The 108770-nt window shown below is 31.8% G+C and overlaps 6 protein-coding genes and 1 long non-coding RNA gene across 22 annotated transcripts; 4 read left to right on the top strand and 3 right to left on the bottom strand.

Annotated features, from left to right (window-relative positions):
• The first annotated feature begins 32176 nt into the window (after positions 1 to 32176).
• LOC112279642 (putative methylesterase 15, chloroplastic) lies at positions 32177 to 34608 on the top strand. 5 transcript variants are annotated; one of them, XM_024514277.3, is made up of 7 exons: positions 32179 to 32305; positions 32414 to 32575; positions 32801 to 32955; positions 33163 to 33384; positions 33501 to 33644; positions 33762 to 33893; positions 34012 to 34608. In XM_024514277.3, exons 3-7 carry the CDS (start codon positions 32827 to 32829, stop codon positions 34279 to 34281), a joined length of 897 nt encoding a protein of 298 aa, XP_024370045.1. In that variant the 5' UTR covers positions 32179 to 32305; positions 32414 to 32575; positions 32801 to 32826; the 3' UTR covers positions 34282 to 34608. The 5 variants fall into 5 exon arrangements, with proteins under 5 accessions (XP_024370042.1, XP_024370043.1, XP_024370045.1 ...); XM_024514279.3 differs by having other exon boundaries at positions 32180 to 32274; XM_024514274.3 differs by having other exon boundaries at positions 32177 to 32575.
• A 4424-nt stretch (positions 34609 to 39032) lies between these two features.
• LOC112279522 (5-formyltetrahydrofolate cyclo-ligase, mitochondrial) lies at positions 39033 to 42284 on the bottom strand. Of its 3 annotated transcripts, none has more exons than XM_073533095.2 (8): positions 42009 to 42284; positions 41475 to 41619; positions 40974 to 41120; positions 40614 to 40763; positions 40258 to 40299; positions 40036 to 40081; positions 39664 to 39734; positions 39033 to 39279 (listed from the first exon to the last, which is right to left on the bottom strand). In XM_073533095.2, the coding sequence occupies exons 2-8, from the start codon at positions 41593 to 41595 to the stop codon at positions 39140 to 39142; spliced, it is 717 nt and encodes a 238-aa protein (XP_073389196.1). In that variant the 5' UTR covers positions 41596 to 41619; positions 42009 to 42284; the 3' UTR covers positions 39033 to 39139. The 3 variants fall into 3 exon arrangements, with proteins under 3 accessions (XP_073389196.1, XP_073389195.1, XP_024369812.1); XM_073533094.2 differs by having other exon boundaries at positions 41475 to 41718; XM_024514044.3 differs by lacking the exon at positions 42009 to 42284 and having other exon boundaries at positions 41475 to 41986.
• A 13561-nt stretch (positions 42285 to 55845) lies between these two features.
• LOC112279626 (uncharacterized) lies at positions 55846 to 61416 on the bottom strand. Of its 10 annotated transcripts, none has more exons than XR_002969078.2 (5): positions 59935 to 60942; positions 58772 to 59720; positions 57510 to 58401; positions 56799 to 56944; positions 55846 to 56692 (listed from the first exon to the last, which is right to left on the bottom strand). XR_002969078.2 is itself a non-coding variant. In XM_073532532.2 (5 exons), the coding sequence occupies exons 3-5, from the start codon at positions 59217 to 59219 to the stop codon at positions 56614 to 56616; spliced, it is 1419 nt and encodes a 472-aa protein (XP_073388633.1). In that variant the 5' UTR covers positions 59220 to 59720; positions 59935 to 60026; positions 61233 to 61416; the 3' UTR covers positions 55846 to 56613. The 10 variants fall into 10 exon arrangements, 7 of the variants coding, with proteins under 7 accessions (XP_073388633.1, XP_073388632.1, XP_024370022.1 ...); XR_002969076.2 differs by lacking the exon at positions 56799 to 56944 and adding an exon at positions 57047 to 57119; XM_073532532.2 differs by lacking the exon at positions 56799 to 56944 and adding an exon at positions 61233 to 61416 and having other exon boundaries at positions 59935 to 60026.
• On the top strand, positions 60557 to 61986 carry LOC149989592 (uncharacterized). The gene is made up of 2 exons (XR_016502303.1): positions 60557 to 60696; positions 60939 to 61986. It is a non-coding gene; the product is annotated as an uncharacterized LOC149989592 (long non-coding RNA).
• Positions 61987 to 64683: 2697 nt separating this feature from the next.
• On the top strand, positions 64684 to 67017 carry LOC112279403 (uncharacterized). The gene is made up of 7 exons (XM_024513804.3): positions 64684 to 64991; positions 65081 to 65197; positions 65392 to 65530; positions 65637 to 65807; positions 65959 to 66232; positions 66359 to 66450; positions 66613 to 67017. Exons 1-7 carry the CDS (start codon positions 64778 to 64780, stop codon positions 66857 to 66859), a joined length of 1254 nt encoding a protein of 417 aa, XP_024369572.1. The 5' UTR covers positions 64684 to 64777; the 3' UTR covers positions 66860 to 67017.
• A 4677-nt stretch (positions 67018 to 71694) lies between these two features.
• LOC112280420 (eukaryotic translation initiation factor 2 subunit alpha homolog) lies at positions 71695 to 74904 on the bottom strand. The gene is made up of 8 exons (XM_024515893.2): positions 74664 to 74904; positions 73686 to 73988; positions 73406 to 73462; positions 73166 to 73249; positions 72895 to 73041; positions 72526 to 72630; positions 72255 to 72353; positions 71695 to 72069 (listed from the first exon to the last, which is right to left on the bottom strand). Exons 1-8 carry the CDS (start codon positions 74730 to 74732, stop codon positions 71923 to 71925), a joined length of 1011 nt encoding a protein of 336 aa, XP_024371661.1. The 5' UTR covers positions 74733 to 74904; the 3' UTR covers positions 71695 to 71922.
• Positions 74905 to 78155: 3251 nt separating this feature from the next.
• LOC112280366 (uncharacterized) lies at positions 78156 to 90975 on the top strand. The gene is made up of 33 exons (XM_090249226.1): positions 78156 to 78580; positions 79096 to 79286; positions 79583 to 79644; positions 79944 to 80036; positions 80487 to 80658; positions 80876 to 80991; positions 81195 to 81398; positions 81830 to 81893; positions 82145 to 82287; positions 82521 to 82568; positions 82810 to 82878; positions 83021 to 83096; positions 83304 to 83434; positions 83555 to 83635; positions 83767 to 83836; positions 84089 to 84153; positions 84534 to 84595; positions 84933 to 85056; positions 85441 to 85498; positions 86002 to 86114; positions 86341 to 86418; positions 86675 to 86749; positions 87178 to 87273; positions 87443 to 87552; positions 87814 to 88003; positions 88183 to 88297; positions 88571 to 88683; positions 88913 to 88993; positions 89394 to 89462; positions 89625 to 89771; positions 89991 to 90047; positions 90191 to 90271; positions 90475 to 90975. The coding sequence occupies exons 2-33, from the start codon at positions 79154 to 79156 to the stop codon at positions 90523 to 90525; spliced, it is 3147 nt and encodes a 1048-aa protein (XP_090105352.1). The 5' UTR covers positions 78156 to 78580; positions 79096 to 79153; the 3' UTR covers positions 90526 to 90975.
• Positions 90976 to 108770: the final 17795 nt, after the last annotated feature.

Consider the following 108770-nt stretch of genomic DNA (forward strand, 5'->3'; position numbering starts at 1 on the left):
TTAAATAAAAATGGCTAAATATCATTAGTTCAAGAAACTACGATGTATCTTTAAAAAATAATTTTATTTTATTGTGCCTTTGAAACCCAAAAATTTGAATAGCAAAATTTGACCTAATTTGGCATGGCTTTTATTGTATCTAATTGGTGCTACTTAATAACACTATATTCTTCATGAACAAAATTTATTATAATTTATATACAACTATTTTTAATGCAATCAAATTAAAATATTACTATTCAAAGAAATGAAGTATTATTGCTGCACCAGTATTATTACAATAAATATTTGAATTTACAGACAATTCACAAGGTAAAAATGATTAAGACACTAATTTTCAAACAAAAGAAATAGCCAATATTTATCCTATTTTAATAGCATCTACTACTTTTTACTCAATTTGTATCAATATTATTGTACATAAAAATTTAGAAGTCACATTTGCATAACTAATAGTGCTCATATTTCTAATTTATTTTTAGTAAGTTCAAATCCACTTAGTGATATTTTTAGCCTTAGTGCCACCATTATTATTGCTTATATCACATCTATTCAATTACATTCTAAAAAATCATTTTACAAAAACTCGATGTTGTCTTTATAACATAAGGATTTTAAAACTAACTCACATTTGTCTTAACTCTCTTCTTCTTATAATCTTCTTTCATTGCATCCTAGACTTATTCTGTTTTTCTTTTATTTGACATATTTGTAATATTATTTGTTTGAAGTCTTATTGTTTTCTATCTTCCATTGCTTGTTCTATAATAGGTGAGTTTGCAATAATGGTGCCACTAATCTCAAAGATGCAACCTTTGTTCTATATCCATAAGGTATTAATCCAATAAAAGCAATAATCTGATACGACTTGGATAAAAGCATCAAATTTATTGAAGTATTATGATCATCTCAAAAACAATGTATGCATTAATTAATGTAATAACTTCATGAAATCAATGTCCTTTGATAAGAAATACTCTACCAATATTATTAAAGAAATCAAGGTGAAATATACATCTTGATATTTTATTCCATAAAATTTGCTTAAGAATACACTAGATATTCAATTATAGAAGATAAAATAGAAATTGCCACAATAAGATTCTAAAAACTCTAATATAATCTCAAATAAATTCTAATTAAATCTTAATAATATTAATAAAATTTTAATTAAATTAAAAAGAATTCTAAAAGAAATTATATAAAAAACATTAAGAAATCATAAATTAATGTTAAAGAAATATATGTTATAAATGAATTCTTAAAAAATATCAGAGAATTTTTAATAAAATATTAAAAATAAAAATCTTTAATGAATACTAATCAAATTTAATGTAATCTTAAATAAATCTTAATAAAATCTAAAATCAATTTTAATCAAATTTTAATTAAATACTAATCAAATATTAATCAAATTCTAAGATAAATTCTATTCAAATCCTAATAATATCTTAAATCAAATTGTAATAAAATCTTAATTATTATAAAATCAAATTATTATTATTTATTTATTTATTATTTTAATTAATTAATTAATTATTTAAAATGCCCAGCAATCAACTTGTAAGAATTTTTACATACATCACTTTTTTCAAGAAAGAAATGACCATACTAAAGCATTGATTATAATATCACAATTACTTATAATAACATCAAAAAAAAAATCTACTCAAATCCTTCCAAACTTCTTATCCAACTACCATTAGAAATTAACTATCGCCTTGCAATAACATGGCAAATCACAACCAATCTACAATGATTGTCAATTATCTAGCCATGTCTTGCCCTTATCGCTACCAAACCATTTCTACATCCCCACAACACCACTACTTTGATTTCCTTCAATAGGGATGCCTTCAACTCACCGCTCAATTCTTTTGTCTTCTGCATACTATACCTTGTGCCACCTTATCTTGATGCCCTCGTTAATTATGTTGTGTTCAAAATTTGGCACTCTATATCTTGTCTACTCAATACTATTGACATAACCTACCCAGTCTAGAACCATCTAGACTAGAACTTGCATAGCCTAGACCAGTCAAGCAAAGTAGGTTGCTAGTTTGTATATATGTGTGTATTTTTTTTTTTTTTTTTTTTTTTTTTTTGAAGTCCCCAACATATCCTTATGAGAGATTGTTAGAAGTCTTTTTAGAAGTCTTTTTTATTTTATTCTTGCTTAGAAATAGTATGTCTAATTTTTTACTATTTTTAATATATTTTTTTAATTCTAAAGATCTAAATAATATATTTTCTACTATTTATCCCTTTCTTAACTATTTTATCAATATGGCACCACTATCCCTATTTAATCTAATTTTAAACTATAATTGTTTTATCCACCATTATAATTGTATTCAACTCTTAATACCTAAATGAGACTTTTTTTTTAATAATTTATCCTACATGACTACATTCAAACTTTTTTCTTCTTAACTCCATTGATTATTCTAATATTTATTCTAATTACATTATGAGTCATAAAATTTGGCTTATACCTTCAATCTAACTATCTAATATTTATGTTTCTAAGATAATTTGCTATAATATTTTTATATAAGCTCTTCTATAATATAATCTTTTTTTTAATCTTTCACCTAATGGTCATATTAAAACACAACATTGGTACTTATATCTTTTCTTTGGTTGAGAATTTAAAGAGGTATTTATGTAAGATGAGGTTGTTTATAATTATCTTTGTTTAAATGTCAAATTTTTTGTGGAAGAGGTGCAACAAGACAACAATAGGTATAATATCTTTTAGATATAAAAGAAGCATTTGAAGCCAACTTCTATATAACTTTTTGAAATATTAAATATAATATTCTTCTTCAATAATTCAAATTATATTTAGGTAATGAACTTGTAGTTATATATAATAGAATGTAGCAATTAAAATATTAACTAAGTTATAATTATCAACAAACACTTCTAATCCATAGATCCATAGTTGAGGTTTACAAATGAGGTACTTGCTAGATTTATAAATAAAGCAAAGGAGTTATTTATTAGATTTTCAGCCAACATAAATGAAGTATAAAGATATTGGCTCAATGCAAAGTAAAGAAACAAAAGATTATTTATATTACCATGGTCCATATTGAGCTATTGTCAGAGAAAACATACACAATGGCTTATCTTTATTAAGAAGAGATTGATAAATACCTAATGTTACTCTCTCAAATAACAACAAATACATTATTTTTTGTTGAATACAATAAAAATTCTGCAGCATAGCTAGTAGCAGCAAACAAGGCCTTAAAATAGTACTTTTAAGGTAAAGTGGATTGAACTACATAATTTCTTATATTGTATACTTGAATTGTTGAGCAAAAAAGCATTATAGACCAATACAAATGTACCATTAGTCAATTCTAAGAATGTTTAGATAGTATTTGCACTACTTTCAAAACTACATAGGCTATAATTATTGCCTACAAAGGTACCTTTTATATTATATATTAATAAGTTATAATATTAGAAACAACCAATAAAATAGTTAAGAAGCATTAAGATAAACTTTTTTCCAAAAATACCTAATTGAAATAAAAAAATATGTAGAGCTAAATAATAAAGAGAGATAAATGCCAAAGAATTGGAACAAAGAATCCAATCGATGGAATAAGAATGCCTTATTATAAACCAGCTCAAGAAAATTTCAAAGCAAATCATGTTAGTTGGATTCAAAAAACAATATATATTATTACTTTTAATTCAATTTGATTGACAAAACAAATTTCTAATATTCAAAAAGACAAAAAGATATATTCATAATACAATATATTACATATATAGTAAATATATTAGGATTATTAGGTAAAGATTAATGATGGAAACCAAATAATATAGAAATTGAGGAGCAAAATTGTGAGTATATTAAGAGATTAAGCAAAGTACAAGATGAACTCATATATGAAATCTTAGAAGCACCAAGATATCTTTCAAAAGTCATTGTCTTGATGAAACATATTCGAATATCAAAAACTTGAATGTATAATAATGATGCAAAAATAGACATCATATCTATAGTTATATTTTCTAGTTATAAAGTATGGAGGATGAATTATCACAAAAATTAGCTACAGATACTAAAAGAATAATTTTAAGGAGACAATGATAAAAAAAAAAGTGATGCCAAAGATTTAGAAGCAGCATACTAATTAGTATTAGCATACTTTCAAAACAATTTGGATTGCGCTTATTTGTATGAAGATCTAAAAGTAGATGAGAAATACCTAATATGTAACTAATTATTGGAAAAATAATTTTTTAATGTTTGCAAACATGCATAAGAAATCAAAGACAAAAATCATTATATACATTGGGATATTTTCAAAACCATTGCAAAATTGTACAAAAGACGATTGCTCCTTTGCTACTCAAGAAATTTTTCTAATGAATATCAAAGACCTTGTTCTGTGACTAACAAATGTTTCTCAAAAATAAAAAGAAACAAAACATCAATGCATTTGATAATAGAATATAAGCTTGTGACAAAGATAATTATTATTATTGTAGATAATATTAGTAAAAAATTTAAGCAAAAAGTTGTAATAGAAAAGATTATTATATGTTAATATAATAAAATGATCAAGTAATATTGCAATAATAGAAATCATATTGATAATTAGTAGTAGCATTGTTGCAAAAGTAAGATAGAATTGGTGATTAAAAAAAATTTAGCCTTTATAAATACTATTAGAAGAATACCTTGGTTTTATCTTTTTTAAGATTCAAATGTTTGGTAGTCGATATTGTAACTTACAATGCTCTAATTTATCAAGTTTTGCAAGTATTCTGACTACACAAAAAAATAAAATGTTTCTACTTGAATGAATTAAAAAAAGAATATTGATTTCACTAAATTTGGTATATTTATAAGCATTATAGTATTTGCATAGAATTACCATATCAAAGATAGGATATACGTCTTAGATGTATCAATATTTTACTATTATTATTCTATGATATATTTCTAATTATTACTACTTTTGGATTAATAAGTTCTTTAATTAGATAGTATATATGGAAGCAACAATAGGATCTTCTTCATTCTTATCAACCGATTTTTTTGCTTTTAGTCTAGTTTTAAAAGTCTATAGTTATTTTTTGTCTTTGGCAATAGCCATTCTAGTTTCTATCTTACATTTATCTTTGATTTGTCTACATTGTTTCCTTGAGTACAATAAGAGTGTATTGTTTCTTTAGAATTTTGTTATGATTCATGTTTTTGACAACAATAGAATATACTTTTATAATGACTTGAATTATTTATAGATAAATATATGTATATAAAAAATAAACACAAATATAAGTTTAAAATTCAATTATGATCATGATATCTTAAATAGATCTAGTAGTCTTTTAATTTTCTATTAATCCTAATTACAATCCTAATAAAATATTATATGCTTTTATTGAAATTCTTGCATTTATAAGAAGTAATTGAAGTCCAATAACCTTCAAAACAAACCCACAATTCATAAAGAATACAAAGTTTTTAGTTTAATTCAATATTACTGATTTCATACTTAGTTACAAGTGTTACTGTGCATTCCAACATTTGGTGTCATAGTTGTCACTAATCCAACGTAAAGCGCTTCAAGAGTGACCGAGCTAGTACCTGCTAAGTTCATCTTTCTTAATATAAGTTAAACTCCGTGTGAAGAGTCGATGATTAGTCGCACCGGAAAAGTGTGTGAAATGAGCAAAGTATCATCATGTCGCTGAAAAGCTTGGCAAAAAACCAATGCATAAAGAACAGTATCACACACCTCAATATAGTGTTTACCAAAGCTCAAGCAACTGATTCCACTAGCAGAATCAGGATCATGGCACGAGTCTCACACATGCGGCATGTTGTCACATGGCTAGTCACATGGATACAGTTTTCCGCTACCTGATTGATAGTGTAATTCTAGGGCCCCTTCTACTAAATGAAGAGCCATACAGCCTGTCTTCACCTTAATGTGTTGATGGCCTGGGTCTGGTGTCCATGTAGTGTCTGAGAGTTTTGGCATGGAGCGGTATTCTTGTAAGGGATTGGAACCTGGAACAGTTCAAAGACTTCCATACTGAGCATGTTGATCCCATGTCGTTATAATTGACATAACTTTTCACAAACTTGCTCATTCTAATGCGAGAACACATGGAGGGGGTGAAGAAAGATAGTTTGGTCTGTATTTTGGCACGGGTCAACATTCAATTAAATGCAAGAGAAGCAGAAGAACACTTCCCCGCAACGGCAGTGATTATTGATGTATTCGAGCAATTGTTTCTTTGAATAAAATCACCAGTGCACACCCAAACTTGGCAAGAACAGCAATTGCATCTGCCCATAGCTTCCTTCATTGCAGGTCACCCTCGAGCAACTTGGATGTAGCAATTTTTAGACATTTTGCACGAACGAGATGCAGGTGTTCAGTGAGCACAGGTGTTGAATGCTTTGCACAGCTTTGCTCTACTTTGATTCATCTCATTTTAGAGTGAAAAGATTGACTTATTTTGACACGAACATCCCTTTCGGTCCCTCGCGCCACCATGAGAATCGAAACCCACCCTTCCCAACTAGCCCTGTTCCATATTTTTAGTTTACATTACATTGGCTCTCGGGAATCGATGTTGGGATAAATTTCTCTCAGATATAGGGCCAAGAGAACACCACAGGAGTTGAAATATCTATGTCTACTTTTAACTTTGTGTGATAGAGGGGGTTAATTCTCCCTAGCTCCTGCAACGGGAGAATTGCTCATAGCTGCAGTCAACCGCAAGCTGGCACTGGCAGGATCTAAAAAGTTGCATTCCACTTACAATTGGGACCCAACCCCTGCATTGCGAACATCAATATCTTGGTGTAGAGTTTATCGATGCCATCTCATTCAACGCAACTGTTGCAGTTCGGCAAAACATGGATCTGGTCACTACCATTATCAGCTGGGCCCTACAAAAAACTAGCAGGACTAAAGTTTTCGAATGCCCAGTCACCCCTGCAACAGCGTATGCCTGCGAATTGCAACTGATATACCACTGCACACAGGTAGACATTTGGTTTCAACAAGGTGGGGGTCCTCGGGATTCAGAGGATCTCTGCTGAGCAGCGAGTGTCACAGCATGCTGATGCCTCGCACCAGAATGGTGAGGTGCGACAGGGTGTGACTCGAGGAAAACTGGGAACCCATGGTGCAACGTTGACTATGTGTCGGGGTGGAAAATCTTCACAGACATGCGTTGATTTCAGTTGCGAAGAGAACAGCTGGAAGTAAACAGCGTTTATTAACCAGTCCTAACGATCAAGAAATAGGCAGAATTTTGTTGCGAGGGATGTATCATCTCACACGAGTGCACCATTAGAATTCATCGGCCACTCTGTCGATCAGAACCCCTGGGGCTGGATGTGTCACCTTCTGAGGGGTCTAGAATCAAGATATTGCGTGTTGCTGACGTCCAACGTAATCTCAATCGAATTATCTTTCTGTAACTTTTGAGAGATTCGGTCACATTTAATAAAATAAATGGGTTTATTATTTGAAGTTCTACTTTGATCTATAATTAATAACAAAGCGACATAAAAGTATGTTATGTTATCCAGTGAAGATTAGGAGACCATTTTTCTATTTTCTTGATATGTTGGATTTTGTTGATTTTATTCTTGAACACGGTTTGAAGGTTAAATCATCCAAGTAGCATCTATCTTATAATTACTGCAGTGAACAATATCTTCAGATCTTCATATTAAATGTATTTATCAATAATATTATATGATACTTTTTATATTCTATTGGTTTCATTTCTAGCCAAAAAATAATTCTTTGTCATATAATAAATTTTATTCCTTGTATTTAAGAAGCCAATTTATTAAATTATTTTAGACTTTAAAATTTAAGATGAAATCTAATATTGTGTTTACATAGCATTCTATGTTATCTGAAAAAAATTTAAAATCATCTATATATTGTTGATATAAAATTAGTTTTATAACTTAGAAAGTGAAATGCTTTATAATCTCATATAAAAGAGTTAATACTTTTGATTAAAGTCTAAAATTTCATTAATTACAAGAAAAAACTAAAGCACAAGAATATAATATTATTTGGCTTTTTTAGATGTATTTGTTTTAGTAAAAAAATAGAAATTATAATAAGTTTTAGAGCCAATGTAAATAATATTTATGGATTTAAATAAAAAATCCTATAATTGTGGACTTTGATGAAATCAAATTTTAAGATTAAAAATTATATATATATACATTTTAGCATGGTTGTATCTAAGTGCTACTTTTAAAATGAAACATTTTTCTTCTCTCTATTGAAGCTCTCTAACCTTTCTACATAAGTGCTACAAAGCTTATATTCTTGAAATTAATATATATATTCTTAATTTTATAAGATATTATGTATAATTTAAATGATTTTTTTTGTAAAAAAAGTAGAAATTTTATATTAAAGTATAAAATTTATTAGTTAGATAGGTTTAGAATTTAAAGAGGTTTTAAATAATCAATATATAGAAAAGCTCTTTTAATTATATAAGATGTTGCTATTATTTATAATTTATAAAATATTTAATTAAAAAATGATGCAAGAAGTTGCAAATATAATTAATCATAATTGACATAAAATAAGATATTATTAACTTAGAAAGTAATCTTTGATAGTTAGAAATAAAATTTCTTTTCTTGAATTTAATTATAAGGTATCAAGGACATGAATATCAAATAATTGAATTATTAATACTCTTCTGTTACTTGAAAAGGCTAGAAAATTACTCAAAGATGATATGATATCAAACTAGAATGGCTATTGCAAAAGATAAAAAGACTAGAAAATCTTGAAACAAGACTAAAGACTAGAAAGACATTAATAAGAGTGAAAAAGACTTCTTTCTTGCTTTTATATATATACTATTTAACTAAAAACAACATGACAACATTTCATAAGACCTCTGACATGTGTTCAACTTATAAGACATGTGTCTAACTTATAAGACAAGTTTCTTATACATGTGTCATATAATTAACTTGTACCTTAAGCTATCAAACACATGTAATACATGGCTAATTGATAGATTAATCAGATGAATACAAGAACAACACCAGAGAGGTGAGCTAGAGCTCCAAGAAATGTGTTGTCGAGTTTGAAGAACTCTTCAGCCTCGATTCCAATATATACTCCAATTTAGGAAGCTTCTCAAGCAACTTCTACTAACTAGGAAACTTCTAGAAGGTTCCAGATACTTGCTTCTAGAAGGTTCTAGAAACTTATCTCTAGAAGGTTCTAAGGACTATGTCCCTAATATCTTCTATCAACTAAGAAGCTTCTAGAAGGTTCTAAGGACTATGTCCCTAACATCACCCCCTCCTTTAGCTTCGAGGTCTCTGAGAAGCAATGTTGTTGTTAATCAGTACCAACGCAAGAAAATGAAGATCTGTCGCATAACGTCTGCTATAAACTCCAACTGTTGTTCACGAGGCAAGTGGTTCATCGGCCCTTGAAGCCAATGGTAGTGGCCCACTCCTTCAACTTCTGACCAAGCATGAACTTCCGTGTCCTCATTGTGAAATTGTCATGCAAACACGCCTTATGGCTGACCATCGTAAGTAGGCTCGGACTCAAATACAATCACCAGTGATCAGTTACTCGGTATCCTCCGTCGTCGTCGTAGTGTAGGCAGTTCTTCATCTCGGGGTCGCCTTCATGAGCTAGTCCGTTGAGATAATCTAACTGGCATAGTATCTATCTCTTGGCTATCCATATCAGAAGACTAAACTATGGCTACTAAAAAAATTCTATTTTATCTTGGAGAAAATAACTACATCAACTATGAATTTTGGTGGTGCTCTCCCCCTTTCTTATATTCTTGGGTGAGCAAGCTTCAGAAGGAAGCTATCGTCGAACCGGCTTAGGTTTATGAGGATGTTGTTGATGAAACTCTTGTACCTTTTGCGGTGCATTGGCGAGATTTTCAGCTGGCTCCTACGTTCGCTCATTAATGTCGTAGCTGCACCAATGAACAAGATACTCCAACTTGTCCCACCTTCGCCTTGAATCCAACACCTTTTCAACCTTGTATTCCTTGTGGTTCTCGATCTCAATACTAGGTGGCAGATATTGTACTCTTCCAGAAAAAGATGACTCTCGATAAGGCTCCAACAGAGAAACATGAAAGACTGGATGTACCTTCATAGAACCCGATAATTCCAGATGATATGCCACTGGATTGATTTGCTTCTGGATGATAAATGGTCCCAAACTTCCATAGTCCAACTTATCACATGGTCGCTAGGTCTTGATATTCTATCGAAGAAGCCATGCTTTATCTCCAATTTTGAAAGTAGGTGCTTGATTTCGATATCTATCTGTAGACGCCTTGTAGGATTCTTGAGCGGATTGTAATTGAAGCTTCAACGTATTTTGAAGCTCTGATAGTTGTTTCACAAATCTTTCAACTGCTGGATTGTTATTTGTTGACGGACTCAATAAATCAAGCTTCGGATGATACCCATAGTTGGAAAAGAATGGTGTGTATTGAGTCGACGCATGGAGGGTGTTGTTATATGTAAACTCGGCTAGCGGCAGATATGTGGTCCAATCATCTTACTGATAGTTGATGCTGCATCATAAGTATGGTTCCAAGACTTGGTTCACCCGTTCTGTTTGGCCGTCAATTTGAGGATGAAAAGCCGAAGAAAGCTTGATATCCACCTTCAGTATCTCAAAGAGAGATCTCCAAAACTTTGATACAAATTGGGTTCCTCGATCTGATACGATATCATCTGGTAGTCCATGATATCGATACACATTATCGAGAAAGAGCCTTGCTGTGACTTCACTGGATGATGTCTTCTTGCAAGGGACAAAGTGCGCCATCTTTGTAAGCTGATCTACCATGACAAAGATGTTGTCAAATGAGTTCAATGATGGCAGGTCCGTGATGAAGTCCATGGAAATTGAAGACCATGGTCGACGTGGAATCGGCAACGGCTGTAGAAGTCCATAAGGACGATGCCAAGGATTCTTAGATCTTGAACAGATGTCGTAGGAGAGGACAAAATCTTTCACATCCTTCTACATTTGGGACCACCAAAAATCTCGAGAAATAAGCTCCAAGGTCTTGTTGAATCTAAAATGTCCCGTAGCTGGAAAATCGTGGCGAGATTGAAGAACTCGAAGTCGTGTTGGTCCTTTTGGGATATATAATCACTCCTCAAAGTATAAAAGATCTCCCTCCACCTTGAACTTGTCGTCATTGATATACTGCTTAATATCAATGGCTACTGAATCTTCAATGGTCACGGCATGTACCTGATTCAGGAAGTTAGCATCAATTGACACAATAGTAGCGCAAAGCTGAAATTGCTCTGACTTCAACAATATCGTACATTGTTTATTAAATGTTGCTTCCCCAGCCTTTGGTATAAGATACGATCTCCTCGATAAGGCATCAGATAGTACTTGCTGCTTTCCAGGTCAATAAGTAATAACAAAATCGAACCTAGATAGCAATATACTCCACGGAGCTTGACGTCGATTTAGAACTCGAGCCGACATGAAATATTCCAAATTCTTATGATCTGTATATACGGACACTGGATATACAGCTCTTTCAAGAAAGTGATGCCATTCTTGGAAAGAATCCACTATAGCAAGAAGTTCCTTATCGTGGATCTCATAATTGATTTCAACAGTAGAGAACTTTCGAGAATAGAATGCAACCGGATAGAACTTCTTGTCTTCTCCCATTCGTGAAAGTACAGCTCCCAAAGCAAAATCCAAAGCATCAGTTTCTAAATAAAAGGCCTTTGTAAAGTCTGGATGTACCAAGATTGGAGCCGAAGTAAATGCGATCTTCAGGTCTTGAAACGCCTTCTCTACTAGAGGTCTCCATTCCAGCTTATCCTTGCATGTCAACCGAGTGAGAAGAGCAGTAACTTGAGACTAATTCTTGATGAAGATCCGATAAAAGTTGGCAAAATCAAGAAAGCATTGTACATCTCTAACCGTCTTTGGAACCTCCAAGGACACGATTGCTTCCACCTTCTTGGGGTCCATCTTCAAGCCTTCCGTAGTCGCAACGAACCTCAGAAACTCCATCTCTATTTGGTGAAATAAACACTTCTCCAACTTGGCATATAGTCCTCGCTTGCGTAGTTTCTCTAAGACCAAACGAACATGCTTTTCATGTTCTTCCTTGTTTTTGGAGAATATTAAAATATCATCCAAATAGATGACAAAAAAATCATCAAGGTGCTCTCAAAAAATGTCATTCATCATATGTTGAAAGACCGTTGGAGCATTGGTAAGACCAAAGGACATGACATTATACTCAAAATGGCCATACCTTGTATGGAACGCTGTCTTCCACTCATCTCCTTCCTTGATTTGTATGAGGTTGTAAGCTCCCCTTAGATCAATTTTTGTAAAGATCTTTGCACGTCCAAGTTGTTCTAATAGACCAGAAATCAAAGGTAACGGATAACAATTCTTCTTTGTTACCTTGTTGAGGCCTCGATAGTCCACGCACATCCGCAACGAGCCATCTTTCTTCTTCACAAATAAGATGGGTGCTCCAGTTGACGATTTTGAATGACGGATGAAGTTCTTGGTTAGATTCTCGTCGATATACTTCCGCAACTCCGCCAACTCCATCTGCGATAGATTATAGATTGGACCAAAAGGCGGTTGTACTCCTTCTTGTAAGTCTATGGCACAATCATATGGTTGGTGTTCTGATAGCATGTCGGCATTCTTCTTTTGAAATACGTCTTTAAAATCCTTATATTGCTCAAGTATACTTGCTGTTGAGCTCTTCTCTCCGGTAGTTGGAGCCGCATAAATGACAAACAGTGTGCCTTCCTTGGACGATCTTATAAACGCTCTTGCTCCAATGAATAAAGATTTCTCTATTCGAGGTTTTCTACTAGACTTGCTCTTGGGTGGTTTTGTGGGAAAGGTCATCTTCCGCAACTTCCAATCTATGGATGGGTTATACTTTTTCAACCAGGAAAGACCAAGAATAACAGGATTTGATGGGGTTCTAATAATATTAAAAATAATATGACTACTATGGCCCTTAAACGTCACTTCTATAGGTTCTAATTCACGAGTGACACTACCAGACAATAAAGGTCGCCCATCTATGACCTCAATGTGAACAAGTTTGGATTTTTGTACTAAAGGGATCTTATGACGCTTTGCAAATTCTTTGTCTAAGAAACAAACAGATGCTCCTGAATCTAATAATGCTAAGGTTCTGAGTTTTTGAGGACCAATAAGCAAAGGGATTGTAAAGCAAAGGGCAGGTTGAGCGGAAAGAAAGGAACCTCATTGTTTTTGTGATATTTCATTGTCCAGCCGCATGGTTCCTATTGTGGCTGGGCATCCTCGTTTTCCTGAACAAACACACCCCTAGTCCTGATAATATGTCGATTTTGCTTCTTGGGGCAGTTTCCAACTTTGTGGCCTTCTTCACCGCAATACAAGCATAGACCTTCCTCCATATGCCGCTTTTTTTCTTCTAGAATAAAGGATTTGACACTTACCGCATCAATTTGCATGTCTTCTACCTTTGAATGTGAATTCACGCTACTTGTTGACATAGTTGGGGCATGGCAAACCCTATGTTGTCTTGAACGTTGGTCTTGGCGGCGTTGGAATAGGCGGTTATCGCACTTCACAGCTTGGCTAATAGCTTCGTTGAGCGTTTGTAGATCAAGAAGAGTTAACAGCAAATCCTTCACATCGTCCCTTAAATCCCAATAGAATTGACTCATCAACGCTTCTTTGTCCCAATTGATGTCGCATGCTAATTGCCTGAAGTCCGATGCATAGACTGATGTAGAGCGCATCCCTTGTCGTAGTGACTGAATCTTTGTTGTAGCCCATCGAACCTTGTCGTGTTCACCAAATGCTTCTGCAAACGCCTCCAAAAAGGTTTCAAAGTTGTTTAGTATGGACGATCGTTTCTCAAACAAAGGAGCAAACCATGATAGAACTTGCCCTGTAAGTAAGGTTCCAACAAGCCCAACACGTGACTCCTCCGTTGGATAGCGTTTGGGCTGTAAAATTGTTATCAACTTGATTTGATTGACGAATCCTCGAAACTTAGAACACGTACCATCGAACTTGTCTGGAAGGCTAACTCGGAGCTCTTTATATTGTAGAACTAGCGGTGCTTGTCGAACCTGAGGTAAAGTTGCTTCTCCAAGTGCAGAAGTTTGAGGCTAGTGCAACCTAGATTGTGCCATCTCAGATGCTCCATCATTATGAAGCCTTACCATGACTCCTTCAATTTCTGCAGTTCTTTGCGATAATGTAGCGAGGGCATTCATGATAGCATCCAACTTGGACTCTGAACTTTCCGTCATATTATTTTCTTGGCCTTCGGTCATTCTAAGAGAAGGACAGAAATGACTCTACAAGAAGATAATATTGGTTTAGAGGAGGGTACTCCGCAACCTCTAAAATGCGTTAAGAGCTTCAAGAAAAGGGGTAATCCACTCTCTCCAAGAAGAATAAGACTCCAATATTGTAACAAAAGAAGTATCAGTTTAGAGGAGGGTAATCCACAACCTTGAAAATGCTAGTACACTTCCAAGCAGAGGGATAATCCATACTGTAACGAGGAAGAAACTAGCTCTGATATCTAAGGCGAGTGAAGTCTCGACAAACTGTCACAAATACAGAAATACAGACTCGAGATCTAACAAGAAGTTCAAGAAGAACTGGCAAGAACTAGATTAATCAGATGAATACAAGAACAACACCAGAGAGGTGAGCTAGAGCTCCAAGAGATGTGTTGTTGAGACTGAAGAACTCTTCAGCCTCGATTCCAATATATACTCCTATTTAGGAAGCTTCTCAAGCAACTTCTACTAACTAAGAAGCTTCTAGAAGGTTCTAGAGACTTGTTTTTAGAAGGTTCTAGAAACTTATTTCTAGAAGGTTCTAAGGACTATGTCCCTAACATCTTCTATCAACTAAGAAGCTTCTAGAAGGTTCTAAGGACTATGTCCCTAACATCTTCTACCAACTAAGAAGCTTCTAGAAGGTTCTAAGGACTATGTCCCTAACACCAAGCATCAAAAGTCTCTTTCAAGATTATGATATTAAACATGTTATATTTTACTATTTATTTTAAAAAATATATGTTGCTCTTAAGGATCTTTATGTCTATTGCATCATCTTGAAAGTTGTGATAGTCATATTGTTTTGTTTGATAACTCAACAAATGATAGTTCTTGAATTGAATCTATTGGTTGTTGATTCTCTATCTCTTTTGTGCCATAAATACATAAAAAGTACAAAGAAGAATAGAAGGTCGAATATAATCTTTCATGAATAATGTTTTTTTTATAAGAAAGATTTCATATCCTTCATCATAATTTGGATGGATGTTATTGATGAAAAATATCAATCTTCTTTGTTACATTTGTAAGATTCTTTGTTGATTCATATGTGTATTCATTAATATCATATCTGTACCAATGAATAAGATATTCTAATCTATTTTAGTGTTTTTTTAAATCTAAGACTTCTTTGATCTTATATTCTTAATTATTATCCATTTTTATAAAAAGAGGTATCATTTGTTTTTTTTTAATATATCTATTGTCTTCCATAGTCCAAGAAGAGACACATGGAAAAAGAAGATCTTGTATCAAAGACATGAATCTCAAAGAAAGATGAACTCAATATATTCTTGTATCACTAAAAAAGTCTAAGAAATCATTTAAAGCTGATAATATATTAAATTATTATAACTATTGCTAAAAATAAAAATAAAATTCTTGAAATAAGTCTAACCATTAGAAATGCATTAACAAAAATGAAAAAGACTTTACTTATACCTCTATATATACTCTTTAATTAAGAGCTACATGGCATATTCTATAAGACCTCCAACATATGTTGACTTTATTAAACACATGACTTAACTTGCAAAGTAAGTTATATATATGGATCATATAGTTAGCTTGTTCTATAAGCTACTAACATATGTATCACATGGCTAACTTATTGATTAAAGTTTTTAATCTACCAATTAACTAAAAACACTTGTAAAAATAAAACAACTTCTATAAATCTTTTACAAAGCTTTTCTAGAAGATATTATGAAATTAATTTATTTTTATTTATTTTTATTTAATCATGTAGGTAATTATTGGAATAAATATGTATGTCTCTGACATTATCTCTTTTTCTACATGCATGTTCTATAAGGATCTGTCATCATATGTTGAAAAAATTTAAGCTGTAGTGAATTATATTTGCCACATACTTGGATTAAGATTTGATTTAGGGTTTGGGATTTTTTTAGGATTTGGTTTAGGATTTAGGATTTGTGTATGATTTGATTTAGGGTTTAGAATTAGTCTAGGATTTGATTTAGGGTTTATGATTTGTCTAAGATTTGGTATAGAATTTAAGGTTTGTTTAAGGTTTGATTTAGGATTTGATTTAAGATCTAAGATTTGATCCAAGATTTGGTTTAGGATTTAGGATTTTTCTAGGATTTGATTTAGGATTTGGTTTAGGATTTAGAATTTATTTAGAATTTTATTTATGATTTGATTTAGGATTTAGCATTTAATCTAGGATTTGATCTAAGATTTGATTTAAGATTTTGTTTAGAGTTTAGAATTTGTTTAGAATTGGATTTAGTATTTGATTCAAGGTTTAAGATTTGTCTAAGGTTTGATTTATGATTTGATTTAGGATTTAGAATTTATCTAGGATTAAATTAGAATTTGATTGAGATTTATTTAAGATATATTTATAATTATTCTAATATTTTTTAAAACTTCTTAAGGATTCTTTTAAGATTTGTTGTGGATTTTCTTTCAATTCCTTTGAGATTTCTTATTATTTTTTTTGTAATTTATTTAAGATTTCTTTTAAATTTGATTAAATCTTATTTAATATTGTTAAATTTTAATTATAATTTATTTATTATTCTATTAGAATTGAGATTTTTTTATTGAAATTTCTATTCTATCTTCCACAACCAAGTACCCTTTACACTCTTGAGCAAGACTTAATGTAATATATCAACAATGAATCAATTTTTGCTCATTAAGAAGTTTAAAATATACCATATCCATTTGCAATGATTTTGGCCTTGATGAATAAGTTTTTAAAAACCTAAGATAAGTCGTCATTGCTTGAGTTGTTTTTTTCTAGCCAAATCTTTGTTGTTGATTTTTTTCAAATTATTGATTATTGCATGTAATAGCTTGGACAATAAATTATTCCAAAGATTCTACATTCAACATTGTTAATAATAAATCTTTTACATTATCTTTCAATTGATATCAAAATTAATTAATAAAGGCTTTGTCATTCTAATCTATATTGCAAGTGAGATTTTGCAATTGAGTAGCATATAAGGTGGTTGATTGTGATCTTTATCATAAAGATAAGGACTTAGTTTCTATTATTTTTTTTCAATCACTTTCTTCAAATATTGTGGTAAATTCTTTTAGAGATAAATTTAAATCATAAAAGAATCATAAATCTTTTTCTATGAAAGGTACAAACTAAGAGACAACAATTTTGGATAGAAGTAAGCCTATAAATTCAACTTGAATAAATCCATCAGGATATTGGAATGGATGCAACTTTGGATAGAGCTTGACTTCCAAAAATCCTTGAAATTTTGATCTTATTCCATCAAACTTCTTGGATATACTAATCCTTGTCCTCCTTGTATTTGTAAAAATAAAACTTGTTGGATTTGATTGTGAGGTCAATCTACTTGCTTCCTTCAACTATACAATTTCTTGACTCAAATTTTAAAACTCTTCCATAAGTGTATGATTAGTGTTTCCTTGGTTGGTACTAATAATGTATAAAATTTCTATTTTAAGAATATTCACAATTTTGTAGAAATCTACAATAGTAGAAAATCTATTCTCACTTCTACCAAGTGTAAGATTTAAATTTTTTTCTTTTATTTCAAACAACTTAATAAATCTATAAGTCAAATTAGAAGAAGGTAATTTATAACTTCTAATTTCAAATGAAAATTTCTACAAAGAAGGATAATCTACTTTCTTTAAAAAAATCAATGTTAAAAAACTAATTTTTTTTTTTAAAGGTGGGCAATCTACAATCTTCAAAATATTACAACTTCTAATCTACTCACTTCTAAAACAAGACAAAAACAATGAGTTAGCACTCTTGTCAAATTATCAAAGATATGAATCTTAAAGAAAAAAAATCTTAATACACTCTTATGACACTAAAAAAGATTAGAAAATCACTCAAAGATGATATAGTATTAAACTAAAATGGCTATCATCAAAGACAAGAAGATTAAAAAGTCTTGAAACAAGACTAAGGCTAAAAAGGCATTGACAAGAATAAAGAAGGTTTTACTCTTGCCTTTATATATATTCTTAATTAAGAGCTATGTGGCCATGTCTTGTAGGACCTTCAAAATTTATTGACTTTACAAGATATATATCTTAATTTGCAAGTTAAGTTTTTTATATGTGTGCTATATAGTCAACTTATTTTGCAAGCTATCAATATATGGTTAATTTGTTGAATAAATTTCTAACCTACCAATCAATTACAAATACATATAAAGTCAAGGGAGCATAAAAAATATTATAAAATAAATCTATTTTTACCTATTTTTACTTAATCATATATGTAAATAATAAAAATAAATATGTATATTTGTGATAATAAACTATTGAAGATTCAAGAAGATCACCATCAAAAATAGGTATTTTCTACCTTAAATTTCAAGACTTCTTAATCAATTCAATTAAGCAAATATTTATACAAAAATTGATCTATAAGGAGCATATAGTCTAATATATATTAAAAAAAGAGAAGAATAAAAAATTACATTTTAATCAAATTTGAATATTTTAAATATAATGTCATATCTTTTGGATTCACAAATGCACTAGTTACTTTTCAACATATAACAAAAGATGGTTTTTATGAGTTTTTTAATGGTTTTATCATCTATTATTTGGAAGACATCTTAATCTATTTTATGAATATAAAATTTTATTAATTTCATCTTTTCAATATATTAAAAAAATTAAGATTTTTGCCAAGCATATTAGGACATATCTTTATCAAGGTTTGATTTCAAATTCACTTGTTGATTCCAAAAGTAAATAAGTTTTTTAGACATTTTTTTTAGATATTTTTATCTTACACCAAAAAAAAGAAATGAATATTTTGATCAACAAAGAATTTTTTTCTTAAAGCTCGAGCATTTGCATCTTGAAATAATGAAATAAATATTAACTATTAATTTAATCTTTTTTAAATCAATTCAATTGAATATGTTCTTTAATTTTTTTGGTTATGATATTAATAATAATTCTTTAAAGTCTTATAATACTTCTAAATTTAAATTTTAGAATAATCTATTCTATATCCAAGGATGATTATATATTTTAGAAGGCAAAGTACGATGACATAGTTTTCAAGTTCATCTTAACTTTTCAATAATCAAATATTTTAGATACAATAAAATTTTAAAATCAATATCTATGGATTTTTGGTGGCTTCAAATAAAGAAGGTAATTAAAGACTTTGTACAATCATGTGACATTTATTGAAGATCAGAAATTCCTAGTCATCAACCTTATTAACTTCTTCACTCATTATTTATTCTAAAATAAGTATAGTATCATGAACATACATATTTATTTCAATAATTATATATATAATTAAATAGAAGTAAGTAAAAATAGATTAATTTTATGATATCTTTTACAAAAGCTTCTTAGAAGCTTTATAGATGCTACTTTGACTTTACACATATTTATAGTCAATTAATAGGCTAGAAACTTAGTCAACAAGTTAACCAGGTGACACACATATTAATAACTTGTGGAACAAGTTAATTATATGGCCTACATATAGATAACTTGTCTTATAAGTTAAATTATGTATCTAGTAAAGTCAACATAAGTTGGAAGTTCTATAGAATATTGCAACGTAGCTCCTAGTTAAAGAGTATATATAAGAGCATGAATGAAGCTTTCTTCACTTTTCTTCAATGCCTTTCTATTTTTTAGTCTTATCCTAAACCCTAAACCAAATCCTAATCTTATTCAATCTAATCCTAGCACAATTTAGAATCTCAATATCTATCAATTGAACCATTGATATTGCTTAAAAATTTACACATCTTTCACTAATTGAATTGAAAACAAGCTTACAAAATTTGAAGATAATTGCACTTACCAAATGGAAGAAAAATCCTAAAATCCGCTCAGGTATAGATCAGCCTTCTACTCCAATGTGAATATTGAACTTTCAATGCTAATATTTCCTTATCAAACTGTTTAATAATTATTAAATTTTATATATATAGAAAATCAAGTCTATTATCTTCAAACATAAATTTTACTTTAATTCAACTAATAGATTACTAAAGATCTTATAAATCCTAACTATCTTTCAAAGTCCAATTTTTAAGACTTTAACCTACTTGAAATTCAATAGCATTCTATTCAATCATTTGATCAAGCTAAAACTTACAATATATACTTCAAAGAACTATTTGCATAAGTATTCAAAATTTAAACTATAGATCTATTGTCAAATTTATAAAAATCTCCAAAATATAATATTTTTTTTATTTTATAAATTTCAAAATTATTCAAAATAACTATAACTTTTCAAAGCTCTTGCAAAGTTATTATATACTCAATTCTCTCAAAATCAATGTTCAATAAAATCATATCAAGTTTTTTCTCAAAGCCCACTCTTTAATTTGCCAAAGAATCCCTAAGTTGCCATCTGTGTCCAATTATGTGCCTCGAGATCTGATTTCGACTTAGGTTGATATCTAGTCCTTTTTGGATATCATATTTTGTCCTTTTGAATTAATTTTTGTTTGAATCAACTCCTAAATTCATCTTACATATGCTCATATTCTTTATTTTTCTAATCTATTTTCTAATCTATTTTATTTTAGAATTATTGTGATTAAAAAGGTATAATCTTCAAATAGATTAGATTTTTTGCAAATCTTGATTTTTTACATAGTTTAATTTAAGATTTTACTAGGAAAGTAAAAATCCATAAGATCAATATATTTAAACCATTATTGATATGTACAAGAATTTTAATTCATATTACAAAAGAAGGGTCAAATTTTGTTATATATAGCAAACTTATTACTGATAGAAAAAAGATTTTGAGTGGCATTTATAATTAATACCAAGATTATTAAGACATCTTTAAAAAAAATATAAATATTCTTTTAGAGCATTGTTTTTATGATTGTTCCATCAATCTTGAAGAAAGAGTTCAACCACCATTTGGACCAATCGATAGTCTATCATAAAACAAGTTGGTTGCATTTAAGAAATACATTATTGAAAATTTGGCTAAAAACTTCATATGCCATTTTAAATCTCCAATTGATGCTCCCATCTTATTTGTGAAGGAAAAAAAATAGATCTTTGTGAATTATTAGGCTATTGAGGACTCAACAATATCACCATTAAGAATATGTATCATCTATCATTGATTTTAGAACTTTTTGATCAACTATATCAAACAAAGATCTATATTAAAATAGATCTAGAAGGAGCATAAAATTTGGTATATATTAAAAAAAAGAGACAAATAAAAAATTGTGTTTCAAACCATATATGAGCATTTCAAATATAATATCATGTCTTTTGGTTATAATAAACTTCTTTTTAATATCTAATCAATGATTTTTTTCACTAATTTTTTGATAATTTTGTCATTTGTTATTTAGATAACATATTGATCTATCTAAAAATATAAAACTGCATGAATTTTATATTTATCATGTATTAAAAAAACTAAAAGATATATGATTATATGATAAGATAAAAAAGTGTATATTTCATACTACTCAAGTTGACTTCCTAGGATACATCATTTCAAACAATGGTCTTACAATAGATCTTAAGAACGTTCAAACTATTATAAATTGAAAGTTCTCAAAAATGATTAAAGATCTGCAATATTTTTTGGGATTTGCCAATTATTACCAAATCTTTATCAATGATTTTTTTTCAAGTTGTGGCCCTTCTTACATCCTTGATATATAAAGATAAACTTGAGTGGAATAAAGAAGCAAAAGCATCTTTTAAAGCCTTAAAGTTAACATTTATTTTTGCACCAATCTTATATTAAGTTTACTTTTTGAAGGCGTTCTTCATGGAAACACATGCATTAGAATTTTCTATATGTGCCATTTTATTACAAATGAAAGCAGATGACAAGCTCCATTTGATAGTTTTTTATTTTAGAATTTTTTAAAAATCAAGATTAATTATAAAATCCATGAAAAATAACTTCTTGTAATTGTGGATTCATTTCACGAATGGTGTCACTATCTAAAAGGTGCTTTTAGTCTAATTATCATATATATAGATAAAAATAATTTTAAATATTTTATATTAATATGTATTTTGAATTATTGCTAAACCTATTGGAGCATATCTATATCAAGATTTTATTTCAAGATTACTTATCAACTCGAAAAAAAATAAGGTTTGTTAGACACCCTTTCTAAAAATTCTTATCTTGCACCAAAAGAAAGAGATGTAGCTTTTGATCAATAAAAAAATGGTTTTCTTGAAGCCAAAGTATTTTTATCTTCAAGCAATAAAATCAATATTGATTATTGATTTAACTTTTGTTAAGGAAATTCAATCAAATAGTCCTTTGATCTTCTTGTTTATAACATTAAAAATAATTCTTCTAAGTCTCATAATACTTTTAAGTTTAAATTTAAAAATAATATATTCTATTTTTAGAAATAAATATATATTTTAGAAGAATAAAACTTAATTATGTGTTCTTCAAGTTCATCATAACTTTCTAACAGTTGGACATTTTAGATACAATAAGACTTTGGAACTAATATTAAAGAATTTTTGGTGGCTTCAAATATGGAAGGTAATTAATATCTTTGTACAATTATGTGATATTTGTTCAAGATCAAAAAATCTTCATCATCAGTCTTATAGACTTTTCTAGCCATTATCTATTACGAAATAATTATGGTCTTTTCTTTCTATGGATTTTATCATAGATCTTTTAGTCTTATATTTGTATGATTTTATATTTGTGATAGTAGATTGTTTTATCAGGATGGCACATTTTATATTATGTACAAAATCTATTACATGTGAAGAAATGTTAATTTTTTTTAACATCTATTACTATTCTAGATTGCTTAAAGATATTATATCAATTAAGAGACTCAATTTATATCAAGATTTTGGAGAACTCTTTTCAAAATTCTAAAAATATATATATAGCTTTCTTTTGCTTTTCATCTTCAATTTGATTACATAATAGGTGAATAAAGTTTTGAAGTATTATTTAAGATGTATCATCAATTATTATTAAGATGATTAGACAATTTTTTTGCCATTGGCAGAGTTTGTATATAATAATTTGATATATTCTTCTATTGAACAAACATCTTTTTTATACTAATTATGATTATTTTCTATGATTTAATATTTTTATTTTTTAAAAATTAATAATCTTGCAACAAAGATTGAATGAATCATTTGTGAGAGCTATATGCAAAAATAAAAGGTGTAATTAAAAAAAGCTCAAGAATGACAAAAGATCAATATAAATGCCTATTACAAGGAACAACCACAATTTATTGTAGGTGATAAGGTATGGCTACTTTGTTGCAACATCAAGACTACTTATCCTTAGACAAGTTGGACTATTATAAGCTTCAACTTTTTTCTATTTGAGAACAAGTCAATCCTATTGTTTATTGATTATATCTATTGTAGTCTGTAAAAATCTATTCCACATTTCACATGTCTCTTCTTAAGCCATATAAGATAGTGAATATCTCGAAAAGAAGACAAATACCACTTCTTCCTATAAAAGTGAATAATAATCAAAAATTCAAGATGGACAAAGTTTTAGATTCAAGGCAATGTCAAAATAGATTAAAATAACTTATTCATTAGTATGGATATGATATTAGTAAATGCACATGGGAGCCAACAAAGAATATTACAAATGCAAAAAAAAAGGTTGAGGCTTTTCATCAATGACATCTATTAAAATTATAATGAAGAATAATAAAAATTTACTATAAAAGATTCAAAATATAGAAAAGGTAGCATTCTATCTTCTATTCTTGTCTATAACTTTTATGTCTTTGTAATGCTAAAGAGATGGAAAATCAATAATCATCAGATTTAATTCAAGAGTTATTAATTATGGATTCATCAAATAAGATATTGTAATTGTCACAACCTTCAAGATGCTATAATAAAAATGAAGATCCTTAAGAGGAATATGTCTTTTTTTAAATAGATGCAAAGATATAATTTGATAACCTTAGAAGATAGTCTCAATGTTTGATAATTTTATTAGAAATAGGAATGAATCTTGACAATATTTCAAATGTTTTATTTGAAGAAAGTTACAAAGGCCTCAACAACAATAAAATAACAAAGTGGTCTTCTTGCCTTAGTACAGAACACTATCAATGGATGTGAAGACCTATCAACTATCTTCAAAGAGAATAAAAATCAAAGTATGTAACAAACACAATTCATGGTATCTTGAATTTTTCCAATATATAATAATTACTTTTTTTAAAACTTATCCTAAGAAGAGAGGATAATGTCACAAATATATATATATATATACTCTAATATTTATCTATATGATTAAATATAAATAGATAAAAATAGATTATAATATCTTTTAAAGAAGCTTTTTAAAAACTTCATAGATGCTAATTTGATTTTACATGTGCTTGTAATTTATTGTTAGGTTAAAAACTTTGTTAAAAAGTTAATTATGTATTAATAGATTGTAGAAGAAGCTAATTATGTGGTGTACATATAGAAAACTTACCTTGTAAGTTGAGATATGTGTTTTGTAAAGTCAACATATTTTGGAGGACTTATAAGACATTGCTACATAACTCCTAGTATATGTGGAGGTAAGAATGAAGCCTTCTTCATTCTTCTCAATGCCTTTTTAGTCCTTAGTCTTATTTCAAGACTTTTTAGTCTTATTGTCTTTAGCAATAGCCATTCTAGTTTAATATTATATCATTTTAAAGTAATTTTTTAGTCTTTTTAAGTGACGCAAGAGTATATTGGTTTTTTTTTTTTGAGATTCATGTCATTAACATCCATATACATCTATAGAGATATGTATTTGTTTTTACAAAAAAAGATAAAAATCCTTGTTAGAAATTTAGAGTGATGTATGAAGTTCTTAGTCAAGTTCTTATCAATATATTATTTGAGTGTAGCCAATTTATTTTTTGATAGATTATAAGTTGATTTGAATGTCAATTGATGGAACAATCACAAGGACAATGCTTTGAAAGAATATCTACAATCTTCTTATCAAAAATATTTTGATAATCTTAGTATTGGCTTAGAATGCCACTTAAAATCTTTTTTATATTAAAAATAGTTGTAGTGTATATAGCAAAAGTTGATCCTTCTTTTGTTATATGCCTAAAAGCTTTTTTACCTACCAATAAGGATTTAAATGTATTAGACTTATAGATTTTTATTTGACTAGCAAAATCATAGGTTGAATTATAAGAAAAATTAAAATTACAAAAAATCCAATCTATTTGGAAAATTATATATTTCTAATTACAATAATTCTAAAATAATTGAATTAAAATTAGATCTAATTATATTAAATATTACTTAGCTATTATGACTACTAGTTATTACATCTATAGGAACAATTTTATAGATGACATCTTTGAAAGATAATGAATAACCATCAATTACTTCTATGTATACATATTTGATTTTTTTAACTAAGAATATTTCTTTTTTTTGAGAAAATCTTTGTTTATAAAATAGATTGAGGCTCTTAAATCTAATAAAGTTAAGACTTAGTGATTTTTTGGTCTTAAATAAATTTCTATTGTAAAAGAAGATGAAGGATCTAAGAAGAGCATAGGACCATTATTAGGTGTTGTATAAGATTCTAGTTGTATAATTCCAATTGTAGATAAAAAATATATATTTTTTGATATATTATTTTTTTTAGCAACCATGCTCCTTATTTTGTGGTTGTATTGCTTCTTTTGATAATGTTGAGTAATGTGCTTCGATTCTTTATAATATAAGTACAATCCTTTTTAGCAATATCAAGTCTTTTCTTGCTCAATAAGAGATTTGAAATGTATTATATTAATTTGCATAAATTCCAATCTTATTGAATAAGCTTTTATAAACTTAGAAGTTGTCACCATAATTTGAATTATACTTCTTTAATAAAATCTTTCTTCTTATCATCTTTCAAAAAATCAATTCTTGTACAAAATTCCTTCAATATTATGTTACTTTAATGAATCTACTTTTGATATTGTCAATAATAAATCTTTAATATTATCTTTTAATTCATAACAAAATTAATTAATAAGAGTTTTGTCATTCTAATCCATGTTGTAAGTAAAGTTTTGTAATTCAATATAGCTACTACAATTGCAATATTGCAAGGCCTTTTGAATTTAGTTGTGAACTTAATCTACATGCTTCTTTCAACTACACAACTTCTTTGCATAGACTTTGAACTTCATTGTTGACTTCTTCCACAAGCATTGGAATACTACCTCTATAATTGATGTTAGAGATATATGAGATTCCTACCTTAAGAGTATTGACAATCTTGTGAAGGTCTAAAATAATTACAAATCTATTCTCACTTCTATTAAAAATAGAATCGATAATTTTTTCTTTCATAGACAACTCAAAAAAAATCTATAAGTCAAATTAAAGGAGGATAATTCAAAACCTATAATACCAAATAAAAATTTCTACAAAGAGATATATCTATTCTTTTTAAGGAAAAAATCATTGTTGGAAAATTAAAATATTAGATTGAAGGTGGATAGTCTAGAACCTTCAAAACAAAACAATTGAAGTAAGATAGTCTATTCTCTTTCAAAAACAATATTAGAACAACAAATTAGCACTCTTGTCTAATTATCAAGGATATGAAACTTAAAGAACTAAAAGAGTAATATATTCTTATATCACTCAATAGGCTAAAAAATCACTCAAAGATGTTATGATATTAAATTAGAATAGCTATTATCAAAGTCAAGAAGATTCAAAAATCTTAAAATAAGATCATGGACTAAAAAGGCATTAACAAAAGTAAAGCAAGCTTCACTTTTGATTCCATATATATTATTTAATCAAAACCTATAGTGATTCAAAAAATTATTTCAATATTGACATATTTTAAAAAGAATGGTGTATTATAGATGAATTATAGTGAATAATGATATGTGGTTTGTATAGCAAATAAAATATTCTTTTACAGCTACTAATTCAGCCCAAGTTGAAAAGAATCCATTTGGTAATTGTGGAGCTATGACCAATCTAATTTGGAGTAGTATTGAAACAAATTTTTTCAAATGTGGTGTCTAATTTTTAGATTTTATCAATTACTCAATATTATATTATTCTACCATCATCAGATTTACTATAATAATACTATTATTAATCTAATAACATCATTAATACTTACTAGCAGCTATAAAAGTACCATTCTCAATCACAATTTTTGGTACGGACATATTCCAAATTACTACATTCTAGGACCTTCTAGAATCTTTTGCAAATTTTTAAAAACTTTTAAATACTTGTAGAATATTCTACAATCTTTTAGAAAGTTTCATAGACTTCTTGAAGTCTCTTTAGACTTTTAGAAGCTTCTTTAGACTTCTAGAAACTTCCATAGAAAGTACCATAGACTTCTATAACCTTCATTATAGTATAAAGAGGAGTCTTTGGAACCACTTTTGCTATTAATCTCAATCTTCTTCTTCTTTAATCTTGACATATTTCTTGGTCAGATTCTTATGTCCTTGACAATTCATTGAACAACTATGAGACCCATTCTCCACTCTCTCCAAGACAACATCACCTTTGCTTTTCTTCATTCTCAAAAATCTTATGGCCAAATTGCTTTTGAACTTGGCTATAGTAATATTACTATTTCTAGGCTAATAAAAAAATTACTTTTAATAGAAAGAATCTAAAATTAGATAGACCAAATAAACTCATCATAATAGATGAAAGAAAAATCATTTGTCAAATCAATACTTAGAAGATTGAAAATGCTATTGACATTACTAAAATTCTTAACAATATTATCAGTAATCTTATGTGAACCCAAACCATTTGAAATATTTTTAAGAAATAGAATATGAAAGTTGTGGTGAAGAAGAAAAAAAATACTTCTATCTACTTGCTATTGGAAACAATCCTTGGATTTTGCTGTGAAGTACAAAGAATAGACTATGGAGGATTGAAAGAGGATTATTTGGTCAGATGAGACAAAAATCAACAGATTTGGATTAAATGGCAAACAATGGGTGTTAAAAAAAAATGATCAATTCTCCCTTGATAAGAAGATCCAAGAAACAATTAAGCATGGAGGTGAAAATATAATGATTTGAGATTGTATGGAACAGAATAGGATTGGAAGGATGGTAGAATTTGGAGAATTTGGCATTTCTAAGCAAGAGGTGAATTTTCAGCAAGATAACAACTCCAAGTATGACTCAAAACTAGCATGGAAGTGATTTGATCATCATGGGATTAAAGTAATGGATTGGCTTACTTAGTTCCCTAATCTTAATTCCACTGAACATCTTTGGAAGCACCTCAAATACTAATTCAATACCTGGAAGATAAAACCAAAAGGAGTTTGGAAATTATGAGAAAAAATAACTGTAGAATGGAATAATATTGAAGCAATTTTATACCAAAAGTTAATAGAAAGTATACCTTAGAGGTTGAAAGTAATTATTAAGGCCAAAAGAGGTCCTACAAAGTATTGATATATAATTGGATACCACACTCAAAAAATTATTTCAATATTGTTCCAAATTGGATTTGTCATAGCTCTACAATTACCTAATGGATTCTTTTCAACCTAAGCTTATTTGGTAGCTATAAAAGAATATTTTATTTATTATACAAACCACATGTAATTATTTACTACAATTCATTTGTAATATACTATTCTTTCCAAAATATGTCAACATTGAAATAATTTTTTGAATCACTACATGTAGTAACATTCTATAGAATAAACTTGTGAAACTTGTATCTAATTTATAAGACAAGTTTCTTATATTTGCACCACATAATTAATTTGTTTTATAAGCTATTAGCACAAGCAACATGTGACTAACTTGTTGGCCAAGTTTTTAACCTATCAATCAACTATAAATACATCAAAAGTCAAATATGCATCTATGAAGCTTTTAAGAAGCTACACCAAAAGATAATATCAAATCTATCTATATTTATCTTCTATTTAATCCTTCTTATCTTGATAAATATATATATGTCTATGTCATAAGGTTTTTTTTAGTATTTATTTAAATAAAGATCTATTATATTAAGAAATAAATAAATATTAAAAAATCTAAATATAAAATTTATAATTAAAATTCTAAAATTTGTATGCTAATAGAAAATTAAAAAAATATATTATTTGTCTTACTTTTTGTATGTTGTAAATAATAATAGCTTGTAAGTTGTATTTATTTTTAATACTTTTGTAGATAATTGGAATGATAGAGTATACAATGTTGTACTAGATTATATTATTTGGCTTTCTATGCTACTTAAGTCTTATACTAATAATGTGATGTATATCATATTTGTAGATAAGACAATTTGTGTATTTTAAGAAAACAATGTCTATAATGCACATGTCTATGGTATTAAGCTTTATTATGGTATAAATATGTCCATATTTAATAGCAATTTTACTTAGGTGTAATTAGACCTTCAGAATTTACCAATTTTTTTGATTGATAGGTCATGATATTGCTATATGATATAGGCTTCTTAGGCTCCATATTAGTATTATGTTTGGTAAGGGGAACAAAATACATGAATACATATTGAAGTGAATATCAATATGAGAACTGACCCTCTCCAAGTCTTTGCACCTTCTTTGTGTTCTGTATCACGGTTTCAGTGATTTTGCAGCCATTCCTGGATCTCATATACATATAAACATATAGTAATTGTCTAACACTATTACCAGTCGATCAAGTCGATGCAGTGATTCTACACACCACCAACGTCGCTCATCGTTGGACACTGCAATGCTCAGATATGAATGAATTTCAGCAAGCAATGCGCGCTGATCAAGCATGGACTTGGTGCAAAGGTTGGATCGGCATTGCTCATCATCCGAACCTGTGATGCAGGAGAGAATCTGACTGCAGCGAGCACAGGGGGAGGGCTATGGCTGACGCGAGCCCTATTGCCAGGATTTGGTAGAATCAATCTACAGTGAGGATAGAGTGATTCTGGCAGGAAGGTGGTCAACCTGGCTGCGGAGGCAGGTCCATCCACGAGTAACGGCGTGGTGGAATCCAGCCTGACATAGTGTACTCGAACTGAATCACGCAGTTGAACCCGGCAGCCGCGGACGGCATCCCGACGCCGTCGCCGATGCTTCCGTGACCGCCTCCCAACAATGTTTAGTGATGGCCTTTACAGGAAGGCCTAACAAGGCCTTTTTGTCATTATTTTTCATTTCTGAGAACTACCTTTCCGGGATTGGATATCAGTGTATTGGTGTTGACGAATCTAGATCCAACTGTGGGACCTCCGTACCTAGATGACGTTTGACAACGTTCAGCGTTTGGGCTATCTTGGTAAATATTATGTGTAGTCACTAGTTTCGTTGCCTCTGACGCACAAGACCGCTTCAGTCAGTAGATGAAGAGATGGACTACGATCTGTCAAAGCGACAGGCTTACCCCAGTTGTTTCAAAAACGACAAAGAAAAGAAAAAGAGATGAACTGTGATCTCACTGAGCTCTCATACTCACAGCAGGCTTCGTTTGCTGCATATCGGTAAAATTGCGTAGGTGCGATGGACATGCCAGAACTGCCCTGCTGTGGACGTAGCGACGACTGTGCTTGACACCTCCGAATATATACTCTACTACGAAGGTGTGCAATAGAACTTACTCAAATTCTTTTGGCAGTTCAGTCCATTGACCTCCTTCAACCATATTCTGGGATGGTAAAATGCAATGCTGTTGCGAAGCAAGTATTCTAATCACCGCGATCACACACGCATAGTTGCTAATTGCACGCAATTGCTTGGACACTGCGACGAGGAGGTGTCCGAACAGGGATTCCACGGCAATGATTGGTTTTCCAGTCAAACGACTGGATCGTCGTGTAACCCTGAACATTGTTGCGCTTATTACTCACTAGTTGCCATCACACTTAGCCCACATTTAAACGTCTGTAAACGCATAAAATAGCAACTCAGTTATGAGCTGGCAGGCTTGGCAACGGTTTCCATCAGTTGCCGTGCGTGCAAGGGGGCGTGCTTGTTGGGCATCTCAACTGGCATCCACTATACTTGGATGGTTCGAATGTTAATCCTGAGCGCCGATATCAGCATAATCTACAATTGACAACCAACATAGTGACAAACTGCAAAAAGGGGACCCGACCCCACCACAGGAGAAAGGTCCAATTTGTATGCTTCTTCAACCAGGGGTTTAGCTAGCGACAGAGTACAGTGCCGTAAAAATTCCCACGACGCAAAATGCGAAAAGGTAATTTTTATGAAACTCGTCTCAAAACTTTCACGACACATGATTTCGCACCTGGCTCCCCCTTGTAGAAGGCCCTTTACGGTCTAGAAATCTTGAACTGGCGTTTTGCTCACCTTTGAGAAATAGCATAATTCAGTGGCCTGGCGTCATTTGTGGAATTTAGGTTTAGTAGTCAGTGACACATGGTGCTTGCATTCGTGGGTCGTTATCATGTGAGTTTGTCCACCCATCCAAAAAATAAATAAATAATGTAGTCGCTGGTATGCTGCTCATCACATTCAGCAGTGTTGCCTAAATGATTCAGAGTGAATTTTTTTAAACTTATCAGACTTCTAGGGATCTGGGAGGTGCTCTAGCCAACCAAGACATGCACTTGCTAGAAGCAGACAGCCTAATGGGTCGGGATTTGCGGAGAGCACCACACTTTCCAAAGATTCATCAACTGTAAATCTTATTTAGTCATATTTCCTGGTAAAACTCACGTGGATTCGTTGAGTAACAGTCAAGGTAGGTTCTGATGAGAGTTCTCGAATACGAAATTCTTTCTTATAAACTGAGACTGATATGCCGAATCTGACCATCCACTTTCATCGTTCTGGATCGAGGTTCACCGTTTTGAATCGAAGTCCACCGTTCTAACCATCAAACCAGCCGATCGATGTCTCATGTCAGGTGCGGCTGATGCGGTGATCCATCAATGGGAGTGAGTGCCTTCAGAGCTCTTCAACTTGTGTCGCATCGTAGCACCATTATCCTTCTTCAATCCTCCTCTGATTCGAAGTTCTCCTCTCGTTCGAATTTGAGCTTGCAGGTATCCACTGACACAGATAGGAACCCTTGGAGGCAGTCTTACTCTTTGCAACACTGCTGATAACTTTCTCCAAAAATTGTCGATTGAAGGGCCCAGTATGTTCTTGTGGAGATAAGGTTTCCTGGCAGAGTTCAGGCGCTTTTCCGTTGTAACTCTCTCATGGTACAACAGTGCTTACCAATCTAGTGTTGATAGCAATCCCAACTTTACACTCCGGAAACTTAGGCTGTGCGTCTCTCAACGATTATGTTTTCTGCAGTATGTTTGGGCTTTGTGCTCTATACGTTGTCTCGTCTTAGTAAGCATATTTCAGCGGCGACATACATTTGGAAAGTTCAGGAGAGTTTGTTCATGAATTTGAAAGGAATGCTTTGTGGATTCTGGCAGGTGGAGCTCAATTGACTCTGCAACTAATGAAAATGGCGTCAGCACTGTTCAGCAAGGCTGGAAGGTGTCTAGCTGTGCTGGTCCTTGTGTTGTGCTCTCCGATAGCAGTGGCGCAGAGTACTTGTAGCGAGAACACCTGCCGGTTGACGAGAGACGTAAGCGACTTGATTCAATGAAGATCGCCCATCTTAATCAGTGCCAACTCCATTGGTCTAACAAAGATTTTTACCTGATGAAAACAAAGTTCGTGGTGCAAACAGATGGATTTTTGAATTTCAAGATGAAGGTTGTTATGGATTACGAGTTTTCGAGGAATATATTTCAACCATTTGACATGTAAGTTCTTTTGTGATCTTGCACAGAATACTTCTTCCGACCCCAAGCAGTTTATCTTCGTGCACGGAATGGGAGGAGGAGCCTGGTTCTGGTATGAAATGATTACCCTGCTGGAGCATTATGGACACAAGGCCATTGCAGTAGACCTTACTTCTCACGGTATCAACAAAGCTGTTGCTGAAAATGTCATTACCGTTGCTCAGTACACCAAGCCTTTGATCGATGCCCTTACCGACGTCTCCGGAGAAGTAAGTATTGCCTCGAAATCGGATGTTTTATCTTGAGGTGTCGGTTGGAGTCTTATCGCTTGTCGGGATGGTTTTCGTTGCACTTACTTGCTTCCTGTTCGGTATATTGCATGCAGGTCATCCTGGTGGGCCACAGTCTGGGAGGGGGCTCGATCGCATACGCATCAGAGTTGTTCCCTAACAAAGTCATCAAAGCTATCTACCTGTCTGCGGTCACGCCGTCTTACAATCAAAGCATGTTCAGTGCTTTTCCGGCCAATGTGAGCGGATTTCTTGAGGTTCAACATCGTGTTGTCACTCGCTGGTCATCATTTTCTGTAGTCCCGCTGCTTCGCCTGATATATTGAGTTTCTCATCCTGATGAATTGAACCTGCAGACGTTCCCCAACCTGATCAATGCTGGTTACGTGACTTTGAACTTCAAAAATGGGCCCAACTCCAACCCAACTTCTGCCAGTCTGAACAGAAACGCTCTGCAAGAATTTTACATGAGTGAGACGCCCAAACGGGTTAGTATATCATTCTGTCGGGGCTCATTTGCAATGACGTGGCCTGTTCCCTGCTAGGTCTTTACTTATATCAATGCTTCCAATGCCGTCTCTGACATCGCTGTTCGATTGTAAACAGTATGTCAACTTGGGGAAAGTTTTAGTGACTGATACACCGTACGCCCCTGGGACTGAAACGCTACCCTTGACTCCTGCCAAATTCGGCACTGTACGAAGGTTTTACATCCGGACGGGCAAGGACGAGGGAGTTCTCCCTGCTCATCAAGACGAGATGATTGCCAACAACCCGCCGGAGAAAGTGTTCTGTATGCCAAATGGGGACCACGCAGTTTTCTTCTCTGCGCCTATGGAGCTCTTCCGGATTTTGACATGCATTGCTGGTTTGTAGGTTGGTGATTGTGTAAATTCTTCACTGAATTATGAGCAGTAGGTCTTCGCTGTAGAACATGATAGAGCTTTACGAGCAGAAAGTGGTGTATTCTATCACACAGTTGCGTTCGGACCTACGGTGATAGCTCTTCTAGCCAGCCTCTTGCACCAACATACTTGGTTCTGAAGCTGAAAGCCTCATGACTTGGTTGGCAGATCTAGAATAGTAACGGTGAATCCGAAACGGTCTGCACGTAGTCCAGTTTGGTGATTATTCGCCATTATCATGATTCACAGGTTTACCATCACCTTCCAATTTTTTTGCTACCTGTGCCATTCACAGTAAGAGAGCTTCCGATTGTTGTGTATGTTTGTTTACATGGTCCCTCGTGTGTATCTCAGGCTTCCTGAGTGAAGCAACGTGAAATTCGAACGGCTAGGTAACGTTAGATTTAAACTTGATAATTGCAGGTGTCAGTATAGCCGTAAACCACAACATTGAACGCTGAGTGGTTCGAATGAACCTTACTGAAATTCTACGGCTAGATACATCCCGCGTATCGTCATGCTTAATGCACTGAGTAATTGATGATTCTATGACATGAGTACCGGATTGAACCTAACCCTCATCTGACTTCCAGCAAAGAGAACCTGCACTTAACTTGAAAAGAGTCTGAATTTGAAAATATTGTGTGACGAAATGGAGCTCAGATTTTCTGCAGTCCGTCTCGAAATGTCTACATGCAGTTGGACTGTAACGTAATCCCCAAAATAGCAGCAGAGCACTGTTGCACTTGCAGCATTTCAGTGGTAGTCCGTCGTAGCCAGAGTGTCACACAAATCGACGATGCGGTTGCTGTTCCATTGACATGTCACTCAATGGCATATCTGCAATAATTCTCATTAGACAAGGATCAAAAGCATGGAAATAGCCACTTTTTCCACGTTCACAAAGAAGTCGTTGCCTGAAGTAGGCGTTTATTACACTTCGAGATGACTTGGAATTTAAGTAACAGTGTGATATTGCACGCAAATCTTTATGATATCAGAGATTCAAGTCCTGTACACCATTTAAGGATTCTCAAAACTTTGTGCTAGTTCTCAAGAATGTTCCGACATCTCTCCGCTTTGAACTTTGTGCTGCCCGCTGCCGAAGTTGATGTACAGTTTCCGTGAAAGAGACTTAACATCATCAGTTGACTGGGGAAAATCATGAGGTCCTGCTCTGTACATGAGTCACTTGAAATAATGGCAGAAGCTTATGTTTTGGCCATCATTGCAACAGACCATGTGCAGCACAACCAACCAACAGACATGGATGTTTTATACCTTTTTTTCTTTTCGGAATCTCTTTTTCAATGCATAGAAGCTCAGCGTCGAACGTGGTTATATGTTTCATCATGCGTAGAACCTTTTTCCTTACAAATGTATAGTTCTGTACGGTGCGGTCACTTGTATAGGAGTTCGTCCAAATGCGAGTACTCTACAGAACTTCTACGACATTAAGCATCATATTCAGGCGATTCCAGTCTTAATTAGATTGAGCCTACTACAATTTCTCGAATCAAGTAACGCAAAAATAGAAAAATGCTGTAAAGGAAACATCATTTATTCGTCAGATTGTCTGTTCAAAGCCTCAGATTCCAAGCATTGCTGTCAAATTCCAAATCGATCAGCATTGATGAACTCCATTATTTGAAACTTGTGATTGCAAACGTGGGAAACTGCAACATGTCATTGATCCACTTTTGCTTTGTCAACTTATAATTACAGTACTTACATGCGTGGGTTGATTTCGTATTATTTCAATGAGTAAATAGACCTTTGGCCTGGTGATTACCACATTGCAAAGTCATTTTATGGGTACTCTAAAAAAAGAAAAAGAGCATCAATCAGTCTATATGGGGGTTTTTTTTGTTTACTTACTTATTATTAATATTATTTTTATTTTTCTCCCTGTGTGCTTGATCCACTACATCACACATCACAAAGATAGTCAATTTTTTTTTTTTTTTCAGAAATAGGCCTCAACAGTCGTTGCAGACCTGCGTTGACACCACTAGCGTCTTGCCAATGATAGTTATGTAACAATCTCAACAATATGTTTCAACTCTCTTGATCAGATCTCTTCTACTCTCACAAAAAACAAGCCCGTTTGATTGTCATACTTGGAGCATGAACAAAGAGGGTTTGACTAAAGTACAGAAGGTTTATTTGAAATTAGGATTTTTAAGGAAACAAGGTGTAACACACAACAGCACAATGTATAATGCTACAATGAAAAGCACCATATTGAGATGATTTATTTGGTACAACATTGTCTGTCACATGTAAACATGATCACAGCAGATGATACAGCACATTCAAACAAGGAGAGTAGTTGCAGGGAAGGAGAAAATGTAGGAAGGCATGCTGGTGGAAATGGCAAATCTCAACAGATTGTGGAGGACAACACACAGCATACTAAAATTAGTATGTTTGGAATGAATTCATTAAGAAAATAAAAAATAAAAATGTTAAAAGAAAAACTTTTAGATGTAATTAAATGTAGTTTTAGGTGTTTATTTCTCCACTATTTGAAATATTTGAACTAAGTTTTGAAATTAGATGAAAAGAATGTTTTGTAAGAAAAGAATACTTAAATGTTTTTGTAGCTGTTAGATTTGACAAAAGAAAACTTTAAAAAAATTTAAATCTAAAACCATCATTACTTTAGATACAAAAAATAGGACTTAAATAAAAACTAAAGATATCTTTGAATAATGGGACTTCTTAATAGAATCCAACTTCAAAATTGCAAGAAAATGGCACATACTAAATTCAAATAAAACCATAACAAAAGTTTGCACTTTTTAAGAGTGAGTGTTCAAATTTGACTTATTTATTGTTACTGTTATATAAAAATAATAGATCCTAATTTTTATAGTCTTAAAGAATCTACTTTAAAAAATTAATTCAATCAATAAAATTTCATCTAATAAAATTAGGTATTTTTTGGAAGAGACAATCATAAGTTGAATATAAAATTCCAAATTTTATTTTGACAAAGAATTAAAAAGATGCTAAGTGTCTTCTTTTCAAATAATCAATCTTAAAGTATACAAAGAAATATAATCTTTTTTAACTATGAATTTCTCAAAATTAATTGTATATATGTTTTAGACACTAGGCATACTATAAATATAAGAATATAAAAATATGAACAAAAATTGAATAATAAAATAAGTAGATGAATTTAACATGGTTACCATGAGATAGGAAAGAAACTAATAAGAATCTATATCCTTACATCTATATGAGAGAAAAAACATCTTAGAATATAAGAGTCCAATATCCACGTGTTGTAATTTTTGCTTCCAAAAATAGGACCAGATTGATTTTTCTAAAACAACAATTGAGATTAGGCTTTATTTTTATTATAAATCTCAAAGAGTTAAACAAATAGATTAGATATATTTCTATTTAGAATTAGGAGAATTTAAAGAAAAATATTTTTATAAAAATGCAATAACTTATTTTTAAAGAAAAGATTATTAGTTAATCATACTTAATATTCTTTAAAGGACATAAGATCCCACTATTCTAGAACCTTTCATATATAAATAGATGGTAGTAGCTAAGCATAGCTTCTAGTCTTGCTTTTACAATTCCCTCATTTATTTTAAGACAATTGACAAATTAGAATTTAATCTAAGCAATTTTAATTGAGACAATATCTACATAATATGAGATTTCAATACTAAAACTACCAAGAAATCAATAAGAGATTAAGCAATAAGAAGTTATTAGTTCTATGTTAAGAATTAGTAATTATTAATAAGTGATAAAGAAATTACTTAATCTTCATTTTTCATACATATTACCAAATGAATTAAGACATTATAACACAACTTCTAATTTAGTTATACAACTTTGTGGAACAAAACCAAGCAGAAAAAAACATTAAAATATCAATCTTGGCATTGATAGAGTTATAAGAATATTTTAGTGTAGTTATTTAATAAAATAATTTTATAAATTTATTTTTCAATATCATTGTTAATTTAATATATTATGTAGTCTTATTATTACATGTGTATTACAAATTATGTAATCATAATAAATTTGTTAGGAAAGATGTTTGAATTTATAAGAATTTTATAAATATAAATATACAAATAGTTTTATTCTATAACAATATTTGTTGGAGTAATTGTTTTGCTATTTTAAACTTGTAAAATATTTTATATTCAAGTGAATTTTAAAAATTCTTCTAGCAATAAAAATAATATATATATATATATATATATATATATACACATATTCACTACAAATTTAACTTAAACGTTTCCTAAATAAAAATTATATATATTTACATATATTGAATTAATTAAGTATTATAAATGTCGAATTATTTTAATAGTTGCCGTTGTACATTTTTTCACAACAATAAATTTTCCGTTCCTCAATGACACTTTTTCCATTCTAGTAACCATGAAAACTTGTATAAAAAGTACCTTGAATTCATTTTAGGTTTCCAAAAAGGTTATCATAGATTGTGCTTTGTGCTCAACATTTTTGGAAGAAATTAAGGCTGAGACTTCAGAAATGCAAGGTACAACTGTCAAAGTGAAACCAAGATCTAGTATATTTGCGTTGCACCATCTTTCCGTGAAAATCAGGGGTTCCGGAGCTAAAGCTACCAATGTAGCCATTCCATGCAAACATGTGTGGTGCGCCAAAAACATTATAAATCGTAGTACTACAAGAAACGAGACCACAAGCTGGAGGTGACAAAGCAATGGAGTTGGGTGGTGCGTGGATTGTATTAATTTGCTAAGGAGTGAATTCTCAGATGGTATACATGTTCTTGCTAGAACACATTACGGCTCAAGGCACTATGAATGATTCATCTGCTTTTCAGCTGAAGAATTGAAGGCAAGTATTCCATCTCTACTCACCAAGGCATCAATGTTCACGTCAGTACCGTCCACAGGCACAGCGTCATCCCGGATCTGGGGACTGTATGACAATGCAACTGCAATCCCAACGTACTCTTTCAGAAAAACATCCGAGACAGGAGGTAAAACTTCTTAAACAAAGAAACATATATATATATATATATATATATATATATGAAAGGCAGGTATGAAATCCTCAACATTCTTACAATCATCTGTATGGTATGTATAAAATAGCTAATAATAAATTCGGGTGCTAGATCTAAGTATTCGAGTGAAGCCAGATGTTCGGAAATCCAGACAAACACCTGGTTATTGATTGGAACGGCTTGACCATTAGAAGTGCTCCTAAAACTCTACTCACGGATGCTGGATAACATATGAGACAACAACTCAACTAAGCTGAAGTAAACATCACCGGCAACAATCTCATTAAGTCATCAATGTCCTAGGAAACTCACCTAGCAAGGGTCGCTTCCATCCTTTGTCCTTAGCAAGAAGCAGATAATTTTGGAGAAAAAGGTCGTAGTACCTGCATGTTAGTACCAAAACATTCAGTCAGAAAAGAAAATTTATTGGTGCCGTAATCCCTGGTGTATTTTGGCAGCTCTCAAAGAAACTACTCAACTCCAGAGCGGCATTCAAGTCCGAAATCTCACAAAAGTTGCGCTGCTATGGTCCAAAAAACATAACCAGAAACTCTGGTTTGAGAGCAACGTTGACAGTTTGAAAACCAACTTGGGGAAGATATACCCACTCCTTGCAAAACATTCAGATATTCTCGGATCACTACGAGGGTAAAATAAATATCCATATACACATGCAAACCTTACCCTCCACCACGTCCAAGGCGGCCCCCCTTTCGATCGAAAGCCAATCCTGTCCAATCAGAGACCAAAGTTTACCCATCAGGATAACAATGTCAAAGACAGCGTATCGATTGTAAAACAAACTGATAAATTCAGTATTCCGAGAACCTAGTCCTAGATGGGAAACAACTCCAAATTAAAGGAGCATGTATGAATATTAAAATGAACAGTAAACGGTAGAGGTACCTGGCAGTAAGAGCAGGTCCAGGGGCTCAGTTGTCTGCATCACTATTGGATCAATACGAACATTCTATCAGCGAAATGTAAAATAATAGTCAGCACAGCTATACTCTGCAATGGCATTTGAAATTCCCCAATAGAAGAAGTGTTTTTGCTTACGATGAACTCTAAAATATCCCCAAGACGTGTGAATCCAGCTTTCTGTAATATGTTGCATTTGTTCAACTAGTGCATTGACATAGAATAAGCAAGGGCATTCTGCAGCGAATGCTTTTGCAAAGAGACTCTAAGAAAAGATTAACACTCCAAGTTCCAGGCTGAATGATCTCGTGAAAACGTGCGGTTAGAACTAGTGAGAATACCTTCATCTCTAGGGTTTCCTGTGGAATCTACCAGGGTAGGTTCCAGAATGTTCATGTGATTGGCTATTAAATCGTCCTCGGTGTTGGTGATGTGCAGCATCCGCATATGGCTTTCTTTGTCTTCAATTCGCGGCACATAAACTTTCATTCCTTTTAAATACAAGAAAACTCATGCTGTCATAATTGACGACCTCAGCAACTAGACCACATACTTCCAATACTCAGCATATAAGATCCCACAAGAAGAATTAAAAATAAAAATAAAAAGTTGCCAAGCTTATTGCAAGTTATTTCAAGGAAATCGCATTTGAATCACCGGTACTGAAACCTAAAACTCTTCGAATGACTGGGATCACACACCTGCGTGTTGCCGTTGCTTTTCAAGAAGGTCGGCTATGATGAGCGAAGTTTCCACTTCGCGAAGGCTCGCGCAGCTCACGTAGGCGCAAATGCGCTTGCTCTTCTGATACCACTCCGCAGAGAGTACATGCTTCTGGATTGCTTCATCTGCCATATAGCACAGTAACCAGCTCATCATCGCTTTACAGTTCCAAGTTAGATCAGCCCGAATCATGTAAACGTACCACTAATTCTAGACCCTACAAGCCACCCTCAGCCCACTGCTTCAAGACCCACAAATTCTCAGTACGATATTGCCACTCCCGCACGACGTCAATCCAATTCCAGCTAAACTAGAAGAAAAGAAGTGTCATTCGACGCTAAATGGTGCTACTTCGCACTAGTTCACAGAAACCTAGACCTTGGGTACGTCTCATTAACCCAAGAGCAGTTACTTTCAAGAAAAAATCGCCAAAGGAGGGAAAAACACGAGAGTAGATGAATCCGGCATCTCTAGCTAACCTTCCTCACGCTTCAACTCCGCCGGGAAATTACGAAGCTCTCGTCGCACAATGGTCCGGAGCGCTTTCTTTTGCTGGCGCACAAGCTCCAGAGCCGTTTCCGCGGGGTTGATAGTAGCCATGGTGGTCGCCAGCCTCCGTCCTAGCTGCACTACTTGCTGCATTCAGATCTTCTGTCTACTCCCTTCTGCCTCTAAGATTGTATATATTTCTCTATCCTTCAAACTCGGCACTCATCAGCATTCCTGACATATAGTATAGTTTGAAATTACTCCGAGGTTTTAGACATGGCACGGGAGGAAAACATAACCCTGGACATAACCCATACGATCCATTCACATGACGTCTACACTGCCATATTGCAACCGCTCCTGTGATAATGATCCAGCGTATCGGGATAACTGACGACTTCCACGAAAATACCACTGTTCAGGGATCTCAATTTTGAAAGTTAATAGTGAGCAAGTCCCTGCAGAATTCTATAGCATATTATTATTCGATGCCATGGTGATAAAGGTAACATCAGGAAGAATACCGACGAGATAATCGTGACATGAGACTCTTCACTTTGATTACAAATGTGCTTGCTGAATCAGCTATTTCAGCTAGCAAGTGCTGTACACTGAATACTTGAAGGTCTGCACACCGTTATGCTGCATGCTGTGATTCTTTGACGAATAATCGAAACATTGCGACGTTAGTCCCTCAACTGGAACTTAGGTATATAGGGTTAGTAAATGTAAGTAATGCATGCAATAGAAGTTCTGTACAAGTAAATAAAGCATATATTGTGTGCATATTTCAAATGTGTTTAATACATGAAGCTTTATGCCATTGAGACGGGTGCACCCAGAGCATTTGCACCCGTTCATATGAATGTAACCGTTATGTTTTGTAAACTGTCAGTTTAAGTTAACTGCTTTTTCTAACATGCCCGGTTAAACTGATTGTGATTCAGGATGGGTTCTCCTCCAAGCACTCCGATCAATAATAAGTGAGGGGCCAACTTTGGTCCTGTCAATGGCTTTGTAAAAATATCAGCTCTCATATCAACAGTGGAGCAATATTTGAAGTAATTTTTTTGGATTTCAGTAAGTTGTCAGATGAAATGATAATAGACAGTAATGTGTTTTGTGAAATTGTAAAATTTTGTAGTATTGACTAGGACAAGAGCATATTGATTATCATAAAGGATTAGAGTTGCAAAACTAAGGTGGGCATATTGCTGAATGTCGTGAAGCCAGATAACTTCAAAGGCGGAAGTGGCCATGGCCATGTATTCCGCCTCCATGTTGGAAAGTTCGATTGAATGTTGGCGCATCAAATACTAGCTGATTGCACCTCCAGAGAGCAAGAACACATAGACTAAGGTGGATCATTGTTAGTCCATTTTTCCAGCCTAGTCCACATCACTACATTCAAAGAGAGGTTTAGATAGAGTAAAGATAAGATAATATTCAAAGAATATAGGTGAGTGTATTCCAAATATACCAAAATGCATGTTTGCACGTTTGGATGTGTGGCTCACTCAATGTTGGAGTGAAAGCATTTTCTTTAGAAAAACACAAAGTTTATGGCTACAACTAGATATGGTCAAATAATATCTTTCATTCAAATGAATTCCACCACTTCATAGTTATGATAGTATGTAAGAGTTGTCACCTCTTCTTCATTCAACTACTTGCGTTCAAAAATCTAGCTCCATACTTCACTAGATTTGAGCATGTGATGGCTCTTTGGAGAGCTACTCAATATATACATAAGTACACCAAATCTCACTTCCTAAAATTCTCTATAATATATTTTATGAAGAAACAAAGCCACTAAGCAAAGAATAACAATGTGGAAAGTTAACAAAGAGAAGTACAACTCCTTAAAATCTCAAATCCAAATTCGAAATATACTTTGAGAAAATCTCCAAAGAAAAATCTTAAAGAGTGACAAGTTCTTTTTTTATCCAAAAAAAGCACCATTAATTCATAGTAACTCTTATTGATGCGATTGAGAGCTTTTAAAAAAGCTTATATAGACAAGAACAACTCTTCAAAATCTCAAATCCAAATTTAAAATATACTTTAAAAATACCTCCAAAGAAAAACCTAAAGAAAGATTGGCTCTTTTTTTATCCAAAATAAAACACTATTGTTTCATGTTAACTCCACTTGGTACAATAGAGAGCTTTTTAGAAAGCTATTAAAGAGAATGGAGTTAAGCTTTGATACATTTTAGTAACTCAAGATCATTACTTGCAAGCATAGTATCATTGAAGTAGAGTATGAGAGTCACAAAACAAAGATCCCAATAGAAGATATACACATTACAGTCTATTTTGGAGTTCATAAATTTGATGGTTGTAAGAAAGAAGTCAATAATATGTAAGGCATGAGTTCCAAGCCCAATCATCAATCTTGAAAATGATGAAAATTCGAGCTAAAATAGGTAGAATGAATGTTGGAAGACAAGTTAACTAACCCAAAAGGTATAAATGCAAGAGATATTGAAGGAAGCTATGCTCAAGATAAGATACAAAAACTCATAAGGTTACAAGGTGCAAAGATCAAGAAATTGATAGAATTACTTTGCAAGGATATTAAAATTTGAACAACATTATGCAACAATAGAATACATTCATTATGTATAATGGAATTATGCAAAGCCAAAGGTGCATCTTCAAAGATAATAGAATCACTCATTGAAAGAGTTAGAATTGGAGCATTGAAGGTAGTAGAAGTGGATCTAGAAGAACCATCTAGATCCAAAGTGAAAGACATAGCAAACATCAAGGCAAAGACTCCATTGCCAAATAGACCACTTAGATAGAAAAATAGAAATAGGAGAGTTAAAGTAGAGTTACTTGAAGAAAAATAAGACCGAATTGCTTTATGAGAATAAGAAAGATCTTTATAGAAAGCGCCATTGCAAGAAATTAGTATTGCATTGGTGAGTTTATTTTGAAATTTATAAGTCTTGTTGAGAGAGCTATACATTAATAAAATACATATGTAAGTTTTTGTTGTGAGCTTGATGCAAAGAAGATTAAGAATTTTTGTAAAGAATGTGCTTCCAAAGACACAAAGATGAAAGAAATCAAGTTTACATTTATGCCATCTTTTAAAAGAAGTTGTGACTTATGAAATAGCTTTAGTTGGAATTTGATTTTGAAGATATATTTCATATATAATAGCTTCACCCTAATAGTTATTTGTTAAATTGATATTATGAAGTATATAATATATGGTATTTAATAATATTTTATTTTTTGTATTCAATAATATTATTTTACTTTGGAATATAATCTATTGTTAATTAATAATATATACCATGTATATATAGGTAATTATCAAATTTAAAAGAACAATATTCTCTTCCTTGATTAGATCAAAGAATGCGTAGTTTAAATTCAGTTTGGATCTCAATTCATACATGAAAGATTTTGAAGAATTCAAAGCACTTATTTTTTTTGTCAAAGAAGATGAAGAAAAATATAGCAAGAATAATCATCAATTAAAGACATATAATATTTGAAGCTGGAGAAGGTTGAAGTCGCCACTTGACTATTTAAATTTGAATGTTTAAATTTAAGAAGTTGTATGGTATAAAAAGTAGCAATTTTAGAAAATTTAGTAATAGTTTTTTTTTATATAAGCTAATTGAACAAATTAAAACTAGAATATTTTTTAAGAATAGTCTAATAGAAAAATTATATTAAATGAGTTATTTTAATGTAGATGTATTTATATGCATAAGACAGTGATGCTACTATGATGTTTGTTTTCCATTGATTTGTTAAGAAGATGATGTTTTATGAAAAGTTGTGGCATTTGTATAAATTAAAAGTTGTAGAGGTAGATGACGTTCATATTGTTCAGCAATAGAAAGAAAAGCTAGAATAAGAGTCACATTATTGGAAGGAGCTTGTATCAAAAGTTCATAGCCAAAAGAAAGGCTATTGAGAGGTGATGAATAATAGTTCTCTTCCTTGCTTTGATGTATCTAAGAATATAAAAAAAATATCAAAAGATAGATAATCTAATGTCAATAGTTTGGATCAAAGATAGCAAAACTTATAGAGATTATTTTTTTGAAAACAAGGTGTGATACAATAGCAAAGGCATTTAAAAGCAAACTTGGAGATTTGATGGTACTAAGTTCAAAGTTGCTAACCAAAGAAGGTGATGGCAAAAAGACATATAGATGGACAATAAATCTGTCAAAATGATGGATGGATTGGTTGACAATGAAAAAAAATTAAAAAAACATGAGGACTTGTGCGGACTTAAGTAGAAACAATAACCACCAAGTAGGGGCCTAAAGATTGAATATTCCGTATATAGATGAAATCAGCTAAAATTGAAGAGTCATGAGAGACTATAATCTTGAGTAGATAGAAATTATTTATTAGAGAAGAATTAATAAATATTATATAATTGGAATCAAATAAGCAGCACTTTTGATTTTTAATAAATAATCTTATCATATGTTCATTATATTATTTTATAAAAAATAGATTTTTATAAAGATCTAATATATAGAGGGTATTTTTAAGTTGAAAGATATGTCTATTTCTTAATCATATTTAAATTTTGCCTTTATTATAAATTGATAATATTTTGTTATTTGTAAGATGTTTTTTTATTGTTGTAAAGAGAAAGAAATTCAAAGTCAAAAAAATGATATCTTATATGTGATAAATGATGAATGGCTCATGTATCAACAACCTAATGATTTCTTTTGATTTTATCAAATTTCAAAGTCCTTTTTGAGCAATGAGCTTAAATATAATAGAAATTTGTAAAAAAAAAAAAAAAAAAAAAAAAAAAATAGAGAGAGAGAAATTTTTTTAATATCTTATATTTTTTAATTTTATTTTTATTTTTTTGAATGAATATTGTATTATGATAATATTTGCAATAACTTTTTTATGTTTTTAAAATAGCCAAAGACCTAATATTCCATCTTTTTGAAATGAAGACATAGGATTGTTGGTTTAGTCTTGATTTTAATAAATTTGAAGTCTATTGTGGTAATTTTTATTATAGGACAGAGTTTCTACTTGCTTTTTACTTTGCAACCAACAAAGAAAGCTTGAATTTCTAAAGAAGAATTTTTTATAACTATTTTATATATATATATATATATATATATATATATATATATAATATTAATAAGATAGCAGTTTTAGTTGTTTTTAATATTTGGATGATAATTCCATATTGAGATGGTATAAATTTCATTTGAGCTAGAATTTCCATTTGAGCTAGAATTATAATTCCTATAGAATGGCATTGTTAGAAAAGTATTTTGAAATTATGCAAATATTTTGTAATAAATTTGCTTGCTTGTATTTTCTATGTTATAAACTTTTCTTTTAAATAGGCTTGAGTGACTATATTACTTATTCAATATGTAGTTTCAAATTCTAATCATGCTTCATTTACAAATTAATATGCTCTAATATGGAAGAAAATAGAATTATCTAGACAATTTCAAATGGTAATAAGAATAACCTAATTTTTTGTCAAGGACATAAATTTCAAAAAACTAAAAGTTCAATACACTCTTGTGTCACTTAAAAAGACTAAAAAAATCACTTAAAGATTATATAATATTAAACTAGAATGGCTTTTGTTAAAGACAATAAGATTAGAAAGTTTTGAAACAAGACTAAAAATTAAAAAGGAATTGATAAGAATAAAGAAAGCTTCACTCTTGCTTCCATACATACTATCCAATTAAGAGATATGTGGTGATATTCTATAGGACCTCCAATACATATTCAATTTGCAAGACATATGTTTTAACTTGCAAGGTAAGTTTCTTATATGCGCACCATATTATAAGCTTGTATCATAAGCTATTTATACTTTTGATACATTGCTAATTTGTTTCCTAAGTTTTTAACCTATTAATTGACTATAAATATGTATAAAATCAAATACGTATCTATGAAGCTTTTAAGAAGCTTTGCCATAAGATAATATCAAATTTATTTATATTTGTTTTTTATTTAATACTTCTTATTTACGTAAATATTTATATTTATAATATTATCCTCCTTGTTAGGCATAAGTTTTATGAGGAGTGGCCATCATATATTGAGAAAGTCTAAGATGCAACAAATTGTATTTGCTACATAGTCTAATCTTTATCTCTTTGAAGGTGGTTGAAAGATCTTATCAGCTATTAATAATGTCTTGTTCTAAGGATGGTAAACCACTTTGTTATTTGGTCGTTGTTGAGGCCTTTGTAACTTCTTTCAAACAAGATATTTGTAAAACCATCAAAAGTAATTTCTATCTTCAATAAAATCACCAAACATTAAAAATCTCTTTTGAGGTTGTAATATCAAATGTATTGTATCTTGCTATCTATTTGAGGAAGAACATGTCATTTTTGAAGGTCTTTATTTCAATTATGTTATCTTAAAGGCTGTAACAATTACAATGTCTTATTTGATAAGTCAACCAATGATAGATCTTGAGTTGAATCTACTGATTGTTGGTTCTCTACCTTCTTAGCACTACAAATACATATAAATTACAAACAAAGATAGAAGGTAAAACGTAATCTTTCTTGAACTGCATTTCTTTTATAGCTGTGACATATTATACTTCATCTTAATTTTGATGGATGTCATTAATGAAAAGCATCAACCTTTTCTATTGTATTTAAAAGATTCTTAATTAACTTCTATATGCATTCATTAATATCATATCTACACCAATGAATAAGATATTCGAACCTATTTTAATGCCACCTTGAATTTAAGATTTCTTCTACCTCAAATTCTTAATTATTATCCATTTCTATAGGAGGATGTGGTATTTTTTTTCTTCTTAAGATATTGACTACCTTACATGGTTCAAAAAAAGACATAAAGAATATAAGATGGATCTTCAAAGATTCTATTATTGTATGATAATGTGACTATATAGTAAAAAATAAAAATATGGATGTTATTATAGAAGAGCCTAGTAAAAAAATATAGTAGAAAAATAAGAATAAATGATAGAAAAGTAGTAAAAGATTTAGTTTTAATGTTGAATTTTTCTAGAAGAGTCTTCTATTTACTTTAAAGATGCATAAATAAGCCAAATTAAATTAAATGAAATAAGAAATTAATATAGGCATATTTAAGAAAGAATTAAAAATAGGATAAAATAAAACTTACTTCAGATTATCAAAAATTAATAGCCATATAGGACCAATTTTCAATCTAAATCAAAATGAGGCCTTGATGCATAAAACCACTTCTATATGGCAATTTTGGAGTTTTTTGGTAGATCAAAGAGTGGAATTTGAGAAACGAATTGAGGAGAGATTTTTGGACATTATTTTAATATTTATTAAATAAATGTTTAATTTTTGAAGAATTTTTAAAATTAATAATGTTTTCAATTGATTTAGATTTTAAAAAATAAAAATATATTTACAAATTTGAGGATTTCTTAAGTTCTTTGATATGTATACTAGTGAATTTTAGAAAATGTGTTGGTGTAATATTTATAAATGTATATGAAAATTATGAGATCAATCAAATAATTAGATTGAAGTGTGTGAGGATTTTTGTGGATTGAGGTCTCAAAAATTAGAATTTGAAGGTCAGTGAGTGTTTCTAAGATTTTCAGCAAGTTTGCAATTGTATAAATTTTTTTTTTTTTTTTTTTTTTTTTTTAGATACTAGAATTAATTTTTAATATTTAAGTCAAATTTGAAAGCAATTCAATAGTTCAAGAAGGAGATATTGGTGCTAAAAGTTCAGTATTTAGATTAAAGTAGGAGGCTATCCAACATCCAATTGGATTATCTTGCATTTCTCTCAATTCCTAAGTATGATCAACTTCATCTTTTTTGTGCTTATTCCTAATTAAGATATTAAAAATTATGAAAATTTTGAATTAATATGAATGATTTGATTATTGATTGTTGAGGTTCTATTTTGCTATTGGGTTTAGTTTAAGATTTGTCTATTATTTGGTTAAAATTAGGATTTTTTAGGAATTTGGTTTAGAGCTTTATTAGGATTTTATTAGGATTTTTTTAAGATTATTTTAAGATTTAGGGTTTTATAAGGATTTCATTAGGATTTGATCTAAGATTTGGTCAAGATTCAATTAGAGTTTCAATTAGGATTTGATATAAGATTTGATTAAGATTCAATTAAGATTTTTATTTTTAGTATTTTTAATGATTTTTTTATTTCTTTAATTTTTATTTTTAATATTTAAAAAAAAATATTGTTATTATTTTAGGAATTTATTTTTTATATTTTTTTAAGAATTCTTGTTATTTTTCTTTGAGATTAGGTTAGAACTTCTTTGAGTTTATTTTATAACTTTTTTTTAATTTATTTTGGATTGATCAAAGTTGATTAAGATTATTAAGGTCTACTTAAAGTTATTTAAGATTCTATTAAACTTGGTAAGATTTTTCTTGTATTTCTATTTATCTTCCACAACTAAGTATTTAACATGTTTTGAAGCAAGAACTCAAGTAATATAACACTAATAGATGTAATCAATAAGTAAGTGAATTGATTTGTTCATAAATAAAAAATGGTCCAAGCCTATAATAATACAATTTGTCAGAAAAAGAGACTAGTTTTGATATTGCGACAAAGTAATTATATCTTATTACCAATGTGGAATTGAGTTTGCTTCTTGCAATAGGCATTTATATTGACATTTTATTGTTCTTGAGCTTCTTTTAGTTGTACCTCCATTGTTGTATATAGCTCAATTAATCATTTTGTAAAATCTTTCACCATAGATTATCAACTTTTAATAAGCCAAAAGCATCAAATTAGGGATGGTAATTATAATTAAAAATATATATATTTATTGTGTAAAAGAATATACAATATTATTATAACCAAACTTTATTAATAATAAAAGAATTGTCAAATGATCTTATTAATAGTTGATGGTATACCTCAAATATTGCTCTAAACTTGATTTACATATTCTATTTGTCTATTGATTTGATGATGAAAATTCAAAGATAGCTTCATGTTTACTTTTAGAATCTTAAAAAAAAAAAATTAAATTCTTCATACAAATTGAGTCTCCCTATCTAATATAATATCTTTAGGCAATTCATAATAGTGGTAGATATTGTCAAAAAAAAGCTTAGTTATTTCTACTCAGTGATAGATTTTATACATAGTACAAAATATGTCATCTTGATAAAATAATCTATTATCACAAATATAAAAACATACAAACTTGAGACTAAAAGATTTGTGATAAAATCCATAAAAACAAAAGACCATGGTTGTTGTAGAATAGGTAATGGCTAAAGAAGTATATAATCTCAATAAGAAGGAGTTTTTGATCTAAAACAAATATTAAATGATTGTACAAAGTCTTTTATTGCCTTCTACATTTAAGGCCATTAATAACATTTCAATATTACGTCTAAAGACTTATTGTATCAAAAATATTTGGTTGCTAAAAAATTATGACAAATTTGAAAAACGTATGATTATGCTTTGATTTTTGAAACCTATAATCGTCCCTCAAAATAGAATAGATTATTCTTAAACCTAAGCCTAGAAGTTTCATGAGACTTAGAAGAATTATTCTTAAAATCATGAACAAAAAGATTAAAGTATATATTTAATTGAACTTGCTTAAGAAAGGTTGGATCAATAGTCAATTTTGATTTTATTTCTTGAAGATAAAAATATTCATTGATATGAAGTACTCAAGGTTCTTATACATATACATAATAACTGAACTAAAATCATCTTTTAAATAATGATACTATTTTTAAAATAAATCCATGATTATAAAAAGAAATTCTTTGTTATGGATCTTGTTGTTAATCTTGACTGTTCAAAATTTCTTAGAATGAAAGTACTAAGTAGAGGTTATCATTTTTTCCTATTTATAATAATATCACATCTTTAGCAAAGTTTGAAGTATTTTTCTTTATAAAAAAATACCTTAAAAAAATCAATACAATACAAGATTAATGCAAAAATAAATGTTATCTTCAAGACTTCAAAAAATGATTCAACTTCTTTATTCTAATCAAATTTTTCTTTATATGTCAAATGTGTAAGAAGAGCTACAACTTGAAAAAGTTCTAAATAAATTTTGATAATAATTACCAAATCTAAAAAAACATTTTGTATTTTTAATTACTTTTAGAATCTTTCAATCTATGATAATTTGGATTTTTTTGAGATCTATTATAAGACCATCAAATGAAATGGTGTATCATAAGAAATCAACTTCAATAGTGTGAAATACACACTTTTCTATCTTGGTGTATAGACTTGCATTTTTAAGTTTTTAAAGTATGTGACAAATATGAAGTTTATGCTCTTCTATATTCTTAGTATAGATAAAATTATTATTTAAATAATAGACAACAAAATCATTAAAAAAACTCACAAAAGATATCATTCATTATTTATTGAAATGCAACTAGTGTATTTGTAAGTCCAAAAAAGTATGACATTATATTTAAAATGCTCATACTTAGTTTAAAATGTAATCTTCTATTTATATATATATTTTTTTAATATATACCAAGTTGCATATTCTTTATAGATCTATTTTTTTATAGATTTTTGCTTGATTGAATTGATTAAAAAGTCTTAAAATCAAAGATAGAGGATACTTATTCTTAATGGTGATCTTATTGAATCTTCAATAATCCATACATATTTGTAAAGATCCATTTATTTGCTTTACAAATAAAATAGGAGCTCTTGCTAGAGATTTAAAACGATGTATGAATTTTTTAATCAAGTTCTCATCAATGTATTTCTTAAGTTCAATCAACTCATTTTGCAATTAATTATAGATTGGTCCAAATGGTGGTTGAGCTTTGTCTTGAAGATCAATGGAACAATCATGGAAACAACATTCTAGAAGAATATCTATATTTGTTTTTCAAAATATCTTAATAATCTTAGTATTGGCTTAAAATGCCATTTAAAGTCTTTTTTCCATCAAAAATAAATATAATATAAATAATAAAAGTTGACCCTTTTTTTGCTATATGCATAAAAGTTCTTATAGTTATTAATAATGATTTGATTTTATTAGATTTCTATTCAATTAGCAAGATTTTGGATTAAATTATAGAAAAAATCTAAGTTACAAGAAGTCTAATCTATTTGAATATTATACTTTTGTAGCCACAATAATCCTAAAATAATTGGATTTGATGGAGATCTAATGACATTGAATATTACTAAGCTATTATGATCTTTATTTCCTACATCAAAAGGAACTATTTCATGGATAACATCTCCAAAGAATAATAAATGATCATTTATGATTTCTACATGCATAGATTTTTCTTTTTTTTGACTAAAAATATTTCTTATTTTTTAATAAAGATCTTGTATATAAAACAAGTTGAGGCTGCTAAATCTAGCAAGGTAAAGACCTTATGATTTTTTGATCTCAAATAAACTTCTATTATAAAATAAGGTGAGAGATCTAAAGAGAGAATAAGATCTTTACTAGATAATATGCAAGATTTTAGTTGTTTAGTCCCTATTGTAGCTAGAGAAATTTGTTTCTTGACACATCTTCTTTGGCAATCATATTCTTTATTTTGTACTTATATTGCTTCTTTGAATAATGTTGAGTAATGTGCTTAGGTTCTCCACAATATAAGCATAAACCTTCTTGACAATGTCAAGTTTTTTTTTGCTTAATAAGAACTTTGAAATGTATCGTATCAATTTGCATAAGTTTTGATCTTGATAAATAAGCTTTTTTTAACTTAGAAATTATTATCATGGCTTGATTTGTTCCTTTTCATCTAAATTTTTATTCTTCACATCTTTCAAAGAGTTGATTATCACATACAATAGCTTGAGCAATAAATTCCTCTATTGAGTGTGCATTGGACATTATTAAAAATAAATCTTTGATGTTATCTTTTAATCCATGTCAAAATTGATTGATAAAGACTTTGTCATTCAAATCTACATCATAAGGAAGATTTTGGAATTCTGTAATATATATAGTAGCTGAATATGATCTTTGTTGTAAAGATATAATTTTAATCTTTGCTATCCTTTCTTGATCACTTTTTCTAAAAGTAATTATAAGTACTTTTAAGAATGAATTTAGATCATAAAAAAGACTTGAATCTTTTTTTTATTAAAGATATAAATCAAGAAAGAATATTTTTAGATAGAAGTGCACCTATAAATCCAACTTGAATAAATCCATCAAGATATTAAAAAAGATGCAACTTTAGATAGAGTTTTATTTATTGTAGAAATTCTTGAAATTTTTATCTTGTTTCATCAAATTTCTTAGATATACTTATCCTTGCCTCTCTTATATTTGAAGTAATAAGACTTTTTGGATTTAGTTATGAATTTGATTTACTTGCTTCTTTCAGTTGCAAAAGTTCTTAGCATAGACTTTGAACTTTATTGTTGACGTCTTCTAAAGGTATTAAAATACTACCTCTATAATTGATATTAGAAATACAAGAGATTTCTATTCTTAAAGTGTTAATAATGTCTTGAAGATCTCCAATAGATGCAAATCCATTTTCACTTTTGTCAAGAGTAGTATCAATAATTTTTTCTTCAATATAAAACTCAAACAAATTCAAAAGTCAAATTAGAAGAAGATAATCTACAACTTCTAATATCAAATAAAAGTTTCTACAAAAAAAGGTAGTCCACTTTCTTTAAGAAAAAAAATTAGTATTAGAAAACTAAATGTGAATTTAAAGATGAATAGCTTGCAATTTTCAAACCACAATAATAGAAGTGAAATAATCCACTCATTTTTAATACAAAATAAGGACAAGTTAACACTCTTGTCAAACTATCAAAAACATGAATCTTAGAGAACTGAAAGATCAATACACTCTTGTGTCATTCAAAAAGACTAGAGAATCATTCAAAGATGGTATAATAGTAAACTAGAATGGCTATTGATAAAGACAAGAAGTCTAGAAAGTCTTGAAGTAAGATTAAAGGCTAGAAAAGATTTGACAAGAGTGAAGAAAACTTCAGTCTTTCTTCTATATATATTATGCAATTAAAACTATGCATTGACATTCTATAAGACCTCCAATACATGTTCAATCTATAAAACATGAGTCTTAACTTGCAAGGCAAGTTTTTTATATGCATACCACATTGTTAGCTTGTACCACAAGCTGTCTACATGTGTGATACATGGCTAACTTGTTGGCTAAGTTTTTAACCTATTAATTAATTATAAACATGTATAAAATCAAATATGCATCTATGAAACTTCTAAGAAGTTTTGCCACAAGATAATATGAAATCTACCTATATTTACTTTCTACCCAACACGTCTTATTTAGATAAATATTTATATCTATGACTGCACGTTAGGTCCAATCCTCCCAATTTTTAAGCATGCACAAAAATACTACCTTGTAGACTACATTAATAGCTACAGAATCTGGGGGCGGGAAATTGTTGAGTGAACACCCTTGGACGGGAAACACCTCAGATGATCCGTTGCATCTTCATTGCGTTCAAGGTTAACGTCTCATTTGTCACCGGAGATCCAACAGCCACAACAGCAAAACCGTACAGAAGTGTTGCCGTCCATCGATCATCGGCCAACGATACTGCAGGTACAAGTTTCCACAGTACTTCACACTTCAAACTGATACAACATGCCTCCACCTCCGAAGCGAAATATCCACGCAAAGCATTCCCACTTTCACTTCCACAACCACACGTCCATTCGTAATCTGGTCTCTACCTCGACAAACCCACTACGAAGAGTACGAATCTACCGAGCGAATCTCACTTAAATGCTTCAAAGGTCCTCCGTAAAGAATTCCAACTGATTCTTCTCCAATGCGTAGGAGATGCCATGAGCTATCTTGAAATTTGTTGCTTTGTGGAGGTCAGGAACATGTATCCTTTCAAAGCTGTCTGCTACCTGGGCTCCATAAATTCGTTAACCTAAAAGTTCTTCCTACGGATCCTAACTGAATCAGCAGAACGCTTCACATATAACCCAGAATCAGAATCTGATATTGTACTTCGTTACACTTCATTCACCAGTCGATCCTCCGATTTTTAATTCGTGTGTGAACAACAGATTTGCGCATCTGGTCTGGCAACTTGGTTGATAGGGTTAAATTGATGAGAAGAGGCTGAAGCATTAGGTGCAGAACAAGTGGAATGTTTAAATTCACTGAGCCAATATCAATCTGACCGAGGACTGAATTTCACAAAATTAACTTCAAGGTAGTAGTATAGAGATGGAAAATGAAGCGATTGTAGGTTTGAAGCAAACTTTAGTCACAGTTAACGGGCCCTGTTGGGCTCGTATGCTCCGCAATAGTTCAGTCCACCAACAATTGGCATGAGAATCAACAAGTTTACATGCGGATACAAAAGCATTTCTTTATTTAAAAAAGCATCGCTACGGGAGGATGGCATTGAGCGTCATGGAAAAGTCTACGGATCATGTCGCTCTCCAAGTTGCCGCCCGTTCTCCGCAATTCAGCAATTGCGTCTATGCCGTGGAGCCCGCGTTGTTCTAATTTTCTCACGTCCCGAAACATTCTTTCCAATGAATAGTTTCTACTTCTTCTGTAAGTAGCAGCTATTCGATGTGCACGACTCGAAGAGTTTAATTCCTATCTTGCTTCGATCGTCAGCCATAATCCTACCACATATTTCTTAGCCTCCCGCTTCCAACCTCTGATTTGGTGAGTTTTTTTTTCTCAATCCCAGCATTGAGAAGGACATGTTGGAATCTAATTACAAGAGGGAGGTGCTCTAAACCTTGTCCCTAGCTATTAAACATCTGTTCATCAAGCAGGATACAAACCTCCACAGTCGAGAGTCTGATCTCCAGAAGAATTCAGCTCCACATTACTTGATGATTTCATATACAAATTGCTAGATAGCAACCCGTCACGTGTCAGACGGGATAATAACGTATCAACTATACCATATTAATTCCAACCCTCGGTAACATATATTTTAGAAGGATCCCTCATTCATAGCCTGAAATCAATATCGAATTGTGAAGATCATCAACGGCGAAGGCCCTGCTATCTATACTAGGCTGCATTCTATGCACGAATTGCCTGTAATTAAATTTCTTCGTCAGAATCAGACAGATCATCCGCACCAATCATGGACGCTCCTATTAAGAGGGGCAAGTACTATCCGAGACTTCAAGCAAACACCTCGTGAGATCACACATTTGTCTTATCGCGCGTAGCTTCCTGCAATGACAAACAGTCGCACCTTAGCTTCCACCATCCTACCGTAGTACATATAATCAATTAAGAGATCACAAATTAACCACTAATCTAAGGACTAACCACTAACCTGTAGCAAAACAACCCGATCTCTGCTACTCATGAGAGCAATTTCGACTTTGAGGTCCTCAAACATTAATCAAGTGAATTTCATCTTGCACTCCGTAGAACCCCAACTTAAGCTTGGGCTCAATTAGAACTTAAAATCGCCCCTGCCTACAGCTTTCGTGAGCCGACTTACCTCACCAATTAACCAATTCACATCAAGTCTTCAATGTAAAGATTCATGAATCAGGTTCATGCCACATGTCATAATACCAGTTCATGTTCGACCATAAGGTTGTTCGAGTTCACAATCTGGCAAAGACCCTAAAGAAGAACGCGTTCCCTTCTGCAGAAGATGCATGGCTCATCATCTACAAGAAAAGGCTTGAAGCATGCTACAGATACATACGAGTTAAAAGTTTCACAATGAGAGGAGTAAATTAGCAAGGAAACTCTTTCAAAATATGGTGACCGTGAATGAGTATGTCGCACAGATTCACTAGTGAAGGAAGCAGGATCTAGCCTCTGTTCAAGCTCATCACTTAGAAGTTTAAAAGCTTCTTTCTAAAAGTCATGAAGAAGCAAACAGCTGTAAAATAAAACAAAACAAGGGTGCAAAGACTGTCCATTGTTCGATGTGATTATACTGCAAAAGGACACAGATGGTAAACTTGCGGCTTGCGTGACCTGGTACGACGTAGAAGTTGCATAAAATTATCAGAATGACGCTAGCTACCTGCGAGTAGGCGATTGCTCCTGACTTGGTTTCATCCGCGATTGTTGACTCGAGTAACATACTCTCGCGCTCAATTCAGCCTTCGAAAATGACTTGCAAGTACATTTCTCTGGTGAAGTGGAGCCCTGTTTATATCTTGGCACTTGAGAAGCATTGCTCGGTTCCGTCCAGACTCCACTGCTCATCGGTGCCAAGCGTGCCGTTGGGCCGTCGGGTGCAAGTGGTGTCTTACTGGGACAAGTTAAGACAGGGCAACTGCACATACCACAGCAGCACGAGCGTACACACTTGCAGAATGGGCATTCAATACGAATCCGAGACCGAGGCTGAGTGCACTGCCAATTACCACAGCAGCAAAGCTGTGTCCTTTCTGACTGGGGTTTTCTCGCTGGTGTCTTCGATGTTGGCTTAAATCCTTCTTTACATGGTACCTCTAATTCCATTCTTGAAGTCCTCATCAGCTGTTCGTAGTTCAATGGGTATGCCACCTCAGGTTTTAAACCTGCATTCTGCAGTAAATCCATTGAACTGTCCGTAACAGTCCGCTCTTTGTCATGTTTCAGTGTCGGGGTTTGCACTGACTTGGGCGAGCCCTGAGACAAGAGCTGCTGCTGCTGCTGCTTTGTATATTGTTCACAGAAGCACAGGACTGAACCCTGACAAAACTTGCAAATCTGTGTAGAGAACTTGCAGTTCTTAGGCTTATGACAATCGCAATCCTTACACTTTGGACTCGACGACTGAAGGATCTTGAAAACGGGATTGTGAGCATTATCAAAACTTGAACGAGGTTGAGGGGAGCATTTCCGCTTGTGACAGTCGCAGGTTGCACACCGTGGTTCCACGTAAGAACTACTGCCGGCGGGTTTGGCCGCTACTCCACTCATCCTACCTGTAATCAGTAGGAAGCCGCAAAGTGTTATTGGTTTGCATAAATAGCAAATTGTATCCCCCAAGGCGTAGCACTTTTAGGTGAATTGAAACGCTGATACGAAATAGTTGTCGACTTTAAAAACTTAATTTCTTTGGTGCTGCTGAGCACTTGCTCAAGCCCCCCAAGATAGCCCACGCAGTCTCGACATAGACTGTTTTGCTTTTTCGACTTCACGTACACAAATCCTGGTGACATTGACATACATGACAAGCAATATAACAATTGCATGGAGGGCGAGAAGGGGCATCATCAGTTTAGGCTGCACTACACTGAGAAGCTGGAAGACCGGTGGAATATAGAGTAAAGAGTGGAGGAGATGGAGTAGAACCTGAGTAATCAGACAACTTCTCGATATAAGATGAACAGCTTGGTTCCGGGCAGACGGTAGATTCCTTGAAGTGTGGTGGAAAAGAAAATTGTATTTTGGACCCGCGTGATTGTCCAGGTCGAGGTGACGGACATGAAGGCGGGCAGCAAGGGTTGCAGGGATTACAGGGAGGTGGGTATCCGCATGGATCTTTGGAGAAGATCGGGATGCATTTTCTTAAGGGCGGCAAATAGATGTTTCCATAGATAGGATCATAATCACCAACGCGCAAGTCACAAGGGCAACAGTCTCTAGGAGAGTAACAATGTAAGTCATTCGATGGAGGCAGGTAGAGATCATCATATTCAATGAAACATCGACATCTACCAGGAAGACGGCCTTCTTTGCATCTATTTAACTCGCTGACATCCATATATTTCTGATTTGAGTCTGGTAAACATGAGTCCATCTGTCTCTCTGGTGAACGAAAGGGGCAGCAATCACACTCACTGCCACTTTAAATTCGTGCTGAGTGTAAAGGTGTGCTCTACACTGCAAAAACGCGGCTTGGACTCGGAAAGAACTTCAGTGCTGGTTTTTTGATGTGAAGAAGTTTCCGTAGACGACGACCTGTTGTAATTGTTTTCTTAACAAAAAGGGTGTTGCTGAGCGCAAGCATTCCACCACCTTGGACGTTGATGTCCGTGGGGGCAAATACTCTACGTACACGGGGATTGGCTTAGATCCAAAAATAGTATCCCATCGATTCCCCTGGCTTGGTTTTGCATCCCACTACTCTTGGCTCCTTTCGCTGACTTTCAGGACAACTCTTGCACTATTTTCCAGTAGGATTTCCCAATGTCACGTAAAAACCAAGGGAATTTTGACAGTACCTTGTAATTTAGGTCGGGATTCTCGTTTCCCCAGTCCATTAAGAGCCAGTTATCCAGATTTTTATGTGGTTTTTCCTCTGTGGAAGCACAGCCTAAAGGGTTAGGTCAAGCGAGACATACGAAATCAACTTACCCTCTACACAGACATGAAGCGTCACAACATTAAGACGAAAATTATTAAAAGGTACACCACAACAAAGAAATACTAGTACAGAATAGATGTTCTGGAGAACGATTCAGTTCTCAAGTTCTACAATACCAAAATCTTAAATATGCATGTAGCGACCTTACCTCAACCATGCATCTTGTTGATTTAGAATCGTGGCCTTCTAGAACCGCTGACATCGGCACAAGAACCTTTCCATATTACGGCCCTAATGAACCTAACAACTTCGAACATCAGAGGAGTTAAGTGTTTCGGTTACTCCTGCTCATCGCTCGGTCTAGTTAAATCTCCCATCCCCATCATCCTATCTCGTAAAGAATGAAGACCAGTCATTTTTTATGCACAGAGCAGACGTCCAGGGAAAACAAAGGAGACAAGGACACGCATACATGAATCTTAACACACCGTAATTCTCTGGTTTGACATACACGATTGCCACTCTACAAATTCACCACCGCAACAATATAGAAGTTACGGACATTTCGCGATTACCTACTCTGCATTATAAGTATTACCAGCTGGTCTGCAAGACTTTCTGCACAATTAAACATTAAGATACCAGCGATTTCCCAGCCCCAGATTAACAGCAACTTCCATTATCTTCAATTTTTCTTACGGTAAATTGTTATGTTCATGATGACCACTCTCTGAACAATATTTTATAATGCTTTGGCTGCTGAGTTGGCTTAGGTTCACTAGTTAAAGGTTATCATAATTATCCGTCATGTATAACCCAAACAGCAACGACGGCTGTGATGAGGGGGGTTTGGAGGAACAGGAAAGAGGCATAAGCCAAGAGACACAAAACTTGGATGCAAGGATGCAAGAGATCCCAACGATCTTATTCCTTGAACCCTTTCTGGCCGACCCCAAGGATCAGATGACATGTACACATGCTCAATATTCCCCTTCACCATCGTGTGCCTCTTGAAACATATAACCCCATTTTCCAGAAATGGCAAGAGGCTAATTATCAGTTTAAAACATAAGTTGCATCCTGCACTGCGACACATTGCGTTGGTAATAGTATGCATCCACATGCATTATGGGTTTCTGAATCTGCATGTGAGTCGATCACTACAAATCAGTCCCACAAAACTCAGCTCTCACACACACGAACTTATTGCAGAAACCTGTTATGCATATGGGACCTGCGGTGACAAACATATCTATTGTGTTTACTCTCTAAACACAACGGGATGTCGGCTATTTGTAAAGCTTTCAGACCACTCTACTGCAGAAAGTTTCATAGCTGGCTTCATGTAACGTGCGTAGCAAATTTAGGCTCAATAGATATCCTATTTCAACTGCGCATTTCGTTTTTTCAGACAAGATATGTAGCAGAAATGTTTGCGTGCTGTACCACCATTGATAACTGCCTCTACAATATATTCATATATCAGCATGTTACGAGGAGACTCACATGCAGCTTGTTCCGTTGCATGGAATTCCATAGATTAGTGACACAACTGTTTGCTTATAAACTAGTCCCATAAGGAAATTGGAAGCTACTTTGAGTAGGTCTATCAGCTGCAGAGCCTGAAGGCAATATTGACTTGAAAGAGCTTCCAGAGCCCGATTATCAGATACTACGAGTCACGGTACGATATCAATGCGTTGCAGTGCAACATTTCCAGCTCACCACGAGGCACACGAGATCGCATCCATTCGAATTGACTATTACTTTGTTCACTAAAAAACTCTTGCGTGCTACAATGTTTTACTAGAGAAAGTTGCCACATCCGTATGTTAAGAAAAACTAACTAATGTACCATAAAAACGAGCCAAATCTGCCATGAGTTGTCTACAACGGCCGGACGAAGCAAAATTCCTACGAAAGCAAACAGCTTTGCCATGCGCCTGCTCTATGATGCGCATGGCACAAAGAAACACACAAGCCCTCTCTAATGATAACATCCGAAAGTGCCTGTAATAGGAATTAATTATCCTGAGAACTCTGGTCTTGTAGGGGTTGATACGACAACTTGTGTCCTAAGGTTTCCTACAAGTGTTAATGAAGAATAACACATGGTGCAAAAGATAGGAGTTCATGATTTTTAAACCTTTTTTTTTTTTTCATTGGTTAAAATTAAGAAGTCTTATTTAGTTGGTATTATACTTAGAAAAATAAATCTAAGTATTATAATTAGAAAAGATAACGTAAATTGCACTTTTTATTTTTTTATATGTCATGAAGAGTGTTGTTTCTTGGAATTTGTGATAAGTTAAAATTAATCATGATTACTATATTCTTCATTATGGGTAAGTCAATTTAGTAAAAACCTGGGTTTATTTCACATTCTTCTTAAGATAGAAGTTGACATATTTAGACTTATAATTATTTCACATTCAATTGCTTCAAACAAAAATCTTTGTTAGACTATCTTATCATGGCCTTTCAAAGTAGGCTTTTAGATATAAAAATCACCTAAGAACAACATGATTGCTTGCATTTAATATTTTGGATTATATTCAATTTTTTTAATTAATATTTTTAAAAATATACATAAATTATAGTAATATTTAGTAATTAAGTTTTTTTCATAAATTTTATAAAAAAATTTATAAAAGTGTGATAAAATGTCACAAATTTTAACTTTATACATATGTGAATTATTATTCTTTTTTTATACAAATAATTTGTAGACTAAAAGGATTTAATCACTTTTGATGGTTTATTTTATATCTTAAATATGACTTCTGCTTTTTTTTAAAGGACAATAAATAAAAGATTGTTTTGTTGAAAACAACATCTTTAAATATTAAAAATATATATATATATATATATATAATTTTAGACCATATTACATCATTTTAATTCTTAAATTTAATTAAAGTTTTTATTTTTTATTTTTTTATATTTGTTGACTAAGAAATTTTTCTTATTTTACTCATTATCTACAATAATCTACTTCATGTAAATTTACATCTTTTAAGTCATTTTTTATTTTATTTTCAAAATATATTTTTTTTTTATTAATTTGGTAAATTTCATAAAGATCTTGATATTAAATAAGTTTTCTTGATGCTTAAATGTGTTACAAAAAGAGAATTGCACATTCATAATGAAAGAGAGAACAACAAGAAATCAAATATACACAAATACAATATGTATGTGGTTTACTTCCACATAAGCTACATCCACAAGAAGAAACTCTAATTCACCGCTTTAGTAATGCCATACATAGGATATAACATGTTCGCCCCAAGTTCACTCTTGCATTGCAAAATCTGCCCTACATAGTGACCCTTGATTCCAAGTCCGCCCAAGTCTATACCTCATTGGATCTCCCAAACCAAAAATCATAAACCTAAATTTATTCTAATGCATTTCTATTTGCTTGTCGCAAGTGATCCATACCACAAGGCTCCATCCCCTAGAATCCTAATTAAGACCAACCCTAGACCTTTGCAACAACATTTAATAGTCTAAACCCCATGATAACAAAATACAAGCCACTATCAACAATTTCTACATTGGTTTTAAAAAAATTATAGTGTTGTTTTCTATAGTAAAAAATTTCTTAGCTCTTTATTAAACAAAACATCTTATAAAGATGAAAGAAATTATTTGAAGTTTTCAATGAATAAGACAAATAAATGTTTTCAATTTGAAATAAACTAATAAATCACTTTTAAAAAATCTAACAAATTACTTTTTTTATATAGAAAATAAAAATAGACTTCTTTTATATAAAAGTATATTTCTATTACTTATTATCTTTCAACAAGAAACATTTGAAAACAATTTAGATATCAAAACCAGCAATAAATTAATACATATTATCCAATCTTGTCAACCAACAACTACCTTGTATCTTTTATAACCTTTTTATTATTATTATTATTATTATATATACATATCAAATTATATTACGTTTTGTTAAAAATTATTCTAATTTTATTATCACATTTATAAAGATACTCAACTCTTCTATTAATGTAATATTACCTGAAGTTCAGGTTTTATTTTTAGTATAATTTGAAAGGTTCGTATTAGCAGCAAAGATTCTTACAATTAATTAAAAAAGAATACCTCTTTAAGTTCTTTTTGCATGAAACATCTATATAGCTATTTAAAATTATGCACACATTTTTAGTTTATATTTATACATTTTTTTATTGTATTGATAATTAATTTCATTTAAATAAAATTATTCTATACTAAAAACAATTTTTTTGATTTCAAGTTGTCAGTTGCCTGAATTCTTCTTATGACTTTCAATAACATAAAAGTAAAAATTTGCTCAATATTTTTACAAAAATAAGAAAAACATAAATAGCCAAAGCATGATAGCGATACAAATTGGTAAAAAGACGTAGATAATAATACATACAACCACAAACTGATACCAAATTTTAAAAAATGAAATAAAATTTAGAATCCATGATAGTTTTGTAAAAAAAGAGGTTGTGTGTGTGTGAGAGAGAAATCGGCGAAGGCGAAGGGGCCGCGTCGCCATTGCGCTCGACGGCGACGACGACGACGACGAGGATGTGCCCATCTCCAGTTAGTTGCCTACATATGCACCACCTGCCTTCGTCATGAAGGCCCAAGTATCGAGATCAGAAGAAGAAGAAGTTGTACGTGGAACGCTGTGGAATTACGAAACGACGAAGCGGATGATGCAACGAAGTTTTGGGCGAAACAGAACCAAGGCGGAAGAAAACCCAACCGAGAGCGAAAGAGAGAGGGAGCGAGAGAGCCAGAGAATCACTAGCCCCACCCGCGTTGGATTGCAACAGTACGCAGCCGTTGTATTTGTGGGCGCCATTGGTCAGCAGCCAATTCGCACAGCATTCCCATCCAGCAATCGGACATGCTCGTGGATTTAAGCGAAATTGCTTCGTGTTTGATTTCTCTAGGCGCTTCCACCGTAATCTGACTTGTCCAACACGTCCCCACGCCACCTCGACCTGGACGGTGCATGCGCGCGCTCCCCCATCTCGATTGCGATAAAATCAGCCATGATGGAGCTCCAGGCAGCAGCCGTATCGATAAGTTCTGCTGTTTGGGTTCAATCCGGGAGCTTCTCGTCTGTTGTTGCAAGTTGTAGCGCGGTTGAAAGGGTGGCAATAGCCCCAATTGGTGGCATTCGACCGCTTCCTTTTCGTACCCGACAGAAATTTAAGACCTCTCTTCGCATTTCTATTTCGAAGAGGACTTGGACCCCGCTCTGTGGTAAGAAAATTGCTCTTATACACTTTGCCAATTTGTAAATTTGTGAACAATACGTTGGGATTTTGAGCTTGGGTGTTTTGTAAGTGTAGGCGAACAAAGAGTGCAGAGGAGGGAATTTTTGCGAGACGGCGCATTAGCCGCAGCCGGGTTACTCGTGTGCAGGGCAGCAATGGCGGAGACTTCTGTTGGGGGATATTCCAGTAAAGGTTATTTTCATTTCCAACTTTTTCAGCTTGTTTGCTCATGCATACTGTCCAGTTCCAGAGCTCCATTTATTGATATGTTGTCGGCATGAATCAGTGGTCATTACCAACCACATTGTCTTTTGCCATTCCTTGGGGAGAAATTTTATCGATTGCCAGCTCTAAATGTTGGTTTGTTTTGTTGAAATCTCTAACAGTACTGAAGCAATTGCCCTACAAGAAGGAAGGGTACAACTTTTGGACGTGGCGAGACCATAAGGTGCACTATATAGTACAAGGCCAGGGTCCTCCTATTGTGCTGATTCACGGATTTGGTGCATCAGCTTTCCATTGGAGGTAGGTTTGGTATGCTCCTGCTCAGAGTCTTTTCAAGATTTTAATTCTGTTTCAAGTTTGTCTTATTTCAGTTTGGAGCGACAGTCTAAGTGAGCTCTACCTGCAGGTATAACATCCCAGAATTGGCTAAGACTCATACAGTCTACGCAATGGATCTCCTAGGATTTGGTTTCTCCGAGAAGGCATTGATAGATTACACCGCCGATGTATGGCGGGATCAAGTGGCGGACTTTGTGAGGGATGTGGTGGGCAAGCCAGCCGTCCTTGCAGGCAACAGGTATGCCATTGCTCCATGAGCAAATCCTATTTCAACTTTTTTCGTGATTGTTCCTAGCAAGCTTGATGGATGCTTATTCCTTAGAATTGTTTGATGTCATCTCTAGTTCTGGTAGATTTTCTGGTCTGACCACTGGTTTGTCCCTGTGCAGTGTGGGCGGATACACTGTTTTGAGCACCGCCGCTGCCAATCCTGATCTAGTTTCAGGGTTGGTGTTGCTGAATGCATCAGGCCAGTTTGAAAGCTCAAGTCCAAACGAAAAGCTAGGTGATGAAACACCCGAGAAAGAAGTCGTTGAAATGGAAGAGTCAGTATTGAGCCGAATATTCATTTCACCCATCAAAAACACGGTTCAGAAGTTTACTATATTTTTCGCATTTTGGCAAGCCAAGCAGCCTAAACGTATAGAATCAGTTCTACGAAATGTAAGTACAAAGCACTCCACTAATCCTTGCCAAGTGGGACCAATTTCTGAATCGGAATTGATTTCTAACGCAGTATAGATGTTAAGAGACAACACATACTTAATGTACTGTTTGCAATACATGCAGGTATACAAGGATCAAACAAATGTTGATGAGTATTTGGTGAATTCCATTGTTCAACCCACAGCAGATCCGAACGCAGCAGAGGTTTATTACAGGTACTTGTCTCTTTAACTCCAGTTTCTTCAACAGAAAGTTAAGTGAATTTAGCATCTGAAAATAGGGAGCTAGGATCTCACAGCATGGCTTTTGTTCCTTGTGAGCGCTGTAGTTTTAACATGTGATTGATCTGACAGCTATGAATGGTATTTGGAACGCAGACTCATGACGCGAGTACTGTTCAAGCAGACGAACCAGACCATCAACAAGCTTTTGTCTCAGCTATCCTGTCCCATGCTACTCCTATGGGGTGATCTGGATCCCTGGATGGGTTCTTCAAAATGTGACATGATCAAGAATCTGTATCCGAAAGCTTCTATGGTGCGCCTCCAAGCTGGCCATTGCCCCCATGACGAGATGCCTGAGCAGGTGAACAAAGCTTTGCTGGACTTTGCAAACTCCGCGTAGCCCAGATTGTTTCAGGCAATGGTGCCACGCCATAAGTTGTGAAATATGAGCCACTGTAAATTTCACAGATGTTCAGTTCTTTTCCAAGTCACAGCTCCTGCATCTGTTTGTACTTTACTCATTTATAAACGAAAGTTTGCAAGCCCTTCTTTGACTGATTTGAGACGTAGATTGTTAGCGGATAAGTAATTAATTGAGTGATTTATGTGGATATATATATATATATATATATTTATACACATAACAAAGTAACCCATTAACCACAGAATGATTTAATTCTGTGCAAGATGGATTTTACTCTAGTAATAAGTGTGGAAAATACAACAACACAGACGTTCTAGTGCTTTCTACTCATTTAACGAAACTCAAATAAACTACAGTATGAACAGATGCCAATTATAAAATGCCAAAGCAATTGATTTCCAAAAAAATAAAATATAAAAATAATACATGTGGAAAAAAAGTTTTGCACAATCTCTGCATTATCAAATGATGAATGTGTAAATACAAAGTATGTTTTCTAATACATGTTAAGAATATTTACAATCTTAATACATTTGTAGTTGTAAAGGTGAAACAATAGTCTAAAATACTTTGAAGTGAATTATTTTGAAATAAGTTATTTTCAAAAACTAAAAAGAATAAAAGAATAAAATAAGACACTCCAAGCAATTGGATGACAATAGGATGATTAAGCTTAGGCCAAAAATAAGCATGAAGGTGATATGTGCCTTCAAGAGTCCATTCTAGTTTGTGATTCTTGATTATCTCCCTACTCCAAAAGTTGGTATGGCCTTGGATCATCTAAGTTTCATAGAATCTCCAAAACTAGACTCATAATTTAACTTTGGGGGCCACTTTAGCAATGATGGTAGCACCGACAAAGTTTTTTGATCACAAAGAAGAAACAAAATGCTTACAATGCACATGAGCCAAGCAATGGAGTGAGCTAGCCAATATTGGTGTTTCAAAGCCTAAAGAAGGCACTAGGACCACCTTGGCAAAGTAGCTACATGAGATAGTGGGAGCATCTGTGAACATACTCAACATGGTCAAATACTTGATGTTGGAGTCGGTCAACGCAATACAAAGTACAAAACTAAGACCATGCAAGAATCTGAAGTTGTTGCCAAAATCAAAAAGTATCATGCCAAAATTTGCACAGCATGTAGTTTGGGCCTCATATTCACCTAAAACAAGAATATTGTTATACCTTATTAAGTTCAAGGGCAGATTTGTAATTATCACAAAAATAAGGGATAGGTTTGCTATCATCAAGAATATAGAGATATTCTTGATATTTCAACAAATTTTAAAGATATATAAAATATTTTTTATTTTATAAATTATAACTCAATATAAATATTATATAAAAAATTATAATTTTTTAAAGTTTACTATATAATTTTAGAATTTAAAAATAATTTAATATTTGAATTAAAAAAAAATTGAAGGCCTTAAAATAAATTATAATTACACAAAAAGAGCATAAACATACCTAGAATATCTATGTCATGATATAATCTAAAATGACATAACCAATATAAATAATAAATACACCACAATCTAATTCTTCTTCTAATATTAATATTTTATATATAAAAAAAAGAAATTTGCTAATACCACCACAACTTTTGCCATTGCCATTCAATACAATCAAATTTAATTTTTTTAATATTTTTCAAACCATTTGATTGGAGAAAAAAATAAAAATAATAATGATATGACTAATATTCAAATATTAAATAAATAAATAAGTTATCATGGCAACTTAACATAAGAAATAAGAATTTTTTATCAATGATGAGGAGGTCTCTTTAAATTAGGAATTTTTCCAAAAAATCCTAATTTTCCTAAAATAAGCTTAGTGAGATGCCCTAAAATAAGTCTCTAATGATATTCTTGTATAATGTTGGAAGAAGCACCACATAACTCAATCCATGGGAAAGAACATCACTTTGTAGTACTTGTAGTCACATCAAGGTAAGCACATTGAATTCATTATGGTGAAAGAATTATAGATCCCCTAAAAATCCTCAATGGTGACAAATTTTGGCCTTGTACCAAATCCAGAAGATAAGGACACCACCAAGTTTTACAAGCACAATGCTTGTTCTATAAGAAGCTTGGTTGTAAAGAGGTTGAGTTCACATGGCGTAAGCCAAAGTAGATAGTGAATATAAAATATTTTCAATTGTTTTCCATGTAGATAATATCATGGCGCATATGAAGTTGTAACATGCCAAAGTGTGGGCAAAGTATAATGCCTTCTCAGATGCCTCAAAGAAGCAATTTTTCTACTAGGTTAATTTCAAAAACATCCTTACATCTCATTTCAAAACTAGGAAGGTACTTACATTTACAACCAATTGAGAGACATTATGGACGTGGTTAATGGTGGCATGTTATTTAATGCAGATGACAAAGAGTTTATGTCGACATGAACAAGCATTGTGAATTTTTAAGTTGTTCAAAGATGTAAACAATGACCAAGTTGAGCTTCATGGAAAGAAAGATCTAAACTACAAAGCATACAAGGTAGAGATCTATCCTTTGCAACTGTTCTATCTTGTGATTGGCTTCATCTTTTATAGAGTCTCATTCCAAATGGTAGCATGTCTTGTGGATATCACAAAGACCATGTCGCATATAGGCTACTTCAATGGATGCAATGACAATTATGTAGCTTATTTGTAATGGTGGTTTAGGCTATGAGCTCATAGAAAATCACCAAACTCTTCTACATACAATGAGTGTTTTTTCTTACTCTTAACATTGGCTAAAAACAAGGCATCTCTTATCTTGACTTGTGAATCCAATTCAAGCATCAATCAAAGTTACACAACCTCCACTTTCTTGTCATTCCACTTTTTGATTGCAAGCTAGGTAAAGTAATCTTTCTTGGAAGTACAAAACTTTTGGATGTTGTTGCTTCAAAATGTTGGACACAATGAGTTTGTCAATAGCTTGATGGGCCTCATCTCTTACCTTTGCTTGTAGTATAATCTCATTAAGAGGATAAGTTGTACATGCCAAAATTCATAGACATATGGTGGTCATCTATAAAAAATTGAATAGATTTTTGCAATAAGGGCACATAATGACCTACAAGTATCTTGCACAAAAGTCATCTGCATGTATCCTTCTCATTTCTTAGTGGGTGGTACTACTTGCGCTCAACAATGTTGTGAAGGTAATTTCCATGGTTGTGACATGCTTGTGAGGACTGAGCATGCTTTTGAATCAACAAGAAGCCCAACTCAAAGGCTTGATTCAATTATTGGTGAAATTGTAGAAAGTATAAGGTCTGCACATTACAAAGACTCTTGCCATGGATTATGGTGCTCTAAATCTGATCATTTGTGGATCTTGATATATGGCTCTCACAAGTACAGAGGCTTTTATTCAAGATCAAGGCACCTTTGTGATGAGCCTCATGGCTTTGTTGTTCACAAATCAGAGTGAGGCCATGATTTGTGACATGACTACATTGTTTGTTGGACTTATCAACAACATTGCATCCATTATTGCCCAACATGATTGCAACAACGATGCTAGCAATGATGATATTTTGAAAGTGTTGCCCCATAATTTGTGTGTACTACAAACTTTTCCATTGTGCATTTCCATCCATTGGCATAGGTTGTGGTTGGAAATAGGTGGGTGGAACATTCAATCTATTGAAGATATTGAGAATGACCATTGAGCCATGGTACAAGCCTACCACAAGGAGATGACCTTCAAGAATGTTGTTGACAAGTGCTCTAATTTGTGAATAAAATTTCACATTGAATGGATTCATTGCAATGGTCCGTTTCTACAACTTCAAAATTTTTGTAGCAATCTAGCCTCCAATTTTCTAATATAAGCACGATCAAATCTGACTTCTTCATAATTGGGTGGGAGAAGGACAAGTATTGACAATGACTCACAAACTTCTTGCTTGAGAATATCTTGTACTCTAAGCAATTTAACAAAGTCTGTCGAATTTGACCAGAATGGATGTTTTTAGACAACTTTGCTGATGAACTTGACGAGAATGGATGTCTTTGGACAACTTCGTTGATGAATTTGACAAGAATGGATGTTTCTGGACAGCTTTGTTGATGAATTTCATCTACTCCTAATTTACTTAGTTTAAAGAGACCTGTTGATGAGCAATGAATTCACAATCACAAATTTTGAAATGTTCTGTCCCTCAATACAGTTGAAGGGATATGGTACATCAAACAACTCATAACATGGAAGATTTTCACAGACAAGACATCAGAAGCAAGGAAAAAGGAAGCAATAAACCGAACGATTGAACTGAAATTCCGCAACCTGGAGCATAAGTATTCAAATATAAAGTTGTGCATAAATTGAAAGTTTTTGTGAGGTCTAACCAAGGAAAGGTGGGGGTTTAGCCCTAAAGTGAACCACTTGAATGTCAAATGATCACATGGAACATGAAAGATAAAAAACTCAGAAATGTGACATAAATATTTAGGCCATACCAGTCACTCATATACAAGAAGGAACAAGAACCCAGACTAAAGTTTATTAAACATGAATTGTAATTCTCATCCAACCATGACACCACAATGCTTTGATACCGCAACAGAGATGATCAAAGCAAGATTTCGTGCACTTCCAGGGATTAGTCAGTAGCAAGATCCGACACCAGATGAATGCATGTTGACAGGGGGAAGAGCCAGGCAAGGGAACACGAAATAGCACCATCCCACGCAGTCCCAAGCACTTTTATAAAAAATTGAGTACTGAACTTCCGCATTGATGCGTTCATTTGCTGTAGTTCCCTACAACGTGTATGACGAGATTCTAGGCCAGCAATGTCATTTCAATACAAATGCAAGTTTCTCATAGTTTGATAAATACATCCCAATCCTCTGTGCGATACTAAGGATAGCTTTCAACTGTACTTAGGAAACCCCAGAAAGTTGTAAAAAGCCAAGCGATTTTTCGGCTACGAGGCTGATCTAACACTAAGAACAAAAGTCAAAAATTCATTGAAAGACTTTCACCAGAGATATGACATGGTACGTTCTCAAACGATCTACAAACTACTCACTCAGGCCGCCACGTTCAACGTCAACGCTACCCATGCCCTGATCCTCTTGGTCACTGTCCTCGTCTCCATCCACTTCCTCATTCGCATCATGAAGATTTTTAATAGTTTCTGCGAGGAACCGCTCCTCTCTCTCACTCACCTGCGAGGGACAGACCAAATAACGTTACAGTTTGGAACACTCAAATGCAAAGCTAAGCTGCAGAGAAATGTAATATACATGTCACCAGACATTTGACATGACTCAAGTGACGATCACACCGGCAAATGAGCAAGTAAATATGACAAATAATCAAACAGGTAAATGAGCACGCAGGATGAAAGTACCGCTCGTGGTGGCTCCTTGACAAGAAGCTTTCCTTTGTGCTTCTCAATCTCTTTCGTACAAGCTTTGATAGCATTCTCCAACACTGTAATTCCAAGGTCCTGACAAGCAATGCACAAGTTGAATACGAGCTTTGAAAATAGTAAAAACTAAAACGGTAGCATTTCATGTTTATTCGATGTAAGCTGACCAATATATGAACATCTGTTTGGGATGTATTTATCAACCTGGTTTAAAATCTTAAATCCCACAAAATATGTAGATTTAACTCACCTTGTCAAGTGTCTGTGTGGTGATCACATAAAGTGGGGGTGCCACTAACTTAATCTTCACAGGACACTCTTCAGTTCCAGCAGCCTCTGCCTTTCTCATTGCATCCTGTAAGACACACAGAAGAACATGATGTGAATAAAACTAACGACAAACAACTGTGCGTCATGTTTTTAATGCCAAAACTCCTTTTAGTAACAGACCGTTGAATTATTGCCCACAACCCCCTCGGATACAGAGAGAATGAGCCAGTCACCTTGCAAACTGAAGACAAATGCTGATTTTCCAGCTAACCCGTAGACCAAAACATTACAGCATGAACCAAGAAAAATAAAAATAAAAATGCTCGAGTAACAGCTGTAACTAGCTCACCTTGATGTGAAGAACGCCATCGAACTGAAAGCATTTCAACTCAATATCAGCACGAATCTTCAATGGCTGAGGGGTCATCCTCCTACGGATGTTCATAATAAGAGCGTCCTTTACGGCATCAGTCATTGCTGGCACGGTCTTAGTAACCTACATCATACCATCTACATTAGAGGATCCATTCGTTTACACCTGATGGAAACAGATTTTTTGTACGTCATTCTCTTAGCAAGTTCTCGTGAAGCGTTAAGCGGGTGTTGTAACACTAGCTCACCTCTTCTTCACCTTCCACTTCTTTTACTTCCTTGGTAAGTCCGCTGAGAACAGAATCTGGGTCGGTAACAATCAACTTGAATGCCTGTCCCTCGAGGCAATGACACGGTAAGCTGGAAGAAGAGACTTCGGCCCGTACACAATTTCGAATAAAACATCATGGGCAATTATCCATACGCCCTTTTTCAGAAACTGGACAGTACTCGCATGAACTCAAAAAACATCAGATGTAAAAGCTCACCTCAAACGCATGCCCGTACTTTTTGTAGAGCGGCCAGGCTACGTTTTGATATAAATCCTGCAAGAGGAACATAAAAAGGTCATGAAGAGCACGTCAGGTGGTCCAAGAAGTAGTCACTCGTTCCACAAGCAACAGTCGATGGCGACTGAGTAAAGTTGAGACATTCATGTATAGCATGGGAGATTTCGAGCTAGACTCAAAGGGTCTGCAGACGGCGACGTCGATCACTTGATTGCTCAATCGTTTCAATAATGATCACATTCACTTAGTAGAATTTTACCTCCAAATCAGCATCCATTGTGTCGGCGACATGGCGCATGATAGAGTGCACCAACTTGCTTTTGTTATAACGTTCCTCACAGCTGGCAACGTCCTCCTCAGAAACCCTTCGTTTGCTAAGATCTATGTATCCCTTCTCCTTGTCCACCCTGAGGACCATGACGGGCTCTTGGCGTCCAACCTTAATAAGACTGCTGATACTTCGGATACGCCGACGAGACAGCTCTGAGAGGAGAATCATACCCTCGATGTTGTTGTATTCAAGGAGTGCCACATAAGCACCCATCTCAGCGATATTTTTCACCTACATTGGGACGATGTTAACGACGGGACCAGCACATGTAGAGCCACCCGAGCAATCCAACCAGCACTTAACAAAGAACGAAAATTGTGCATTGTCCAAATTGACACAATACTTGATGCCTACTGAAGCATTAGGCATCAGAACTTCAGTTCCAACGCATAAACGAAAGAAGAACTAGAAAAAAGAACTGCCGCTAACTAGCAATACAACTAAATACACCGCGGACAGTAATATTGAAAGGATAAAAGGGTACCAAGAGCATCATTCACATCCTGCGCCGTGCCGCTGACAAATATGAAATCAATTACTTGTAGGTAAATGTCTCATGAAAGTAAAATAAAATAAAATAAATAATAAATAAATAAATCACATCAATCTTAAACAGACGCGATCAATTTCGGCCTATTCTCAAAGCACAAGCGAGATAATTCTTGCAAAGACATGTTCCAACGAGAGGATGGGTAAGTGCAAGCACAGCGTTGATTTCATATTCCTCATGAAAGTCGAGAGGTCCAACACACCTAAACGGTAGGTCTAACGGATTCCAATATCTTAGTGCAGCCGCAATAATGCAACACTGAAACTGAACCCCGAACCGAGAGCATAATAGACCTTGTTAAAAAATTCCTGTGGAACAAGAGCCCGTAACAAAACTCATTGGATAGAACCACTTACCGAGACCATGACGACGTCGTCTACCTCCGGGTAGCGCGCCTCATACATTCGACAATCGGTGACCGTCATGGTTGCAAACTTGGCTTGCACGAGTATTAATCCAACCAGAAAAGCTCAAATATGTATATTCACTGAGGAGAGATGAAAATAGAAAATCCGCGAAACAAATTGCCGCACACCCTCGGAAACAAAATTCCTTGAACCGCTTGGAGCCAGCGACCCTAATGAGCGCAGGCAGCGAAGTAGCGAAGAGACCGATTAGGGTTTAGTGCTTAACATATATGACCCAGATCCATCCACGAACGCTGGATGTCGCAGTTTTCCAGTTTCGTCGATGTATATCTTCATTCATCCAATTTCATGGATGATTCGTAGATGGATGTGTTTTTTCGTGATACAATTGGCATACAAATTCATCCACTTCCTTTTCAGGTTCGAATGAAGAAGAAGATATTGTCCATTTAAAAATCACTACAAAGTTTGGAGTACTTGGAAAAAGAAGCATTATTTACATGAATGATTATGTGATATTAAGAAAGCAGGATAAAGGTTTTTTTTTCGTTATTATTATTCAAACATGTGAGTTTATTTTGTGCTTATGTACTTTGTAAACTTTATTCTTCAAATAAAATTTATGTAATGTTACTTTATTTTAAAGATCAGAAAAGATAAAAATAAACTCAAGTCCATAATAATATTCGTAATAACTTTTTCATGATATTATTGTGATGGAAAAAAAAACTTTAAGGTTTATTGTCACTTCAATAATAAATTATAAACATACATAACATTGCTTGTCACATCATTGGAATTTTGGTTTATTTTCAATGGTTGTAAATATGTATGCTCAGGAAAAAAAAACTTATCTTGTAACCAAAAATAGGGAAATAGTAAAACTATAAGATTCCTATAATATCTAATGATGTTGAGAATAATTTTATCAGATGCAGTAAAACCATTGTATTTAGTCAATTGAATGTATTTAATTTATTTTTAATTTTTAATTTATTTTTTGCTCTTCAACTCAAATATAACATTCTAAAAATATTTGTCAAATATAATATTTCTTTTGTGTTCTAAAGTATTTATTTATGAGACAATTAAATATTCTATTACCTATCAATATCTCAAAAAAAATCTCTTGATATAGGTACTTGAACAAGATTTAAACCTAAAACCGAAAGAAGTGAGTAGTTATGCAGATTTGGTGTTGTTCCTTTATTCGGTTTGTAGTACGTTTCAATGCCTCAATTCTTCAATTCTTAAAATTTTAAGCATTATGTGTAACAATTGAAATTTAACTAACCACATTTAATTAGTTTAGAATCTTTCACAATATCTTGTGCAATCGTACATTTGTTGAAGTTGTTAAATTTTTTTTTAATGTGTCGTCAAATATTCATTTATTCAGGAAAGTACAAATATGCATTAAGTTATGAATTTTGGAGTAAATCATTATTATTTTTATACACTATTTTATATTTGTTGCAATCATTCAATGAATTCCATATAATTACATTGGGGAGTTTTAAATAATATGACTACATTTTACCTTTTGAGGTTACTGAAGTTTTGTAATTATTCATATCTTTCTCTCATTATGTTCACTAATAAATTATTTCTAAATTATCTTTCAACTATTAAATCATTGTAGCTTCTAGAAGAGGCAAATATATTGCGTAATTCCCTACTGTGTGCTTTAAAAACACATAATAATTCTATCACTGAGGTGATAAAAAATAGGACATGTTAAAAAATCGATATCAGTATTGTTGTAAAGTTAATAAATATAAAGGTTAACAATATTACTGTTCCAAAATCAGAGTAAAAACATCAAATTACAAACCAAACAAATTCTAAAAAAACACAAATTTATAAAAAGAGTATGCTGAATGGTGTCCTGTTCAACTAATGTGAATAAAGAAAATCCTGAAAAGGACAATTTTTTTACCATGGTTGAGCATCTACTTCTCATGGTTGATTATAAGTTGCATGAATATATTTATTAATTTTTTGTCAAAAATTTATAAAATAAAATGTAAGATATAGCACAATGGCATGCTATTAAAGTTATGAATTAATAATATAAGATATAAAGATGTTATCTGAATTTAAAATTATCTTGTACGATAAATATAATTGTAGAAATCATATAAATACGGATAAGAAATAAATCTTATTCATTTTATATAAAACAATTAACATTGTATTTTTCAAAGGGGTAATTCTAATGGAATCAACTATTTAACCAACCAAAATATTAAATTGTTAATCTAAATCAGAACATGGTTAAACCCATTTTCAATATCTCTCCAAACATGCACTTAATGCAAGTAATAACAAACCATAACCACCATCTCCTCCACACAATACATCAAATTACTCAAACCAAACATTTCATCTCTTCATAGAGCTTCAAAACAAAACACACTCTTTCTTTCTTTTCTTATTTATGCATATACACTTGCACAATACATATATATATATATATATATATATATAGAAAAAGAAAAGAAAAATCTTCAATGAGGGAGCAAAGAGCATATTCAACATTAACAAAGGATTTAAGAAATGTTCACTTCAATGTGAGCTTCGTGCCTTAAAAACACCACAACAAGGCATGGTCATTGCCATTAGAATAAGAGAACTCACGCCACAAACACAAGCAACAAACAATAGTAATAATCTCTTATATAGAACACATCACAGAGAGATAAACCAACAAGATAAACCATAGGAGACAAATTTGATCTCCGATTGGTTGCATCTCTCATTGTTTTCATCAAAAGTGAAGCAAAAGTTGAGTTATGCAACAATTCACATGGCCTTGCTAAGAAATTATTCCAATTTTTTAGATTTGTAAGGTTATGTCTTATTCCTGGATTACATTGCAATTCTATTTTTGTGATAGTTTGTGTGATGTATTTTGTAGATCTTAACCAAAATATACTACCTTGGAGTTATTTTTTTAGTTTGGTGATTTATCATTTTGTGAATGTTAAACCAATTGGATGTGGATGAACAGAAGAAAAAAACCATGTTGGTCGACTTTTTTTGGGGTTGGGTAGGGGTTTTGATGACATAGATCATTTCTTTTTATTACAATTTTCTGAAACCATATTGTGTGTAGTTTTTTCATAAATCAATTGTTCTAAATATGATACAATGGTGATTCTAAATTAACACAAACATGTGTTGTTATTAATTAACAACCACATTTGTTAAATGTACGTAAGTATGTATACTTTCACATACCTAAAAGCTCAATTCTACAACATTGTTTAATTATTATTGTTATTGAAGATGTACCCAATCTCTATTATAAAACAGTTTTACATATTTTCCATAAGGATGGCACGGGTTCAGCTAGTAGTAGATGAAGAAGAAAGAAGAAGAAAATGGAGGGAGACAAAGAAGGGAGGGAGAGAGGGAGAGAGCGAGGGAGTGAATACTAATACGAAGACAAAGACGAAGGAAGGAAGCTGAGTGAGTGAATGTGCATGTGGAGTCAGTGCATGGATGTAGGGTTTGGCGCGCTCTAGAACCTCCCTCCAGCAGATCCCTCCTCCTCCTCTAAACCCTAAACCCTGTTCCGCCATAGCCAAATCCCCCCTCCCCCCTTCCCCCCTAACTGGCTGATTGATTGCCATGCACCACAAGGCATCATCGTCGGTCGCTCCCCTGGCGGTGCTGCTACCCCTTTCGCCTTGATCTTGCTCCCGATCGCGTCTGTGCTCCTGCTGCACTGGATCTGACCGGGTTGGATCGGTATCTGCACAGGACCGACGCATTAATTTTTATCGGCCTAACGAGTGCCGCGTTTTTATATTTTCCTAATCGTGAACACTCTTTTTAAAATGTGAGGAAATCTCGGGGGTGGATTGACTCGAACGCGATCTGGTGGTCTGAGGTGTCTGGTAAGTGGAGCTGTAGATGTAGACTACGATAATATATTTTTTTAGATCAGTGAGAGAATGTAGTTAATTCTGGATGCGTTTGCAGAGGTGATTGGAATTATCGCTCTGATGCTTTTGCGTTTGTAGCTCATGGTTTGCAATTTTGTGGAAGCCCTACTTTTCTCTTAGCATTGATTCTGTAAGGATACCCTCTGCTGTTGAACCAGTATAATGCATTTTTGGCGAGACTGTAAAGTCGTCATGTGCTATCTGAGAAGTGCATTCACTTTGTTTTTTTTCGTTTTTGTTTTTTTGTTTCATAAGCTTCTTGATATTGAATCTTATGTTTTTGGCGCGTTTTGAAATTCAAGTCCAGTTTCAGCTCACTTGTGAAGTTCCTCAATTTATCAGATGGCGATTTTACCTGGAGTTGTATGCACGTTCTTTTATAACGATTGTTGAGGCGTAGCAGTCTCTTGGTTTTGTTCAGAGAGAGTTTATGTCAAAGAGAAGTCCGTCTTTCTGCTCGTTTGCAGGGGGACCACGCATCAGGCACATCTCTTTCCCTCGAATTTCACTCTCAGTGGAGATAGGATGACAAATGGAGTCGGGCCCGTTGATGGAGGGCAAGTTTGGCTCGTCAACTGCCTGAATGCTACACTCGATGCGAATCCGCAAGTTCGTACCGCAGCCGAAGAGGCTTTGAAGCAGGCCTCTGTTCATCCAGGTCTGTCACTGTTTTTATTGAATACAAAAGGTCCTCTGTTACATCTTGTTACAATTTTGGTTTAGAAAATTGTGACTCCCTTAATCCCGATGAAGTCAATGGTCAGCAGACAGAGCTAGGTGTGTAATTTGAGCGTGCTCAGAGTGCTGTGTATGGCAGTTTAGTTCTAGCGATTGGGCTATCACAGTTTTGAAACAAGAAATCAGCTGTTTCTTGTCTCTTCTACATGGTGTAATATATTTGTTGAACAGAAGTAGAACTGATATTTCTTTACTCGTCTCTTTACTGGGTTTCAGGTTACGGAGTCGCTTTGACAAAGGCCATTATAAACACGGAGCTGCATTTTGGTCTTCGACAAATATCCCTTCAAATTGTTCTTCTGTTTTACACACTTTTAAGTAAGAGGATAGTTGGCTACAGCAGCTTTTGAGTGATCTTGAAAATATTTTCCAATTAATTTTAATTTTGAAGTCTGTGTCTGTGGAAGTGGTAATATTTGATAATTCTCTTGGGTTGTAATTCATTGCCCTTCAATCGGGATGAAGGTGAAAGGGAATGTAAATGATGCTCGACTTCGTAATGAAAACAGTGTTGGTATCTTGTCGCCTGAAAGCTTATTATCACAGTCAATCGTAAATATACTTGACTCTATATTACCTAGCGGCAGTCTTGCTTAAGCAGTACGTGAAGCAGCACTGGCAGAAGGATGAGAAAAACTTTGTGGAACCAGAAGTATCACCTGAAGACAAGGTTAGCAGTCTACGCTTTTGGCTGTATTATTTGAGTTTTGAATTCCTTCCAGAAATCACTTTATCGTGTTTACGTACATACTTCATTTATACTCCTGGTGGTTCGTATGGTTTACCGGAACTATAAAGCTTACATGAGTACATTTTCAATACTACGAGATTCCTTATCCCTGTCGTATTTCCCATTAATTTCCGCTGCATGTTTTGATATTCTACTTCGAAGTATAGGGAAGGCGGATTGTTTTCAGGTCTACCATTGAATAGGAATTCATTATGGTGTTTCATGCTATTCAAATTGAAAAGCACTCCACTGCATGCACAGCTCGAGGCAAATTAGATGAATAGATCCTGTGACCTTGTATGCTTCTTCCTTTGAGATTTGAGAAACTTATAAGGAGTTTGTCTAGTAGTACGCATTAATAATTATACTCCGACCTATCTACTGGTACAGGCCGCTATTAAAGAGCTGCTTCCTGCAGCATTGGAAGATCCACATGGCAAGATCCGGACTGCGGTCGGTATGGCTATTGCATCTATTGCAAACTGGGATTGGCCTGAGGAATGGCCTGGATTGATGGGTTATCTCCTCAGTCTGATCAATGATAGAACGGATATTAATAAAGGTACTGATTTTCCGATGAAACCGTCACTGTAAGTTGTAAATTTTGTTTTGCTTTGCTCTAATGAGAGCACTTACTTCTCCTTGCTTGGTACTTGGTTTTTGACATGAGCTAACATGTGCATTCCTGTCCTTCGTACATTTGTTCTCCTTGGCTTTGTAAAATTCCTATTTCTTTGTCGATGTAGTAGCTACCAATCTGATTTGGACTTGTGGCACAGTGCATGGAGCTTTGCGATGCTTAGCGCTGTTTGCTGGAGACCTAGACGATGTCCAGTTGCCACCCCTAGTGCCCGTCCTTTTCCCAGCTCTATTCGCAATCGTTACTTCCAAGGATGTAAGTTTTTTACGCTCTCTCTGCACTATTTTGTAACAAGATAAACGTTAGTACACATTATTCAACATGTCGTTACCAACTGTATGTTTTCAGTGTAAAATGGTTAGTATTCTGTGTTTCAGTTACGCTCACCAGCCCAGTATGCAGCTTTGTGGTTCATCTTTGTTGCACTTTGTTAATCATATTGTTTCTGTTACGTATAGGCTTATGATAGTTCGTTACGTCGCCGAGCTCTTATCATCTTGCATAGTTGTATATCAACGCTTGGAGTTATGAGTGGTGTTTATCAACAACAAACGAAGGAGTTGATGTCGCCTATGTTGAAATCATGGATGGAACAATTCGCGCTTATTTTGACCTCTCCCGTTCCATCTGAAGATGCCGATGACTGGGGCCTTCGAATGGAGGTAGGTAGACGCATGAACTATAAAATAATAGAAGAGCTTTCTAAATAAGTATGGAGAAGCCTTATTTAGTTTTTCTTATTCGTTGAAATACATCGAGTAATACTATTTCCACTGGATTTTACTTTCAATATTACTGTATGCCCTCCAGCAATGAGAACAGGAAACTGTTGCATTCGTTTTTGCTCTTCTATACGTACTTAGGGGACACTCTGTGTTTTTGTTGTTCGTCTTCAAAATATTCATTTGTCAGACCATCCCCTTCGGCATAGCCAAGTCGAAATTCTCGTGTCACCATGTGCTTGTGTTTCGTAATCTCTGCAGACGACCATTACTAAATAGTTTTGGAAGCGTCTTGCTAGGCCATGATATTGACCGTTAACACTTCCATCCATGCTGATTTTATGTTTCCTGATCCTTACGTTATTTTGCAGACTTTTAAAGTTTTGATGAGAATAGTTGAGAATTTCCCGAAATTGGCTGCAGCAGAATTTCCAGGTATGTCAATTTCTACTTTTTTATCAAATACTTTGCACCAAAACTAACAATACGCTAGTGAGTCAAAGTCATGTTTGCGAGGTCTTATTCCAGATGTAAGTATGGTCCTGCTTTCGATATTTGTATTTTAGAGAATTCGAGTCTGAATCTATGAGAACAGGAAACTGATGTTACAAAATGCTTGTTTCACTTGCATGTCCTCATGTTTTGTTTTTCTTCTTTTTGTGGGGTTTGATTATTCTTTTGTGCAGAGATTCTTGCTCCGTTATGGCAGACCTTTGTTTCGGGCTTGAAAGTTTACGAACAAGCCTGTGTTAAAGGAGTTGAGGAATCTTTTTCGGGCATGGCAGACTCAGATGGCACCGATCAAAGTCTCGAATCTTTTGCTATTCAGGTTTTGAATCAAGAATTTGACCTACTCATGCATTTCAAGTGTCGATTTGTTAGCCTCGTTAATTTGCATGTTCTTTGATTTGATTGAAATCCACATCTCAATGTTCAGTTTTTTTCACGTCAAGGCCTTCTACCCATATTGAGATGAGGTGTTGTGAAGACATCAGTGATTGAGGTTGCATAACAATGAGATTTCTTTGTTCGAATTCTTTTTGTGGTTTTTTCTTTTTGCAGCTCTTTGAGTTTTTGCTGACAGCCGTCTCTAGTCCTCGTTTCAGTAAGGTATGGTTCTCTGGTCTTGCCCCTGTTTGTTGTTAGTACTACTGCTTTTTTGCTTTGAGGAGTAGTTTCTTAGAGAAATTGAGGAAAACGTATCTATAGTTGCCGAATATAACTTATGATTTCCTGCCTTTCCGTTTTTTAGACCTTATGAAATTGGGAGCACAACGAAATTCGATATTGTATATTGGGTTACTAGCCATTCTTTCATTTGCTCAGTGACGTCATTTTTCTTGGTTGGCAGATAGTGCGGAAGTCCGTTGGTGAATTGGTCTACTACACAGTGGGTTATATGCAGATGACTGAAGAACAGGTGCTTGTTTCTGGCATGCCAATTGATTTACTAGACCTTCCGCCATACCATCTTCAACATCAACTTTTACGTCTTGTTAAAAGTTTTGCTTTGTAACTTTCATCGAATAATCATGATTGTTGCCTGTTTAAATTCTTTCCAGGTTCAAACCTGGTCGTCTGATCCAAATCAATATGTTGCTGATGAAGACGATGTCACTTACAGTTGTCGTGTATCAGGTTGGAACAATATGCTCAATGTTACGAATGCTTTCTTCATCTTGCTATTGCAATTTGAACTCTGCTCCAACTTTTATTTATTTTCATTTACTGGAACTAAGCACAGCGAACGTCGTAGTCTGGATATAAAGTTTTGTAAAGGATCATTGCAACACTGTAGGTGAGTTGGATGAAATTTTTTCACGCGTGAAGTTCTCCTCTGTGCAGGCATTTTGCTTCTAGAAGAGCTGGTTACAGTCTTTGAGATGGATGGTCTTCGCCTTATAGTTGAGGCCGTGCAACAACGACTGATTGAGGCGAGCCAAGCTAAAGCACTGGGTCGCACCGACTGGTGGAAGGCAAGCAAATAGCTGTGCTTTTCATATTATCTATTCTTATAAGTTTACGTCTAGTAAACGTTTATTACTACAGTTTTCTTGCTCGTTTTTTCACATCTTATTGATGTTCTGCATTGACAGCTTCGAGAGGCTGCTATTCTGGCTATTGGCACCGTAGCCAATTCGCTACATGAAATGGCTAACACAGTGCACGAAGCAAAGGTACACCATAAAAACCTCTCGAGATTAATACTACTTCCAATTCTCATGCCTTCTAGCAAGTTTTTTAAGTGCTTTATGTTAGCTGTAGTCTTTCCTACAAGGGACTGAGGCTGGATGCTGGTGATCTGCAGGCTGTTTCACTCTCATTTAATTTCGAGCCATTCCTCGATAGCATTTTAGCTGAGGACCTTGGAGCCGCAGGTGAATCAGGAATTTCTTCTTTAAATAACGAATTATATGTTGATGGGGTTGAGTATTGCTAGATGGATGATAACTTACCGCTGCTTTCTTGTTTGATTTGCAAGCCGCTTCGGTAGCCATTTGAATTTGCAATGCTTGGGTGAACCCAAGACCTGTCTGTTGCAACTGGTTTGGGATAGACTTCAACTTGTTGTATAGAATTTGATGGTTTGATTACTGTATGATTTTTTTGTTCATCATCTGATCTTCCAGGTGTTCAAGAGTGTCCTTTTCTCCATGGTAGGGCATTGTGGGCTGCTGCAAAGTTCTCTACTGCGGTAAGCTACATGAGAGATTTTCTTCCTGTTCAATTCTTGTGGATTATAGTGTGAATTGCATGACCATTATTTACTACATCATCTGAAACTCGAATGTCCTAGTTGCGGCTTCATTATTCAGTTTTGGATTTGTAACAAGAGAGTCATTTTGAGCTTATTCTGTAGATTTTCTGAGAAACGCGCACTAGTTAAAGCCCAATGTATTGTTTGCTCTGCATGAATGTGTTCTCTTTCTTTGCATTCGAGATGTGGTTTCTCCTATACGTATGGTGGCAGGTCGTGCATGTATGTAATCCAGTGTAAAGCCATGTTTGTTACCTGTACTCAGTGAATATGTTTGGATTCTTTATTCATATAGTGGAATTGAATATTCGTTACAGATAGATAAACCCAGATCAGAGAAGTTCTTCTATGCAGCCATTAATGGTTTAGGCGATGGAATGTAAGGACTTGATTCCAGTTTCTTTGTAAGTTGTTGCAAGTCTTAAGTTTTGGTATTCTACTATTGTTGTGTCGGCGCATCCTATGTAATGTGCAATAAGTTCATTTCCTCCATCATTGTTGAAGTTGCAGAGTGCTTGTAATCCATTATATCCACATATAGTATTGAGTTGGAGACTTTAGTATAAACTCGACTTAATAGAATCACTTAGATATCAGCTTTTCAGTCATTGAGCGGTTACCGTGAATAGACTTTCTCACAACAATCTCATCTATGTCATTCTTTCAGTTGTGTTCTGCGTTAATGCTACTGTTGTGGTTTATGTGAGCAATTGTAGGCCTGCACCTATCAAAGTGGGCGCTTGTCGGGCACTTGCTCAGTTGTTCGAGCATGTGAATGTTTCAAGTTTGAGGACACATCTTGGGCCAGTGTATGCTGCCCTCGCCAAATTACTTCAGGAGGTTGGTTTCACGTCTCATACTATAGGATATGCAACGTGAACTAACGATGTATTAAATTCAATGCTGCAATTTCAACATGTCGAGCATTGAGAATTGCTTCTCATTTTATTATATACAGGGATGGGTAGGGTTGTGAGGAAATACATTTTAGCTATTGAAGTATGCTTGGTAGAGTGATATTCGCTTGTAATTGAAAAATTGCGACTTTCAATTTTTTTAAGTACAGATGCATATTCCCATCGGGCGAAAACACAAATAATTGTAACCTGCATGGATTATACAGCAGAATTCAAGTGTGTCCGATTCTGTAAGCAGACTTATGGTTGACAAAATCTGTGAGATAGGGTAGTTTTTTATTATAAGTTGCCTCCTATTGCCTTGCAGGCATCTGATGAGACGTTGCACCTTGTGTTAGAGACATTGCAGGCTGCAATTAAAGCAGGTAAAGTCTCTCTGGATTGGTTTATTTAATCCATGATCCCCCTTCATATGGTCCTTTGTAGATTTCCTGTCTTCCTGTAAACCCTTTTGTATTATTTATCATTCCAGTTTGTTTTAGTTCTATGTACGTTTTTATCTGCATTGTGCTAATGTTGTTTGATCGGTGTGGAGATATCGAATTCTGATGAACTTTTGATTGTGTGGACCATCCGTTTCTTGATTAATGCTTCTCTGCAATAATCACGGAATAAGATAAGGAAGGATTAGCTTGCTTGTTATTCTTAAATGGTTTTGTGGTGCTCAATTTGTGGCTGCTATTTCAGCTCGATTCGGTTTGAAGGAGGTTTTATAGGTTGCTGCATGTTTTTGTCATATGCTTTGGATGAGCAATCTAGCAACTCACCAAACTCTTGTGTCAAGTTCGACCTTATCTCTTCTTACCTTTTTTCTTCGGTATTTTGATCTGCTAAGAATCTTAGATCTTGAATGTGTTGACTGACACAGATGATCAAGCGGCTGCTGCCGCCGAGCCTGTGATATCCCCCCTCTTGCTTAATACTTGGGCTAACAATGTGTCTGATCCTTTCATCAGCTGTGATGCTTTTGACACTCTGGAGGTGAGGTTTTTCTATTATCTTTATATTGTGTAAGAGTGGTGTGTTAAGTAGGGTTTTAAACCTATACCCCAGTATTCGTTATATATTACCTCAAATATTGTCGTTATGCCTATTTTAGCAAACACGTAAATGCAGTTGGTTTATTTTAGTTTTGGATTAGATGGAAGATTTGATTGGGATATCTTATCCTAAGACTATTGTCGTATTTTGTATCCTGTGCTTGCAGACTCTGAAAAAGGTTCCGGGATGCGCTCAGCCACTTGCACTGCGTGCCTTACCTGTGTTGGCATCTATTTTAGCCAGGGTAAGTATTTGTATTTATTCTTCGTCCGATCTGATCGCTATGGTTCTATTGGGCTGGGGTTGATTTCAGTTGTTGGGAAACGTTGTACAACAGTATGTTTTTTTAGCAATCTTGGTTTTTAGTGGTTGTGTAATTTGATTTTGTTTCAAGTAAAATCCTTAGTTATGTCTGTTGTGTCGCAAGGTATCGACAGAGTGTTTGCTCAAATTTTATTTTTTAAATTTGGCAATTTGTGTAATTCCCGTGTATTTGCCAGCCTCAGCATCAGCCGCAGCAACAGCCACAGGACCTTGTGAATGGAGCCCTTGACCTTCTAGCCATGCTTCTCAAGGCAAGTAGTTGCAATTTGAGCCAGACGTGTGTTGGCAACCTTTTTCTAATGAAATTTCTAACTTTTAATTTCTTGCCCCATAGGAGCCAAGAACATTTTCTTGATACCGATTTTCATTTTTTAGAATTGGTTTTGAAATGAATGATGTTTGTGCTCCAATTACATGACGTGGAGTGTATCATTTTTCAGGAGCAAGTTTTTTAGGGTTCGTCGATTGTGCCAGATGCGTTTGATTTGTGGTTAAGTAGTATGTCAATTATTCAGTTCATCAGTCAGTGGCCGATTTGAAACCATTTTGAGATCTCTTTGCATTGGGTGACGGGGTATTTGTCGAAATGTATGAAGTTGTGAAGGTCCTATGTGGACTTGATAAAACTGATCCCAAGTACCTTAATTTGTATTTGAATTGATTAAAACATATCTTGCAGAAAGCTCCTTTGGAAGTTGTGAAAGCAGCACATGACGCATCTTTCAAATCTGTGATTTCTATTGTTCTTCAAAGCGATGACACAAGTGAGCTACAGGTGAGCGAATACTGGTTATCGTAAATATCTATTCATATTACTTACATTGTAGGTTCGTTATTTTGTACGTGAACGTGGCCTTAATTTGCAAAAGTGTGGTGACTTTAGGTGTCTAACGACGTTAAGTATTCTTGATGTGTCACTGATTGTGTGTATGGCTGATTTTCAGAACGGAACTGAGTGTCTGGCAGCCTTCGTTAGAGAAGGGGGTGAGGCTTTACTAGGATGGGGTGGGGACGCAGACCAAACCATGCGTATGCTTTTAGATTCAGTGGCAAGGTATATGTGGAGGAACATTGTATTACAGTGCTGAACATTTCTTTTTGAATTAGTCTGTAACTTTTTTTACTTTAGCTGAGAAAGTTGAGAGATCCAAAACTTCTTTGTTTTTACTTGATTTTTTGCGTCGTGCTTGACTTTCATCATTACATTCGAATCTTCTCTATTTGCGTTCATTTCGTGAACTGGATCGCCCAATTTTGAATTGAGCGTTTCGTTTCTACTTGTTTCTCATGTTACTTCGTTCTGGTGAATTTGTAGGTTGTTGAATCCAGAACAAGACAGCTCGTCTGCTTTGTTTGTTGGGAACCTTGTAACAACGCTCATTACGCAACTTTCAGTGCGCACGGCTCCACACATTCGGGACCTGATTGCCGCTCTTGTCATTCGCATGCAGTCTACCAGTGTTGCTGTGCTCAAGTCAAAACTACTAATTGTGTTTGCAAGATTGGTAGAAATTCATAACTGTTCTTTGGCTCTCCTTGTTTCGCAAAATCAGTGTTTGTAGGTCACATACGTTCCCAAGTCCCACATTTTCGAGCAAATGATTAAGCAAATATTCTTTTTTGATTTGCTGCCACATTTTTGTAGTAATTCTGTCTTCCAGTCTGCTAATCACGACGCGTGCAGGTGCATATGGCATCTCCAAATGTTGGGCAGCTTATTGACCTTTTGGCAACTATTCCTGCCAAAGAGCATGAGAATGCACTCGCTTATGTAATGTCAGAGTGGGTGATGCATCAAGGTGAGTCTTTTTCAGAATATCTGGCAGATACGGATTCGAATGTCTTGAATAATGTTATAATGCAGAGGGCACGCATAGACAAATTTTTCTTTTCAAATTTTAGTCTTGTTTCTTTATACCCTTTTAAACTCTAGTTCTGAAGACATTCTTTCTTATATGCCCTCTGGTTCGCTGTTTGAGAAACTGTAAAACCTAGCTTATGTAGTATTGCTAAGGCAGTATTTCTCCTTGGAGAGATTTAAGTTTAATGGTTTGTCATTTGTTGTTTCTCAGTTGAAATACAGGGATCTTATCAAATTAAAGTGAGTACCACTGCGTTGGCGTTGCTGCTGGCTTCTGGTCATCCGCAGCTCTCACAGATTTATGTACAAGGACATATTATCAAGGTAGGTTCGTGCATGAGTCGGATAGAGCTCTTATTTTGTCGGGAAATGCGCCTCTCCCTCCCTCTCCCTCCCTCTCCCTCCGTCGCTCCCGCTCTCGAGCTGATCTGTGCTAATTGTTTTTGCATGTGTTACACCTTGAATATGAATTGTGTTTCCTGCTCTAGTAAATTAATGAAGATCGTAATCGTTTCGAAGGTTTTGTAGTATCTCTCACCTTGGTTTTTTGCAGTCAAATGCAAGTGGAATAGTGACACGCTCGCGAGCCAAGGTTTCTCCTGACCAATGGACTCGTGTACCTCTTCAGGCGAAGGTACCTTCCTGATGTTAAATTTTTCGATGTGTGTGTACTGGTATTTGCCTATATGATGAGTAAGAGCTCTTATCATGTTCACCAGTTTGACTCTGGATATCATGAAAATAGTATTGTGATCTTTAAAATATGAATGTCAGAATCGACTCCCCTAACTAATCAGATGTAACACACCAAGTTCCTTCTATCGCCTAAACAATCAGTATCGATCGCGGTCATTGTTGCAGTGACGACTGTATGATTATCCCAGGTCAAATGTATGACGAGGCTAAACCACAGCTGGACAAGTTGAACGTGTTTAAAAATTCGAACACCTCGACAGACAGATCTTCGTTGTAATGAATGCCATGACAAAATGACGACTGGACGTGTCTCTCATTGCATTTGTCTGTATTTGCAGCTCTTAGCCTTGTTGGCCGATTCTTTAGTTGAGGCTCAGGAACAAGGACCAACATCAGCACTTGATAATGTAAGCTGCACGTTAAACTCGATGCTTAGGTATCACTCGCTGCGTTAGTTTTAAATATCTGGCAAATTTCCTCAAGATTTTCTTTGTTAGCTCTCTGCTGTGCGAACATGAAATGGGAGGTGTGTAATAAGCTATTGCACTAAAAAAGTAGCACTTATTCAGGATGAAGAGTGGGAGGATGCTGATGAAGACGAGGATGATGATAAAGATGATGATGAGAATGCAGCTGCTATGGATGTCAAGTCAGACAAAGGACCTTCATCTGTATTCAAAGAGCTCTCAGGATACGAACATCTGCTGACAGATGAGGTACATGATGTTATTGATTGATTATGAATGACACGCATTTGACCTCGTCTGTCAAGTGGTACTTCTCGATCTGCAATATATGATCAGAAAAACGTGGTCTCGAAGGAGTTCCGTTCTGCATTCATAGGGATCTTAGTTTTGGAATGCGACCCTTTATTAACCTGAATTATATTCTGTAACTCTTCTGTGTGTACTGATCTTCTCCCGTGAATTGTGAAGGTTGAAGAAGGAGACTACGAAGAGGATCCTTGTGCTGCATCTGACCCATTGAATAAGGTATCATTGAGTTGAAGCAGTTTTGATGTAGTTTATTGAAGTATCTTAAGGCTTCGTGTCGATGTGCGAATAGCTGAAGTCATGACTTGACGAATATTGTTGAAAGGTCTAGCCTGAAAATTTGATGTTGGTTCGATTTTCAGATTAATCTTGCGGTATATGTGTCTGGCTTCATCAAGCAACTCTGGGAAAGAGACGGAGCAAGTTTTCAGCAACTTTGTCAGGTAGGTTTCCCAACTTCCACTTTGCGCTGTCATCATCATCCGCCATACTCAAACAGATTCTTACTGATGCTTGTCGGTTCTAGACTAGCCCCTGTTCTTGTTTGATATGGTAATTTTCTTCGCATTGCTGGTTGCTTATGTTGCAGCTATCTGATAGTCGTCGTAATTTACCTATTCTCAATGTTTACTTTCTTATTCTGCAGACTCTCACAGATTCAGAGAAGGGTGTTGTCCAATCTGTCTTGAGCAGATAGTGATTGTGACGTATTGATACTCCATCGTAGGCAACTGGCATCGATGCGAAGATGGGTTGATTCCCGTTGAATTAACAAACGCTCGATATAGACACGAAAGGTGGCATTATGGGGTGTCCATTTGTTTTGTCCATCGTTACCTCTATTAATCTGGATTAGTTTATCACGATTTTGGATCTTGTGTGTTACATTCATTAGTAGCTGAAGATGTTACTGTTTTCGATATAATCCGTTAAAACTTGAGCATTACTGGTCACGTTACCTGGGACGATCAAGTGTGTTGGCTGTCTTAGTTAAATGGCTGCTGTCAATATAGCAGATTATTGGCTTCTCCAGTTCCACTAGCAATATTTTCAATTTTAGCGGTCAATGATTGTACCATTTCATATCGGATAGGGGCTACTTTTTGGCTACTTTTTCTATTATTTACTTATTTTCCACTCTTCTGAAGCTTTGACCATATTTTGTGGTCGATTACGTCCACAATTTAGTGTTCTGTAATTTTTGTAAGCATGATCGTCTACGCCTTCGAATGTTGCAGGAGGGCTGTGATACAGTAGCTGCTCCTCTGATTCCTTTTTGTTGAAATATTATTTCATAATGTCGACGCACTGCACATGATTCCTTCTGTTATCTAATGTTCGGTGCTTCATCTGGTGCATCACATTTTTTAAGCATAACATGCCTCTACACAACAGCTGCACAACCAGGTTTCAGCCAAGTTGGACTTTTCAAATGTGGCCCATGCAACATAGTCTTCTACGGTAAACTGTGTTGACGTTGTCAAAGGACTTGTCAAACCCGCACTCAGTTTCTTGATGGTGGGCCCTGAGTGTTTTCGTTGGGCTTCAAGTGGGTTGGATTAATAGATAGAACTGCACTGGAGTACTGGCTTTTGGTATTTTTTGAAATGTGTGTTAGTCTGAACAAATACAAAGCAACAAAGCAACAGGCTGGTAGGATACATATTGCCGCTGTTGAATATACACAGCTGAAAACTTTATCATGAAACAAAGAAAGCAGTCCTACATTTTAATGATATGGTAAGAGTGCCGTTGTTCCTCTCCATGGTTTGCATGCCTTGAGCATCTCTTGAATAGAGAGAAACATGAACAAAGAATTAATGAGCAAGTTGCTTGGATACAATGCATTGACAATACCGCAAACAACTTTGGACATCCTTTGAAAGGATGTATGCCAGATGTTTCTATAAAGACATGATAGTGAAGAGCAGTTTTTGTGGATCTCGACCCTAAAAAAGCATATTTTTACCAAGTCTTAAATGTTTTGCAAAGAGATGAGAGTTATATGGATTAATAAAATTTTAGATATTCGACTTAAAATTTGTTAGGAAAATAAAAAATTGAGCTTGAAACAAAAACACATTTATTTTTTTTAGTTTTATTTGTTTATTTGTCTGTCCTTTTGTGATGTTTTGTTTTGTTTTGTTTTTTTCTTTTGTTTTGTTTTTTTTTAATTTTTAATTTCTTATTTTTTGATTTTATTTTAAAAAATAATTATTTTCCAAAAGTATTAGTTAGAATCTATGTCCTTGTCTTTTAATATTTGGAAAATCATTCATTAAAAGCCAATATAGTGCTCATCAATCAATTCTTTTATAGATCACAAAATGATAAAAAAAAATCATTGGTCAATTTGCCTAGTCTTCAAACATTCTATCAAATAATTAATTTTGATGTCAAATGTAACAATTAATCTTTTACTATATAGAAAATTGTATTGCAATACCTCAACTCTTTTATACTTCTATGGAAAATACCTTATTTAAATAAGATACATAATTAATTGTAAAGGATATATAAAGTATTACTATATGATTTTTATTTGTTAAAATAAATTTTTTTGTAGTTCAAATGAATATTTTAATTATTTTTTTTATTATTAAAGAGCCAAAAAATATTACTCAATATTGTTTTGAAAGAAGGTAGAATCATTAAACAAGAAATACAATTCTAAAAAATCATAATGTATTAGAAAATAAGTTTATCTAGCTATGTTAGGAACCACAAGGCTATATTTATTTATAACATCATCTTATGAAGGTATATATATATATATATATATATATATATATATAGGTATTTAGAGCTCTTTGTTTTGTTTTGTTTTGTTTTTTTTGATTGAGTACAAGTCTATTTAAGGCCTAAAATTATTATAGTTTTTACATATGACTTGTTAGATTTTAGTGCTTTTGCCTAATCTATTGATGAATGCTTATCAAATATTATAAGTTATTGTTGGAATGTGTAATTAAAATCATACATACATAAGCCATAGGTAGATTTTTTTTTTTTTTTTTTTTTTTTTTTTAAGAACATCACTTATAATATCTACTATTAGAAGTAATTATGAAGGATTATTAAAGTCAAGTGATATTTAATATTATATGATTTTCAATCAATCTTGTTATTTTAGATCTATCAAAATTATGAAAATATGATCTTAAATTAAATATCTTATAATCTAAAATATTCTTTTGATTTATTTGAAAAAGTAAATAAATTTTCTTATTTTCTAAATAAGTCAAACTTTTATTTATTAAAACAAGAGAATTATAACCAATTCCAAAAATTGTAATCTTTATATAACACCAAATCTTTATTCAAGTAAAGGTTATAGTAGAATCTTATAAAAATATCAAAAAATATCAAGATGTATCTAAGAAGAAAAATGTTTATATATTGCCAAAATATTAATCTTAAGATTGTGAAATTGACCTTCAAGAAAGAACTCAACCAACATTTGGACCAATTTACAACTTGTTTCTAAACAAACCAACTACTCTTTAGAAATATATTAACATAATTCTTATAGAGAATATTTTTTTGCCACACAATTGTTTTTGTAAAGGTACCAATCTTCTTTGTTAAGAAAAATTATGGATTTTTGTAAATTTATGTAGATCTTTCCAACTCAATAATTTAATCATCAAGATTTTTTATTCTTTAATTTTGATATTAGAGATATTTAAATATCTAAATAAAGCTAAGATTTATACTAAAATAGATCTACAAAGAGCAAATAGTCCAATATGTATTAAAAATAAGAACAAAAAAGATACTAAATCATTAACTTAGTACAACCATTTTGAGTATGATACTCAAAATGTGCCAATTTGACTTGCAAATGTTTCAATCCATCTTTGATATTTTATATATGACTAGTTTTATGATTTTTTAGATAGATTTTTTATGAACTATTAAAATGATATTTTTATTTACATTAAGAATATTTAAGAATATAATAAAGATGTTAGTCTTTTAGTACACAAATTTAAAAATACAAGGACAACTTTTAAAATAAAAAATAGATAATTCCCAAATTCTAAGTGGATTTTAAAAATTCAATACTTTATATGATAGTTTCAATTAGATTTTAGAAATATATCAGCTATTATAGATTGAAAAAATCTAAAAACTATATATAATATAGAATATTGTTAACAATTTAAAAATTACTATTATATATTTATTAAGATTTTTTTTTCTATTGAATAAAATTTAAAATTTTAAAATGTTTTTATTGAATTTTTTAAAACATATTAAAAAAATAAAATCTAATTCTTAAATAAGAAAATTTATTTTATAAATAGATATAAAAAATTACTTTATATTATTAGTTTTTGTGTCAAAAACTTCTTAGTATCTAAATTAGTTATAAAATTTGCAAAAAAGAACTTTCCATTTCAATTCATATTAATAAAATATTATAAATAATTTTGAGAATTAAAAATTTCAGTTTTTATGTCTTAAATCTTATAAAATAATACAAAGTTTGACATCAACTAAATTTAATAGCCATATAGATAACTCTTGAAAACCTAAATAATAGTAGCTACATTTAACTATTTAGTAAAGCAATCTTAATGAACCAATTATCATTATAATATAGGATATTTTAAATAAAACAATAATCTAGCTTTGGAATGAGTACTTTTTCTAGGAGTTTTTTAGAAGTAATTAATTAATCAGCTTTGACAAAAGAAAAAAAGCTTTTTATAGTCAATTTTAGATACACAGATAGTACACAAATTTGACTACATACCTTTCTTCATTTTAGGACACACAACCAATACCTGAGAAACAACTACAAAATTAATTCTTTTTATGTTTTAGAATTCTTCTAGAAAAATATTAAAATAGAAGAATTGCTAAATAATTAATTTTCTATGTATATTTTTTATATAGCTAAAAATTCTAATTTTTTTATTATTTATATACATTATATTGATTATATATATATATATATATATATATATATATATCATCAAAGAAGACAAATCCTAGACTTGGTTTTTGATAGCAATTAAAGAAGGATAAAACACAATTGGATAATTCCAAAAGATTTGGAGCTTTTCAATTTTTTAGATTTTATAAAATTATTAAGAATTCTAAAGCAAAGACCAAACTTAACTTATCTAAAAGAAAATTTCTTCACAACTTTAGCCAAGTTGTAATTGCATAAGTTAAAAAAGTTTGTTTTTATTGCAAGTATCATGTAGTTAAGCTTCTAAATAACTATTAATCTTTTAAAGTAAGAAAAAATATATTTTTTAATTCTCTAATAAATTTTTTAGAGGAGAATTAATCTCTAATGTAATAATTTGTAAGGTAGTAGAAGCTCATGCTTCTTCTCAATTAATTTTCTCAACAAGATCTAAAATTTCATTACAAATTACTAACTTTTCCAATTTTCTTTGATTTTTGGCTTTTTGTGTAATTTTTCTTTAATCTCTTCAAGATATAACGATTTTCTTATTTTTAGTAATTAGTCATAATTTTAGATCATATCAACTATTCTTAGATTGATGTTGTAAATTAGGACTTTAATAACATCCACAATGTCATTGATTGGGTTTTAAGTTGTCAAAATTTATTAGAACTTCTTCTTATAAGAACACCCATAGCTCATATCTTTTGATCTATGGAATTATATGTTGAAGCTTGTGGAGTAATTTTGTTAACCTCAAAGTTTACATTGACAAATAATTTAGGAAGAATTTTGTTGAAATTTTATTGCTTAAAAATACAACTTCTTTCTAGAAACATTAATACAATTATTGTTACAATGTTAAGCCACTTTTATTTATTCATTGAATACATGCATTTTTGACATGCACATAGTGACTTTAAAATGGTTGTAAAAGCCTATTATAAAAAAAATTAACTTAACTTTGCCTCCAACTTTACCTTGAAGAATTTAATGAACTTAATGAAACACTTTCAATGATCTTAAATTTTATTTCTTTGATTTAGAAAAAAAGCTCATAATAAAATATAGACTTATCTATTAAAAAATTACTTCATATATTATAAGAAAAAAATTCTTCTATTTCTTCTTAAACACAATATATAGAGACGTTGAACCAATCATCAGACCATTTTTGTTCCTTATTTACAAGTATTATTCTAAAAAATGTATTAATAATAGTGGCATCAATCTTTCTATTTTATTGGGTGTATTTATTAAAATTAAAAATACAAGAATCTAGGTTTTCATATTCTTTGGACTTGTTTGATTAAAAACATTTTATTATTTTTGATTTTGTTTGAATTTGGTGTCTTATCTTGTACAAATTTCATTTATTTTTTCGTTTCTTTATTTTCAAAGATACATTATAGTTAAAATCTGTATTCATCCAAAAGATGATTAGATTTGAAGAAAAACCTTTTTTTGGAATTTGGCTCATAATTGCATCACATCATATGCAATTATGAACCTCAATTAATTTTATAATCAATATTAGAGTGTAAAGTATACAATTTAGAACTACAAACTCTTTTTGGTGATTGTCAGTTATATTTTAGGATAATTCATATCAATTTTTTATTAAGCCTAAGGTTAAATTAGTATAAAATACTCTTAAAAGGCTATCTTGTCTTTTAAATCTTGAAGTATCTATTTTTATTCTCTTATTATAAACTTCTTTATAGTAAGCATAATTTCATGCTGTCTCCAAATAAACATCAAATAGTCTCAATATCTATATTAATTTTTGAGCTAATGGTAAATTTTTTTGTCTTATATATTCTTTAGAGTTTTTTTGTCTTTCTACTTTTGTAGGATTGGTCTTTTTCCACCAATTTGGTGTGGCCAATTTTTTGCTCTTTTGTAGTAACATAGCTACTGAATAAAAGAAAAAACAATCATAGTATGCATGGAGTTAATTAAAAACATAATAGTAAATTAATTTTAAAATATAAGTGAAAGCTACATAAAAAATGATTAGGTACTAATATTATCTTTTATAAAAATGATTTCTACTTACTTTGTAGGCCATAAATAAGACAAAAGAAAAAGACTAGCAAAAATAATGTTATAAGAATCTTTAAATGAAAGTAATAAGTATCTTTAAAATAACTTATCTTAAAGAACCTTAGAGTGATATCTAAAGATAAAGTCATGGAAAAGAACTCAAAGAATGTAAATAAATAAGTGTGACATTTTTCAAAGATAGATAATATATATATATATATATATATATATATATATATATATATATTCAAAGATAAATTGGAATGATTATTACCAAAAGATAAGAAAACTAAAGATTTTTAAAATTAGACTAAAAGAAAGAAAGAAATAGAAAAGAGTGGAGGAGGTATCATTCTTATTTCTATATATATTATCTAATTAAGAGATTCATAAAAATGTTCTATAGGAACTCCATCATGTGTCCAACTTGCATGACACATGTCTAACTTGCAAGTTAAGTTTCATATATGTGCACTACATAGCAAACTTATACCAAAAGAGGCCAAATTATTGGCCAAGTTTTCAATCTATCAATCACCTATTATAAGTCATTGAAATGATAAAATTATAGTTTTAGAATAAAAAATATAATCATTGTACCAAAAATAATTTTTTCTTGTAAGCTAGTATATTAAATTCTAAATAAATGGATATGATGAGATAAGAATGATTAAGTTATTATAATTTGTTGTAAGATTTATAGAGGTCCAAACCATTGTAATGTGAAATTTTTAATTTTAATTTTAGTAAACTAGTAAGAAAAAAGAAAAAAAAATAAAAAAAAAGAATCAAGATAAAAAAATACTAATATAGGGCTTGGTATTGAGTCTCAAAGTTTATCTTTTTTAGACTTTTAAAGTCAAAATCTTGCCTTAATTTGGATGCTATAGCAATGAAAAAGCAACTACCACTTTTGTCTTTACCATTAATTTCTAGACATCCATAGAGCCATTTTAGTTACAATCAAAATAATAAAAACCTTCTAATAGAGATAAATTAGAAGAATCAAGATAGAGTATTTAAGAAGTAGAAGCTTATTTAAGTCGTTCAAGTTTAATAAAATAATGTTTTCAAATAACTTATGCTTATAATTAAATTATAAATCTAATTTTAAGATAAGATCAAATTCTTCTGTAGGTAGATGCCAAATGCATTTTAAGGCTAATTTCACATAATAAAATATTAAAAAAAATTTATATAGAGAAAAAAGCTTTTAAATAAGATAATTATAATAATATTTTAATTTATTATGATAAATATTTAAATTAATAAATATTTAAATTAAAATATTTTAAATTATACTAATTAATATAAATTTAACAAGAATAGAGGCAAATATTTGAAATATAGACTAAGTTAAGTAATCTTTGATCTTTTTTATACGATTTTTTTAATTATAAATGATAAATTATTTGAATTAAACTTAGCAAGTATCATTTTATTTAATGGTTTTTATAGTTTGGTAAAGTAATCTTTACTATTTTGTATAGAAAACCTTCAAGAAGTAACAAAGAAAACCATCAAGATCTATTCTGATTTTTGTCTTAAAACAAGACCAATTTATTTTTTGAAATATCAATTAATTGACAAAAATGTATTAATTCCAATTAGCAACTTGACTTCAAAACAATGCCAATACAATATCCATTGTTATATTGTAATATGGCTAATGGACAAAAGAGAGAAGAAAACATCACATTGTTAAAGATCTTATTTTAAAATATTATAATAAATTACTTTAAAAATTTAGATAATAGTCAAGGAGGTATTAAAATTAATTATTATTAGTATTTATTTATTTATTTATTTTTATAGAAGGGCTTCTACTTGCTTTGTAGGGCCATAAATAAGATTAAATAAGATAAACTAGAAAAAATATTATTAAGGGATCTTCAAGAGATAGTAAAGAGTAACTTTTGAAACAACTTTCATAAAAAAACCTTAAATTGATACTTGGAAATGATTGGTCTTCAATAATTTAGATATTTAAAATCTATTTAATCCATATAAAAATCAATTTTGGTCTCTACTAAGTATTAGCAATAGTTGTAAAAATCATGAACCATAGATAAAGTATTTTTGTAATTATCAACTAATATCTTTTGAGCAAATATAATTCAAGAATGTAGAAAATATTAAAAATTATAATTTCTTTAGACTTAAATTTAATATTTTCTTATCACAATATTTGATACATTAATATAGATATAAAACTTAAAATTTAATTTTAAAGAAATTAAGATTAATATATTGATATATCTTTATTTAATATTTAATTAATCAAATTTATATTTATTTATCTATTTTAAATTATTTATCTTACGTATTAATCTAGTAATGAGTTCTATCATAAGAACATATGATTAAATGTAGAAAATAATTTTTTAACAAAGATCATTGAATAGTTCAATATTGATAGATCATTAGGTTTTAAACATGTCTTGAATGACTTAAATCTTTCTAAGATTAAACATGATATTTACTTTATATATCACATATTTTAAAGTTATTCTTAAAAAAACTATTAAGAAATAATTAATAATTCATTTAGATTTAAGCTCATGTTAAAATCTTGACACTTAAAGAATTATAATTAATGCTTAATTGGATGGTTAAGAATAGAGCTATAAATTATAAAATCATCTAAAATCAACTTTATAAAGTTAAGAATACATTCTTCGAAGGATTTGTTGATAATTTATTAATAATTAATAGAAGAATCGATTAGACTAAATACCACTACTTGCCATAAAAAAGCAATGTAATTAATTATAAAAGTTGTATTGTGGTAATCATCTATAGAAATTTTAATCTATTAATTTTTTGAGTGACTATTATAAATTGTATATATTTAATATCTTATAACTATGTCTATTATTTCTTTAATAAATAAAAAATAAATAAAGGATATTTTTTACAGTTGCATATGATTATTAATAATCAATGTACATGCATAGCTTTTATTTTATTTTTTCATTCTCTACTATAGGCAATAGCCCAATTTCTTCTTCAACTCATAAATTAAATTTAGTTTGCAATAATTAATTAATGTCTTGCTTTACAATAAGAGCATAAATTCAATTTATCTAATAAATCAAGATAAATTCAATCAGATAAATTTATCTAAAGTTTATATTATAGAAGAGCTTAAATAAAAATACTTTAGCAAAATTATCTTAATAATATAGATAATAGATAAGGAGGTAACAAAAATTAATAAATGCTAATGATGCCTTCTTAAAGAAGAGCATAAATTGAAATTTATCTAAGGGAATTTATCTTGATTTAAGATTGGCATATTTTATTTATTTTATTTTATTTAATTACTATATAAAGAAATTCTTTAAGATTCTTCTTAATCTAAAGAATATATATTTTAAAATTTATAAAAAAAACCATAGTATTTATTCCTTGCATCAATACTCATTATAGATTAATTTTAAAGAATTTTGGATTATTTTTGGTTTTTATATAAATACTTTAATTCTATCAAATTTTTAAAAGATTCTAAGCTAAAATGAAGATGGTTTAAATTATTTTTAGCTAAAAAAATTATATATTTAGATATATATATATATATATATATTTATACAAATAATTATAGTATGGTTGTTGATTGAATGTTTTTGAGGTTTTTAAAGTCAACCTATTTGATAAAGTGATATTATCTATTCCAAAAAAAATACTTTTTTACAAAAAGAATATGGATATTTTTTTTTAATTAGAAAAATTAAATTTTAATAATAAAAAACTATAAGGATTTATTTTACCAAGATTGGATGTTTTGGTTGAAAGAGATAATATTGATGGTACAATTATTAGAAAATTTATTATTTTACTCTTATAGTTATATTATCTTAACAATAATTCATTTTAGTCAATCCAATATTTTTTAGTATCATTCTTTTTTTATTAAAAATATTAATAATAAGCATAAAATATAGAAATTTATAAATTAATGTTTAAATTTTCTAAATTAAAAAATTTAGATCCACCACTATCTAGTTTGTCATATAGATTCAATGTAAAATAAGAGAATGTATTTTAATTTCAAAAAATATTTTATTTTTTTACATACTGAAATTAAAAATATAAATATTATTTTTTTTATTCTTAGAAATGATTAAAATGATATCTAGATAATATATGATAAATTCATCTAAAAACTTTTAAAGATTATCGTTATAAAAGGTTAAAAATAAACTAACATATTTATGAGTCCAAAAGGCATAACATTATATTCAAAAAATTTATATTTAGTTTAAAATGTAGTCTTCTATTCATCTCTATCTTTGATGTGCACTAAGTTATATACTCCTCAAATTTATTTTTATATAGATTTTGGCTTGATTTAATTGATAAAAAAGCTTAAATATCAAAGGTAGAGGTTACTTGTTCTTGATAGTAATCTTATTGAGTCCTTAATAATCCAGACGTTCATAATAAAATATTTTTTTTCTTCTACTGATTGCTATAGATTGGTCCAAATAGTGGTTAAGCTTCTTCTTGAAGATCAATCAAAGAAACATAGGAACAATGATTTGAAAGAATATTCATATTATTTTTTTCAAAAATATCTTAATAATCTTGATATTGACTTGAAATGTTACTTTGCACCAATAAAAATAAGTGTTGAAAAAAAAGATAGAAAAAGGTGATGATTTTTTTGCAACATGCATAAAATCTCTTGTACCTTCAAATAACGGTTTGGTTGTACTAGACTTTTGGCTTTTTACTTGGTTGACAAAATTATTAATTATATTTAAAAAAAAATTAAGACTACAAGAAAGCCAATTTACTTGAGAGTTATATTTTTCTAGCCTTAATAAGCCTAAAATAATTGGATTAAAAAATATTTAATTATATTAAATATTTGTAAGCTATTATGATCATTTATTGATACTTTCTATAAGTAGAATTTTATGGGTAACAATTTCAAAAAACAACAAAGAATCATCTATGATTTCTATATGTACATGTTTAATTATTTTTATAAAGGATGTACTATTTTTTTTAATAAAATATTTATATAAGAAAGAAGCTACAGTTTCTAAATCTATCAAAGCAAAGGCTTTGTAATATTTAGATCCTAAACAAACATCTATCATAAAACAAAGAGAGAATTTTTAGAAAAAAAAAGAACCTTCACTAAGTGTTGTATAAGTTTTTAGCCACATGGTTGCTATTGTAGCTAGATAAGCTTGTTTTCCAACATATTAACTTTTTTGATAGCCATACTCTTAATTTTATAGTTTTATTGCTTCTTTGGACAATATTGAGCAATGAGCTTAGGTTCTCTACAATATAGGTACAATCCTTCTTCATAGTGATGAGTCTTTTCTTACTTTGAAAAAGGTTTAAAACATAATGCATCAATTTGCATGTCTTATACTTCCAAATGTATATGTTGAAAAAATATTAATATTACAATTGAATTGTTAAATATTGAAGTCTATTTGTGTGATTCTTAGATCAAAATTCAAATAGCCAATTGTCATAATTCACAACAAAGTTGATTATTTGACTCAATATTTAAAAATTAAGTGAATTTTAGCATCATTTTTTTTACTACATATTATAATCTATAAAAGAATAGATTGATGAATGCATCATCATTTCACTTAATATAAATTACAAGTTGTTAAAATTACAAAGCATATAATATTATTAATGGATCTTTTTACTACAAAAATAAAAATCTTATTGATTGTAATATAAATTATATCATATTTTCTATATATTAAATAATATTTTATAAAAAAATCCTCCAAATTATCTAATATTTAATCATATCATTCAAGAAAAGATAAAAATTATAATAAGACAGAACCTAAAAGTAGTACATCAATAAACTTGATTTGTAACTAAGAAACAAATAGCTTTAAGGTTGGTGTTCAATTAAATTGATTGATGAATCCTCAAAACTTTAATCTTATTCTATCAAAATATTTAAGAAAGACAATTCTTGGTTTTTTAAGGCTTAAATAATATTCCACCATAGGAAAAGTAGTATGATTTGGTGCAGATGTTGAAACAACTTCAATCACCTCTATATCTTTACTTCTTACTAATCTTATTGCTCCTTATATTAGTAAAATGAGTTGATGCATTACAACCATTAATACCTTCATTTGCACTTAGATTTATGCCATTGTATTTTTTTTTATTTCAACTTGCTTTGCTATAATAATATAATTGAAAAGAAATGTCTAATATTACTTAAGATAAGCAAAAGAGATGACTTAAGATTTTTTTTTTTTTTTTTTTTAAGAAAAATATTCGTTTAGAAGTTTATAATCCATAACTTCTAATATGCTTATGTCTTATTATGAAAAAGATGTAATCCACTCTTATTTTTAAAAAAGACAAAGTTTTGATATTATAAGTGTATTCTTATCAATCTATTAAGGATAAGAATTAAAAGAATGTAAATAAATAAATAAGACCTTTTTCAAAAAAAGAGATTAAAAAAGAAATAAGAAAATATTTATATATCAAGAAAAAATTAACATGGCTATTGCTAAAAAATATGAAAACTAATGACTCTTGAAAGTAAACTAAAGACAAGAAAGGTATTGATAAGAGTGAAGATGACTTCACTCATGCTTTTATATATAATATTTAACTACTAATTATATGGCATGAATCTCTACGACCTTCTATATATGTCTAATTTGAACGACAAGCTTTCTATATATATTCCACATATCCAACTTATGTGATAAGTAGCCACTATATACAATACATTATTATAGGGAAATACAAATATATGGTGAAAGAAGAAAAAAAAGTTTATATTATAGAAGAGCTTAAATAAAAATACTTAAGCAAATTACCTTAAAAATATAGATAATAGATAAGGAGGTAAAAAAAATTAATAAATGCTAATGATGCCTTTTTAAAGAAGACACTTCTACTTATTTTATAAAGACATAAGTGAGCCAAATAAAAATAAATAAAATAAATAATTAATGTAAGTATTTTAAAGAAGAAATTAAAAATATATTTTAGCAAAAATCACCTTAAAATATGAAGAATTGATATCCAAAAAGAATTGGTTGTGAACTAAGGTCTAAGTCAAATTGTAAGACACAAGACCATGTACCTATTGCAACTTTGAGATTTTTTAGTTGATTGAAAAGTAGAATTTGATAACAAACTTATGAAAAGATTTTTGAGAATTTATTTAATGTAATTTGAAGGCATATTAAGGTTTTGAAGGCCTTTCAAAATAAATGATGTATTCAATAGGTTTGGATTTTAAAAAATATAAGAAAGTTCATAAATTTAGACTTAGAAATTTTCATACTAATCAATGTTTGAAGTAATTTAATAGATCAATAAAAAAAAATATTATTAGAAGATAAACATTCAAGTTGGAAGAAAAAAGATGCCAACATCAAAGAGGTTTTGGAAGCTTTTTTTTCTTAATTGGTGAAAATGATTTTTTTCAAATTTTGTGTGCTTGTTAATTACTTGTGGATTGAAAGGTGAGTGAAATTTTAGTTAAGATCAATAATTTGATTAATATTTATTGAGATTTTAAAAAATATTTATGAAGTGGTTAAGATTTATTTAGGATTTTTTTTGAATTTTTTAGAATTTGGTTTAGGATTTAGGTTTGATCAGATTTTTATTTGAATTTTGTTTAAGATTTAATTAATATTTTATTAGTATTTTACTAAGGTTTCATCAAGGTTTGAGCTGAGATTTAACTAAGAATTTTTTAGGATTTATTTAGGATAGTTAGAATTTTATTATGATATTTTAGGACTATATTAAGATTTGTTTAGAATGTACTTAGAATTTACTTAAGATTTATTTATGGTTCTTATTTTTAGTATTTTTTAAAGGATTATATTTTATTATTTATTTAATATTATTATTTTTTCTATAAGAATTTTATTTTTTTATTTTTGAGGATTTTTTTATTATTTTTCTTTGAAATTAATTAATGGTTTTTTATTTTTCTTTTGTAATCACTTTTAAATTTCTTTAAGTTTTTTTTTGAATTTTTAAAAATTTAAATAATATTTTTTAAAATTAATTAAAAATTAATTAAAATAATATTAATCTGAATTTGATCTTACTATTATATTTTCTATTTACTTTTTACAACTAAGTGTATAGTGTATTCTCAAGCAATAATTCACATTATATGATATAAGTAGTAAATCCAACTTGAAAGCTTGAGATGAAAGGCCTTGGAGTTTTTCTATTTTTATCTTTATTTTTATGTAATAGAAAAAGAGAGTAAGACACTTGAAGAAGCTACGAAAGGAGCTTCAATTGGAACTTCAAGTAGAGTTGTAAGTAGAGATTCAAGTGGAGCTTCTATTGGAGTTTTGACTAAAGAATAAGGCATTTACATGGATCCAACCATTGCAAGTATATTTCAACTATTTACATTGTCTATCTAGCAACAACAAAGCAATGATTGCAAAGAAGCTTTGGTAACCAAAGTTACAAGTATTGGTTAATTAAATTGACCAATTTGATGGATGAGAAATTTCAAAGTATCTAAGATGTTGTATACAGGAAATAGAATTAAATCTGGTTTTTGAGAAGGAAATAATTAAACTATTTTGACTTGCTATAGTACCAAAGATAAGAAAACATGTTACATCAATTATGAAGCATTATGGGAGCTCATAGGAGACATTTTTACATGCATTAAAAGACAAATATTTCTAAGAGGACATTGATTGTGTTACTAAGAAATTATTTCTAGAATGGATTGAGTGGCCTAATAAGAATTTGCAAGTAAAAAAGTTATTATGAGAGTTTAAAAGATAAAATTCTTAATTATTAAAGATAGAAAAGTTGACATTGGATCAAAACAAGGTTGAATTATTTCTTCAAGCTGTTGATAAAGAATTACAAGAAAAATTAGAATTTCTTCTTGAAGACAAAAAAAAAAAAATGAAGGATTGACAAAAAAGTCAAGCAATATTGAAGATGTTGTGGATTTACTTGCAAAATGAAAAAAGAAGAAGGATAGGAATAATATTCTAATATTAGTAAAAGCACTTAAAACTCAAGTCTATATAATATGATTTATAATACATATTATCTAAATTTCAACAACTACATTAAAAAAAGAAGATATGATACTTGAAAGAATTATATATGGAATATATAATAATTAAATAAAATTGACAAGACTTAAAGAAAAAAATTCTATAAAAAATTTGAAGGCTATTTTTAAATAAGAATATATATTAAGATGTATTTAGTGCAACAATAATTTTCATACTAAAAAAGATTGCAATGAATTTAATGACATGATGCAACAAAGAATTATTTTTTTCAAAAGATAAAAAAATGGCATCCAAAGATATAAGAGATCTTTTTCAAACCAATTTTGGCAAAAAAAGGATAAAAGCATTGATTTAAGATTATTTAGTAGTATATAGAGTAGCAACATAAGAAAGTATAAGTTATGGTATTAGAATAGATGATAACTTTGATAGAAGTATAGAAACAAGTAGATTTTGGATTTCTACCATTTCTACAATAAAAAAATGAAGATATATTGGAAAGTGTTGTTGAGAACTGTTGCTATAATATGTAGTACAATATGTTGGAAAGATCTTATTGAGACTCTTTTAATTCATGCATATATTACCAAGGGCCAACATAAAGCCGTAATAGAAGAAAAGAAAAGAAAAAAATTTTAATGATACAAGAGAAAGAAATTATTTTAGTAGAAAATTTTGAAGAAATAAGGCACGTGAGGCAACTTTACAAGAATTGCCTACAAATAATACTTCAACAATATTGGAAGAAAAAAAAAGAGACAAAAGGTAGAATTAAATCAATAGCTTATAAACTACTCTCTAATATTGAAGCATCAATAAATTTTAAGGAGGTTTTGAAAGAATGTGTATTAAATGCTAAGATAGAATTTAAATTTAAAAAAATCTTAAAAATTATAATAAAAGAATTTTTGATATTATTATTGATAATATTAAATTAAAAAGATAATTAATAGATGAAATTAGAATGAATCATACTATTGATACAAAGATATACAAATATGAAGAAGATGTTGATAATTGTTACAAGCAATCAAGAAGTAAAAAGAATGATTATAATCAATAAATATATTTTGAAGATATAATAACAAAGAAATAGAAGCTTCAAGCTATAATATTTGAAAACATTGAGCAAGGGCAAGTCTAAAAGTATTGGTGAAGGTAGAAAATATAAAAGAAATAGTTGTTACTTTAATTGACCACCATTTCCAAATAAATCTTATATCTAAAGATCTTTACAAGAAAAAAGATGATCAATTGATACGAAACATGGATGGACAATAAAAATAGCTAATAATATATAAGGTAAATTATATGGAGCTTTTTTAAATATTAAAATCTAAATATTAAAGATATTATAGTAAAGTAATATTTTTTTGTTCAAGATACAATATCTTATCCAATAATTTTAGGATAAGATATTGTATCTTGAACAAAAAATATTATTTCTAATTATTCTTCTTAATTATGAAAAAACCTAAGATAGATTGAAAAAAAAGCCATTGGCAAAAATTGTTGAAGAATTTAAGCATTATAGAGAAGTACTACTATAAAAAAAATTATGAAGATACAAAAAGAAAAGTACTCTTGTAAGATGTAGGTACCTTTAATACAAGCTTTATTGATATTTTTGAAAATAAAAGTATTATATACAATAAAATCAAATATTTTAAAAAAATACATATATATATATGTATATATATATATATATATATATATATATAATATTAAAAAAGAATTATATAAATTAAGAACATTAGAAGTTAACAAGAAGATTTTTGATGTTCATGAAGAAAATATATTGGAAGATTCTTTAGAGTTAATTACATCTATTGGATTAAGAGATAATAATAAGATTGTAAAAATTCAGTCAAAAAAGGTTTATTCTATATTTGAATCTTTTCAAGTATCAAAATTTATTATAGAGACAAAATATAAAATAATAGATAAGAAGATAAAATTCATTGCTACATCTTTATCAAAAGATTTTATAGAATAAATAAAAGAAATATTAGAGAAAGAGAGTTTAAGAAATCTAAAGAATATTGGATATCAATTTACAAAGAAGACTTTTAAAGAATTGAAGATTGGATGTAGTAGTTTTTTGATACCAATAAAAATTGAATATATTAAAAAAATATTTATAAAATAAGATAATTCATTTGTCTTTGGACCTTATAAAATAATGTGTAGATCCTAATATTTTTTCTTCTATAGATATCTTCAAAATACCACATGTGCTTTGAAACTTAAGGCCAATTCTTTTTCCAAAAGCATACTTATATAAATTGATAGAGTTATTGAAAGAAAAGATGCAAATGAAGATTTTGGAGTTTTTTTTTGCTTCATATTATAGTTGTTGATTTATAATACTTAAGAAAAATAAATGATTATGTTTTATTTAAGTTATGCACTTAATGAATGGAGTAACTGTTAGATGTGTAGGTATAAGACCTTTAATAGATGAGTTTTCTAAAGTATTTAGAAGAAGGATAATTAATTCAATAGGTGATTTATATTTGGACTATAATCAATTTTAACTTACACATGGAAGTAGAGTTTTAACAATAATAAAAATGATACTTAGACTAACTAAAATATTTATTTTTCGACAAAATGCTATTAACTCACTTGCACATATGATAAATAAGATGAATAAGGTATTAAAATACTTCAGTCCTAAAAAAACTATATTTTTTTTAGATGGAATTCTTATCAAGAGATGTAAAAAAAGAGAATAAGATAAAAATTTAGATAAGAAGAGGTATCACAAGTATATTATTGATCATATATAAGATTGTGAAAAGATTTTAATTTCACTTGGAAAAATTCATCTTATACTTTCAAAAACAAAATCTATACTAAGAGTATAAAGAGTTATCATTATTGAGCATTTGGATGGATTTTATAGAAGAAAACCAAATCCAAGTA

Source organism: Physcomitrium patens, chromosome 3 (assembly GCF_059467195.1).
Source record: "Physcomitrium patens ecotype Gransden chromosome 3, ASM5946719v1, whole genome shotgun sequence".
NCBI lineage: Eukaryota > Viridiplantae > Streptophyta > Bryopsida > Funariales > Funariaceae > Physcomitrium > Physcomitrium patens.

Coding starts and splice junctions, on each gene's coding strand:
- LOC112280420 (XM_024515893.2), bottom strand. CDS start 74,732: ATGACGGTCACCGATTGTCGAATGTATGAGGCGCGCTACCCGGAGGTA. Junction 73,989..74,663: donor ACGACGTCGTCATGGTCTCG/GTAAGTGGTTCT, acceptor GTCCCAATGTAG/GTGAAAAATATCGCTGAGAT. Junction 73,042..73,165: donor AAGTGGAAGGTGAAGAAGAG/GTGAGCTAGTGT, acceptor GGTATGATGTAG/GTTACTAAGACCGTGCCAGC.
- LOC112279626 (XM_073532532.2), bottom strand. CDS start 59,219: ATGGACTCATGTTTACCAGACTCAAATCAGAAATATATGGATGTCAGC. Junction 58,402..58,771: donor GAAGTTGTCTGATTACTCAG/GTTCTACTCCAT, acceptor TACTGATTACAG/GTAGGATGAGTGGAGTAGCG. Junction 56,693..57,509: donor GAGCAATCGCCTACTCGCAG/GTAGCTAGCGTC, acceptor TTGTCATTGCAG/GAAGCTACGCGCGATAAGAC.
- LOC112279522 (XM_073533094.2), bottom strand. CDS start 41,637: ATGCAGCAAGTAGTGCAGCTAGGACGGAGGCTGGCGACCACCATGGCT. Junction 40,300..40,613: donor AGGAAACCCTAGAGATGAAG/GTATTCTCACTA, acceptor TTGATCCAATAG/TGATGCAGACAACTGAGCCC. Junction 40,082..40,257: donor GGACCTGCTCTTACTGCCAG/GTACCTCTACCG, acceptor CTGATTGGACAG/GATTGGCTTTCGATCGAAAG.
- LOC112280366 (XM_090249226.1), top strand. CDS start 79,154: ATGACAAATGGAGTCGGGCCCGTTGATGGAGGGCAAGTTTGGCTCGTC. Junction 83,435..83,554: donor GTCGCACCGACTGGTGGAAG/GCAAGCAAATAG, acceptor CTGCATTGACAG/CTTCGAGAGGCTGCTATTCT. Junction 84,154..84,533: donor CTGCAAAGTTCTCTACTGCG/GTAAGCTACATG, acceptor TATTCGTTACAG/ATAGATAAACCCAGATCAGA.
- LOC112279642 (XM_024514274.3), top strand. CDS start 32,827: ATGAAAATGGCGTCAGCACTGTTCAGCAAGGCTGGAAGGTGTCTAGCT. Junction 32,956..33,162: donor CCTGCCGGTTGACGAGAGAC/GTAAGCGACTTG, acceptor GATCTTGCACAG/AATACTTCTTCCGACCCCAA. Junction 33,645..33,761: donor TCAGTGCTTTTCCGGCCAAT/GTGAGCGGATTT, acceptor TTGAACCTGCAG/ACGTTCCCCAACCTGATCAA.
- LOC112279403 (XM_024513804.3), top strand. CDS start 64,778: ATGATGGAGCTCCAGGCAGCAGCCGTATCGATAAGTTCTGCTGTTTGG. Junction 65,198..65,391: donor TGGGGGATATTCCAGTAAAG/GTTATTTTCATT, acceptor AATCTCTAACAG/TACTGAAGCAATTGCCCTAC. Junction 66,233..66,358: donor TAGAATCAGTTCTACGAAAT/GTAAGTACAAAG, acceptor CAATACATGCAG/GTATACAAGGATCAAACAAA.